The following is a 144,179-nucleotide window of genomic DNA, read 5'->3' on the forward strand; positions in this document are numbered from 1 at the left end:
CAACACTTGTCACACACTCATAATGTGCTTAGAAGGCACAGAATTCTGTTTTAGCACAAACAAAGATGTGAAGGAGCTCACCCAAGTTTTCCATCAGTTTCTGTTTCTAGAAATTCTATTTCTGTTTAGTCTCACTGATCGGAAACATTCAGCTTTTTCTCCATTTTGTCTGAAGTTCTTTTACACAATTTGTTCAGAGAAAAATAAAACAAACAATCTAACCAGATCCAAACAAGTGTGACTGGCAGCATGTTACTGGAGTTGCACTTCACAATGTCTCCACAGTGTGTCAGTAAATATGAGTGAACAAGGTGTAAGTGTAATCTTAAATGACATGTAATCTGAGAAGCTGCGACTAAGAAAAGGTCCGATTTACTTGGAATGCGACAAACTCCATTTTGACTTTCAGCTTCTCCTGTTTGCTCAGGACGTCGAGATAGAGAACAAATGTCTGTAGCTGTGGGAGAAAAAAAATCTACTCATTAAAATAACATTTCAAATAATGTTTAAACTGTCAAAACACAACAGTGGCTGCTCACAGTACATCACTTGGCTCCATCAGCTACATTAAGTTTATGTTTTGTTTTATAATCAGTCACTGACACATGTGGGTGAGTTGTGCAGCTGTCCAGTCTGACAGTCTACAAACAGATGACATATTCTTCCAAAAAAAAAAAAAAAAAAAAAAAGGCATACCAACAGCAGCTCTGGTAAATGTATGTGAGTGTGTGTTGGGCATCACTGAGGTGGGGGAGGAGGGGGAGGAGGAGGAGGGAGGTCAGAGAAGGGGACGGAGTTTGGCGGCCACAGCGGAGAGGAGAAAGACGGATTGAAGAAAGATGGAGGAGGAGGAGGAGGGTAGAGAGGGAAGCTGGGTGGGGGGAAATGGTGAGGAGGTGGAGGAGGGTAAGGGCAGACAGGTGGGAGGTACATGGGAGGCACATTTGTGTGTTGGGGTGGTAGCTGTGTGTGTCTGAACGCTTGCTTTTTGTTCCTCGGGTTCTGGTGACTGAATGAAGGCCCTGCATGGCTCGGTGGGAAACCCCGAACATCAGACTGGTGCCGCTGCTGCTGCTGTTGCTGCTGCTGCAAGGTGTTCTGGGTAGTGTGGGCAGGATGATCTGGGAGAGAGGGAAAAAGGAGAGATGAACGTGTGTCATGTTCCACTGGAAAGACTTTAGTCTTTTTCAGATCAGATGGTTTTAAGGTTTTATACATGTTACATACACATGTAGAGAGAGATGGATTCTAACAGGGATCAGGACTGTAAGGCTGTTTCACTGAGCATCTTCATTCAATCTGTGTGTGTGTGTGTGTGTGTGTGTGTGTGTGTGTGTGTGTGTGTGAGAGTACCTTTATTGTTATTATCCCGTTTCTTTTTAGAGTTTTTCAATTTCCTCTTTGCTTCCTGCTCTTTCTCATCATCACTGTAATCTAAAGCCTGGAGAGAGACAGAGAGAGACAGAGAGAGAAGTTTTCACTAGTTACACACTGACGTGTGTTAGTAAGACACAGTATTTCTATTTCTAATAAAGAGCACATTATTACAGTAACAGAGCTCCATTTAAACAGGTGCAAACTGCAGTTCTTCATCTCTGACAGTGTTCATAATGTCCCTATTACACCCTGTGTTGTCACTTGACCTGCCCTGTCCTCCATTTTGTTTTTTCCCGCTGACACATGCAGCCAGTTTAGCCTCCTACAACAGGAAGTTCAGTAGTTTCCACTTCACACAGTCAGACTTTTTATAAACTTCACCCCAAAAAAAAACTTCTCACCAGACTGGTTACAAACAATGAAAAGTGGTCTCAAGGCCCAAAGGGGGGACATGTGTTTGAAGCCACAGGTTAGAGGACAGAAATAAAAGCAAAGGAAACGACGGCACCGAGCACAATCCTCCAGGTTGTTTACAAAGACAATAAAATCATCAGCACAGGACAATAAAATGAGAGGCTGGTTTCACCACCTCTGGCTCACAGTCATGTTCACCTCCTGCGTGTCTTCTCCTTGTGTCAGCTCACCGTCTACACTGACTGTTCCCACAGTGGGTTCAGCTTGTGTCTGTCTCATGTGCTGCCTCTATATGGGAACCAGTCTGTCTTTACACACTGGTTTCAATACCGGCACCACCACAGGATCAGGTGTCTCTTGGCTCACTCTGTCTGGACAGGACCTGACCAGATGTCCCATCTGTCCACAACAATAACACCACTGCGTTGGAGATTGCACTGAAAAGGATATGGAAAGGAGGAACATCATTCCTTTCTCTGCTCTGCCCAACATCTTCTCCCGTGGCCACTGCTGCACGCACACACACCAACCGGCAAACATCGCTGAATCCAGATGAACTCAACACACTTAAGATCAGATTGTTATCCACAGCACAGCAGCAGAGCGCTGTGTCCTTATAACACCACAGACTGGAAAATCTTTCCAGATCCTTCAGCATCATTGCCTGCAGATCTCTCTGTTTCAGCTCCTCAGAGTGAAATCAAAGAGCTGACACTCCTGTTTGGTCTTCACCAAACAATCCAAAGAGATTCTCTAACTCTGTGAACCGACAACAAACCACAGATCAATGAAAAACAGCCACGGTTCCTTGTAGAACCCGCCACTGTCAGTCAGCAGCTTCTTTGATCAGTGGTGGCCCTGTTATACTAAGCTTGGATCCCATTGTGGACCCCCTCCAAACCATGGGTCTGCAGTAATAATAAAACGATCAATTTCATGTGGTAATAGTTTGCTGACGCAAAAGGTGGAACAAATGTGGCTCAACTTTCAAGTTGGGTCCCCTAGAATGGTACACTGTTACTGACTGGATGCATGATTGATGCAAGAACCAACAAGCACCTGCCAGCCCGGTCCAGAAGCATAATTAAAGCTAAATGTTGTGAAACTACCACAAAGACATGTATGACAAACAGTAAAAGAGAACTGCAACATGTAGAGATCTGAGCTGGTTGAAGAAAACCACCTGCACAGCTCCTTTCACCTTAGTGCAAACAGACTGCACCAGGTGGGACAGAGTCACAGGATCAGCAAACTCAATCCTCCTAACTCGGGCTCAATTTGAAAAAAGTGTCTCGAACTAAAGCTGCTGTTTCCATTAGATAGGAAAGAAACCAGCCTTTCCATCTGACAGCAGTTACAGCTTCGTTCTCTATGTACATCTCTCTCTCTCTCTCTTTTGCTCACCTCTGCTGGTGGTTCTTGGTCGTTCTTCCACGATGCATCAGATCCCTTTAAACTGGAAGGAAAACATTTTCACTTCAACATATTGGCAACATTTGGTCACAGATCACAGACAATCCATCATATCAGAGGTGACAACTAATCAACAAATAAACCACAAAACTAACCATTATATTGGTCTAACTTGAACATGCTCTGTGCCCTCTGTGTGTGTGTGTGTATTTTTACTTACAGTCTAAGCTGCTGTGTGAGGATGTATCCTGTGTACTCTTTGATGGCCGGTGCATAATAAACAGTCGCTCCTTCTATCAGCCCCTTGGTGTGTAACTGCTCCACGGTGTTCATACGTACAATATACAGCGGACTGGACACTGGACCAAACACCTCAAACACCTGAGACACGCAAACAATATAATATTAATACCCAGTGGAAACCAACTGGACAAAAGTAAAGGCAGTCTAACACACAGCCAGGTCTCTGCTGGTCCACCCACCTTGCCCACAGCCTCTCTATTAGACTTAAAGATGATGCTGTCATCAGTCAGGGGGGGAGTGTCTTTCAGAGACTGAATGATAACTGTAGAGACAGAGACAGCAGTTAAAGACAGAGCTGACTAAATATCTCCACCCACGTGGGAAAAAAAGGTTTGTGTGTGTGTGTGTCTGTGTGTTTACCGAGCTGCTGTATAATACTGGAGACTGTTCCTATAGGCTGCAGTTCCGCATCCTCTGGTAACGATATACACACCTCCTCCACTGCTGGCAGCTCCTACACACAGATATGACCTTTTATCCTGTGGTCTGATGGTGTTAACAGTGAACCTTGGAAAACCAGCAAAACTATGGGGGCCAATAAATGTGTATGAAAAGTCTGGTAAGATGCTTCTGCATCGTGTAGGGAGCTGTGGTGATTGCTCAGAAAACATGAGAACTGAACATTGTCCTCACACAGCCACAGCCCCCTGCCTCCGACCCCAGTTTCAAAACCACATCCAATCTACATGAATCATACTGACGACGTATTCTGGACTCAAAATGGAGAGTTTCACTAAAAAGGTGACAAGTTTGCATCAGTGTTTCACTCATAATTTTACCAGTTGTGATTGTATTTTATTCAGACAAAGTTCTTGTTGGCTCCTTGTTTCTTAGACATTTGAGGACATTTGAGGTTTAAAAGCACAGTTTAAAGCTGGTACTGATTCTTAAGTAATGTATTGAAAACATTATTGAAAAACTGCAAATGTGATACATCATGGCACCTGTGTGGAAAAAAATTCTTCAGCTTTACTAATAATGACTAAGATGCTTGGTAAATCTTTACTGAGTTCGGCAAGTATTAATAATAAATGTACAAAATAAAGTTTGATTTATAAATCTTATTCTAAATCTATTGCACATCCGACTATGAAACAAGTCTAGTATTGTAGTACAGAAGAAAAGTGGTACAGAACCACGGGGTTAATCAATGCTTAGCAGAGAATATTTAAGTTGTATATCTTCAAACATCACTGTCTGTCACCAATGGAAACAAACAGACTCTGTCCAGTGGAAAAGCAGGTAAAACAATGCAGGGGAAACAGGCTGTTACTGATCCACTGCGGTTCGTTTATACAATTCACTCATTAGACCCATATTATCGTCTGACCCTCTGTTCTGTACAACACGGAGGAAACAGACATAAAACTAACCTCGAGCAGGACTTCATCTCTGGTTTTGATGGGGGCTGGTTGACTGAAGCCCTCATCGTCGTCGTCATCCTCCAATACAAGGGCAGAGGGAGAGGAGGAGGATGAGGAAGAAGAGGACGATGAGGAGGAAGAGGAAGAACTGTCACTGATTAAAAGAGAAGAAGAGCATCACGGTTAGAGATTTGTTTCCTTTCTGCTTCCTGTTTGTGACTTTTCAGGCATCAGCTACAAAGACAACTACTGATGCATAACATTTGTAACCACCAAGTTTGGGTTAAAAACAACAATAACAAACCTTTTGTCAAATTTCCGTGTGTCTGTGTGTGTAAATACCTGTCTGAATCCTCTGAGTCATCATCATCATCACAGTCCACTGTCTTACACTCAGTGTTTACAGAAAGTGTTGCTGCCGTAGCTGAATGTTCAGCTCCTGTTTCCTCTGGATGTGCTTGTGTATTTGATGACACATCTGCATTTTCAGGAACAACATCGAGACTTTCTAGCTGTGTTGTCACAGACACCTCCATGGCCTCGTCCTCCTGGTGTGTCGGTAACGTCTCTCCATTTTCCTTAGATAATTCTTCATCCATCTGAAATGTCATGCACATTTTAAACCCTTAAAAACAGTAGGTGTTCCATAATGTCAGCACGCATGATTACAGCAAGTTGCCTTTTATACTTTGATGGAGGTTTGAAGGAATACAAAGAAGAAGAATAGTATAATGGAGCTGACACAAATGGTTAGTTCATAATTTGCAGGTTTTATCTCCTAAAATGTCTCTTCTGAGTCTTATCTCGGGCTCTGGAAAATTGTGACAAAAATCTAAACGATGAATCCATTAATAACTGAGAATAATCAAAAATAGAAATGATAAATAGCTGCATTTCTAAACTATAATTCATTTCATGGTGCACTGTTTGGTTATGCAAAATGGCACCTAAACTTTACTTGATACAAAATATAATGCTCAGGAACGAGCAGATAACACGGTAAATACAGTATAAAATAAAACACATGTATAAAAATACCATTTACACAACCTGTCACAACTGCCATCATCCAAAACTAAACAAAACTATGTCACCATTGAAGACCATTTCTGAACCACATCACAAAAACCAGCGAAGTCGACAGACAAGTCAGAGAAAAGTACGGTAAACTAAAACAACACAAACACAGAATATAGTTATCAAAACGCACTCTAGCGTCAGTCGGCTAATTAGCTAAGGAGCTAACCAAGGCTAAAAGCGTTAAATTTAATTTACGACACGTCTTCGACAACAGCGAGCCTGAATAAACCCGGAGACTTTCCCCCCCAAAAAAACAATAAGCACGATGTAGCGAAGCAACTGTGTGTTTGTTAAAAAATACCTGGAAGTTTGTGAAGGTACAGAATCCGCGCTGCGAGAAACCTCACGAAACTCGAGACCTAAGTCTGTTTCGCCGGAATGAAAACGACGACTTCCGTTACTAACCTTCAAAATACCAGCCTCGTTCTTGGCAGTGAGGGGGGGGGGGGGGGGGGGAACAACAAAAAATGAGCACATACTAAAGTCTAAACATACTATGAGGCCTTATTCCAAGGGAAATTTTGATTTTATTCTTCCCTTTTCACAGTAGTAGCCTGTGTAATGCATTCGTTAGCTATAGGTAGGTAGTGATTTAAGTAGTAGTAGGTCGTAATTTGACAAGACATTAAAAATACGCACCTCATGTTGTTATAATTTAAAACTCATATCACATTGTAAATGACTATATGTTACGAAATTTTACACTTAAAAATACAATACGATAAAACCAAAGTCTGATGAAACCACTGAAAGTTTCTACAGTGTATTTACACTCCAGAGTATTCATGTATTTTATTTTGAAGGCAAATAGTTTAATTCCGGTAGTAATCGTCAGTGAGCTTGACGCTGCTAAATCGCGATGCTAGCATCCCAGGTTAACAGCCTCCCATGCCGCTAAGCATGTCCACAACACGTGGGGTTATGTTTTTCCGGGTATGCGCAAGGCTGTCGCGCAGTTGAAAGCAATGGGTGTGAGAAACACACACACAAAACAAACGGAACAAATACGAAACAACAAACCAACAAACATTTCTCTGCAGAGGTTTTTGGTACTAAAGTATATTGATAATGCTTTGTAAAATAAAGCAATGAATAGTTTTTATTTATCAGTTCACCTCATCCAAAGTGCAGAGAAGAGAAAAAAAAAAATCTAAATAAGATCAGTATTTGCTGTGAATATGCTTTACCTTTAAAACAGCACCAGTACTCCTCTGTACACTTACACACACTTTTTCAGGGACTTGTCAGGTGGGTTGTTCCAGCATCTTGGAAAACTTGCCACAGTTCTTCTGATTTTATCTGTCTCGGTGTCTCCTGTCCCTTCGTGTGATCCCAGTCTGACTCCATGATGTGGAGATCAGGGCTCTGTGGAGGCCAGATCATCTATTGTAGGACTCCTTGTCTCTGAAGATAGTTCTTCACAGTTCTGTTTGGGCTCATTGTCTTGCTGCAGAATAAATGTGGGACCGATCAGAATCCTCCTGATGGGACTGATGGTGGACAAGAATCTAAATGTGTGTGTGAGTGTGTGTGTATATGCACACTCTCAGTTGGCAGTTTATTAGGAACACCCAGCTAAAACTAATGCAGTCTAATGATCTAACAGTTCTGCAATGAATCCTCCCTTCATGACAGTTAGAGAGTTCAGTTTGTGTTGATGTTTGTTGAAACAACTTTGTGGTCATTTTGGAGGCTGCACTCTCTGGTGCTGTTGGATTTTATTACATTATAAGATCAGGTGTTTCTATTATTTTGTCCAGCCCATTTATATCAATGATTCAAGGTTCTCTTCATATAATGCAATACAGTTCAACATCAAAACTTGTTTGGAAACCATTCATAAAATCAGGAATTTTCAATAAGCAGGAAGGAGTAGGTGTAATTTTTGGAATTTCTTAGCAGATAATTGAACTTTTTTTGTAATATAAACAAACAAAGAAAAGCAATAAGACACAAATTATTATTTAAAGCAGAATATTAATGCTTGAAGTGGGTCTTTAATGAAAAATGGCCAAAACTGTCTTTACAAGCACACAATGCATTTTAGCAACCAGCTAGAGTTTATCAGGTGTGACCAGTAGGTGGCAGCAAAGCCCTGTTCAATTATTCTAGACTGCGCTAACAAGACCTGTGGGTCAAAGAGGAATGAAAAGGATTTAAATCTTTTCAGAAAATACAACGATTTGTCCTGAACCAACATTACGTGACATTCGAGATCAAATAGTTTATAGCTGCTTTAGCTCAGGAACCATTAAGCATGAAAAGCCCAATTTAGGTGTTTAGGTAATCCTGCACTGAAAGGATCAACAGGATTAAATTTTATGCAATTTTCCCAGAATGCACGATCAGAGTTCCTCTTCAAATGTAACATACCAATAGTGGAACTATTTCACCGACTGTGGAAATCAAACATCATTCCACAGGTTAGGTGTGATCAGTTCAGAAAGAGGGGAAATCAACACCGTATATTGATGGATTCTGGGATGTGTGTGTGTGTGTGTGTGTACTTCTGTAAGGTTGAGCAAATGTCATAATCCAAGCAATGTGTTAAAACCTTTTGTTTTTGCATGGTTTCGGCTGAACAGCCAAGCTGCGGTCGACTGCTGTTAAAATGTCTTGGTTTTCAAACTGTCCTTTCGTGACCTTTACTTGGCTGAATGTCAGCACAGGCCTCTGCTGCAGAAGGTTCAAAATCCTGAGGAAATTACATTTCTAATTATACTAATGTCTGTTACTTAACAGCTTTTTTTTTTTTCCCCAAAGTGTCAAAAATACAAAAACGGTTTCCTGTGCAAGTACGTTTCCAAATTCAGGACAGTCTTTCAGAATCCAGGTTTTGCGGTTTCTTGGTATTTATTTGACCCTGCTACCTGGCAGCAGGGTCAAATAAATACTACATAAAATCAGCTGATGCTGGCCCCTCAATAGCCGTATTGTTACTGAGCTAATCAACTGGCACTGGCTCCGTGCCACTGTTTCAGCAATGTTCAAAGCCAACTCTCACATCAAACACACTTCTCAAGCACCTCAACGCAGGGCACCAATCAGCGATGCTTTTGAGGACAAAATCACATCAATGGCCCCGGTCACCAGTTCTATGCCAGCACTGAGAATAATGGTGCAAGAATCCCAGTAGCATTCATATCTGCATGCACCAAAAGAGTTGAGAAATGTGCTATTGTTGTTGGTGTGGATGATTCACCTCACCAGAATGCTAGAATTGTACTGGCGTCTGAATTCAAGTGGATGGGAAGTGGAACACCGATACGTCTCACTGAGACACTGCCTCTGTGTCCTATGATATTTCCTTTGATAACATTGTATCAGACCTCTAATACTGATTCTCATTGTTTCACAGGACAAAATAGAAGTAGGCATCATAGCAGAGCAATTCCTAATGTGCACACTCAAAGAAAACCTTGAAAACAACAAAGCTCATTTATCCCAGCGACTCAAGAGGCTGTGGAACATATTCCACATACTTACTCATGTTTCTAAGTGTGGTGTGGTGCCACTGAGCACTGTACGACACCTGCTCACTTCATCCCACCTGTTTGGCTCAGGGTTTCCCAGATGTCCACACTGGAAAACAGAGCAAAAAAGAAAAGAAAAGAAAAGAAAAGAAAAGAAAAGAAAAAGAACTACAAAAAAATAAACGAATGCAACTAAACAAGGTCACTCTCATATTGTCTTACATTTGGAGGAATGTAACTGTTGGAGGTCATAGTTTATTATTAGATACACCTACAGAGGCTTCTGTGCGCCAGTGGTTCATGCAGCTGTTATGGACACATAATCACTTTAAAAATCAATGATCCTCTAAGTGTTTTTGTAAAAAGAGGGCTCCTGAGAGGCAAAGTGCTGGCAATGATACTGAAGTCAGCATTTGATATTCTCGCTCACATACCTGGTTCTTACTGTTTGATTAAATGGAATAATAATTACTAGGTTCCTGATGAAACATTGAACATAGCTGTTCCTGATCCATTTACATGTGTATGTTATTTTATTACATTAGTTTATTATGTTAGTTGTTCCATCACTGGATGACAGCAGATGCCTTCCAACAGCTTTGTATTGTTCGTTCCTCCAGCTCATCTTCCTCTTTAACATAAAGGTCTGTCTCTGCAGGGATCTTTTCCATAATGTCAGACGCTTAGAATAACAGTCTGAGCCTGTCAGTGGCAAAAACAAGCACTCTTAGTAGACTTACATACTTTGAGGTGGACAAAAGCCCAGCTGAATTACATTCCATTTGCTGTTGCTGGTTATAATATAGGAAAACAGGACTCAGGTTTAAAACCTGGGCTCCACCAATATTCTTTCTAACTTTCTCATGTAAGTCCTGATCACAGGCACGTGTGCTTTCCTATTGTTTAACACTGTGGGAATGATGTGCTTGATTGTATTTTAGTTTTTGTCTAAACACTTGAAATGTTTCCACTGGATGGACAGCTGTGAAATCAGGCACACGCTGTCCCTCCACACAGATCTGACGTGTTTTTGTCTCTTCTCTGGAAGCCTGAGTGGACGTTTAGGCCACATGCTTCTGGTACATGATGATTTTTTTCCACTAAGTCTGTTTCCGTTTTGTTTTTATCGATACACCAACTGCTCCACCTCAGCCAAATGTGAAAATTTCTTGGTGAAATTTAGACTTTTTTCAAATTTCTCTTGACAACCTGATGTTATTATTTAGTTCAAGGCAACACTGTGTCTAAGGGTTGTGCTAACAACAACACATCCTTCAACCTGAACAACCACATAGGCCATTTGTCTCTTTCCTCTGATGTGACCCATAGAAATGTACCAGTCTCAGGCATACCAGACCTCCATTGCCATGGCAACAGTAATAAACATATGGTTAAGGTCATGGAGAAGTCAGAGTTTGGTTAGGTTTAGGCACAAAAACAACTTGGTTAGGTTTAGAAAACTATGGTAGTTTGGGGTAAAATAAGTACTTCTGTAAGGTTAGAGGACCTTTGTTGTCATGGTTACAATAATAAACACGTTTTCTTTTACAGGAGGACAGTCAGATAGTTTGTATGATATCTGTTTAAACATGAGTCTCTCCTGCAGGTTGATCATAGTGGTACTCTGGGTTTAAGCTTAAGCCAAACAATTTGACAATTTGAACCTGCATACTTCAGATTGTTGTATAATATGTTGTTACAAATGCCAGTTTGAGCACCAGAATCCAGATGTTTCAGATAATTTATGTCATCAGTGTTTCTTGGGTGCGTTTGATGTTCCAACATGGCTGGAAATCTTATCTGTAGACTTCCTGTTAAGCCTGTTCCATGGGAAGGAGAAAAGCAGGTTTCAGCCCCTCAGAATGGGCTGGGGGTATCTTGGGTCTATTTAGCAAAGAAGGAGCTGAGTTTACCAGTTGATCCATGTTCTTTACCTGTGCAAACAATAGAATGAATGAAATGTTGGGTTCAAGTAGAAACTGTAGTTTCTTCACCTTAAAAGGAGCCATTTGAGGTAATTAAGCTTAATGATGTACAACAAAAAAAATCCACAGGAAACCTTGGTAACTCAAACACAGCAGTGTGCACTGCTTTTGTTCTTGTCACTACATCTTTTGTTATTCACCATAGCTAAAGAAGTATGGACACAGCTGTTGATTTACCTTTACCACTCGTTGGCTGAGTGGATACACATCTTTGCTCCCAAGTGGTCAAGTAACACAGAAGTGGAAAGAAACTCTCAATAGGATTCACAGAAAAACAAGCCTGGATTGGAATGGACGGATCCGTGGAATGGATGGATGGACAGTACTTTAGTTAAAAAATGTCTTTCTTTTTTGTCTTGATGTGCATTCACTGAGCCTTTTTGTGTTTTGCCAGCAAATAGGGAATTGAACTTGCGCCTCTGAGGGGCAACAGGATGTGTTTGCTGGTCATAAAGGCAGCAGGTGTTTTTCTGGCATTGTCTTACTCTCTCTCACACACACGGAGCAGGTGCTGTTTGTCAGCGAGTTGTCTTTTTAATGGCTCCAATGTCATTCATTGTGTCACACGCGACAAAAAACCCTGTAAACAGCATTCCATACATGTACAAACACACACTCAGTCACACAAACAAAATAAATTTACTGCATCTCCAATGTGACACCTCCATATGTCAGAGGGAATTCCTTGAATTCCTGGATTTTTTTTTTTTCCTGTTGTTGGTGTGTCACTTCCTCATTTCCTCCCATGGGTGATAAGCTTCATCTGTTTTTGAGCTTTAAAGGAAAAATTCACTCTAAAACACAACTAAATGACAAGACCGGCATCGTTTGAATTTTGTGGTTTCATGTTTGACAGGACATACACTGTCTGCCTCTGTCATTTCTAGGTTTTATAGAACAATTATTATAAATAATACTATATTCATATAAATAAGTCAGTCTAAACAGTCTGTCAAACATTTACTTGCATAAAACAAGGGTGAAATTACTACTGAAGTCTTGTTTCCTGTTGTCACTGACAAATATCTTTTAAAAGAGGCTGTAACCTCAGTGTACTTTTCGACTTAGAGAGTCCTACGTGCAATGCTGTTTGTCCAGCTGAGACATTTAACCAAGACATTTAACCAAGACCAGCTTATTCCTGTCATTTGTCGAGGTCGTCCATGTTTTTTTGTTTTTTTTAATCTCCTTAATCACTGGACTGGTGCTGCATACTTTATTCTGGTCCAAGCAGGCAAGACATCCAAAAACTACAGCCTCTACAAAAAGCTGCTGCCAGATTTTTAACGCATTCTATGAGAAACAACCACATCACAGTCAAAATCTCCTCTTACATGTATGCACTTGTACGCTCCTGGAGCATATGGATCCCTTCTTTGTAGCAGTCAGCATCTTTGACCTCCAGGAAGTGGTTCATAGCACTTTCTGCATAACTACTCAAAGAGTGTACCTGCATGAAACAAGAGTTGAATAACTCATCTCCTTCTATGTTTGACCACAGTGACTCTGACTGGACTGACTGTCTAACAGCCACATTTCCAGAAATGTTGCGGACCCTGAATCCTGATATGTTCAGCGATCTTGTAACTTCTCTTATTAGAATCTAAGATATGCTATGAATAGAGCTATGCTGAGCTCAACGTGATCCTAGGAGGATAAACCCTTTTCATTTTGGATGATGGATCAGGACACACACACACACACACAAACACACTCACACACACAAACACACACACACACACACACTACTCGTTAGTAGGACACATTCATCGTTGATCATTTTCATTGGATTTGCTCACAATAAGAAGCATACAGAATATCACCAACTGTTTATCTGTGTGTATGATTTGATTCAATTAATTTCAATAACTTAAGATTCTTCCCACAGTGTGATTCAAACTATGTTAGTCAACAAAATCATTAAATTCAAGCAGACCTTACCACAGAGGAAAAAGAATGACATCCACAGTTTTCTTTTTTTGTGCACCTCATTACAAAACAAACTGCTGATGACATTTATGGAGCATTCATGCTCTCAAGAAGATGAACCTTCTTGATTTCAGTGATCCTGACAGTCATCAGTGGGACTTCAGACATTGTCGTTAGCAGATTCTCAGGCGTCATATAAACACACTAATGATTGATGATCATTCCTGATTGAACCTGCTACAGGTTTGACTATTGGTGGCCTCATCAATCAGCTGTACACATTTACTATGTTTGTCCTCAGAAAAGAAGCCGAGACAGATAAAGAGAACTGAGAGGTTTTGACCCAGAAATACTAAAGACACAGGGTTTATCCCCATTGAGGAAACACAGGAATGAATGTGTGTGTGTGTGTGTGTGTGTGTGTGTGTGTGTGTGTGTGTGTGTGTGTGTGTGTGTGTGTGTGTGTGAATGGTTGGGCTGGTTTCTCCCACAAGATTATGCTGCCAGAACCTGGCAAACACAGGCCTGGGAAAAAACCTGATTAACACACATACACATGCAGAGTGTCATGTGTGCCGTGTGTGTATTGTATTGTATTTTATAATATGTTGATACATGATTTTTTTAAAATTTAATTTCATTTTGTTTCCTCATAATAAACTTCTGTGAGCCTCAAAAACTCACACGACTTCCTGTTAGCTAGATTAAGGCTCAATGTCGTCCTTAGTGTGGAACATTTTTCTCTGGCTTACGTTGTAGGTTCAAGTGATCCATAATTCAAAAGAATATATTTATATACTGTATACAAGAAAATAACCTTGTGCTTCATGGCTTTGAAATGGTGGATAGACGCATTTATGGGAGCAAAATTTACATTTCAAGTTGCCAAACTATATTTGTACTGTATGAATGTTGTTAGATGGGCATTGTAAAAAGATAACACCCACAATACGAATCATTTAAAAACAGTCACCTGCTTTTAATGATGCCAAAGGCTTATTGTTCTACTGACTTGTATTAAGATTGGGCAAAAAATAATCTCTAATTACTGACTTACTTTAATTGCTGGGGGGCCGCAGCAGGGTTAGGGCTGCTCATGTCGGGGTGCACTGCAGTGTACAACAACCCCAGCAGCAGATAACAGTGGCAGGCGAGTGCGCAGCCATTCATTTCCACCTGTGATGTTTCGAGGCTGCTGAACAGACTGTTTGAAATTTGACGCCATTAGCTGAAGGTGCTCGCTTATCAAGTATCTGCATGCTCTTGCTGGAGGAATTGTTTTCTCACAACACACACGTGCACACACATACACACACATGCACACACACAGGTAAAAGCATTCTTGTTCACTGAGATAACCCTGCATAAGGGTTGTGAGTTTGGCTTCTCCATGCTTTTTGTGCTTCCAGGAAAATACTTCTAGGAAACATAAGGAACAATACATGTTGTGAGGGAAAGAAGTCCTGAACATCTTTACTTTTAATAAATGTGTATGTATATATGTGTATGTCGTTCATGTTAGAAATACATAGTCTGTTATATTTATTATGTTCTGTTGTTAGATGGCACTTCATTTACTTTTTAAACCAACATCAATCAGCCATTTTACACAATCTAATAGGACCAAAACTGATGAACTAGTGATGAACTGGAAATAAACAAATGTTTCTGTGAGTACGTGTCTTGCTACTGAGCCTCGCTGATGGCTCTTATCCAGTCCGATCACCTCTGTCCCAGTACATATTTTTACTGTCGTATCGCACCACTTATCTCCTGTTCCTATCAGTGCAATATTCCTCCTTGCCTTTGAGGAATTCACCTCCCACTTACTTTATTTCTCACTGTTTCGAAATGTTCATAGAAAGACTGAGGGGTTGAGGAGAGACGTGTGCTGAGGTCTGACATTCTGGAAACATTTGAATATTCGAAGCAGAGAATAATGTGTAACATAAACTGCTTTATTTTCTTTTGCTTAATTTTTGGGACATGCATGAGAAGACACTCTAATTGAGTCTCGATAGAAATAATGAAACAGCTGTTCCTGCACGAGCTTACTGATTTGTCTTGAGGGAGTAATCACATTTTTGTTAAGAGGTCCAATAAATGAAAATCAGATTTCTAAGAGAGTCTACAGCCCTGCCAGCAGCTCTGTGAGGATGGACTTTGGCACATCACTGCTTTGAGCTAAATGCTAATATGAGCATAGTGTCATGCTCACAATAATAATGCTAGCATGTTGATGTGAAGCAGGTACAATGTGTTGATGAAAAAGTTGACAATTTTTAACAATAAACCAAAGTAATCGACAAATACAAATTCTGACCTACTGAGGGCCAGCAATCAGAGAGCTGGGGAGGGAGGTGGGAGACCTCAGGTGGACGACCTGGAGGTTGAATCAGGGCAGAACAGGAAACCCCAGGTGGACGGCCTGGAGGTTGAGCCAGGGCAGGAAAGGAGACCTCAGGTGGACGACCCGGAGGTCCAACAGATGAGCGAAGATGCTGGGGAAGCCGACCAGGAGACCGACCAAACAGGCGAAGGCACTTGGGAGGCCACCCAGAGGCACGGAGCAGCTCAGATGGCCAACCTGTAGGGTGACGGCGGCGAAGACGAGCCACCACTGGAGGTGAAGCTGGAGGACAACGACGGTGAAGACGAATTTCCACCAGAGATGAGGGAGCAGGGGTCGACTGGACCGCAGACCGGAGTCGTTGAGCTGGTGTCGGCCGGACCGCCGACTGCAGACGCAGAGCAGGATTCGGCGGGACCACTGCCCGGAGTCGAGGAGCTGGTGTTGGCTGGACTGCTGACTGCAGACGTGGAGAAGGCGTCGGCCGGACCGCAGACCGGGGACGCGGAGCTGGTGTTGGCTGGGCCGCCGACTGGAAATGTGGAGCAGGTGTCGGCCGGACCACCGACTGGAGGCGAGGGGGAGATGTCGGCCGGACCGCCGACTGGAGTCGAGGGGAAGATGTCTGCCAGACCGCCGACTGGAGACGAGGGGATGTTGGCTGGACCGCCGGCTGGAGTCGAGAGGCAGGCGTTGGTCGGACCGCTAACAGGTGACGTGAAGCAGGTGTCAGCCAGGCCGCCGACTCGAGACGTGGCCAGGATCCCTGATGCAGGGACAGGGGAGACTGGCTGGAGGCTAGTTGGCCAGAGGCCAGTTGACTGGGAGGCTGGCCGGGGAATTATATTACTCCTGAGGTGTTTGACCAGTTTGCTTTTAAAACCTTGGGTATCAACCAGAGCTGGATCTGATACGGACACCCAAAACGGCACAGCTAGCTTTGGATACATCTCCACAAGCCAGGGTTTTTCTAAAAGTCCTGGAGCTCAAGCAGTCTACCCAGACGAAGTAAGACCTCGGAAAGCTCTTTGCTGACCATATCCCTCTCTTCAAGGTCTTGGGAGAGGAGCAAGATTTTGAGCTCTAAGTCAGTCTCAGAAAACGGGTCTGCTGGGTCCATTTTTCTGGTCGGTTTGTTCTGTTATGCTAAGACTAGGGATCAGGCCAGGACCCACAAGCAATAACCCCCAAAACAGGCTAGGAGCAACTTAAAAAGTCTTTTAATGAACCAAAAATCACTGGAAGTGTCCAGGGCCAGGGAACAAAACTCAAACAACCAAAAATCACCCACGCAGGAGAAAAATACTCAGAAACCAAACGAAAATACAAAACGTTCTTACTGGCAAACAGAGGAAACCAAAGTAAGTCCATGAGGTGGGAAAAAATTGCAAGGCACAGGTACGGGAACGATCACGGGGAAGACACACACTCAGGCAAGGAAACAGACTTGGGCATGGAACACAGCCAAACCAACAAGAACACAGGGAAATAACGAGACTTACATACACCAGGCAATGGACAACAGGTGAAACCAATTAGGGCGGGGCAGACAATCACAAAAGGAGGGAAACAAGACAAAGATAGGAAGTAGAACAAGACAAGACACACAAGGGCCATGATTTCAAAATAAAACAGGAACAGTGAACAAAACTTAACAAACTAAACAAGAATCTGAAAAGGTCCAAATGTCCACAAAAGAGATCCAAACAAAACAAAAGAGTTGAAAGAACAGCCCCCTTAGGGTCTAGTCATGACAATTAAGGATAATTCCTGAAAGAATCTTTTCATAAATATCATTAGCTAACATTTCTTTCTTTCTTTTTATTCCATCAACATCTTACATCAAGCCTGGTTTCAATCATAGACTATAGTACAGAACGTACGATTCTAACATCACATGTCACAGTCACTCATTTCTGTACTGAGGGACAACTTTTATTAACACGAGAGACTTTCCCTTGTGGCTGTCCTGACAATGTTTCATGATCCACTATATGTTTTCTTTTATAATTCAATTTACAGTTCACACTTCAGGCCTACAGCAAAATGAATATAGTAATTAGATTAGGTTTTACACCTGGATAGCTCAGCATTAAGAAACTATAATACATATGATCAGTCAGTATTCAGAGAGAGAGTCTCAGTGTGAATCTGCTGTGGCAGGAGGGTCTGAACAGGATTTAGACAGACACTCATTTACCTCAGATAACATTTATATACTTGCTTCTAAATCCAGGCCTTTTAATGGAACACAGCAGAGCCACTTTGAAAACTGTCATCCCAGGAGCAAATTTGGATTATGACTTATCCCTGTGTGGATCGTACTAAAATGTTTGTCAAGGACAAAAAGCAACCTGGTTACATCTGTGATTCTTTCATAAAAGTGAGAGTAAAGAAGTATCAGCCAGGAGGTCACAGCCTATGACATAATCTCCTCTCAGTGCTCAGAGCAGTGTGAGTGCTGTTTTATACTGTAAGAGGCTCACTGAATTTCAGTGACAGTAGCCCTGGGAGACTGCCTAACTCACCTGAAAGTGGCCCTGCACTGACAGTTTGTCTTGTTGGACCTGGTGGACTGGAGTCCATCCTTACCAAGTGTGATCATGCTCCAACCCTGCATACACAGCTAATGCTGCTTTTGTAGCATTGTGTGTGTGAAAGTTAAAAATGTCATTCTGAAGAATGTGACCGTTAAGCTGTGTCATGACATTAGTAATTGCTCTTGAGCCATGACTGGTATCATGTGAGGTGTAAACAGCCTGAGAAACACACCTTCCTCCCTGGGCTCCACTTTATCCACCCCAATCACTTAAACATGTGTCAGAGGAAAAGAAGGAGTGTGTATGAAATTAAAAGAAAAATAGATGACTTATTCCAAATTTCTACCTGACATGAAAAACCTTTCATAGACTTATTCGTAGTTTGGTTATGTTGTTCTTCAAATTCTGACCCCAGTTTGACTCCATAGCTTCAGCTAAACAAAAGCTAACTTGAAAACATTAAAATGGATTGAAACGCAGCCTTTTTTCCTTTGGTGTCTGGTCATGGCAGAAAGTAAAACTGCTAACACACTGTGAGGTGTTCCAACAGAGAAACTAATGGACTTGGCAGAGGAAATGCCACAGTGGAACGACACACTCCATTTCCACCTCATAAGTGATGAGACATGATGCATCACTGCTCACCGAACAGTCTTAATGAACCACATACATTAATCTAAGATTAATGAGCCAAACATACTGATTCAGTTAAATTTCAGTCAACGTTTCAGTTCTTCATCTTGTGCAAACCTTACACATTTACATCAGTGTGTGACATTCACCCATTTATGGTGAAATCCTTGTTGAAACCATCGTTCAGCTGAGTCCAGGACGTTGCAGAAGCATTTCAATGTTACTGTTACATAATTTAAAGAAGCTTCCAAACTTTAATGTGTCTTCTAGTTCAAAATATGTCCAAGGATCTCACACACACACACACGTCAAATCCCCTCCACTACGCTGTCTGGTATTCCTGTGTTGATCAGTCAGTGAAGGAAGTTTATGTTAAAGAGCTAATCAGGGATTTACATGTCTCCATGTTAGCCAAACACACAAGCCACACAGACACACACACACAGAGCACACACGGCTCCATCCCTGACAAACAAACACACACACACACACACACACTTGTTGATTTTCTTCCATGATAGAGCATTCAGGGCATAGCAGCTGACACGAAATGAGAAGTTTAGCTGTGAGCTGAAGCACATTGCGACGAGTTGAGTAAAAAAACATCCTGCGAGCAGGTTATGACAGGTTGGAGCGTAAACACTGGGGCAGATTGTGTTACATTTCTGACTGTGAAAACACACCACTCTTTACAACATCTGACCAAGTCAAAGTGAAGCAATTATTTTCATATCAGCTCAAATTCCACAGACGTCTGTGATTGCACGACCAAAAGCATAGCATTCCAATTAGGGAACACACACAAACACTGACACGCAGAGGGATGAACACACACACACATACACAGACACACACACCCACACACACACATTGGAGGGAGAGAGGGACTGCTTCTTAGTGCATACAACCTTGACCTGCTATTTGTGGGGGGTCTGAGCTATTAGTGTTTGGATGTACTGTGTTTGTGTGTGTGTGTCTGCACAATTAATTGCCTAACCAAGAGGTCAATGTTGAGCCAAGGATTTGTTGTTTATGTAACCCAGAGCTGGAGAAATGCAGGGAGAGACAAAAACACAAGCTAAGGCTTCAACAGCAACAAACTCTAACCAGGCTAATTTGCCTTCGTTCAGTGTGAGCACTGGCTGTTAGATCAGAACATTTAGACAGCAGTTAAGGAGGATGACTTGTACTGATTTCTGCCTCTGACACTTCTCTAAAAACCAAGTGAAGAATCACTTAAATTCATCCCAAGACATTTCACTAACACATACTTGTTGTTTTAAAGGGGTACTCTAATGATTTAGTGTTGCACCTTGTTGGAGGACTCAGGTGAGACCGACTGACGAGAGAATATGACCAAAGCAAGGAGCCGCACCGGCAGCTGCAGCAGAGGATGAGCTGAGCCTACCCTCATCAGCCCTCATCAGCTCACGTGGGGCTGGTTTGAGACGAGCCAGGCCTGTGCAGACTCCATAACCTCCAAACGATTACACAGTGCGTGTCTGTTCGATTTCTGTTCAGCTTCATCTCCACTTGCTCTAATGTCACGCAAACGTAGGTAATGATAATCTCACAGGATCAAGATGGCTGCAGCTTTTGGAGCCAGGCACTGGTCGCTCTCTACTGATTGCAAGACCTCAGGGCATGATGGGAAATGCCTGGCTCTCATCTGATCTAAGAGCTGATCGGTTTAGATACTGGATCAACAACACATTGTTACATAGAAACCTTTCCCTTTTTTGTTCATTTGGTGGGTTTTGGATTTTTCTCAGTTTGATCCTGTACTGTGAAGGTTTCCTCTGTTGACAGAGTGAGTGTGGTGTGGTTGTGTGACTAAGGCTGGAAACATTCAGCTTCTAAAAAGACTTACAGTATATTAAAGATAGTTCTGACTGAATGTTTACAATCAGTGACAGACTGACAGTCTAAATATCTGACAGCTCAATAATGAAAACATTGTCTTGTATTCCATCCCACTCCCTGTGTATTCTGACTATCATTTCATGTTGTTAATTTCTTTCTGTGGTTTGAGAGGAACAAGTCCAGCCATCAGGTTTGATCAGCTGATTTAGAAAACTGTCTCAATGGCTGTTTTACATGAGAATTCAAGACCATCTAAAGTTTCATGTGTGTAATACTGAGTTTAAAACACGAATACAATGACAATGACCAAACTAATAAATCAATAGTGCCACAAGAAGATCAGCAGGTGACTGAGTGGTGTGTGTTTGACCCTTGGGGCTTACCGTAGCTGTGTGCACTTGTGCTGAGACTTTCAGCAGAGTATAAACCCATTCACACTTGTATAGTGGACTCAGCTGCTGCTGATACCAAACTCTCATACAAGCTTGTGGACTGAAGTGCAGTCAGACAGCAGACTAACAACTCTTTTTCACCAAATTAGCTCTGGTCCTTGAACTGGCTCTGTTCAGGATGTTTGGACCCTTGGAGCTATTTAAAGAAGTGGCCTGCGTTTTGAGGAGAACCATTGTAAATAATGGGTCATCATGTGCCATACCAAATTCTCAAAATGCTCAATACATTTTTAATTGATAATCAGTTGTATGCACTGGCTGCATAGCGCCTGTTCATAGAGGAATGTGTTATTTGTTAAGACCTGGTTAAGGGATAGTATTCTGTTAGACTGATACACTGATATTTTGTAGCCGAGCAGTTTTTCTTTTTCACCCCGGCCCCTCTTTCCCCATAAAATGTAACACAGCGGGGGTGTCCTACATGTGGTTACATAACCACATAACCCCAGTATCCATGGTTTGAGTCCTGCCCCCCCCGTCTCCACAAACCAAAAACTTGTAATGCAGTATCATTTACTCAGAGTATGTTTAAACTGACTTACTTTGTACTCTCCCAGTAATAAAGCTGAGAATGTCCCATCAACATCTTTTATCACTGAAACACAGAAAAGTCGCTGAACTTTCATTCTCATCTATCTCACAGCAGTTTTGTTTCTTGTGCCAATAAATTACATTTCTGAGAATAACAATACACGATGTGCTCATCCACAACATGAGGTGACTGTGCCATAAACCTTTAAACAAAGGGTGTGACAAAGACAGGAGAGCGTTTCATACTTATTGAATAATAACTGACTAAAATCACAATACTGATGGAGTTATTCAGTGAGATAGTCTTTACAGTGACGAACACGTTGGACTGCATTGTGGACACACACACACATACACTCAGATCCAAACACACACCAGCTATTAGTTAGGTCATTGACCTGTTTCCCTGGGCCCAGTGTAATTAATAGTGTCTAAGAGTCAACTAGCTAACAAAGGAGCCTTATCTCTCCACTAACATGCTTTCCCTCCAGGCACTGTGTGTGTGTGTGTGTGTGTGTGTGTGTGTGTGTGAGAGAGAGAGAGAGAGAGAGAGAGGGGGGAGAGAGCAAGCCATAGTTTTTCTTCTTCTTTTTGTCTTTTCTTTTCCAAACAGTACAACATAATTTATTCTTTCCTCTACCAGTGAATTTTTTTTTTAAATAAACGTACAGTTTTACTCTCTCACATGAAGGGAATCATCTCCATGGCCCTACAGTACATCCTGCATCTTCTGTATGTGGTAATATCTCAGGAGGATGGTGAATGTTTCTGTATTTTATTTTTCAGAGGTAGTAATAGAATTGAACATTCTTACCCACGCTAACCTGCTAACTTTCTCTCTTCACCAGGATTCTACCCCTGTGTCTCTGCGCACATGGTGCAAAATGTCCAATGCACAGGAAATGACAAAGAGAAGTGGTCAGTGAAAAAGCAGTGAGTCAGTGCTCCCTCTGCAGAAAGATGCTCACAGATTTTTTAGGAACTATTTTGGTGGCCCCTTGACCGATGCACAGGGCGAAAGAGGCTTGTTTGGAAAGAGGTCAGAGTATGATGGACTTTAGTGATAGAGAATTTCTAGGTAGATGACAGTGATGCCTTTGTATGTAATGTGGCTGGTACACAACCATGGAAACAACACTGGACCTGAAGGCACCTCCTCTGCGGCAAACACTCATAATGCAAGACAAGGTCTGTTCTTCCAACAAGACACTTCAAACACAAGCTATGTTTACATTTGTGTGACAAGGACATCTTGTGGCCATCTGAATAATTATCATGTCTCTGAGAAACAGAGGGCTAAAGCTGTGTGATGTTGTTATAGTGTAACGGCTGGGAAAATAATTTGTTAGGTCCAAGGGCTTTAATTATAGATGCAGCAGTCACTGACAGGCCACAGAGCAAACTGAATGCATTGGTTGCCAAGAACAAGAAAGGATGCAAGCCCCACCAGAACCCCACATGGCGCTGGATTCCCTTTCTGCCAGTGCTCCACTTAAAACTGGAACTGTAACCCAGTGGGCTTTGCAATTCTTTCCTACCTTCACTTGGACTTGAGCCTGATTTCTGTTTTGAAATCAGCACTTGTCTCTCATTTGATCTGTAATCAACATGCTGAGCAGTCCTAAATTCAGATTTTTTTTTTACTTTCAGAAACTATGAAAATATTTGAATCTGGTTCCTGCACAGTATATGGTACAGCTTGTTCCCTGTTTCCTCCGGACAGTTTCAGGATCCATACTTACAGTTTGACAATTAACAGTATTGATTCCAATTGACTTTTGTATTATGAATCATATAATATATTGCAAATATTTTCTAAATATCAACATGAAGCATCATTTTCTTGAAAGACAAGAAAAAGAAAAACGGGCAAGCATTTCCATTCAGACCTTCAAAATACATGATTTATAGAAAGCTAAGAGTTTTTTCCATTCCGTGAATTTTTCACATAGCTCACACACACACACACACACACAAAACACCCTATTACCACCACCCTGGCCATTGTTGTTAAGTTCCTGTAGACTAAAAATTCCCACAGTTGGAATGGGTGGCTGAGTATACACACACACACACACACACACACACACAATGACAAATATTAATCACTCTCCCCACAGCCGTAAAACCTTGGTGGACTGGAACAGTGGCCTGTGGAGTCACTTGGGTGAAATGCTTTCTAAGTGGATTGGCCTTCAGTGCAATTTCTACACTCTTGTGTCCAGACAGCTTGTGATGAAGATGACTCCATATTTGTGGCAAAATTATAGCAATAATAGTGATCATTATTTATTTGTGAAAGAGTCCTTAGGATCAATGATAGACTTTGTGGTAGTTTGCTAAGATCTGTGGCCGTGTGGCTGAGCCCCCTGTCTGGGAGGTCTTTGACATCAACCTCCAGAAGAACTTCTCAGATATCCCAGGGGAGCCCAGGGACATGGACTCTGAGTGGGCCATATTAAAAGCATCCATTGTGGAAGCAGCTACTTGGAGTTGTGATCATTTGGGCTTTGCTGGCTCTGAGGTCTCATCAAGTAGCAACCTGGTATCAGGAGGTCAGAACTGCTGCAGCTGTTGTGGTCACAGATGCAAAAACCCAGGTGTGGGAGGAATCAGGGGAGGCTATGTAGAAGTACCCCAAGGAAATTCTGGAAAACTGTTAGACGACTCAGCAAGGAAAAGCAGGGCTTAGAACAGGCTGTGTTGAAAAAGTGAGGAGAACGGGTGACTCTGACTGGGGACATGATGGAGGGAGCACTATGAGGAACTCTCCTTTGCAGTATTAGGCAGGTTTTAAAGAATCAGGGGAAACCTCATCCATATCTATGGCAGGTCCTCTGAGGTTGTTAAGAAGTTTCTCAGTGGCAAGGTACCAGGTGTGTATGAGATTTGCCCTGAGAGGATGAAAGCTGCCTTTAATATCATTTAGAGATTGAGGACAGTGCCTGTGGAGTGGCAGACTTGAGTGGTGATTCTCATCTTTGAAAAAAGGGGGACTGGACAAGGTGTTTCAATTATCATGGCCTAACACTGCTCAGTCTCCCAGGGAAAGCTTATGGCATGGTGCCGGAAAGGAGGCCCTGACCAATTGTCTAACCTCAGATCCAAGCACTGTGGATTCCATTGTGGTCATGGAGCAATGGTCCATCCGATCCTGGAGTCCTTCCACTGGAGGTGTTTCAGGCACATCCAACTGGTAGGAGACCCCAGGGTAAATACTGGACAGACTACGTATCTTATCTGGCCCAGGAATGCCTTAGGATCCCCCGGGAGGACTTGGAAAACACTGCTGAGGAAAATGATGTCTGGACTTACATGCTTAGCGGCAGAAATGGATGGATGGATATACATATGTATGTTTGTTTTCTTTTTTCTTCACATTTGTTTATATTTTTAGATCAGTAAAAAATGTGAATCTGTCTCAGGTCTTTGAACTAGAGTCCAAGGTGACCTAAACTGCAACATTACCAGATGTTAAGTATGGAGGATGTAGTGCGTGAAGTCATAGTACTTTGGATGGTATTTGCACCATCTGTTTGCAGTGGGACTAAATTGGTGAATAATCTCACACTCTGTTTAAATCCATGAAAGGGCTGCATGTTAGTCCTTGGTGGACTGCATCTTAGATTCTGTGTAATGCTGGCCTCACTGGTTGTTGTCATGGCACTAAGTGATCACCAAACATTGTTGGCCCCTTGACCTCTGAGGCGCAGGCCAATCAAAACAATGCAAAACCAAATAGTAATCCCCCTTTGGTCTAATGGAAAATATGGGACACAAACACACATTTAGAGTTTTGGTGATGTTTGCAGTCATAAAAACCAAGATTGCACACAAATACGCACATGAACAACCTTTTCCATTTCCGTCTAAGTCATAAATTGTCTAATTGTCTAAAAACATAAATTCTTTTTCTCTGAATGACCCCAGCTCACTATTATTTCTGCTAACTCACTCAGTTTAATCCAAACTCAATATACCCCAAGGAAAAGTCCATTCAGGCTTTTGCTCTTAGTGTGTGTGTGTGTGTGTGTGTGTAATACTTCGGAATGCCGGCCACGCTGAAGGATTTCATATCCCCTAAATATCTGCAGTGGCCCCTCAGACACACACACACTCATTCCTCAGTCTAACAGAGTCTTGGCTAAACTTGGAGATGAATAGAGACCCCCTGCGTACTACAACCTTTCCTCTTCACTAGTGGATGTGTGCGTGTGTCAGAGATCGGCCTACAGCCCAAAGCCTGTTCAATAACTCTGTCACTCCATCTTTCTTTTGTTCACGCCAAGTTATTTCAGCTGAACCTGCTCACACTGTGGACTTGGTTCACCTCAACATTTCTACCCATCAGGAATGTGAATGCATGATTTGGTCCACTGTAAGTGAAATGTAATCAGTTGCAGTGACATTTTGAAGTAATAATCCCTGACATTTTCATAAAAACAAATGAGAAACACAGTATTTGTGGTTTCAGAAAAAGTGAAATGGGCTCAGAATTCACACACAAAACCACGAAGAGGTGAACTGATAATAAAGAAAGGACTGAAATGTATTTAACTCAGTGGCTTGCTGTCAGGACAAGCAGTGTTTGACCAGCTAAAGCTAAAAATAGACATCAGTCAGAGTGATACTGAAGTGGGAGTGAAATCTCTCCTGACATCTCTGAACAGCGCTCTGTCCCATAAAGGATCTGATCTGTCTGAGTTCATCTCGTAAGTTACTGCCCTCCTGTGGCCACAGTAGGCTTTTGTCTCGTGGCCGTGCCCAGTTGACGAAGGAGTTTTTCAAGCAGCATTTTTTGGATGTTTGCACATGGTTAGCTAGCTATAGCTAGCTTTTGCTTGTGCTTGTCAAGCTGCTCTTGACTCAGCTTATATTGTTCTGAGTTCAGTGATGATATTGAATGCATTATTATACACATGAGCAGATGTACGTGAAAACTGTACTTCAGCATTAGAAAATTATTTCAACAGTCTCCACAAGCATGAAGAGGCAGCAATAACAAGTAAACGAGCCAACCACACACTGATCGTTCAAGCTGTCTTACTGATCACCTTGGTCAACATGTGTAATGACAAGGAATTAGGTTTGTTGTGCAGCAACTCAATAACTCATTTTGCAAGAAAAGCTTTCACATTTATGTTTTCATTATTCGTTCAATTTACATATTTGCAGTTGACAAAATAACATAATACATGGTTAACTTTGTTTACTGAGTCTGTACACGTACAACAGAGAGTAAAGTTTATGACACAGTAAAGTCAGCAGTGTTGACAGTGTATGAACTTGTGCCAGAGGCATACAACAGAAAAAGCTTGAATATTAGACCTACACTGAATCTGACTGTGATTTGCTATGCCATTTTAACTGTTGGTGCACAGCATCTGAAGCTGGAAGCTTTGAGGGACTTTGCAAGTTGGGTTTCCTAGAAAATCAAAAACGTTGTGCCAGAGCGTGTTGTTACACGCGTTAATGAGCATGAAGTAAAAACTGCAGGTCTCAGCTGATGTTCTAACCTGCAGATTTTTTATTTTATTTTATTTACGTGAGGTTTGCCATAAAAATGACACTTACTTTAGGGAAGGAAAGTCAAAAACAGCTCCTCCAATGTCTAGTTATGAAGTTCAGACATTTGTAGGTGCTGCCAGGTAAGTAAGCACTGAAAGTGAGGAAGTCCTCAGGTGAGGTGAAATATGCTGTCATGGCTATTCCGCTCATTACATCTGATGAGAGCAGGGAGTTTGGGCAGTTGTAGGCCCACACTTGTCAGCTGGCATATCAGCCTGATTACAGGCTGTTAACCATCGCAGTAAAGTACTCCAGACATCACATGGTGATGTGGCAGGTCATTGTGGCATCCACTAAACCTACAATCATATACTGCAACATCATCTGGCCACGCTTAAAGAGAGGTGTTGCTCTCTTAATTAAAACGCGTCATGGCTGGTTGGTTAACCTGCTCCCTTACACCAAATCCCTGCAATGTAACATATATATCTGGACACATATATATCTGTTGACTTTAATGTATCAGGTCACAAAGTTTCTCGCTGCTTATCCACTTTGCACTTTGCATGGCCAAGGCAGTGGTCAGAGCACTGACTCAGCTCATCTCGGTATTTGGCGTACCTAAAGAACCACCGTCTGATCAAGGTTCCAACTTCACATCCTGTCTGTTTGCTCCGGTGCTTAAACATCTGCATATAAATCAGAGCAAATCAACAGGTGATCCAAAGCATGGACGATTCTGTGTATACCTGCAGACTCTCTAACTTCAAAGCTTGCAGACATGTAGGCTAGCTGCTGCTGAGGTTTTGCTTCCAGCTGTAACAGCACTGCAGCTTTGCCAAATGTAACTCACATTACACTCAGTCATAATTTCATCCTCATAAGCACCAACAGACCACTGTGGTGTATTTAACTTATATTTGTATTTGGTTAACCGAGTGCTCTAAGGATCATTTGTGATAATAAATCAGCTTGAATAAATTCTGATTCATTGCAGAAGGAGAGCAGAAAGGGTCCTGTTCTCTGTTATTCCGTCTGAAAACAAATAAGGTTTTACTGTATGTCCTTCATGTAAAATACCAAAATATATTAGAAAACCTGGAAGATATGAAGAATTTGCCTGTTTATCAGAAGTAATGAATTAATTCTGACATCATTTCTATAAGTAGGTCTGTTGACGAAAACAGATTTTAATGTGTTTATATTATTCCTGGTATCTGCATAACAAGATGGATGTAAGCAGAGAGCCAGTTAAAGTCTGAGAGGTCAGTGTTTCCATCTCCAGACCTGACACACCACCAGTGTCAATGACCTGCTGTGCAACTACACATAACTGTCCCTGCAGGGTCCATCCTTCTTTATGTAGCTGTGAAGTCATGAACAAGAGTGTTATAATGTCTCTGTTGATGTGTGTCTCATGGACACGATGCGGTCTGAAATCAGGATAAATATTAAGTCAAACTCCAGTCAAGGTTATTGTCCTGGAAAGATAAGTGTAGAACAGCAGAATTAACCTGACTGCATACCTGAGCAGATTATGAGACCGAGAGCATTAGTGCACTGGGACTTTACAAAAAAAAAAAAAAAAAAAAAAAGGGAGACATGTCCGGTGGATGCTGGTTTGACCGCTTCTCTTTTTCTCCACTTAATGCTCCGACTCACATGTTAAGTAGCGGGGAGCAGTGTGAAGTTATACAAAAGACAAAATGCATGACTTCCTTCGGACATTGCGCAATAAAACTACGTGGAGTTTCCATAACATTTGGGACATCTACAGCAAAACGTTCTACGGTCAAGCCCGAATTTATTCATACCCCTTGACTTAAAGTTACTTTTATTCAACCAACAAGTGTTTTCTTGTTTGGAAATGACACAGGCGTCTCCCAGAAGATAATAAGATAATGTACAAGAGGCATCGTCATTGTGGAAAAAAAAATATTTCTCAGCTTTTATTTACATTTAAAAGTAACTTTAAGTCAAAATTTTCCAGGGGTATGAATAATTTCGGGTACACAAGGGTATGTTAATAAACATGCAACAGTGAAAGGCTGTCCTGAGCTGAAAACACTGAGACTTTTAGGCCAAATAGAAAAGAAATAATTTGAATAAAATCAATAATTAATTAATAAAAGCCTTTATCCAATCACCTTGGGTCTCTGGACTCTGCTTTGATGATGTGCCCAAGTGTCCTTCATCATGAACTTCTGAAACAAAGGCATCCAAGCAAAGAACAGCTGTCACTGTGATGAGCACCGTTTATTTGACTATCTGATATCTTTGCGAAAGAGTCACCAGATCATATGGTTCATGACCACCAGACAGTAATAACCAATAATGAAATAATTTATTAAAACTGTAATATTTAAATAAAAAAAAAGTGAAAGTCTGATTCTTTTCATGAGTGCCTGAATGAGTGAGTAAAGAGGTGAAGGGGCTGTTACCAGCGCCTTTGATGTAATTCCCATCAGCTGGCGATAGAGGCCAGTAGAAAATATCGATCACTCTGAGCATGACTCTTTCACAGGTGCCCCTTCAGAGATGTGACCAGTTGTGCGCTTTTATTTTGAAGGCGGGCAGCCCGTTTTCCTATAATTTTGCGCCTTAACGGGTGCGGTTGACGCAGCAGACTCCTCTGACCGGATTTATCTGTTTCCATATGACCGGGCTTACTTTCACAGCGGGGTTCATACTGCAATACTGGACCTTGACAGAGAGACAAAGAAGAGAGAGAGAGAGAGAGAGAGAGAGAGAGAGAGAGAGAGAGAGAGAGAGAGAGAGAGAGAGAGACAGACAGACAGACAGACATAGAGAGAGAGAGAGAGAGACTAAATAAGACTGTAATCAGCGGCAGAAGAAGAGGGCAGCGCAGACACTGGGGAGGGTTTTTTAAATATCCATATCTATGCTTCTCGGATCATAAACACTTGAGGACTTTATAAACATGCACCTACTGGGAATATCTCTTTTATTGGCTTATCTTCTCTACTCCAACCTCGCCAGCGACTTCAGCTACAGCGACTATCCTGATTATTACGAGCAGGAGCGGGTGGACGAGCCGGTAAGTTTGAGAAAGAATCACCACAACTTGTTTTAAGTGAACCTGGATGTCTCTCTGTGTATGTGTGTGTGTCTGTGTGTGTCCGTATACTCACAGCACAAGTATACATGTGCTTTAATATTTCACCTGATCCTGTCAGAGAGAGGGGTCCAGGGGCCACAAGGGTCCATCATGTGGTTTGATAAAATCATTTGAATAAAGGCTGTAAAGGCCATTTAAAACCTTGGTATGAGGCACTTAAACCAGAGTGCTCTCACTGTGAGTAATTCTGAAATTAAGAAATCGTGTTTTAATTTATTAAAGGGGCGCTACAAATATTTTACACATGAATTTAAGTTTTGTCATCAGGTGGAAAAGTAACTGATGATATCAGGATTTTTTTTTTGTGATCTGGAGGTGCGGAGGTTTAAGGGAAAGGCTGGTGAGTTTAATGAAAGATGCCACTGACTTTTGGTGCTTCACCTTTATTTGGGACTAAAAGTATTAGTTGCTTTAATTTTGACCTTTTTTTATGCTGAAACTCTGGAATACTCCTTTAGTTTGGTTAATGCTGGAAAACAGACACAGACCTGTGGCTTCATCAGTGTGTTAAATCTGCAGCTGCTGTGAATAGAGTAGTTAGGCCTCCACAGGATATTGAGGGGTTTTTTTTGCATCAATGTGCTTTATTCTTAATTATTAACATTTATGAACCAAAAAGCTTGGACGCTCCTCAGGAAATGTGCCTGTATCCTCTTGACATGTACATATATCCAGGGAAAACACACAGATGTGACCAGAACTTACCCAAAAATTGACTTTATTGACCCTGAGCCTGCCTATAGAAGGAGCATGTTCACCCAGATAATGCAGACAAATCCCCAGAAACACCCAGAAAAGTGGCCATATCCTCTGGACATGAAGACTAACTATACGTCGCTAAACTGTTCTCACAGGGTCTGAATAAATAAATAATTAAATACATAAATGAATAAAATATATCCCAGTTTCTCCCCCTCACTCAGTTTTACCAATTATCTCAATTCACCTCCTAAGTTTTATTCCTCTGGTGTGTGTGTGTGTGTGTGTGTGGTGGTTTGGGGGGGCAGGGGGGTTGGCTTTGAAAAAGTGAAAACAAAAGCCCCGTCAGTAACGGTCAGCGCTCAGAACGAGAAGCCAAAGCCAGATCTGTTTGAGTGTATTTTCCTAACTGATTGTAATCATCTGTTCTTGGTGCGCAGGATATCATTAAAGGTTTAGCCTGAGCTTTTTCAGCTGAGCCTCTGGATCTAAGAGGTCAAACGGGGTTTTCATGTATCGTGTTTTAAACTAGGTGTTTAGTGCTCCACACAAAAAAAAGGTAACACTGATGTTAACTGTCTTTTGTTTCAGTGGTTATTATCCATCTGTCAGGTGCTGCAATAGCGGTTGGATTGATACACCATTGAAACATACTTTCCTTTAATGTTATGCCAGCACAGCAGATTTGAATTGAAATGAATTAACAGAGAAACTGAGTGAGGAAGGGAAACAGTGAGAGAGAAAGAAAGAGAGAAAGAGAGAGAGAGAGAGAGCAGTGAACGTTTTCCAAGGGGGAGGATTAGCCAGAGAAAAGAGCCAATGAAGACAAGTGTCACACAGGTCAAGTGTGTGTGTGTGTGTGTGTGTGTGTGTGTGTGTGGCTTCCAGAGACTCAGAATTTGAGCAAGGGGGTGGGGGGGGGGGGATAAGTGCTAAGTAGTATCATGCAGCCATTTGATCATAGTATACTCTGAACTGTGATGATGAGCTTCTCTCTCAGCTCCTGTCTTCAGCCTTTAAAGCCCTCCCAGTCATTCTGTGGAATTTAAATAACACCTGCTCATCTCTGCTGTCAGGTGTCTAAGGATTTACCTTTGGAGATAATGCAGCAGGGTAGGAATGAGGTTTTCAGACGATCATTTCACTTGCTCTCCTCACTTGATTTGCTTTCTTTCATGCTTCAAATGAGTGGTTCTTTCTGTCTTGTTCAGTTTATTGTGGAAAACATATCAGTTTAAAGACTCTTCAACCTTCTTTTTTTAAACTAATTATATAACTAAAACACAGAGACAGGTGATATACAGCGGCATGAGAAAGTATTCAGACCTCTTCACTTTTGCACATTTTATTGTGTTCATATTTTATTGTAGATGAAGATTTCATTTTAAATGGATAAAACATTTGGACATTTTGTCTATCAGTCTACACTCAACAACCCATGATGTCAAAGTTGAAACCATGTTTTCCTGAGTCTCTACAAGCTTTGCACACTTTAAATTTGGGCAGTTTGTCCTATTTTTTCATTGTTATCCATTTAAAATGAAATCTAAACCATACAGTGTGCAAAAAGTGAAGGGTTCTGAATAAAATCTGAAACCTCCCAGCCCTGTGATAGACTGGTGACCAGGATTATTCCCCAGGAAGGACCCTGCTTCCTGTCCAGTGTGAGTGAGGACAGGCTCCAGCCCTCAGTCAGAGTGGTTTACTTGTGATTTGATATACATTTATTGTGTTAGCATCTCATCTTGAGGTCAGTTGGTCGTTTAGACAATTCGTCCATGTACCACTTTGGTCCAGAGTAAATTATTTTCCCAGCTACTAAACAAATTGCCATGGAATTTCAAATTGATATTCATAGTCCCTAGAGGATAATTCCTAATAATTAGCAAGTGTCCCTACTGGGGCAAATTGTCTGTGATGGCTATTACAATCTTTAGCTGCTGCTTGTGGGGCTTTACAAGGACTTGTCAAATGTATATCTATTGCAAAATGAGTCAGTTCTACGCTGGGTGTCTGTGCTCAATCCATAAACCTGAATGAATGTTAACTTCAGTGAATATGAGTTCTGGCCTGGAAGCAGCCATGTTTCAGGGCTGACAGTACTCTATGTAATAAACCAAGATGCACATTGAATCCACTACAAAGCTCGTACGTGCTTCAGCCTGGATCTTCCCTGACTCATTTGACTTACTACACTTGGCTTGTTGCGGAGGAAAAAAATCCCCAGTCAGTCTCTCCAGCGAACCCTGTTGTGTGCTATTTGTCTTCACAACCTTCCCAGCAGTCCCTCTTTGTTTTTTTTTTATCTCTCCTCCATGTTTTCATTGGCTTTCTGTGTCTAGTTTTCCTTTTGACTTGCAAGATCTGAACATTTTTTGTTGCTTCATTGCTTTGGGGCTTTTCTGAGGGTGAGCCCTGTCAACCCACCAATCCTTCAAATAAGATTTCAAAATAACTGTTAGTGGGTAATAATGGTCCTTTACAGAGACCCCTGCCTGGTGCAACTGATGAAAGGACTTTTACCACATATGGCAATATAATAAGACCTAAAAAGTTTAAATAAACACAGCAAAGTACTTAAATGTTAATTTGGTCATATTTGTTGTTACTGGCAACTTGCTGGCCATTATGTGTGACTCATTCCAGAGTGATAGATGCCAGAGATCTGAAATTACAAGGATCTTTGAAAAGTGTAGTTCTCATTAATGTTTTACAAAAACTGTGTCAGGTTTGAATTTTGTTCCATGTAGACGAATATTTCAAAAGTCTTACATTCACCCTCTCTTCTGAAGACCTTTCTTTCTGAACTTTTCATTGCATTCTGACCCACAAAGCTATATTAACAAAACTGGCATTTATATACAACACTTGTTTGGTTGTTTTTTGTACTTGCATACCTGTTCATCACATCTTCCTCTGTAGTGTGTTTTGGACGGAGGTGGAAGTGGAGTGGCTCGGGGGTTGTGCAAATAAATAAGTCAGTCGTCAACAAAAGGTTGCATGTAGTCAGCCTGATCGTGGACTGTGCTACCAGTTTCAACAGGAACACTGCAGATCCAAAAACAAGCCACAGTGATGCAGTTGTGGTGTTTATAGTGGCATAGATCTGCAACTCACAGTCCTAGTCAAATTTATGCCCCCCCGCCCCACTATATTTCATAATTTAGAACATCTACAGAAATAAATGCAAGTGAGCCATTTTTGTATAACCAGAGTATGTTAAAGGTTAAAGCATCGATTTGATTTTCCCCCACTTCTCTGAGGCCTCTTTGTGTCCCAGGCACACATAGTCAGATTTTGCTGCTAGGCAGAACGAATCATCAGCCAACTATTCATCAGCAAACACTCTGATTGGCTAAGCAAAGATCAACTCATAAGGCGGCCTGGGATCAGATTTGGTAAAAGGCTATTTGGCTGCGGGATCAGTAGGATGCCAGTAAGCACACCTCTGTGCACCCTGACAGCAGCAACACTGCCGCTCCCTCACTCTCACTCGCCCAATTACCGCTAGTGAACTGTTAGCTGTTAGCTTGCCCCCTGCAGCTAAAACAATAGAGTTACCTAAAACTGTTAAGGCTGCCCAAATGTCTTTGCTCTTTTACTCAACTGCTGACAAACCTTTCTGTCCTTAACTCACCGTGTCCAACACAAGTTTGTTAACTCTGTTTCACCCTCCCACAGACAACTCTGGCGGCAGTGGGCTACCTAGTGGTTATCCTGTTTAAACTTATTGTTGCCTATAAACAAAATGATGCACTGCATTCCCAAAGAGCTTTACTTTGGTTTCATATGTCTATAAAACATTATCCCAGAAAGACTGTGGCTTATCTATGCCCCACTTGGTTCAGTGTGCAGTGTAGGGTACGGGCCGTTGAGAAGGTTCTTGAGAAGATTCTTCTCAGAAGAGGTTAAAAGCTCTTGTACAACACGGAAAATCTTCACATAAGTGTGTGCCAACCTCCCAGAATGTCAAGGTTTTTGACATTCTGGGTTTTATAACATACCTTGGCATCCTGGTGGTGATGCTTACTACAGTGTCCATCCAAAAAAAAAGTTGTAACAAGCAACATTTTAGACACTGCAGTCATTTGATCCATTTTTTTACTGGAAGGTTTCCCCAAAATATATTGGCAAATGTAAATTATTTATATATGAACACTTTGTTTTGGAGGCAGCATTGGATATTTCAAACCATTCTTCAAAGCACATCACTTTTTTTTTTATTGAATGCATTCTCTTCTTCATCAGACTTTGGTTTCAGTTTGATTTATTAGTTGCTGATATTTATACATGACGTGAATGAAACACTACAGTATGGCGTGAAAATTGGTTTGCAGTAATGAAAAGTGCACAGGATTGGTGGTAAATGGGTAAAAATAGAAAGGAAGTCTTTTGGCATGCCCTGCTGTTTCCATCTGTTTTTCCTTGAATAATACAGTGATCAGTGAATGTCTGAAATCTGAATTTTCCAAAAAGAGGCTGGAGCTGTCTGTGTTAACATGCCAAGCTTTTTACATAACAAAGTGTTACTATTCAGAAAGAGATTTAGGACGCATTTCCTACTGAGCTCATTAAAAAGACATTTTGGTTCTCTTGTTTCTACATTTACAGACGTGTTCATTCTGAATGTTCGATTTTCCATCTGAGTGCACAGAAACAGGGTAAGTTATGTTTCAGGGATGAACTTTTACTTCTGCTGTTCCCCTCCAGGAAACCTTGATAGAAAAAAAAAAAAAACTCTGGCCAAGCTTGGATGAAAAACCTTCCTCCAAGTCAAATGTTGCTGTTATCTTTGAAATCCAATGATGGTTTAAAGTGATAATGGTTTGTAGCAGGGCACCGCAGCTTGCCAAAAAGCTACAACCTTCATGTAATCTGTAGATGACCCTGAACTCTGAAGTACACAGATGAATGTGGTGAAATACCTGACACAACGCCAGCATCCCTCTACTCTGTCTCAATGTCTCCCTCCTGCTCTCTGCAGGCTTATGTTGCTACATCACTCTTCATGGGGAAGATGACCAACAATAGAGCAATATCAGTGCTCCTTCTCTCTTTCTTTAGCCTGTATCCTGACCCACTCATCACTAACTTTCTTTTTCATCTCGCAGTTTCTGTTTATCTTCTATCCAAGTACTTCGTCCCCGTCTCTCTCCCTCTCCCGTTCTCCCCCTCTCGGTCTGTCCATATCTCTTGCCCATATTTCACAACCCCCTGGAGTCTGCAGAAGAATGCAGTGTGTAATTAGCGATTGTTTTGAAGGAATTCTCTGTGATTTCTTAGTGGACATTCCAGCTCAGTTCCATCCCAACTGTGTTATCACTCTAAAAATGTGAAATGATCCTGTAGATTCACACAGTGACTGGTAAAAGCTTTGGTAATGCTCTGAGGAATTCTGATGAGATATGAAGCACATTAAAAACAGAAAGTAGAAAAGGCTGTGTGAGGTCTGATGTGTTTCGGGAGTTTACACTTTCTAGACAAGAATATGCTGATGTTTGGCTGGATGAGTATCTGCTGATTTCCTTCAACTAAAGCAAATGGCCATTAATAAATCCTCCTGTGGAGCTGCTGTGTGGCATCATAAAAAATATTGAGAGTGATGGACTTTTCAGTGTAGCTCTGAACAGCAGTTCAGAGCAGAGTTTTGGCATCTCCTAAATCTTACTTCATCAACTCACTGGTACCGGAGGCAACATCCAGCTCCATCCAGCAGCCTCTTGGATGTCTTTCTTTTTTTTTTTTTGTTGTTGTAATGCCTGGTTGTTTCTGGTCAGGAAGTTGATAGCCATGCTTGTTCCCTCCTGAGGCTATAATGCACATTACACATCAGAAAACAAAACTGTTTGGTGTTGTGCCACCATGGTTTTAATGAAGAAACTAACCAGAGCATCCAACAGTCTTAGTCCAAAAAAAAAAAAAAAGTGTATCCATTCAGCCCCTCTTCCTATCAGATGATGGCACTGATGCCTCAGTTTAAACAACACACTCATAAAAGTCTCTGACTTTACTTGCCTTCATCTTGGCTTTGTTTTTGATATTGTAACGATATGTACAGTTAGTGATTTGGACCTAGGAACAAACTCAGGAGCAGAAGTGACCTTTAACTAGAGGCACTTTACTGTAACTGATACAGTCTCTAATGTTGGAGCGGGCAGCCAGATAATCCAGAACTGCAACAGCGAAGAGATCCAGGGGGAAACCAGAGAGACTGTCCAGCTACGGAGGCTTAACTGGGGGAATCAGTATGGACGTCTTCATTCTCAGTGAACAGTTTTATCATCATCATCATTGTCAGACGGTGGTGGGTATCCTGCTCACCCAAACATGATCTGATCTTTACAGAACAATTAGCTGTTATAGACCTGCTCTGCTGCACCGACCTCCTCAAATGTGTGTGTGTGTGTGTGAGAGAGAGAGAGCGTGTGTGTGTTCATCTCTAATCATTGCAGATGGAAACCAGGTGGATGAGATTACTCACATATGTGTTAGTTATGTCCAGAACTCTCACACACACACCCACAAGCTTAGGTCTATACACTTGACTCTCAATCATCCCTTTTAATTTTATTTTCATTTCTATGCCGTCTACAGTGGAAAGAGAAAAAGCATTATTTCAGTATTGCTTCAGTCAGCTGAGATGATATTTAGTGTCTAGACTCTGATGTCATTGCTCCCCCCCCAGAGTCACACCGAGCTCAGCATAGCAGAAGTCACTGTGATCGCGTCTAAGCTTAACTTAGTTTCTAACAGGACAATGAGTGAGAATGAGAACACAGTTTATGTAAAAACAATTTTGTGCCGTTGAGTCCTGTCTCAGAGCATTGTGTAAACCACATCGCTGTTAGAGGATTAAATATAACTGCATGATATCACAGCTAAAAAAGTTCATCTAAGTTGAATTTGAAAAATTAGTGTAGATTTACTTTGCCCCCCACAACTGAATCCTCTGATCACAATTTGATTCCAGTGAGATGATTTAATTACACTGCAAAGTTTATCCCTTTTACACCCTGGTGTGATCAGGCCAAAGACTCCTCCATTTACTTTTGGGATTATTCAGACAATGTGTAAGCTTTTTTTTTTTTCATGTAAAATCCATCACAGGACTGAAACACAGATAAAACTAATGTAAGCTAATGAAAGCAGATAGCCATCCTCCCTTTCCCTCCCTTTTCTGCCTCCTCTGGCTTTCTTTCCCTCATTCACCACTCCCATTCTCTCCTCCCCTCCCACCCTGACCCCACACCATCTGAAAAAACTTGTAATTAAAAAAAACAAAAAAAAAGATGAATCAATGCAAATGTTAATTGTGGTTTTAGTTATATGGTACCTGGACCTTGATGAGAGACTCTTCCCTGTATTAACTGAATTTGCCGAAATTTAGATGCAATGCCTGAATTTCTCTTTTTTGTTCAGAGTTTTCTTTAAATCACCTTTCATACCCCTCTGTCTGCTTCAGTCCTCTGGGACTGGGTTTGGCTATCCGGTATTAATGCAGGACTTTCTGACTCTTGATGCTCTTTGAACTTTGAAGTATGTGAGGGCTCATTCAGAGGGTTTAGACATCAGAAGGTTAACCAGTTGGTGTTAGAACCCCCCAAAGACCCAAAGACTGACCTGCAGACCTCACCAGTTGACATTCTGTGTTTTAGACTGTGTGGGTCTGAATGGGAGGTGGTGGGGGGGCAACATGAATGGGTGTGAATGGAGGGTGAAAGAGGGTCAGCGGGGATAGAATGCATAATGAAGTGAGGTGGTCACAGCTCATCTTTTTGCTGAGAACTGTCACGACTAGGGCAAGGACTTGGACCCAAATGCATGACCCCACAGACGTAATCAAAAATAATAGTGTTTATTCTAACAAAGTGGCAAAACAAGGATCACCTATAAAGGGGAAAAAGGCACAAAAACACAAAATGCAAAAGCAAAATCACTCTTAGCGAGGAGAAACACGGATCAAGGAGCTAAAACCAAACAAGAAACAAAGTAACAAATAAATACATAACCTGACTGGGGATACGATGACGAGAGGCAAGATGAGAAACAAAAGCAAAAGACATGAGCCAAGGGCAAGAGACAAAACGTGTGACAACAGCATGAGACAAAAACGAACTGACAAGAACACATGGAAGCAATGAGACTTAAATACACTAGGCAATGGGCAACAGGTGAAACCAATTAGGATGGGGCAGACAATCACAAAGGAGGGAAACAAGACAAACACAGGAAGTAGATTAAGACAAGATACACAAGGGCAGTGATTTCAAAATAAAACAGGAACTATAAATAAAAAACTATAAAAAAGAGTTCAAAAGTCCACAAAAGAGTTGTTGGTTGGTTGGTTGTTTTCTTCACTCTGTGCAAACTTTTTTTCCCCTCAGATTAAACTCTTGATACAAACACAGATGATGACACCAGTTTTGTTATGTATGTGTAGAGAAAACTCTCCCAGCCACCACCACCACAGTAACACCAGCTGTCCTCAGCACGCAGCACCTCACATCAGCTGGTGACCTGTGCGATCTACGATGCTTGTGCTCTTCTGAAATCTTTTCTGTAGAATATTTTCACATTCTATCTATGTGTGTTCTTGTTATTCAGTTGCCAGTTTATTAGGCACACCCAACTAGAACTAGTTCAGTCTAATACAATGGTCCTGCCCTTGATCCTCCTTCAGGAAGGTTAGAAAAACTTTTTAGGTCTTGATTCAGCCGTATGATCATGATGACAGTAAACTACAAATAACAGATGTTTCTGTTATTTAGCCAAGCCTCGCTAATATAAATGGGGTGAACAAAATAATAGAAACACCTGTCCGCCACATGAAAATAAAACCTGATCATGTGACACTAATTTCATCATCTCAGAACTGTGAGCTGGAGTTGGTCCACATTCACTCTGAATGACAATCTGCAACTGACCCTGGTTTCAAACCTGAGCCTGCTTCACCACGCTTCACCATTCTGAACATTTCAAAAGACAACATGAATGGGCTCCCACCATCCTCCATGTACACACGACTAATTAGTAATAGAGTGCAGCTGGTGAGACGGGTAATTAGTTACGAGGGCTGATGAGGGGCTGGAACAGAGTGGTGCAAAGCATTTGTCTCTCTAAATGAGACACTCACTGTGAGCAGTAAATTAAGACTGAAGACACTAATCATTATTTTACTCAACAGTGTGTGTCCATGTGTTTACACAGAGTAGCAGTGCAAAGTTTGTTTCTCTTTTCGGGGATTTTTTTTTTTTAGGGCAGTTCAGATAGAGCATATCAGGCTCCGAATTTCAGCACTCAAACTAAATGGTGGAGGATAAATATCAAGCATTGTAAATAGGAAGCATTTTCAGATATAGCTCTAGTGTGACTTGTCATTTCAGGAAAAGCTGAGGTGCAGCCAGTGACATCAGTTACAACTCTACCTCATTAAAATGTGCAGCTACCAGTGTTAGGTTTTGTTTGAGTGTTTAGAGGACCCAGAAGCAGACCACAGGCAGATGGCAGTTTAAGGCTGATTTAATAGGAACTATCAACACAGTTTTGTTAGTTTGAGGAGTTGAGGCAGAGCAGCATGACTGGCAGGTTTCTGGCTAGTGGAGCAATCCTGTACACAGGTGAGTTTCACTGAAGCTAGGACAACCCAGTGTCGAAGTGAAGCCCTGCTCCGGCTTAAAAGGAGTGAGGACAGGAAAATGAGGTGCAGGTGTGCCAACTTCCAGCCAGCAGGGAACCACACCTGTCCACTCTAAAAGCAAGGAACCTCCCACAGGAGGCAGAGGGAAAAAACACCAAAGCACAAGCACACACAAAAAACAGTCCAAACCCCATATACATAACAGCCAGGACCTTAACACTGAGACTACTAAAGGCTGCTGTCAATGGTCTTAGTTACACCTACATGTAAAAATTAAGAACAGTATATTGTCTCTTTTCCTTTTGTCTTTTCTCACATCTTTGTGAGTAAGATGGAAGGAGGGAAAGCAGATGCCAATTACTGATGATATCTGCACAGGTAGATCAGCTGTTAGTGGGTGTCAACTGCTCAATAGTGACATGTTGCTTTGGAGACTGTATTTGCACAGATAATGTGATGATATTAAACTTTTCTCTCACATAGAAACAGCAGCAACACAACAGGTTTTATTCCATTTTCTTTCCATTCCATTGGGTTTTAATGCTTCCATGCTGTGATAGAAACTGAAAATGGGTTATTTTAGTTCTTTCTATTTTCAGAATATCTATATCAGTTTGGATTCAAAGCCAAAGACTCTGTAAACATGTCCACCTTCTTTTTGTTTACAAGTTTCAATTCATTAAACTAGTGAAATGGAAGACTCACTTTTGAAATCACCAGTTTATGTTCTGACTAAACGGATAACAGATTTTTTTTGTTTTGTTTTTTTTAATCAGGATTTGGTGCTGTGCTGAGACCTGTTGTCTCTGGACACACTCATCGGATCATTTTAATTCAATTCAATTTTATTTATATAGAGCCTTCCACAATCATCATTTCCAGTACTTATGTAAATACTTTAATGAGAACTGTGAAAGGAATAAACACTAGTCTGTGTAACCTTTTCTTAAAGATACTAATCATCAGCTAATGGTAAGAAATTGCCATTGAACTGTCATTCATTCATTCATTCCTTCCTCTGCTGTGTGTTGTGATACCATCAGCAGTAATCAGCTGTCTGAGTCTGACATCTGAACTCTGTGTTCACTGTCGTATTTGTGGTATTTTTGTTTGCTATTTTTATTGAATGTCTCCTAATTTTTCACTCCAGTACTTTGTGAAATTTAATAATTACTCTACAAAGTGTAGAAGCTGAAACACAAAGGCACAACTTCTACAAAGTGTAGAAGTTGTGCCTTTGTGTTACTCCATTTAGAGTGTAGTTGGACCCCCTGCCAGTTTTCCATCCAGCCTGTTATCCAGCTATGCTGCTTTAATTCCTCCTCACTGCGAGTTGTTCTGTCTCCATGTTCTTTTTTTGCATGTGACACCTAAACCTTTATTTACATCATTCCTTCTTACCTCAGTAAGAGCTGCAACTCTTCCAACAAAATTTACATATGGGGATTGTTTAACCTTCTAATCTAATCTAATCTAATCCAATCTAATCTAATCTAATCTAATCATTTCTCACGTCTCTGCAGTTCTTCATTGCCTCCCTAGGTATTTCTTAAACTGCACCTTGCTCTGTTCCATATGAAGTATAAAACATTTTTTTATACTCATGTAAAGAGTTGCAGATGTTTTCTCTCTCTCTGTCTGTCTCTTGCTCTCTTTCTTCCTGTGTGTGTGTGGACAGCTGGTTTAACACTCAGAGGGAAAAAAAAAGAATCAATAGGCAGTTAAAATTGAAATGTGACTTAAACTGACACCGTTGCCATGGCATATATGTGGCACATACCTCTGTACTTAAACCTAAACGTGTGTGTGCATGTACACTTGTGAACATTTGTGAATATATGCGTCAGTGAGTGGATGTATTAGAGCAGAGTCTGTGTCAGGGTCCAAGTTAGCAAACCTACACCAGCAATTATCTTTGAATCAGTTGTGGAAACTACCTGACCATTAATGTTGACATGTGACCTGCCTGCAGAGCTCAGAGCTGCTACGGGTGCTGGGAAGTATGGGTAATTGCTATGGGAGCCAGGTTACTATAGGGATGCACAAGAAGCAATGACACACATTTTCAAAATAAGTAAGTCTCTCACTTTACTCGTGTTTGCACTGCTCAGTCCAACTCACATCTCTCCAAAATCCCAAGATAAAAGGTTTGGTTAAGTTGAGTTTAGATTTAAATACAGACCCAAACACAACTTTTAAAACATTTTAGGGAGAGTGTGTACTGTTAGATTGAACGGTTCTTGCCAATCAATCAACCAGTCTGTAGAATGTATTAAATGCCTTATTATCAGTCAGTTAAATATGTGTACCGGTCCTCCAAATGAAAGACAGAATTCAACAGACCAGTTAACAGGATAATGCAGCTCCTTAGTGTGTTCCACAAGTGTTAAAACCACTGTTTCGGAAATAAAATTGTTTTATAATCTGATGATATTATACATAATTGTGGGTTAGGTTCAGCCACAAAACCGACTCGTTTAGGGAATGACTTTGGTTTAGGTTGAAAAAGAGCTGTTTAGGTTGTTGTCATGGTTACAGTAATAACCGTGGTTGAAGCTGGGGAACGATCATGGTTGTGGTTAAATAAAACCAAGGCTGATTGTTGGTAGGAAACACTGAGCAGTGGCATCCTGTGTTAAATGTACATGTAGTTTACTGTATTTGCCTTTTTAAACCTGCCATAGAACCAAATCCTCCAGAACATATTTTACATTTTTACCTGCTGTGGTGCCACATATTTTTCTAAATACAGAGATGTCTTAGCTGTATCCCTCAAAATTAGAAATATAAAAAAGTTGCACAAAATAACTTTAAACCACAATAAATTTGGGTGTATTCATTGGCTAGTCTTTGAGATACACTCAAATTTATAAACTAAGACAAAAACAAAATGAACACCCGCTATCTGGATTATACTAGTTTTATTGTGTGCGCTGTTTATGGATTTTTTGCGACTTTTTACTGGTTTTCTGCACACCCACTCGTGGAAGAGAACAGCTCTCTGAGACATGTTTAAAGTTTGATATGTAAGTGTTACTCCTCCGGTTTAATATGCAAAAAGAATTATTGCTCTATCTTATGTGGTTGCAGTTTTACCGGCATTTAAAAACTGATATGCAAAAGAGATCGCCGGCGCTCCCGTCGGTTTAAACCCCTTAAAGATTGCCGGCGCTCCCGTAGGTTTAACAGGGTTAAATCACAGTCACACCACTGCCTGCTTTGCTGCTGATGGACAGGCGTCATAATTCCTGGGGCAGCTGGAAGACTTTGTCTCTGAGACAAAACCATGTTTTGGACATATGCTCAAAAGACTTTGAAGGACAGTCTCTGACTGTTCACACAGCAGCATCTGTCTGCATTGCAGGTGTAAAACAAAGCATGATCATATTCCACTGCTGCACACCAAACTAACCCTAGATCCAGATTTCTGAATCATTGCCCACATCACCAGTGATATCAACCATGCTCCACCAATCAGAGCTTTGTAGGCGGGATTAACAAGTGAAAACATCATTAAGCGGCAACAAGCCTGTATACTGACACCTCCAGTCAACCTCTACTGCAGCTTCTGTGTTGAATTAAAGGGACATGGAAACAGTTCGGGTAGGGTGTTTGGTTAGGTTAGGGGTTGATTAGGGAAAAAACCATACAACTTAATCACCTTCTCCCAAGTATGAACACAGTGTCAGTGTGAATGAATGCCAATCTACCCATTGGATTTCTGTGTGAGAAGAGAAGACTTTGGCTGATCATCTAAAACATCATGTTTCATCCAGTGGGGGTCATCTACATCCACAACAGCTCTGCAATAATCAGAGAGATGAGATTGAAGAACCAAAAAGTACTTTCAGCCTCCATAATACGTTCAGACTAATGAGCTGGTTCCTGTGAGTCGCTGACTGTTTACTGTTGAGAGACACTTAAAGTCTGAAACTGTTTGCGGCTGTAAACATTTCTTGCAGCAGTGAATGACATCAGCGGTTGTAGTTGTGCAAGGCAGCACGCTGCAGTAACACATCGGCCGCATAAACGCGTGTGTGTGTATTTGTGTATGAGGGCAGACCACGATCAAACACTTGACTTTTAAACAAACACACAGGAGTGATGAATTTTTAGCTCTAATACACACACACACACACACACACACACACACACAGAAGCAAAACACAAACTACTGACTCTGGGGGAGACCACCAAGCTAGTGGTTTGTATGGCAAAGAAAAGCTATGGTTACTGACTAAATACACACACTTCTCAGCATGTAACACGTACGTACATTCACAGGAATGAAACCAGACGCTTAGGCAACACTGTCTGTATCTATAAGGCTATGGCTCATTATGTTTGACTTTGTCACTGAACCACAAGATCTGTTTCTACTCACTGACTAACTCACTAAAGAACTACTGTTTTGGTAGTTTTGAAGGTTTGATAATGTAAGGTCACCAGTATGAATCCACAGACCATTTGGGAAAATGGGCTGGAGAACTACAGGAGTGAAGACATGCAGAGATTCAGGAAGTTAGGGTTAGTTCAGCTAATTCAAAGAGCTTAGACGTCCAGGTCTGAAGTCCAGAGTCAGATAATATCAGCTGCCTTTTAATGGCTGTAAACTGCTTTTAAAGCCTTTAAAGCATTTCCTTTTTTTTTTTTTTTTTTTTGGGCCTCGTGTAAGAGGCAGAGTGAGCTGTAAACACAACATTCAAACTCGCCAAAGTCGCCTGATAACTGTGAGTCAGATGTTTTTATTTTAACTCTGATCATATTATTATCACTGTTACATGATCTTGGCATCAGTATTTCATCACTTACTCTCTGTCTCCTTTGAACAAGCTAGTGTATAATATAATATAATATAATATAGTATAATATGACACAATACAATGGCTGTGAGCTGCACATAAAACATTACATATATTTTATCACAGTGTCCTTGATGGTTTATGTAATGTCTTGAAGGCCATGTTGGATTTCCTGTCTTTGATGTGCTGTGTGTTTGAGTATCTGTGCTCAGCCATCAGTTTCCCTCTAGAAACGTTTCACTGGCTCTGCCTCCTTGTCAGAAATATCCAATTCAGAAAATTCAGAATAGAGAAATCGCTCAGTTGTGTATGACCCACCTTTCATATGAACATATACACATACTTCAACTAGATAATGGCGATTAAATCATCTCCATGAAAACTGAGCAACCTCCATCATCAGACTGTGACATGCAGATGAAAATTCTGGAAAAAGCTTGTCAGTGGGTTTTGAGTCTTTATTTGTCCAGCAAAAATATGTGACGTATTTTTTTTGTCCTGTTTTACCCAAATAAACTTGAAGTTCTGAAACTAATCAACTTAAGCTGGATGTTTTTATCTGTGTAGAATAACCAAATACACAGAGATGAATAAGGTCTCTGCAGGACTCATTAGTCTTTGAGCCCATTTAGGCTTTAACATGTATCTGGACATTTACGACAATCTGAACACAGTAAAGTAAAAAAACACACTAATGTACAGAGTGTTTTACATTATCTCTTTGATTTTAAACAGATTTGTGAGCAGCGATAAATCTTCCAAAACACCAGACAACAGAGATACAGGACTCTTGGGATGTACAGTAAATCCTGGACCTCTTCCCAGAGCCTGAGGGTCAGGTACAGCCTGTGTGGATGAAACGCTCAGGCAAACCTGAGACGTGGAGCTCCCAGACAGAGTGAATGAGCGTCAGGTGCTGACATCATGCGCTAGAATGGCGTTCTCTGGTTTCAAGCTTTGGGGAGTCTCAGAATCACAAACATCACGTGGGCCGTCTGACGCGTGCAGCTGTGTGACAGCTGTCTGGCCTTTCATCTCAAACTTTTGTGTTTACATTTGTTCAGTCCGCTGCTTTTTCCAGCTTGTCACCTGCAACCCGTTCTTCCTGTAGGTCTATCTAACTTATTTTGTCTGATTTAATCAAACTCTGATGTGTGTGCCTGTTTGGTTCAGGTTGGTTGAGCTTGTGGGAAATCTGTTAATCAGACCCTGACGTGGACTTAACAACCAGACAAAGACAGCTCTCAGTTTGATGAGGTTCATTTGTGGTGTCAAAGCAAAGCAGACCAAACACAGGATTGGTCTGCTGCCGCAGATGTTTATAGATATTTTTAAATTCAAAATCTAATCTCGAAGAGAGAAAAATCTCTGATCTGAAATCTCTGACGTGTGCTGGCAAGAGTGACGGAGCAACACTGTTGAGAGTTTTCCCGTAATTCCTATTAGATGTGTTGCAGTGTGACACAATTTAAACACATTCATCGTACTATTCCCTCCTTCCTCCCACTCCTCTTTTTCTTTTCAACACACAGTCACTGTCATCTGGATGTGTACAGTACACTGACTGTTGATAAAATCCAAGGCATGATGATCTGCCTGTACTGAGTGCAATCCCAGACACACACACACACACAGAGTGAGGAAAAAGACAGACAGAACTGGGCTTAATATTTAGAAACAAATAGCTTCTCCGTGACAGCAGCACTTATTTCCTCTGCTGATCATATTACTCACATCTTTTATTCCTTCATTCTGTAAACGATCATAAATCCAAAGTGAGCTTGCCAAAAATAGTGAAGGCATCATGTTGTGCAATGTTTGGCTTGTTTCAGCACACTAATAGCAGTACAGTGACTGTATGGGTAGCAGTGTCACTCTGTCTGTCAGTCAGTCAGTCGAGACTGAAATATCCCAAAAGCTAATTTACACACAGTCATGGTTCCCAGAGGATAAATCCTTCTGACTCTAGTTTTCCTTAAAATTTGTGCTTCAGATTGAAATATCTCAACAACTACTGGATGAATTCCTATGAAATTTCCAACATACATTCACTGTCCCCCAGACAATAAGTCCTTATGACTTTTGTGGTCCTCTGGCTCCTTCACCAGCTGGTACAGTATGCAGCAGACTTCTCTTTGTCAGTGCATGTATTTCTGTTCTTGTTTTCCATCCATTGTCTATACCCACTTTTTTCTGTGCATTGTTGGTTTGAGCCTGTTCGAGCTCACACTGGATGAGAGGTTGTTGTTCTGCTGTTTCTTGTTTGACTGACTTTGCTGGAGGCTGATTCTTTAACTGTAAACACATATTGCATATATATTTGTGCAGCGACTCCTGCTTCCATTTACAGGATCAATATACACACTTATAGAAATATAGGACATGTATGGATGTTCATTTTTTCCCTCAGCAGCATGTGATCTGACTTTCATATGTTGCTGTGGTTGTGGGTTCTGTATGTGTGTTAGCTACAGAAGATGTATTTATATTCATACATGAAATAGCACATTGTTTCATATTTTTGACCGGACCTTGAACTGATTGTCTACTAATGTTAGTGGCTTAGTGTGTTTGTATGTTTGCCAGTTGTGTTTAGTTATCTCAGATCTAAGTTATTTTGACCACACATCTGTATTTTAGTGCTTGTCTCTCTAAGAATCAATCTTTTGTAATGGTTTGATCAACTAAGATCAACTGATCTTGAGTTTGTATGTAAATCTATCCAGGTTTATTTTATTCTTTTCATGTTTCCTGTGTTTTATTTTCTTTTTCTGGATTTAGTTATATGACAACACAGTGAACTATGCTTTGAATATTACTGATGAACAGTGGTTCTAACTAGGGATGTCAAGTCTTGTTGGTCCCGGCTGTGGAAGTGTGAGTCAGTGGTGCTGCCTCCTCAGTGTTTTGTGCACTTAGCCTGGTTCATAAGAGAGAGACAGGAACAGTAACAGATTCATTAATATCAGAGTTTAGAGGCTCGACAACGTTAAGCATCAGACTCACAGTCATTTGAAGCAGTGAGCCCAGATCCTTTTCCACATTCACACACTCTAATTTTCCCTTAGATATGCAGACCCCTGCTCTTGCATAGCCACAATATTAGCTGATACCTATCCACAAAAATAAGCCCAGATCGTTCCTGATACCAGTTGGCTCAGTGCAGCTGAGTCGCAGAGTTTGGACATGAATCTAAAAACTTACAACGTGCTTTTTGAAAACTGCAGCAATTTAGAAAATGCACAGTTTGACGTTAATAGGCTAAAACGCATAAAACTACCAACATGGCTTTGATAGGCTGCCAAACACATTCAGATGTTTTCATTTGTTGTTCCAAAACAATTTCAAGCCTTCAGACCTTCAAACAGGATAAAAGGCCAAAAGGGTGAATGTGGTCATTCCGGTGGTGAAGTCCTGATCTCAGTCAGTCCATTGAGTCCTCAGGCAGCTCTGTAAGACGTGGTTCAGTCTTTAAAGCAGGAAGCTGCAGTTCCTCCGTCAGGTGACAACAGAGTCTTATTTAGAGCTGCTGTGATCGCAATTGTTTGTTTCGTTTGCTTCTTTTAGCCGATGTGAGAAAATACTTTTTCCCACATGAAGGGACTGTGTGTGTGTGTGTGTCCAAACACACAAACAGAAACACATAGAATCAGGGGAAACTGAGACAGGACACATACAGAAAGACAAACACACACATACACACACATACACAGATGGAGGAAATCCAGACAGGATATATACATGTAAAAAAAAATCTGTGCAGACAGAAGCACAAACACAAAACATGCATATACATTTAGAAACATAAAAAAAAAATTACATTGGAGAAAATGTTGCGTTGTGTGTGTTATCACAGCACTGACTGTAAACAGTTACAGAGGCTGTAAAACACAATGGACTGCTTCACTCTGTCTGTTTCACTAGCCTCTAATACAAAAGGCCAGTCAGTGTGTTGTGTGTGTGTGTGTGTGTGTGTGTGTGTGTGTGTGTGTGTGTGTGTGTGTGTGTGTGTGTGTGCGTGTATGTGTGTGTGACGACCTTGCTTGCAGCAAATAGTCATATTGTTCCTGTCAGACTGATTGTGTGAACGTTAAATTGTCTGTTTATTTTAAATAGTACAATGGCAAATATCTAATTGTACTGAAGGACAGGAAGTGAGATAACATTCACATACACGACCCATACATTTGTCAGAGAAGAAGAATTAGGTGAATTGTGAACTGAATTGGAACATTGGACAATGACACAACTCGCGGATGTCCTCTGTCTGCCAACTTCAGTATTACTTTACATTCATTTACATGAATCTCTTGGTGTAGATGTACATTCTAGTCTGAGTCCACCTGTCAGTCCAGCACTTTGGTCCTGAATGAAAGAACTGATGAATAAATAAATGATTATCAGCATTAATAGTGTTGTTTGGTTGAAAATTGACTTGAATTTATTAAATAATGTCAGACAGGTAGAGACAGGACAGAAACCAGTTGTCTTGTACAGAATTATGGGGGTTGGGCTGGGGGTTAATGGACTAAGGCATTTCATGAAACACCTTGATGAAAGACCACACAGTAGTATATAAGCCCAACACAATGCAGCTTTAATGGCTTCTGACTGATCAGAAAACATCTGCAAACTCGTGCTGACCAGAACCACGTACAATCAGCAGCTGGATTTAATAATAGTTTAGCTTTGCAATCATGCTATTGCAATCACAGTCTACTATCAGAAACACTGTGGTCTGTCCACTTCATTTCCATAAACAAACAGTTTGATTGACAGCTTTCACACCAGCCTAAACAAACTGCAGGAAATGGGCAAATGCACCAGAGTTCCTTTCACTAACCAAACAGGTTAGAGGTTAAATATAACCCAGTCACGTTTGGCTCTTTAATTTGTGTATGCTTTCCACGAGCTGTTTGCTGGTAAAATTCTCTAATGTCTCCAAAAAGCTGAGGATACTGTATTGTACCAGCTTTTGGCTTAAATCAGTCACTGAAGTGGTTTGAAGGGGGTTAGTCTGAGCTACTATTGAAACAGCTGTAACAGAGTACTATTCAAGTGCAGTGGAACTAGCATCATGTCACTAAAAGACTTGTGTCTTTGCTTGTAGTCTCCTTCTGCAGACTTGTGACTTGAATGAAGACCACATCTAATATCTGATGTACATTTACCCGCAAAAACTTTAATTGGAACTTTAATCATTTCACGTGTATGCTGTCAATAGCAACACAGATTATGAATCATTACAATAACGCTGGATGTGCTCAGAATGACACAGAGCTGTGCAGGGAAATTACCCATAAAACATGTGTGTGGGACCATGTACCACAGGTATTTCCCAGACAGCAGTATCAGCTTTCCTCTCACACAGCTCCTGTTTTCACACTTCAGACACTCAGCTCCCTCAGGGCCTGTATGTGTGTGTGAGTGTGTGTGAGTAAGGGGTCGTCTGAATTTAAGAAGTCAGGTCTTCAGATTCCAGTGATTTCTGAATAACATGAGCTCAGATTTGTGATATTTGTGCTGTCATCACATCCACCTGCTGACAGGTAGAAGAGAGTCTTGCAGCTAGGAAGGCAGCAGGTGAGTCTGAGGAGGTGAGCAGTCTGATGATCTCAGAGCAGGCAGGTGAGAATGATCCTGGAGCACAGGAGGTAACAGGAAACATGCAGACGAGAAAGACACACAAGAACACTCAAGCTAGGAGGCCTGAGGTTTTAAGAAAGACTGAACAACCTGTCAAAGACTGGCTACAGGACCAGGGTTTAAATACTGTGCAGCTGACGAGCTGATGAGAGGCAGGTGTGTAAGCTGATGCAACCCAGAGGTGGAGCTGACTGGAGCAGGAAAGATGTAGGAACTGCTGCCATGCCCAGAGAAAGAGAGAGAGAGACAAATGCCTGGTATTGCATTTGTTTGTGCAAGCTACGCGTTGCTTCCTATGCTGTGTGACACAGTCCTCCACAACAGTTAACACACATACACTGCTGCCACCTCATGACTTCTGTTGTTCACTGTACCTAATGTTCATTTTAATTTAGTAATTGTGATGAGCATCGTCTTTTTTTCCATGACAAGATGAGACAAAACCGACACACAGTGTTTGAGCATCTGTCTGAGCACCAAAGCTCAGTCAGACTCTGTGCCTTAAAAGCAGTGTACACTGTAATCCTGTTTGTCCTGCAGTTCTGATTCCAGTCACACGGACACCTTACCTGATGCTCCATGTGCCACACTGATGTTCCTCCAACACTGATGTTTGTTGTTAAAGTCATGAAAGTGCCGTTACATCTGTGGTGACAAACAGCGCACAAAGTGCTCGTTCAAAAACAGGTGCTGATTACACATCAAGTGCATAAAGCACGAGGTTACCAGAGCACATGTGACCTGCAAAACACCTGAAGCCCATGAAAACAGTAAGGGAAAGGTGCCGAGAATTTTAAAAAGTAATCATTATTTCTTTACATTTATTATTATTACTTTGTTAGTTCATGTAGATGCAGCGCTGCAAAGTACAGAAGGGCTGGGTGAAGCTGAATATAGATTTTAGCGTCTGGTGGTTTAGCAGTACACGCTCAGCCTCAGTCACATTTTAAGCGTTTGTTCCGTCATTGCTGCACATTTTTCTTTGCTCTTTTTATTAAAATGACCAAAGTGGCAGTGAAGTTACGTTTCGCATTAGAAACAGATGTGTGTCTGAGACGTCTGTTCCCAGCTCAACGTCTAGACACATTTTCCACCAAAATACCGACGACTGGCTTTGCACTGCCTCATTTGAATCAAACTCACATCCATTTGCACCAGCCCTCCCACCTGTGCGTCATGAACTCATTTGACACCAAAACGCCACACAGGTGTCACTTCACAGATGGAGCTCCGCTTGCGGTTGTTGTTGTTTCGGTTGTTGTTGTTTCACCACAAAAATCTGGCCTGTGTTCTTGGCCAGTTAGAGTGGAGTATTTAACTTGGTGTCTCTTGTCTCTTCCAGGAGTCTCATCCAAAGCCAGACATGGAGCAGAAGCTGCGTTCAGCCTCCAGTGTCGATGAACTGATGAGCCTCATCTATCCTTCATACTGGGCCGCTCTGAAGTGCAGATCCAAGCTTTCTGCTGCCGCTGCCTCCTCGGCCTCCAAACTCTCTCAGCGGCCACAGCCTCGCCGAATGAGGCCGCTGGCCGATACGGAAGAGCCGACATTCGCTGCTGCCTACCTCAACTTGGATGTCTTGAAAAGTATGTTTGCACACATAGGCATGGAAAAATACAAACTGGGTCATCACATCAGCACTGTAAATGCAATTAACTTTATTGAATTAACCAACGAAAAATGGTCTTTGAGATAATACAGTTTGATTTGTTGTCACAAAATGTTTCTGCATCAGTTAGAGCTCCATAAAGGCTGTAGTGACAGAGACTTTCAGTGACTGCAACTCATTTTCCCCAAACCCTGAGAACCATATGCATCATATTATCTTGTTAATTCACATAAAGCTGAGTCTGTTTCTTTGGTGTCAGTCTAATTTGTAAAATGTGGAAGTAGTTATCTCACATAAACAGTGTTCCGGTTTTCAAATGAAAGGAACATGTGCAGAGACTAAGTACTTACAGTATATGATTGACTGTTATGTCTTTAACTGAGTTAAGATTTTCTCCACTTTTCTTTCACTGATCAGGATTTCTCTTTCACTGCCAGTTTTTTTTTTTTTTCAGTTTGGCTGCTGAATTGCTCAGATTCAGGTCTGATGTAAGGCTCTCGTGTGGGCTGGTGTCACAGGGCTCTCTCCCCATTGGTCAGTGGCTTTTCAGGTGACAGCCAGCAGCCAGGAAGTGGTGGAACTCTCTTTATCTTCTGTCTGCTTTCTGCATCGTTGGCCACAAATTCCAAAAGATAATCTCCTTTTTATTTACTTTAAAACAGTTTTATATGCGACTCCTCATATACAGATGGGCAGCGAGCGCAGAGAGTGATTGTGACAGGTAGCTGTGGTACTTTCCGTGTCACCCACATTAACTGGTTAGCTTCTTCAGTAAAGTGGTAGCTGTTTGCCTGGTTCACTGATTCATGGACTCGTGGAAAACAACATGACATTGTTGATGCACGTGTGACCTCTGTGTCTGCTGCTGGGACGCACTGCTTCCTTTGGTTTTACTACAACAGGTATGGAGCCTTTATCATAAGTAACGCCAGTGTCATGCGAATGCTTTATTTGATAATAAGAATAGTATTAAACAGTAATAATATAAGAAATAGTCACAATAAAGTTTATTTATATAGCACTTATCAAAACCAGCAGTTACAAAGTGCTGTAAAGTGTTGTTCCGAGTAAAAATGCAGATACAGTCCCAGAGATAAGATGGAGATTATTTGTGATTAATTTGCTGAGGACAGATTAACACGGCATCCAAATTGTTTCTGACTTGTTTTAAATGACAAATGCAACTCTGCAGTGGCTGAAAGTCATATTTATCCAGATAAAATATACAGTATACTGTATGATCACACTAATGTTTTAAAATAGAATAAGAAGCAATACACGTGTTAGAAAAACATTCAAATATTAAAAGTAATGCTACTGATATTATGAAAAGCAGGGACTTGTTTGATAGGCCATATTAAATTTGACTGGAATTATCAACATGTTAAGCACTTTACATCCTCATAACTGTTAAGATGTGATGTTAGACTCCCTGCTCTTTCTGCTGCTGAAACTACAGAGTAAAGTACTGATTTGCTCATTATGTTCATATGTTGTGTGTTGGTATGTTGGCCATGTAAATAAAAATACATGCCATGATACTTAATGACTGACACACATGTAATAATAACTAAATGATGTAACAGTCTTCTTTACTAAAGCCACTGCCAGTGACCTGTTGTTGTAAAACCAAAGGAAGAAGTGCATCGACAACGTCATGTTGTTTTCCTGCGTCAGTGAACCAGGAGGACAGCTGCTATTTAATTAGTGCCACTGAAGACACCACAGCTACTTACCACAGTCACTCCGTGAACTCGCTTTCTATCTGCAGATGAAGAGTCACATCTAGAAATTGTTTAAACAAAAGTAAAAGGGTGGTTATCTTCTCACATTTACATTCAACGATACAGAAAGCAGACTGAAGAGAAAGAGTTTTGCCAGTGATGGGTGCCCTTCTCCCAGAGATCATCAGAATGGTGGCTGACCGCAGGCAACTGACAGTACTGCCTGTACATCTGGCTCACTGGAAGTGCTTGACAGCAGATGCTCCTCAACTTTGTAGTCTTGATGTGAACCTTTGTGGGCTCGTTTCCCAGGTGTCAGGTTCAGGATTCAGGTAGATGGGATTTCTGCTGCTTTGTTCCCTAACACAGTTTATACACGCTCGTTTAGATCAAGATTGATAACCCTGGATGGTTCCTTCCATCATCCTTATGGATCTAAGCAGGAAGGAACCTCTCGTCTCTGCCCACTGCTCACTTTGTCTTATGTTGTGCACGGAGCGAGGCTATCACTGTTCCCAGCACCTTTTTGTAAATTACAGCGAGCAATCTCAGGGACTTCTTCTTCCAGCACAGCACTTCATTCTGGCTTTGTGATGCTGTTTTTCAGGTCTGTCTTTCTCCTGGTATAGATTCCACTGGAATGTCTTTCATTAGTTTTATTTGCAGGATGTTTCCCATTCTTCATTGACTCACGCTCCTCTGAGGGTTGTGTCCGATTAGATGCTATTCAGGGTGTGTTCTCCCTCTAACCTCTTGGCACAAGGAGAGCTGTGTATTTTTCTCACTACTCTCCTCTATGCTGGACTGTTACAGTGCGTAACCTAACAGTAAGACCTACTGTTGGGAGCTGTCTTACAGTGATATCCTTTGGAGTGAATGCCAACAGTGTTTATTTTCTCTTGGGAGCAGGTATGTGAGTTTGTGCTTGCGGGTGTCAGATACCCACCCTCATGAGAGCTTTGTGTCAGAACTGAAACTGAGAAATATGGCAGCGAAAGAAAAAATCCTGATCAGTGAAAGAAGTGTGGGGAATTAACTGCAGCAGGCAGCAGTTATCTATTATTATCTATGCATTTACTATCCATTTCCACAAAAATCCCAAACAGCCCATGAACTAAGAAATAGTAATCCTGAATTATTCACTGTGTATCAATGTTAATTATTATTAGTTATTCTTGGCAAAAGATGACTCTGGGTCTGATTTGTGTTAGCTTTATTTTGCTCCCTGCTGAGTGTGATCACATGTTGTGTACACAGTGTCCATGAGGGGGTACACTTTTGGAAAATTTGTGCCTAAAGTTGTTATATTAGGAAGAATCCATGATCATACTACAGTCATCAATTGTGGCTTACTGGCTCCATCTTGATGCACTCATGCTTTTGCAATGACCTCAGATCTGGCCCACGTTGTTCCCTCTTGACCACAGCTCTTACTTGGCAACATCAGAATATACAAATTTAGAGACCACATGTTTGTGTACGAGTGTATAATTTATGTGTGTCTTTCAGCCTTTGTGTATTACTGTCAATGTGTACAGCAAAAAAAAAAAAAAAAGACCTATTGCATGGCTGTGGTGGTGGTCTGACTTTCTGTGTGTGTGCAGGTATAGAGTCAGAGTGGAGGAAGACTCAGTGCATGCCCAGGGAAGTGTGTGTCGACGTGGGCAGGGAGTTTGGAGCTCCCACCAACATCTTCTATAAACCACCCTGTGTGTCCGTCTACAGATGTGGAGGATGCTGCCACTCTGAGGACAAACAGTGCAGGAATATCTCCACTGGTTACCTCAGCAAAACTGTAAGCACACTTTCCATTAAAACTTATTGGCATCTTGGATTTAGAAAAGTCTGGGAAACTGAAAATTCCACATGAAGAGGTCGAATGTATGGTTCAGAGGTTTAGCCATATTTTTCATTTCTTTAATTAATACCATCAGCCTGTAATTTAGAACAAAGTAGCCTGTTTTTCAGTTCAGTTTTGCATGTAAATGAATGAGATGGTCACTGTTACCCAAACTTGCAGTGGTGTAATTACTGATAGAATGATATTATCTAGTAGTTGCCAGATTTTTATTTTCTTTTTAATCTACTTCTGTTGATGATGTTACTTGCAAATATGTCCCATTTTCCCAGAGTTTAATTATTCAACAGTGTAACTCTTAGTCTCTTAGTCTACATCTACTCAGATTATGAAGTAGCTTGAAAATGACCATAATCACGAATGTATTTTTGATGTCTTGATACTCTTTCAGCATAAAAGCATAAAAGGCACAGCCTGCTGAATTTGAACATATCATCACACATCCAATATAAGTTTTTTTTTTTTTTTTTTTCCCATTCTCTAATGGTAGTTCTGAACAAACAGTGACAGACCTGTTACAGATACCATTCTGTGGAAAGTCAGATTGAGGTAAAGTGTATTGCCAAGAGTTGGACAATTGGAAATTTTGAGCTGCTTGTGGGTGGTGATGGATGGAATTCTGCATAATTTCATGGGAAACCATCCAATAGTTGTCATGATATTTCACACTAGAGCAAAGTAAAGGACTGACAGGCCATTTAACCAGAGCTCCACTACCAGCATGGCTACAAGAGTTTGGTTGTTCAGTGAAAATGTTTTAAAGCCAGTTCAACCTGTGTATGTGTGTGTGTCTCCATGTGTTTGCTGCCACAGGCACTGTGTTTACATGCACTTAGGTAACCAGGCTTTCTCCAGTAAGCTGATATGTAAACAAGAAACCTGCTGACTGAGACTGGGGTTGGGAGTAGTGAGGAATAGAGAAACCTGATTTCCCAGCTAGATTTCTCTTGGAGGATGACGAGTTCGTGACCATATATAAACGCCATATAACTGTGTTTCTGATCAGCTTTTCACAAGTGCATGTGTTCATGACAAAAGACTGCAGAAAGAGAAATTACCACCTGAGCAGCTGGATGAAAGGCGAGATCATCACAGAGCAATATTTAAAGGTAGCCTCTTAAACCTCTTGGTTTCCACATCTGATTGTTTTACTATCATTTGGAGTCAGATACATTTGTGCTGTGAGGAAAGCCACGCTCCGACTGACTGGCTCCTTCTTTCATTGCCCTCCCAGCCCGTTCTGACACACACGTACACACATACCCTAAAAAAATGCCAGGACCTCAGGACCAAACAGGGTGCAGTGAAAATGCTTCCAAAATAAAGCTGTGGTAGAAGAGAAATCTGATTAACTGAGCTGCTGCATGCATACGTGGATTTACAGTGACCAGGTTACTAGAGTGCATGTAAATGCTTTGTCAGATTATCTGTGTTACCTGGTTACATAAGTGTGTGTAAACACACTGACCGAGGATGAACAGAGACATGTCAGCTGGTTACCTCAGCAGATGCAGGAGCTCTGGAGGACCCAGGAGTGTGTGTGTGTGTGTGGATGTGTGTGTGTGTGTGAGAGAGAGAGAGAGAGAGAGAGAGAGAGAGAGAGAGAGAGAGAGAGAGAGAGAGAAAGAGAGAGAATGTTTCATTATAACACTTAGCGTTAAACTGCAGAGAGAGGGAGTAAAGAGTGTGTGTGTCTAGTGGTTTCCAGAGTACATCTGTGGTTAAAGAGAATGAGTTACTAGCATGCGGTCTGCTTTTTAATTGGCTTGTTATGTGGTCTGACCAGTGGAGTACTGTGTGTGTGCTTGTGTGTGTCTGTTTGTGTGTGTGTGGCCAGACTGAGTTTTACAGCATGTTCTCTGTGTCTGTTTAGAGGCTCTTCCTGAGTGTGCCCTGTTCAGAGTGGGGCCATAAACCACTGCTGGAAAATGATTTGACTGGGGTTGTTTTAACTGGAATGTAAACTGCCTTATGTGTCACTGTGAAATAATAAATCAATTACAAGTTCATTTAAAGATTTTAATATTGTTTCAATATAACAAGGGGACCATGACTAAGAAGACTATGCTGTGGATTTTATGATTCAGGACCAAGCGAGGTAACATGACACTGTTCTTTAAGCTCAGATTATCTGCCATGGAAATTCTTGGTCTCTAGTGAATTAATCCCCATGTTTTTGCTGACCTCCAACTTGTCATGTAGGCCAAAACATACACTTACGCACAACAAAACACAAAATCATATTGCACTCAACTCATTCATGCTCCCCAGTGGATGAACACGTTCCATTCTGAGCATGCCACGAGTGTCATGTGGTGCAAATGGGCAGCTCTAAAAATCTTCCTTTTTTCTTCTACTTCCTTAGTGTAGCATGTTAGCATGCTAGCATTTGCTAATTAGCACTTAACATCTGAGGCTGATGGAAATGTAAATTGTTTTGCAACTATTTCATCACAAGTCCCTGATTCACAAGTCCCTCAAATGCAGTATCTCCAGAATAAGGGACTGTGCCTAGCTTTAGCCTAAGGCAGCGAGAGAAGAGAAATAGGATGAAAGAGAGACCCTTGTCATATGTTTTGTGTTTTTTTTAGTTTCCATGTCTTCTACTTCGTATTTCCAAGTTATGTATGAAATACATATGGTGATAAGATTTATTTATTTACTGATGGACACATGGTTACTGAAGAAAATGCTGTTATCAAGAAAAACTAGCTAACGTATATTGAAAACAGAAGCAAAGTGTGGCTTTGGCAGTGCATCGTTACAAAAGACTGGCCAGTCAAAGTGTTGGGTTGATTCCCAGTAACTCAGCCAGTGAAAATACTTGTTGAGCCATGTCACCTTACTTGTATGTAAACACAAAGAAGGATTTTCATTTAACCTAATCCTCTTAAAAATATACATGTATGAGCATATGTTTTCAAATCATTTGAATTATCTTGTAACCCAAATGTAAGCTCGCTCAGGGGACAGAAAATGAACCAAAAATTGCCAATGAGATATTTGCACTTAAATCAAACAAAGATATTTAGTTTTTTCATCACTCATGAGTTTCTTCCAAGAAAATAACTTAATTTGCAGCTGGGGACGTAATGCTTGAATTGTGCTCTGATTAACTGTCCACACAGTCTATATATACATTAAAGAAATAGATGGAAATTGTCTTCTTGTGGGAGTAAGGAGAAAGCAGCTGAGAGACCTGCCACCCAGGGCACATAAACAAAGATTTGTTTCGTAATTCAAAAGCACCGTTATGAAAAGTATAAATCACTCAGTGGAGCATGAAGCTGCTACAAAAGCTGATGATATCTTGCCCAAAATAGCTGAGGCATGTGAGCAGTAGTTTGGTGTTGATGTCTTGGATGAAACGCTTGTGTTTACTTTGGAGTACAGTAATTCCTGCTGCGTGCTGTTGACCCGCAGCAGTGCTTCACAGAATTGGACACTGTAGATATTAGAGCACATGTTTTCTATAAACATTTTCTGATGAAGAAGCTCACCCAGTATAACGTCTTCCCCCAGCTGGATGAGAAACTTACTGCAAAACATCAGTACACAGTGAAGACGTGCCTCAATAACATCTTTCCAAGAATTGTTCCAAATACTGCTACGTGCATGATGAAGAGGCAAAGCACAGCTTGTTATGCACACAGTACAGTGTGTGATGTAATAGGTTGATGCTCCCCAGAGGAAATACTGTTTGTAGTTTGATTATTCTATGACCTGCTCTCTAGTGCAGTTCCAAACCTAACTCTAACTGCAAAATAGTGTAGCAGGACACAGTCGCACATAGGTATGACTAATTAATACTAGCAACTTTTGTGATCAGAGTTGTAATCATGGTGCACTGTAGTGCAGTCTGGAAAAAAAAAATGTTGAAAGAGACTGAATGCATGACCAACTTTAGGAATTCATAATCTTCTTGTGTAGTCAGGCCAACCTTCAATGATGACCTAAAGACAACAGCTCCTCTGCTGGGCCAGGAGGTAAGTATCAAAATACAGCACCAAAAATAACATTTCCAGTGCAGACAATGTCCTGTATTAAAACCAATATACTCAAAATGAAATGCTGAAATTCCTCAGGGAATTATAATGCACGCAGTTGATGCACAAAGGAGCTAAACACAAAGGTAGCTCCAACAACTGAAAACAACTGACAGCACGGGTTCAATGCACAGAAGCTCCTCCACACAATTATTGTTACCATAACAAAATCAGGTTGTCATGCTGTTTGCACAGACATATTGTGGTTGTTGTATGTGTAACAGTAGCATGTCTGAAAATCCTGTTTTTTCCTCAAAATACACCAGACACTTGATGCACTGTACACCTGATAAGATACATTAATGCAAAATCTCATATTAGACAGCTGCATTGTAAACCTGCAGGGCTTGACTCCTAAGAAACTGTGTCAAAGCAGGATTTAAACAGCATTATTCTTCAACCATACAGGATCACAAAAACAGACTCTTCACACCTGTCATTTTTTTCTCTGGAAAAGTTATAAGTGTAACAATGTGATACATTTTTAAAGCCATCAGTCTGCTTCTCAGTCAGCTGTCTCTGATTCCCACACTGTCACGCTATTCCTTATTCATTACACTGTGGTTCCCAGATAGTAGAACAAGCTACCAAATGCTATCAGAGCATTGGTGTCCCATTCTATCTTCTGACTCATCTCTTCTGAGACCACCTCCTAAGAGATCTAATGATTACTCCAAGGCCTTGTGCTGCAGTGAAGCTTGAGTGTTGTAAGTCGCTGTGTGAGTATCTCACTAAGGACATTGCTTGAAAACCCATGTATACAAGCCACAGAATTTCTGAACTGAAAGGGCACAGCGACAGACACGTAGGCATCTTCTTGTACCCTGTCAGAGCCTTCAGTAAATATCCATTACTAGTTTAGCTTCACATGATGAAAACATGTCAACAGTATAGAAGCATGTGAACTTTGTTTAAATAAACCCTAGTAATGTAATGGTTTAAGAGTTAGGTTAGGAACACAGCCTAAGGTGAGGCTAACTTACAATTTAGCATTAAACTAGCTAGTTAATGTTAATATTAGTTAACTGCAAAGTAAAATCATAAATGTGTACAATGTGTGCATGTTACTGTATTTGTATATTCTGAAATTTAAATTCAGCTGTTTGTTGTTGCAAGACAATGGGTGAAGTCATTTCATACCAAGATGTGCCAGAATTGCACTGATCTTCAGAAAAACAACCTAACACTAGGCAGGGTGGACGGCGTGGATTTGTTTGCATCATGGAAAACGCAAGACATGCAATCAGTTCTGGTAACTGGCAATATGACTGTCTTTTCATAGCTTTAACTCTTAATGAATTTACGTGCACCTCAGTCACCTCTCAGCTGTGTGGAAACAGTGGGTGAATACTCTCAGCTGGTTAGTTCATTTCCAGGTAGCTGTTGTTAATGAACTGGCTCATGCAGTGTATGATGGCTTATTGTTTTCAGCTCAGCTGCTTTACTCATTTCCTGTAAGTGTTAATTTAATGAACTGGTAGCGGCAGTCTGGGTTGATAGCGTCTTTGTTAGATGAACTCTTAAAGCTGATTTAATCAGAGCAGGAAGTCTACTGTAGCCAGACTGTGGCTGTGTCTGAATGTAGTTTGGCTGGGTATGTGTTTATACCTACATGTGCAAATGCATTCTTGTGTGTATGGTCACATATGTGTGCATTAGTGTTTGTGTGTGAAAGTGTGTGTCAACCATGTTTCATACTGAAACATAAAACATGCGTTAATCAATATTTAACCTTAACCGAATTGTTTCTTATCATCCCTCATAGAGAGGGTCTATGAAATAAAGCTGTTAAAAACCCACACCACTTCCCATGGGCTCACCACCAATGAGAGGTGCTGTAGGACTTCGGTGCATTGTGGACTGGGCGGGAGTTGCCCCCGCGACCTGGGCCTGGACCCAGATAAGCGGCAGATGATGACATGACATGACAAAACCCACATCCACTGTACTCTACCTACACAACACCAAATGGCAGATAGACAAACTTAGCAACTAGCTAGTGAAGAAAATCAAATACCTCAGGCAACTAGCTATGTTTTGCAGAAGTTGGTGGAGACCAAAACAAAGCTACAAAGAAGGCAAATACTAGACTTCTACTCAGCAGGTGAATGCAAACACAAGGACAAGTGAATGCTGATGTGATGATAAGTATATCTCAGTTCTGACAACTGATATATGCTAACACACTCATGAGGAAGACATACTACCACTGACATATTCTACGTTAAATGAAAAGAGGTGCCATACATTTGGATACATAATGTTTATGTAGAGCTCATTTAAAGGTCAATTAGTACTCTGTCAGAACGAAAACTCAATCACACCTTATTGTCCTTCATCTGTGCTGACCTTTCCTTACTGTTATTTGTTGCCGTCTTTCTACTGCCAGTTTGCTCTCATGCACCTGCAAGCATGTCTGCTTTGTGGTTTGCTTTTATAAGCAAACCACAAAGCAGACATCCATCCATCCATCAGATGGATGGATATATTTTATATTTTGTGCAAGCTTATTTATGCCTGCGCTTCTGCTTTACATGTTTCAGTCAGTGTCTAACACAAGTTGTAAAGCAATAGTGTGACCAAGTGCAGATTGTATTTGTTGTTTTTTTAATAAAAACAAAAAGAATGTAAGATCAGATGTAGATGCTGCTTGACTGGTTTTGTGTTTTTTTGTGTTGCCATTTTTCCCTCCAAATAAAGAACATACCATTGTTGGAAAAGCAAACATCTTCAGAAAGTTAAAAAGCTGACTTACATGGCAGCCTTGTTGTGTATTTTGAGAATTGGACAATGGCGTTTGGTTCTTGGGTCACAAGAAAAACTTCATGATGCTTGCCACCCTTTAGTTGAGGTAAGAGAAAAAGAGACCAAGGTTGAAGCTGAGAGGCTTTCGCTTGGCAGCGGTGGCCAGGCTGTGGGTGCTGAGGCACAGTCTTTTTGAGGTTTCACAAGACATTCTTTCTCTCCACTAGTTTTTCCTAACTGTTGTTTTTGGCTGCAGTCTCAGACTACTGGCCGGAGTTTGGAGATTTACATAGGCTGAGTAGTACGTCATTCGAATTATGGCGAACTAGATAGGCAATTTACACTCCAGCTAAATTCATATGAGTTTCTGAATGTGAAATAATTTGTCTGAAAATGGGACATATGGAAAGGTGAGGAGTCAGATGTGGTTGTTTCTTTTAACAGCATTCTGTGGTTAGTTTCATCATCCTGAAAGTTTCATTGTGCTGATTTACTTTGGCAGCGGCTTGAAGCAGCTGGCAGGCATTGAGAGATTTCAACACTTAGCAGGTAATAGAAGTCGTGCTAAACTGTATAATTTACTGTTTGACTGACTGTAAGTATCTTTAAGCGTTTATGTCTGTCTGGTGGTTCTCTGCATAAGGTTTTAGTTGAATACCTGCTGTTTCAATGTGCACATGTTCGCGTGGCACTTTCTCCTTAACACCCTTTCACTCTCCTATATTGTCTTGTTGGCTGTATTACCTTTAATACTTCACATATGTTACCTCTAAGATATTCTCCACCTGTAATAGGCCCAACAATGTCATTTCTTTCGTGTTGCGATCCAGAATGCGATATCTTGACAACTGATCATCAGATGGCAATGATATTTTTTGTTCATATTCATGGTTTCTAGACGAGTCCTAATGCTTTTTTCGTTGCACAAAAACATCTAAACTAACAGGCAGCCTTTACATTTTATACACTTTATGAACCTACCAGCCAAAATTTCAGCTTTAGACATTAAATATCAAACAACTTTATATAGGTTGTACTGACTAAGACAAGGATGCAGTGAATTATTGTAATCTAACCAGGATGTAATTAAAAACCCAGGGCCCACACTCACCCCATAAAGGCGCCAATAAGATCACTCCCTACTTTGCTTTTATAACCATAAATTTAATTTGACTGTTTTTAACAATTTAAAATACACAGGAGAACATATTTAAAATGTGATTTAATCTCAGGCAGTGGGTTATACATCTGCTGGAGCTGTAGTCATCCTATAGCATCGTCTGTCTGGTTCCCCTTGATGTTAGATTTGTGTCACTGTTTTGGTGACAAAAGTCTTTTAGATGACTTTTAAACTTTGAGGGATTTTATAATTAATTAAATTTGAAAATTAGTTATATTAGTCAGTTGTATGTGTTGTAGTATACATTTGAAGTAGATGTGGATGCCATTTTGAATTAGCAGAAGCAGACAGTTGGATCCACTGTGCTACTGTCGACATAGGATAAACTATTGCAAAAACAGAAAGGGTAAGAAGCTCAGACATCTGAAGGGAGCAGTGAGCAGAGCCACTGCTCCCACTGCAGAAAATGGAAGATGTTTTTATTATATATTGTGAGCAAAGAGAACTGTATCTAGGCTTTATAGAAGTTTAATGCTACAGTATATAGTCAACCTTAACATCTGTGTCCTGAGGACAGAGAGAAGGGAAAGTTTACAAAATCAAATCAAATTTACTGTAAATATACTGTATCCACTTGTTAGAGGTTTTCTGACATGTGTAGACTGACCCTTTTCTTTTCCTTTTCCCAGCTGATGAGGACAGAAAAACAGCACTGCTCTGCAGTTTGCATAGGGATTCAGTTCTGTTTTAACTTGAGCAGTGTGGAGGGGGTCCATCCTCTGGTGGAAAACATGGTCTGTCTAAGCCCCAGGGCTTTTTGGCAGCAGGAGGCCTTAGTATGAAGAATTTGACCCACCTAGAAGCCAAAACACCACCACAAATTGAAGAAATGTTTTCAGGTGAACTCAGTGGTGGCCGCTCAGATCTCAAAGAGCTCTCTTTGTGTGTGTTCTGTAACCATGGTGAACACTCCACCAGGTCACAAACACTGAGGTCAGCTTTAATGATATCCTCATTAGGATGAGAGGGAGAGAGACAGTTTAAGCTGTTTAAGGGTCTTGAATAGGAGTCATTGAGACTAATTACTTTCTATTCAGACTGTTCAACTCTGTGATTGAAAGAATGAAGTGGCTCTCATGGTTTCTGTTCTATTCTGTACAGCAGTCTTGTGTAAGCATCTTCATCAGTGCCATGTGAAAACACAAGCCCGGCTACTTATTACCTTTTTGTTCTGTAAGTGGAAATCCTTCACATTCTTTCTCATTGTCTCCACTTTGGTGTTTTGGTGCTTGATGGTTGTGAGGATCCTTGATATGCTGTGCTCTCTTAAAAATCTACTGATTCCAAGCTTCAGGTTCAACTCTAAGTTGAAGGGCCTTTGTTGAAGGGTCCTTGTTAAAAGAATGTGTGAACTAGTGGCATCTTGTGATGGGCTACCTTTATTGACTGCATTTGAAGTCTCGGCTGATTAAGCTCCAGGGCTTTCACAACATGACTTTCAAAAAAACAAACAAAAAATATTATATATCTATATCTATGTCTGTCTATCTCTACACATATAAATATATATATATTTTTTTGACACATGCATAGAAAAACAGGAGAAACTGTGTTAAGGAGCATGAGGGAGCAGAAGATCTGCAGATCAGCTGACAGACATACAACCCTGACATTTTATCACCTTATACATTTTTTAGGGATGCCTATTACACATTGAGGTTACATGGAGAACTGGATCCCTGGTCATAAAAGTGAAAAAATCTAACAAACATCTAGATAGGTTTCTCAAGAGTTGCTGACAGAGTAAAAAGAGAATGAATATTGCAGAAACACAGTGTGATGGCAGTGTTGCTCTGCATCTGCTGGTTGTGTCAGTAAGCAGTTTACTGTTTAAAATGTCCATCATAGCAACTTGTGGCTGTGTATCTGTCTGCTTGGCCTGATGTTTTCTGAACCCTTTTGGCCAAGTCAGTGAATGCAGCTTCAAGTAACTATTTATAGATTATCAGATAGCTGTTAACCAGTGTGACTGATCCTCTGTGCTGTTGTTAATCACTTGGAACAAATTATCAGCCATTCAACCAAAACATAGTGAAATTAGCATTTTCCATTAGCATCAGCCAGAAGTAAGGATGTTATTTCCTCAACATGTGTGTCCTCACTTGTCTTAATATATGGGCGGTCCACATAGCTCTGTACATTCAGGCTCTTTATTCCAATGGGGCCAAACTCTGGCTGCTTCTCTGGATCATACACTGTCCCATCTGGTGATGATACCTTCCACAGGTCTGCTGTTTACTGCTACAGGTTCCATCTCCAGCCCCCCTCCTCATGTCTTCGCTCTGGCTTAGGTTCAGGAGCTTTTTTGGAAGATTTTCAGCAGAGCTTCGTCCCCTGGTGCGATAGACCCCTCCGAACTTGGAGAGGGTGGCACAGGGCTGGTGGTGCTGTTAGTTGCTGGAACTCTGCTCCCTTATCCTCGCTCTCAGTTTTGTGTGCTGTCTCTGGGGAAGCTTCCAAAGAATTCATGTGGGGTTACTGATGTTCAGTGTAAACAAAAGAACAGGAAGAGGGCAGCTGTGGGGGAGAAGGGGCATCTGTGTGTGGATGGGTGTTTGGGGGGCTCCTTGTTGGCAAGCGATATGACAAGACACTTTCCTTGTTGCACTTTCCCAAATGTAGAATCAACCAACGGTTCATCAGTGGACATACAGTAGATTTGTTGTATTCAGCAGAGCAACATGAGTGGGAAGGCCAAGTTTTATGATGGACATCAACAAACACCCACCAATCAAATCAAAGCACCATGCTAAGACTGTTAGTCATCACTGTTCTAGGTTCATGCCACGGTTGATCAGTCTCTGTGCAGCTGTGTGTCTTTGGGACAGCAGTGGTCCTCCACACCTTTGCTGGTGTGCTGTCATTCCTGCTTTTTACTCTTCGTCCTGAGTCAGCCTGTCACTCTCTGACCCTTCATTCCTTTTGCTCTCTCTGCAGCTGTTTGAGATCACGGTGCCGATCACCCAGGGCACCAGGCCAGTGACCATCAGTGTGGCCAACCACACCCAGTGCAGCTGTCTGTCCAAACTGGATGTCTACAAGCAAGTCCACAGCATCATCAGGAGAGCGTTGCCTGAGTAAGCTGAATCTGTGTGTGTGTCTGTCTACGTGTGTGTTAAGGGTAGGCACAGCCTTTTCCTTTTTCCAGCAGACAATATTCTTATACCAACAAACACAAAGAGCGTTGGAGTCTATTCTTACAGAGGTTACTTCCTGTGCTGTGTGTGTAAACAGGGGTGTTACTTCAGGAAACACTTTTCAGATTCTCTCTTGATTAACTTCACAGTTCCGTTAAATATGTGTATGTTGCTCCGTGTCTGCCTGCATGAAGCATGCTGTGATTTATGACTTCTCCATTACACTCTGTGACAGTCAGGACCCCGTGAGGAAGTGGTTCGCGATGTGGTTTTTGGCTTGTATCCTGTGAAAACAGAGGGATGTTGATGATCAATCATTGTCTAACAAACTGGATTAAAGCAGCGAAGATACTTTTAGTATAAACATTCATCTAAAACCAGACTTGTTCACAGATAAATGATATTTGGTTCACACATTTCTCAGGACTGAGTTCACTGTCTCAGAACTGACTCACACAGTCAGCACAGCCGCCGTCAGTGTGGATCACTTTTCACTGCTTTGACACAAAAGCTACTCAATCACCACATCTTTCAAAGTTTAGGAACTGTTTTCTCACTGTAACTCAACCACCACCAAACATATATACAGGATAGCTACATCTATAGCCATCCTGTACGTTTACTATATGTATAGTATATATGTATAGTTCTGTATTACATTATTGGAATTATTTGTTTAGTTTGTTTCATTTTTATTCACTTGGAATTAGTCTTTAGGAAAAAAAGGGGGAAAAAAAGAATGTAAGCATGTAACAGTATTTCTTATTCATTTCTGTGACACGTCCTGTAAGGCAGCACAGGTGGTAGAGCAGGTCGGCCGCTGATCCCTGGATTTGTGGTTTGAGCCTTGGCTCCCCTGAGCCCTGGCTCAGGTTGCGTCAGGAAGGGCATCTGGCATAAGAACTTATGCCAAATCAGATATGTGGATGATGATCCACTGTGGCGACCCCTAATGAGAGCAGCCAAAAGTCTAACAGCAGCTTCAAAGAGAATACTGGTGTTGTAATGTTCCCTGTTGCTATTGTTTTTTTGTTTTTTTTGGTGATTGTGTAATGTGTGTGAGTGACACAGTTTTCTTGTTGGGAGACAGTTCTCAGTAGCTGAGCCAAGGCTGTCTCTTCTCACTGGGATTATGGACAGAATCTCTACGTGCAGCTCAGGAGTGGAGAGCGTCCAGTTCGGTGACTTCAGGATGGTGCTTGTTCCTTCTGCTGATGACGTAGACGTGCTGGCTTCACTGACCTTTGACCATCAGTGCGCACTGGGGCAGTTTTCAGTGTGAAGCAGCTGAGGCCATGGTACTCTGCCAGAGAAAAAAGTGGAGAACTATCCTTGAGATTGGGAATGATTGCTGTCTCAAGTTAAGTTTAATCCCATCCAGAGCTCACATATCGGTGATTTTTCACCTCTACTCCAATAATATTTACAGCCGCAATTAACTGCTTCTGATTTGCAGAACTCACCGATCATCCCGTAATTTAAATCCTGTCTTGACCCACGTCCTTTTAAAGTGGATCTCTTTTCTGCATGCAGAGTTGTCTTTCTACTTTTCTGCATGTAGGCCTATTTTGGAAGCGATGTGACGACTTTTTCCATCATACATTTACTTGGTGATGGACACCAGACTAAATGATATGACATAATGATTTGATTTCCAGGTGGGTAAAATGCTGTCCGAAATGATGAGTTACAGTCAGTTACTCGGGTGGACAGTAATAGTAGGGTTCTGCTAAAATAATTTACTAATATAAACTTCAGTGTCACAAAAAAAAAAAATTAAAAAGAATTAAGAAATAAGCGATTGAACAGGAGCAACTGCCACTGGCTTATACGTTCTGTGCAATAATAGCACGAAGAAGCAGGTGTGCAGGTGTTCCTAATCAAGTGCTCAGTGAGTATGTACTAATAGTTCATGTGGAGGAAATCTCTTGAAGCAGACACATAGTATCTTATGCACGGACAGGAAGCTCCTGCGTGCTCAGCTCTTTTCTTGCTCCCATTCATTTTTCAGATCTGGTGAATGAGCAATATGATGAACGAGAGTCAGATCCTGGTGCAGATTAAATCCAAATAGATTTTGCAGGAAGAAGTCCCTGTGTGTGTGTGTGTGTGTGTTTTTGCATGGGTGGAGTACACTACCGGAGAGTAATGACCTGTTCAATATGGAATGTGCACTTATATGTGCTATATAGACCATCACAATAAATCTAAGCTAAAGGAAAGGCATGAAGGGTTTTCAGTGAAGACTGACACAGTGTGTGAGTGTGTATGAACGACATAAGGCAGTGTAATATGATGAGCTGCTATTACATGACAGATGGTCTGTTAATGAAATGGACATCATACACATTTAAGACAAGTATAGACATTTAAAGTGACCCATTAAACATATGTGTTTTATTCACTCTTTAAATACCTACAGTTTCATTTTCCTGCCAGAGATCTCTGTGGTGCAGGTTTTTTTCTATGTGGATGTTGCAGTGGGTCACAAAATCCACTTCACTTCACTGGGAAAGAGAGAGTGGGACCTCTTGTGATGTGGAATGTTGATACGTGCTGGTATTTGACAGTGTATACACACATTCAAACACACACACACAGCCGTGTGTGGCAGAATATGGCTGGAAAGTGAAATCCATTTTAGAGATTTCCACACCTACAAATCATCCAACATGTAAGAACACACACACACACACACGTAAGCATGAAGAACACGTATGTTTCATATTAGGTGAAGTGAGAGAACACACCAGCCTTCTCCCCCAAAATCTCCTTGTCTTTTCCTCCCTCCATCTTCTTTTCTGTCTTTCCTCAGTGTGTGTCTGTTTGTGTGACCATGTCACTGCAGCTCTACTGTAAACCGCAGTGTCTCTTTTTAAGCAGACAGGAAGGATTATGTGCCTCTTCTTCCTGAGGGGAGACTTTGCTTGCTGGAGGAGAGTGGGCAACAGGCAATAAAGAGAACTGCCAACAGCCAGTTGGGGAAACTCCAACACTCGGCTGGCCAATGGTGTACCTTTATCACTCAGGCAGTCAGTGACAGACATTCGTGTTTATAGGGCTGTTGTGGTCCAACAAAATAATTCATTTTCAATGATGGTCAGTCAATATAGGGCCCACATGTAGCATCCCTCCAACCACAAACCTTAATGCAGAGTCAGCAATTCTTATCAAATTATTATTCCTAAATATTGTTAATGAATAATGAATGAAGTTGAACTGCATATCTGATATCCCATCCATGCAAGACACTCTAATTCAACACTGGTTCCTTCTGATCCAGCCAAATATTCTTTATTCAGTATTTATGTTGAATTTAAATGTTTAAATGCTTTTTTTTTTTTTCAAGTCCAAGCCTTGTTTAGTTTTCAAATGAAATCCCTCTGCTTGGTGAGAAAAGGGAGAGTTAGATGAAGCAAGAAAGCTGAGGTGCTGGATGGAGTGTGTTTGCTTTTCTGATTCAGTAGCTGAGTAAATGTAACAGTCCTGTGTAGCTGGAATCAAAGCTTAGTGCACCAAGGCTGATGACAACAATGATTGTGTGTCTCCACCCAGGAGAAAAAAAAAAATCACTAGCTGCCACTCTTCACTTCCTTGGAGGCTTGATTTGAGATATATTTTGTGTAAACTGACTTTTTGTCCTTAGTGTTGTGCTGAAGGAAAAACTCATTTGAGTGAAATGAAGGCATCTACTGATATTTGCTTTAGACTGTAATATTTCTTTCTTAGATTTTAATATTTCTTCTGTACAAGTGGACATGGCCAGGTTGAACCTCAGGTCCAAAAACACTGAAGGAAAACAAAATGAATTAACAGAACTGTTTGTACTTCTTCACTGCTTGGATCTGGTTGTAGCAAACCTCCTGTGTACCAGAGTCATGGCCCCACAATTTATTATACATTAAGGGACATTAACCTACACTTCCATTGTGGTAACATTTAATTTCTCCTCACAGGTGCTTTAGATGAAATACTATAGATTAAAATAGGTTTGTTCACAGCCTGTCTGACTGTTTCTACCCTCTTAGACATAATTAAAGCATTGATGCAAATCTCAACAAGTAAATTAATGTCACTAGAATTATGTTTGAAAAATGAACCTGAAATGAACCAAGGTTCTGAAACACTGATATATTTTTTTTGTGAATCTGTCTCTGGGGACCAGAAATGTCTGATGAATCTTTGAATTATGATGATTCATTAGAGAGTAGCTCACATTCACAATGATGTCAGCTGAGGTGTTAGCTGAAGTATTTCCTGTAGGATGACTTGAGTGATAGGAGACATGTACCAACTACCTTTTTTCAGCCTTCATTTTGATAACATAATTTCATAACCTGCCTACTCAAAACCACCTCTGTGGTAATTTCCACTACAGTAGGTGTCTTCTGGACCATGTTTTGCCATGATGAAAGATACACATGCACCCACGCACGCACACACGCACACACACAGACTCACAAGATGAAAGCAATATCAGACACTCTGTTGCAGGAGGTATATACGTAGATGAACATAATCTGTCATAGCTTTTCTTTTTCTATGTGTGTGTGTGTGTGTGTGTCTCAGATTTCCCTGCTTAGTCATTTTCCTAGACTTTCTTTAGAGGTCAGTAGCTGCCTATGACAAGTACAGAGTGGAATGTTCTAGTCTTCTACAGTTTTTATTTCCAAAATCCACATCTTTTATTGTAATAACTTGCCAGTTATTAACTCTCACCAACCTGTTACAGTAAATACAGCAGCAACAAAATATTTTTTTGCCATTGAAGAATTAGTGCCCAACACCAGTGGATTTACCACTGAGCAGAAAGGCCAGCATGTGCAGTCACACATTCATTCATTTATTCTATCATTTATCACGTGGATCAACAGTTAGAAGACCTTCATCACAGTGTCTGTGATTTCAGAACAAACTTTAGGGGTTACCTGACACTGTAGAACAGTAAGCGTTGGAAGAAATTAGATGAAAGAAACTGAAAGAAGACGTGGAAGGATTAAAAACGATTAAAAAGGATGGGGGAAAGAAAACAGGAACAATTTAACTAGAGAAAACAAATACCAAGGTCATGTGGTCTTAACATAGCAAACAGAGCAGCAGCAGCCACAGAGAGATATCAGTGACTCTCCTCCACTTATCTGAAGTTGACCCATGAGGCCTGTCTTTGATGGAGATGTTTATTTGCCTACAATCTGCTTCCTTCAAGTCTTCTAATAAACTGAAGTAATTTTTAAAGTTTTTTGGGGGCATTTTTATAATTTGATAGAGACAGGAAATGTGGGGTAAGAAAGTATTAGGAAGGTTTGGCAGGCTGGGAGTTGAACCGGGGACTAGCTGCTAAACTATTGGGACGCCCTTCAACTAAAGTGTTCTAGACTATCTAAAATTTGATCCATTTACCATTAAAATGTCATGCAAGTGGCTGGAAGTTTGGAATCTAAGTGTGGTTCACTCCTTTTCCAACCTCTCTCTACAAACATCTCACCAAACACAATATTGATCTCTGCGTGGCAACTATAGCATGGTGTAGTTGCAGTTGCGTTTTGGCAGCTAACATGACTTGGTTAAGGTTAGGGAAAGATTAACTATTAACGTGATGTTGACAGCTTGTGGGACCCTGTCCTGCAGTGTATACCACTCTCCCCCTGTGCTGATCAAACATTTCCTTTTTTTTTTTGCTAGTCATATGACTTTTGTTAGTCATATGGACTAGCAAAAAAACAATAAAAGTTTTTCTAATGCTGGACAAATGTAGAAGGCTTTCCACTGTATGTAAGCATCTTTTTTTTTTTAACTTGAAATCCCAGAGACATCTCATCACAGATAATCCTCTGATACTTCCCTCTCCCTCCTGACCATTTGACTGAAGCTAACCCAAGAAATCCTCCTTTGATCGAGGTGTTTATTTGTCTACGGTCCTTCAGCTGGCTTATCATGGGCAGCGGGTTAAGAGTGGGCGAACTGCACTTTCACACGCATACACATCTGAGAAATCCCATTTGTTGAACCAATTAAGTTCCCAATCTCTGTCCCTGCCAACCTCTGAAGATCAGATAGAAAGAGATGTGTTTCTTTTAGCAGAGCTGATACCAGTTTTAAAAACTTTAGTAATGATAATAGTGATAACAGGATAGGAAAGGCCTACAAGAAAGCAGGCTGACAAGCAGGTAGGTACAAGAATGTTAAAGTCCAAAAAACAGGCAGGATAAACAGACTCGACCTCTACAGCTAACATGGCACAAGACAGCTGACATCAGGGGTGTGGAACTGAACCAGTATATATATGTAGTGGTGTTAATGAGGGAAATGGGAACAGGTGTGAAGTGAGGTCTGTTGATAGAGAATGGGAGACAGGTGAGCAGGGGGATCTGAGAGTAAGGAGACTGGAACAGAGAGGAAAGTCTGAGGACATCTAGTGGACAGATGGAGAGTTGCAGTGACTGGACTTCATAGAAATGCAGTATCTGTGGAAGTGGGAATGTGGCAGGTATCCTGACAAAAAGTTACATACTGTAGCTTTGACAACATCCTAGTGGTCTCCCAGAAAGTAGACTTATACTCAAGTAGACTTCTATCAAGCTCTTGGATAACTCTTAGCAAACAGTGACCTGCTTGGACATCCTGCAGACACAGAACAACTTGGGGATTCCTGTGGAGTGCTCTTCATGCCCACCTGCTGAAGTATTCACTGTGTTTTATCACTGCTTTTGTCCACCAACCCCTGAAGAAGATATCAGATTTGTTTTGGATCAATAAAGTTTTGGCTATCTGCCTATTAGAGAGAGAGAGAGAGAGAGAGAGAGAGAGAGAGAGAGAGAGAGAGAGAGAGAGAGAGAGAACTTGTGATGATTCTCAGGCAGGTTGTGGAGTTACAGTGTCACAGTTTGAAAACTTATGATCTACACTTTCTGTTTATAAGAACTGTGTATTTTCAAGTCTGACTTTATATATCGATGTTATGGTTCTGAGGTCTTCTTTTTCTGACCACCTACAGGGATGCTGCTTACACATGTAGCCAAACAGATTTTTGCTACAGTGCAACATGGCTACTTGATAATTCAATGGGCTTGTAATAAAGTTTTCAATTTCAAAATAATATTTTAGCTTCAATGAGTAATGTCATTGGTAAGGAGCATTTTAATATGCAGGTAGGTAGTACTGGAAGCTTGTTACTCAGCCTTTACAACATCTATAATATCTGTACAATATCTGATAAACTACAGTGAGACCTATGTGCCATTTTTCATTGTGTTCAGTCAGGAAAGCACCTGTGGGGATGTTAGGGTTAACTAAGCAAGAAAATATCATGTGACTATTGAAATCTTTCTGTCTCTGTCTCTGTTGAAGGTGTCCAATAGCCAATAGGACGTGTCCTCCTGGTCAGACTTGGAGCAACAGGCTGTGTTGGTGTGTCAGCATGGCTGCCAACGTGCACTACAACACCCCTCCATCACCGCTGCCCCCTCCACGGTCCTCCCAACAGCACCTTGGTGAGTGTTTACATATTTAACACACAAAGAGGTTTTTATCTTGTATCTCTGGTCATTTTTTCTGAAAACACTGTAGAGGAAACTTTTGCTTATTTTTCCTGCAGCAGCCACGAAAAAAAAAAAAACAAGAAAAAAGAGGAAGAAACAATTACAGCTGCAGATAGGCATACATAGCAGGGAAATGACCCTTCACTTGCCAACAATATCGAGCAGTAATGAGCAGTTTAAATGGCGAAGCTGTTGGAAGCTGTGTGTGGTCATTTAAATGTGTTTTTATACCTGTGTGTCCTTAATAGCTCGTATGAAACCTAAATAGATGTATCCTACAGTACTGGCTGCATTCCTCAAACCTACCTTTTTTGGCTTCTTGTGCTACAACTAATTGGCACTCTCATGTGGGAAATCTTTAACCAGCGTGCTCTCTGGAAGTAACATGAGTATACATGAGAGAAATTTAAGAAGAAGTGGCCACGAGTGGTGGGAGAGGGCCAGATCTGTACAGCCAATGATCATCCTATCTGCAAGTTATACATCTAGTAAAACATCTTTTCAGTAAAACAGCATTTCTCCATCCTCACTGAACTTGTTGAGACACATGAGACACGTGGAGACTGGTAATTGCTGAATTGCAAAAGGCTGATTTTTTGATAACATCGACTTTAAATGCTTCAGTTTTGAAATTCTTCATTTTACTCTTGGGTGACATCTAAATGAATACTTTCCATACCCTCAAATGGAATGAAACAGGCTGTGTATAGAACTTGGGTGGTGCATGAGCAGGTTGCAGTCACTGAAGGGAGCAAATTACAGCAAGTGTGTGTAGTTAAGAGAGTTTGGTTGCTCCAACTTGGAACAAGCAAACTTCACAGAGAAAAGTAAGAGAGGTGTGTTTACACTATTGACCGTAGTGTACATTAAAGCTTTCTTATCAGTCCCTGTGTCCTAAAGAGCTTTGATAAGGTCAGTGAGTTCAGCTTAAATTTAGAATTTAGACCTTCAGGCCTTTGTGCCTAAAATGGCCATTAGTCAGCCAGCCTTGGTTACTAACGTTCTAACTTTCTATGATTGCACATCATCAAAGTAAAAATATATGTAAAGATGGATAAACTGGACACTGCAAATAATGCTGCGGTTACCCTTCTCAACATACCTGTCAAATGTGCTTCTTCTGTACTCGCTAACGCCAAAAGCCAAGACTACACATCACCCAGCACAAACATATAGCTGCAAGTAAATACTACTGTTTGATGTACCGCATGATGACGTGTCACACACACATTCCATAAACTGAAACAAACACTGGTAGTAGAGCCCATCTTTCTATGTTGGTTGTTGTGACAGGAGAATGTTCATGTGTTCACCAAGGAGTATTTATGACTGCAGTGTGTTTGTAGAGAGTCTGTGTGTGTGTGTGTGTTTGTGTGTTTGTGTGTTTATCTGTGTGTGTGTGTTTGGCTATGATAACACTCTGGACTAAATGTAAACAAATGAGAAGTAGAAGAATGTGTGGACCCTAGAGTAGCAGATTCCACAGATACACATACAAATACACACTCAAACTGTGTGATTGAAACAGGCAAAACAAAAGATCTGTAAAAGATAACAGACGAATTCAAAAGGGAAACCCTGATTGGCTGACTGGATGTCATTAGAATGGCTGCGAGGAAATTAAATTTGCAGTGCATAGTCACATAGTCACCTGACGACAATGATTCCTTTAATTTTGGTGGCCCTGTGACCTTTCCTCTAATTACCACCGCTGGGGCTAAATCTGCAAATGTAATAATAACATCTAATGATCAGATTGTACAATCATGTTCCCCGTGGGATCAACCCTTTCCTCAGAAGACACATGATCTTTCCACTAACTCTACTTATACGGTGCATGATGTCTAATGTCATGTTCTCTTAATTTTATTTCAAAGCACTTTTTATCATTTTTAAAAATGACTAGGAAAATCAGAAATATACCGCTCCATGCTGACACATCAACTCGCCTCTGGTCAGTGGATTATGTTTCAACTGCAGGAATCAGAAACATGATTTTTATGTGTTTCATGTGTGTTGTGAAAAAGTGATAAAGGAACTGAGGCAAACTTTAAACTGTCCTACTGTTGTTGAAGTTAAAGGTTAGTGTTCCTGTCCATCTACCCTCTCTACAGTCCTTCTACAGCCTTTCTTTTCACTCGTACCTCATCCTTTCACTGTTGGGAAACTTAGTTCCCTCATTCATTTTTCTGTGTTAAGCCAATGAATTACTTTGAACGACATCAGGCATGTTTGCAGAAATTCTGTAATTTGGATGGTGCTGTGCACGATATCAAGGACAGATGTCTTAATGTCTTAATCAATCTGTTACATGATTGATGTGTAGATGGACTCCCCCTAAATCCCTCTGAATCTGTTGCACCATCTTGATTCTCAGCTTTATGGAGCAGCAGGCTTCAAAACACAGACATTTCTCATGATGGAGAGAGACCTGAGAGTCAACCCTCAAAGATTTGGACATTAAACAGAAATTTGGCAAGTAGGTTTGACAAACCATGGCACGAGTCCAGTAGAACAGACCTTAATATTAGGAAATATTACACAAATAATTCTGTGTGGCAGACCTCCCCAGAACGTGTTGATATGCCTAGAAATAACCTTGCCAGACAGAGTGAGCATGACAGGATGGTATTTGAATAAGGAATAGGGAGGTACAGATGAAGATGGATGATCATGTTTTTATGAAAAAATATATGAGGTGCACTGTTATACACATGAAACTTTACAGAACAACAATCAACTAGAGACCATCATCTGACGATATTACACCAGCGGCATTTCCCGTCAGTGTGTTGATGTTCTGTGAGTACTCAGTAGTCGAACGTAAATCCAATGGCCCATGTTTGTAAAATGAATGCAATGGCCCCCTCCCTATCTTTCTGGTGTCCTTGCTTGGACCACACCCATCTTCATTTTGATCTCACCTACACACCCGTACAGTTTCTTGACTGCATTTTGCAGGGTTGTCAGGCTATTGTGTTGACAATATCTGGCCATAGACAGACATAAACATTTTTTTTTCAATTTTTCAATTTATTTCGGTTACATACATCTTATAAAATAAACAAAAATCATTTCACACAAATGTCACAGTCAATAACCGAAAAAGGAATAGGCTGAAGCACAAAGCTTATTATTGCCTATCCTATACCATCGAAGGAATAACCCAGAATATCAACAGCAAAACAAAGAAAGAAAAAAAAATACAAGAACTACATTACACCTACCACATTACACCTGAATTCTAATCCTTAACTGTTTTGCATTTTATTGACTCTCATTATAGGAATTAATTACTTTGCATTTTAAAGTTTTCTTAAACCTCAACAGGGAACTACATAATTTCAATTCATCTTTAAGTCCATTCCACAATTTGACACCCAAAACTGAAACACATCTATATTATATATTTGTTCTCACTTTACACATTTCAAACATAGACAATCCTCCTAAATGATAATTTCCTTCTCTTAATTTAAATAAAGTCTGAATGGAAATAGGAACACTATTTTTCACCACCCGAAAAAGCACTTCAAGTGTCTGTAAATACACATATCCATAAATTTCAAAATAGAGGATCCTATAAACAATAGATTAGTTGGTTGTTGGTATCCAACTTTGTTTATTATTCTAATGGCTCTTTTCTGGAGTTTAATAATTGGGTCTATATTTGTTTTATATGAATTTCCCCATACTAAAGCACAATATGACATGTAAGGCAGAACAAGTGAAGAATACAGTAGATGCAGACATTTCTTATTTAACAAATCTCTTACTTTATAAAGAACAGCAACTGATTTAGATAATTTACGTTTGATATAATCTATACGTGGCTTCCAACACAGTTTATGATCTATAATCACTCCCAAAAACTTAGTTTCATTTACCCTTTCAATTTCAGCACCATTTAAATTCAGTTTTATGTCAGTTGGCCTTAATTCCACCAAACACCATAAATTTGGCTTTATTTTCATTTAGTGATAGCTTATTAAAATCAAACCATTTTTTCAACATGATCAATTCCCTTTCTATAGTTTTTAATAACTGAGTCATGTTCTCCCCAGAACAAAATAAATTAGTATCATCAGCAAACATAACAATTTTAATATATTTGAAACTCTACAGATATCATTTATATATAAATAACTTAGGTCCCAATACTGAACCTTGTGGAACACCACAGGTTACTCTTTTCATCTGTGATTCAATATTATTAATTTTTCCATATTGAAACCTGTTGCTTAAATAACTTTTTTAACCAACATTGTGCAACACCTCTCATACCGTATTGTTCACATTTCTGCAGAAGTAGGGAGTGATCGATAGTATCAAATGCTTTACTTAAATCAATAAACACACCCACAGCATGCTCTTTCTTATCTATTGCCGTAGATATATGTTCTACCATCATTCCATCAGTCCTAGAGATGTAGATCGATTACTCCTAAAACTGTACTGATGGTCATTTAGTAGCTGATATTTGTCGATAAAGACATCAAGTCTTTCAACAAAGAGTTTTTCCAGTATTTTAGAAAATTGAGGTAGCAACGAAATGTAATTTGATACACTGTGCTTATCACCATTTTTATAAATTGGAATCACTTTAACTATTTTCATTTTATCGGGAAAAGTACCTGTTAAAAAGGATTTGTTACATATGTAGGTAACTGGTTCAATGACACAATTAATTACTTCTTTTATGAGTGACATATCAATCGTATTACAATCAGTAGATGTTTTATTCTTAAACTTTTGAACAATTTCTAACACGTCACTTGAACAAACCCCTCCAAGAAACATAGAGTTATAATTATTAAAGTCACTATCAAATTTAATATCTCCATCTCTTGGAGGGTCAATTTCTTTTGCCAGATTCCGGCCTATATTGACAAAAAAAATCATTAAACTCATCAACAATCTCCTCTTTATTCTCAATAACTAAATTGTCATTTTTAACAATGTATGTTGGAAAATCCTTATTGTAACTATTTTTAATCAACTCGTTAAGAACACTCCAGGTAGCCTTTATGTTTTTTTTATGTCTTTGCAGCAACTGACCAAAATATTACTTTTTTTGGCATCTTATAATAGATGTCAATCTATTTTTATATTTCTTATACTTGTCCTCCTTTTCCCTTGTTCGATATTTCATAAATTCCCTATATAGCCTATTTTTCTTTTTACAAGCTTTTTCCAAACTCGTTGTTAGCCATGGTTTCCCCTTTTTCATGGAATTTTGTTCTATTTCTTTAATGGGACAGTGTCGATCATAGAATGTCAAAAAGGTATCTAAAAATGCATTATATGAGTCATTTGTGTCCTCTACACAAACTTCCTGCCAATGATGATTTATAAGTTCTTCTTTAAAATCTTTAATTGCTTCTGGCGATTTTAATCTAACTAAATTACAAATCTGCCTTTTCGTTCTTGTCTTTAGTTTATTCATTTCTAATACTGCAAAAACTGGTAAATGATCACTTACATCAGTCACAAAGAGTCCACTTTTTATCTTCCCATTAGTTATATTTACAATATTATCAATTAATGTTGCACTGTCTGTGGTTATTCTGCTAGGCTTTAAAATTAATGGATAGACACTCAAACTGAACATAGTATTAACAAATTCTGCAGTTTTCATATGATCACTTGATTTCAACAAGTCAATATTAAAGTCACCACAAACCAAAATCACCTTGTCATTAAGTTTTTCGTATAACTCAGAAATCTTCTTATTAAATTGATCGATACAGGATCCAGGAGTCTACTAATTAATATTTTCTTAAATCTTTCCACCTTAATTTCAATGGTTAGACATTCCATCAAATTGTCCATAACAGCTGTCATATTACCAATAACCTTACATTTAAAATCAGACATCATAAACAGGACAACACCCCCTCCCCTTTTGTTGGCCCTGTTTTGTACAAACATTTCATGGCCCTCTAATCCATTCTGCAATTCTTTATCATCACTCAGCCAAGTCTCTGAAACTGCTACTACACTAAATTTTTGCTGAAGCTGCTGAAGATAATCTTTTATTTTGAAGAAGTTACTATAATGACTCCTACTATTAAAGTGGATCAGTGAAAAGCCCTTAAATTCAAAACTAGACTTATCTTCAGAATAATACTCACAGTTCATATTTATATTCTGGTAGAAGTGGGTCTCTGGATCAGTGTCATTTTCTAGCTCATCTGGTTTATGTTCTTGAAAATCAAAAGCAGAAAATTCTGTGTATTCACACATTCTCATATAATAAAATTATCACCTACTGAAAATATTTGTTCTCATTTATCTCAACAAAAAAAAAAAAACAACAACAAAAACAAAAACAAAACAACAATAACAACAAAAAAGACATTTCCCACTACTCCCCTTCTTCACCATAATCTCATTTATACTGATCAAGATCTCTCATGTCTCTAATGACTATAACTTTGGCCTGTTCTGGTGTACCATTCAGTCTTATCATTACTTTACAGTTTCTTGTCCAAGTGTCTTGAATTCGCCTCTCCTTCTTCAGAATTCTTGCTTGTTGTTGTGAACATTGTTCATTTACATATACTCCTGTACCCTTCAGTTTTTTTGCAAGCTTTAGCACTTCAATTTTATGTTTTCTACTCACAAAGCGAATGACAATGTTTGGTCTTTTGCTTTGGTTTTTTGATATGGTGTAACAACCAGCTATATTTTTACTTGCTAAAGGGATGTCTTTGTTGTTAAAAAACTGGATAACTTGCTGTTCAAGTGAGTGCAGTTCACCTCTTTGTGCATACTCCCCCTCTTTGTCACCTGCTATGATCCGTGCATAAGTACGATGGGTCGTCTCAAGGTCAGATATCACCAAGTCATCCATCCTTGTGTATTGTTACAAATCTTCCACTCTTCTTTCCAGCTCTTCAATCTTCTTGTCTTTATCTTTGATCACAGCGTTCAGTTGTCGCACTTCCTCACTTAAATCCAGTAGGCCCATCTGTTGTTTCACCACCTTGCTTAGTTCCTGACATAAAGCTCAGAGACTTTTTCACTTCCTCCATATCTTCTGCCAGTTTCTTAGTTGCCATTTCTTTAAATAATTATAGAAAAATGAGGGAAAGAAGAAGAAGAAAAAAAATTATCTTGCTGAGGTAATCCAGTAATGCTGGTTGCCAAGCACATGTCATGAAAAGTGCTCAAAACTTAAAAATGGCAGAAAATGCTACTTCAAGTTTAAACTTCACTTTCTTGTAAAGTTAAAAAACTTCACAAAGAGCTTAGATGTCAAACTCTTTTCATGATATTTGAAGGATTGTTCAAGCTGACCAGCACAGTGTGTCTAACCAGCAGCCATCTTGATTCCAACCAGCAGCCATCTTTGACATCTGTCAAAGTACTCAAAACCACCTCTGTGGCACAGGTGGTGAAAACAATACCAGCCACACTGTAGCAGATGGTAACACACCAAGTTCAGCCAGAGAGTGATTAGAGGCTGTGGGAGATATAGATATTGTCAAGAACACTTTGACCCCTGACTGTCCACAGATTGCACATAGACCACCAGTTCTGGTGGGCTTTTCCAGGGCCATCCCCATGTCACACCACCCCCATGAACACAGTATGAGCATGTTGGGAAAAGACAGTTTCATGAGGAGTAGACTGTATGGATTTCAACTGCAGTGCATGTGTTTACTGTGTTTATAGATTGTAGAATTGGAGCTACCTTCCAACGCTGCAGACATTGGCAGTGCTCTGTTTGTTTTACCCTGAAGAATTCAAGTCGATGGATGTTGATCTTGTTTTTGATCATATTGCCACAGTAATAAAGGCTTTTTAGCTTTTGTACTTCATTGAAACAGTGTTCCATGAATTTTGTGGGGATACTAGGATACTACTTCCTAAGAGGTCAAAATTCTAGTCAGAGCTTTCTTGAGGAAGACCTACAGTACAACATTTGGCACTGTCGTCAAGAGATTAAACCAAAAACCTATCTAATGTCTAATAAAGGCTACTGCCTTAATCAACCCCGTGGTGGCAATCAGCAGGAGAAGCAAAGGGTCCGTTTCAGTCAATTAAGGCCCATGAGTAAAGCATGGTCAAGAAACTGACATTTAAAAAACTCAACAGCAACATGTTTTTCCAGAAATAATGTCTTAGTTACTGAGGCTAATCCACAGAATTCACTGCAGACAGTTCAAATGACAAATGACCAAGTGTTATTTTGTGTGAGGTTAAACTGTGTTCCACCAGAAACAATGAACGGGAGCTTCCCAAAAACAAGTTTTTTTAAACATGACTTCCATATCATATGCTGGTGTGGAGTCATCTGGAGAGGAGTAACCACAAATTTCTTGCTTTGTTTCCACAGAGATAACACATATAGTTGTTTATGCGTGTGCACGTTTGTGTGTGTCTGTGTGTACAGAGCACTGACCTCTGCCAGTGACTGTCACACTGAATCAAAAACAAGATTGTCATCTAACCCACAATGCATCAGCACTATGTGATCCTACATAATTATAGCGTTTTTGTTTCCCTTTGGAAAGTGATTGTACAAAACATGACATGGCATTCAAATTTTAAGATTATCGTAATCCACCAACTGCACAAAACACATACTCAGCATTTCTTGGTATTCAGTTTATTTATAATTGTAATGGTTTAACTTATTACACCATTGCCCCTTTTCTAGTAAATGTTCCAACATTTGGTGTATGTTTCAGTGTGTTCATCATATTATCAACATATAATGGAGTAAATGTACAGAAATATATGTCTTTCATTTGTGTTTGTCCCTTCGCCTATTGTTTGGATCCACTGCAGAGGTCATTTGAATTTGGACATGTGGATATGCTTTTGGTGATAGAAATCAAAACACAGGGTGATTCTATCTTCGACATTTCCCAAACACATTTTAGGGAATCCGTCACCACCAACAGTGTGATCTGTATTACAGATATCGTCCAGGGCAGAAATAAACTATTTTAAACAACAAATAAGGAAGTCGTTTCAGGCTATGGATTATTAACAAGTCATTCCAGAGCAAAAATGAATAGTCTGAGGGGGATATTTATTGAAAGTGTTGCCCACTGAGACTTCCCCATACATCTGTGTGGTGAAGAGTTTGTTATCGGCCTGAAAACTGTCCTTCTCAGGGGAACATAAAGCTCCATTACACTGATTTAGGTTGTTAAAGTATGTGCAAGCAAATGGTGCTATACTGGAGTAGACACATCCAGCATTTTGTTCTTGTTATTTATGTTTGTTCATCCATAGAAACACACACACACACACATAGTATGTGTGTATAAAACAGTCTGAACATCCATTTGCCAGACGTCCCGTTGCTCTCTCTACGTCTCTCCGTGTGTCTCTCAGCTAGAAGATGATTTGCCAGTATTGAAGGAGAACCATCTGTGCTGTCCCCGAGGAAACAGAGAGCACCGCTACTCCGTTTCAGGAATGTCTCAATTTTATAGTTTATCAGTGTTCTCAAACAACTGTCACGCACAGTTTTCATATGTAGTTGTGTAACATTTCCAATAATAGCCAACGTTTACAGCAGTGTCTTGCATAGTTTGTTTTGTCGCAGGCTTTCTGTGCTGTACTGTATATATGCTGTATATTGAAACATTCATACCAGTCCAGCTGGTAAATTTGTTTTTATAGTTTTTGATTTAGTCACATACTCAACTTTAGTGTCATCTGCACATGTTTTAAGAGGTTAGTCTTAGGTTTATTGATTTTTTGATTAACTAATTGTCAATTATCCACATTCTGAGTGGGATATGTATGTTTTTGACCAGATGGTGGGTTTAATTTTGATGGTACAGCCCCACTCTTAGAGATCAGAAGCACAAGAAATTGTTAAAAAAAAAAAAAAGTAAAAGAAGTGCATATCAGTAACACTGTATATCAGTACACACTCTCTCTGCAGCCTGTTACTTCCTGTCCAGACTCCTTTAAATAACGAATTACACCTGTGTGTGTGTCTCTCCTTCTATCTCTATAGACATATTTTCAGCAGATGTGTGTGGCCCAGATAAGGAGCTGGATGTGGAAACCTGTCAGTGTGTGTGTCAGCGCAGGGATCAGACTCAAGACTGTGGCCCTAACCGACATCTTGACCGCAACACCTGCCAGTGCGTTTGCAACGTTCCGCCTGCCTCCTGCCCTCTCAACCATGTCTTCAACAGGGAGACCTGCCAGTGCACGTGTACCAAGACATGTCCGAGGCACCAGCCACTCAATAAAGCAAAGTGTTCCTGTGAATGTAATGAGTCTCCCAACAAGTGTTTCCTAAAAGGAAGGAGGTTCCATCAAGCTACATGCAGGTAAGGAGGGATGTGGGTGGGTTTGGTACCATCACTTTTAGTGGGAGAGCACCCAGCGCTAAACATATAGAGAATATGACATGTGACATATGTCATACAAACTCCACTACTGAGTAAATACAGAGACACACTGAATGATGCGTGAACTATGACAACAAGCATCTGGCGTGTTGTGATCATGTTAATCCAGGCTTTAAATAAAATATTTAAAAAAAGAAAAAAAAAAAAAAAAAAAAAAAAAAAGAAAGCCAGTGTTGAACCAGTGTTTGCAATGGTTTGCTGTTCTGCTTTAAAATTTACTGCATCATAAATTCATTCATCATAATGTCAGAGGACCATGACTACAAGTGCAGTACAAAGATAAAAAAAAACTGTTCAATTTCTAAATAATAGCCATGTGCATTTTTCAAAAATGAAGTCAAGTCAATCACAGATCCAGACTCTGCAGCTCCAGAGACACCTGCAGGAAGCAAAACTACAGGAGAGACACACCCAGGCAGTCTGGGCCTATCAGAATATATAGCAGCATAACTAGGATTTCTCAAGCCATTAACTATAAGCTTTATCAAAGAGGAAACTTTTAAACCTTAAATCTAGAGAGGGGGTCGGCCTCCCAGACCCAAACTTTTAGATGCTTCCAGAGTGGAGAAGCCTGATACCTGAAGGCTCTGCCTCCCATTCTACTCTTAGAGACTCTGGGAACCACAACCAAGTCTGCATTCAGGGAACACAGTGTTCTAGTGGGGTCATAGGAAACTGTGAGATAGTAATAGCATAGTTACAGTATTATTATTGTAAATACAATCCGTTTTCACACAGAGGTGTTTTTGCATTCTGGTGGTCTCCACTTCTGTATTTCTATATTATATTGTCGTGTATCACGTGAAGCCAAGCGTGTTAGCAATTCAATTTTAGCTTATTTATGCAGTGGGTAGTTTAATGAGTGACCCACAGTAATTAGCACAAATAAGTTCTATATCACAGCGATTATGGAGGAATTTGGCAGCAAAAGTTCTTTGTGTATTTCAGTGGTTCAGTGGTTGCATCATCTTAACACACACACACATACTCACATACTTGTAATGTTAGTGCCTGTGTTCAGGGGAAAGCACTGGTCTGGCAGTGGTAGGTGCTTAATGCAGTGAACCTGGTGTGTAATACAAGACCTCAGTTTGCTAATGACTTCTCCTAGCTGTCACTTAACCATTTCCTTTCCCTGCACAGGAGGAAACACACACACACATACACACACACATCCATCCACCCTGTCCAGTCTTGACCCTTTGTGACCCTGTTTGAGGGTGATTTATGACTATGACAGGAGTAGGAATCTAGTGGCTGGGATCTGGCACTTGTGTTAATGTGTGTTTCAGAAAACTGTGTGTGTCTCTTCAAGTGTCCATGTCCAGATATTCTGTCATCCACCATGTGACACCCCCGTGCAGTCAGAAAAGCAATGGCGATCACACACCAGAATCTTAATGGTCCTGATTTAGGGCTTTTGTAAAACAGGGATCGGTCCCTGCAACACTTGATGTGTTCTTTGGAGTTCCATGGATCTGCTCCTCGTGTAATCATTTGGATTGGACCGGACAATCAGGCCTTGACTCTGGGCTGGGAGTTAACCAGAGGCCAATACTAATGTTTTTGGACTTCAAGCTGTTATTCTGTTGCTTATCTTGATTTATATATTTACTTGACAATTTCCATGTCCAGAAAATGACTTTTATTCTTGTTAGGTTAAAAAAAAATGAAACAGGATTTAGACCAAACTGTCTGAGAGAAACATGTGAAAGACTGCATTAGAAGTGAAACTACAAAACATTTCTTCCACTTTGTCGCCTTGTTCTGGTGAACGTTCGAGTGGTTCAGACATGGGCTGTAAATCATATAGTAGTTCTGAGGGCTGTAGCTTTTACTGCTATGAAATCTAAACCTTAGTTCTTACCTTTGACCCTTAGAACACACAGGAAAGTAGTTACTGTTTGTGAGGCAGCAGAGGTTCTCAATCATGTGCAGCAGTGTTTGGCTGTACTGAAAACCTGCAGACCTCATCAGACAATCGTGGTTGTTGACTATAGCTGGCGAAATTACCACAGAAGGTACTATGTGAATCCCTAGTTTTCATGCACACTGGTGAGGAACCTGTTCAGAACCACTGTAATCCATATTTCTACTATAATTGTGCAATCAAACAAATCCCATCATCTGATGGATGGATCATGTGATGGATTTTAATGCCACTCCAACCAACATACTCACATGGGTAAGAATAAACACGTTTCTTTTTCAACACACAAATAAGACCCAGTCCTGCCAGACCAATATCCAGGTATCTACAGGTCTTGAAAATTCTTAAAAGACACTGAATTCATGTTTACTTAAGAGTCCATTAATTTGTGTACTTAATAATTTGGGGCCTTTTTGTCTCTACTGGTTTTCCATCATTCTTATTCGATATGATGGTGACACAGGTATTGCTTCCTATTTAGTATGAAAAGGTCTTAAAACATAATGTGTTAAGCTCTGCTGAATATGTTTAACTGTTTCTTACCAACCTAACCTGACTTACTCAGGAAACATTGCTGATATGTTATAGGTCTTGAAGTTAAATTCAATATTTTTTTCCTTTTTCATTGCAGTTGTCTCAGGCCTCCCTGCGAGGTCAGGAGGCGAAGGTGTGAACCAGGTTTCTCCTTCAGTGAAGAAGTGTGTCGCTGCGTACCGTCCCACTGGAGACGGCTGGACTAACCGCTGGCTAATGAGATGCTAACGAGATGCTAAAGAGCAGATTATGAACTTAACACGTAGAATTCATCGCCCATCCCCTGTAGACTTGCGGGTCATGAGTATCCCCCATCAGCTGTGACTGATGGCAGCTAAGCGTGCGGACCCTGATGAACGTGGGAAAACCTTTGAGATCTGAGTGAAGATATGGGAAACTCTGGTGATTTAAAGGTGGGAAATGCACTGACTTGGCTGTGAGGACATTTTAAGAAGAGAGCGACTGATCGGAGTCCAGGAATGGAAGGAAGGACTGAGAGAGAGTGAGAGTCAACACTTGTTTAAAAATATTGTCTAAATAATTTGTTTTAAAATATTTGGGGGGTTTTGTATTAATTATGTCTCCGTATTCTTATGTCAGATATTAATTATATAATTTATTAAATGTTATTTTTCAACCTCTGTTTATTGCAATTTCAATCTTTTTCGAGGAAATACACTGTGATCTGTATTTTTGTATCATGTTAAGTAAATGTGTAAAATAAAGTATACTGGATGTTGAATATTGTATAACTTAGTGTGTTCTGGTGAGTGTTGTACTGATACTGATGTTATTTTGTTCTTAATTTGCTTCAGCATCAGTTGGATAAAAAAAAATGTGGGCTTTAAGGTAAAAAACTGAAGATAAACGTTTTTTTTGCTTATAGGGTGAGGACCAGATTTTGTACTTTTAGAAATGCCCAGCATCTCCATCTAATGATTTCAGTTTGTTTCATGTTTGTGAAACTGAAAGTTAAACCCAGACAACCTGAAGAGTTTGTATACCTTTAGGCTAAAAACCTTACAACGACTCAAACCACCTGAAGAAGCACTTTTCATTTTTTTTCTTATTTTAGTTTGTGCAGTAAATCACAAAATCTGACGTCAATCTGATCACACTAATCACACAAGAAGCAACATAACTGGTTTCACGCGTCATCAGTCTCATGCTAGTGGTGTCCACAGGTCCTTCTCAGTTCTGAGGAACCAAGACCTGACCTTGGACCTGAGTCGGACTGGGTCTAACTTCTACTCAGTCTCCTTGTTTTACTGCTGTGGATCTCAGGTCAGTATTTCAACATGTCCAATAACCAAGTGGATCCAAATCCCTGAACGTACGGGGTATCAGCTCTGATCAGGTGGTATGTCACAATCACAGCAGAGAAAACTGTTTGGAGGCAAGAGGGACGATGAGAACTGTGAACTTCACAGTTACTTTCCTTGTTTTCAATATTGTTTAGTTTTATTTTTCAGTTTAATATAGGTTCTATATATTCCTTAATTTTCAGAAAGTAAACGTGTGGATTTGAGCAAAGGCTGCTGAAGACATGACTGGGTGATACTGACCAAAAATCATGCCTCTGTATTTTTAGGGCTGACTGGCAACGCACAATATACACAGTTTCACATTATATCTCTGTATTTTCTATGAAATGGGCTAAATGTTCAGTTGTTAGTCAAAGCCACATGTGAGACACTTTTATTAAATCAGACTGTGGTTAAATTAAAATGCAAGGACAGGGTTTCCTTCCATGTTCGAAAATACACAGCTGCAAAACATGTAAACAAAATATTCTCTAAAACAAATAGCCTGTATGAAATAAAAATAGGTCTGTCTGTGAGAATGCTCCTTCAGCTGTTTTCAACACAAATAACAGACTGATTGAAACAGAGTAAAATTACAGGCTGTCCTGCTTAACAAAACACACAGCTGTGCAAATAACAATACAAATATAAACCCAACTGCTCATCTGATCTTTTAGATCCGAACCTTCTCCAAATAACTGAGCTGTTGTTTTTCTTCAGGTCTTCAGTATTTCCCACAGGCTGAGAATTTACTTGTGGTGGTGGGTGGTGGTGGGTGTGTCCGACGTGCATGTAGAGACTCGTGCAGTTTAGACGGGGAGAGTGTTACACACAGGCTGTCAGATAGATGCTTGATACGTGGCTGAGTACAGTCAAAGTTGCTCTATAACAAAGATGACGCATTACAAGCTGCTGGTATGAAATGGTATATACACTTCCTGTTTCTTTAGTGGGTGCCCCCCCCCCCCTCGTCCACCTCATTTGGCAGTGTAATTACTAGGACTATTTTAATTGTAAGATATATATCTCACCACTTTGTATTTCTAATGTACTGTGTGTTTTACATGTTCACTGTGTAACCTCTGCTGTTATTTTGGCCAAGGCTAGAAAACGTATTCCAATTTTAGTGGGACTTCCTGGTTTAATAAAGGCTGAATAAAATAAAAAAGCACAATAACATCATGTATTTACTGGTAACATTAAGCATTTATTATTAGCTATATAAAAGAACATTGACAAACAACAGCAGCTCACTCAGTCAGGCCCATCGGTCTCAGGCCAAGCTGGTATGAGATGTGACAGTGGCTAATTTTAATAGCTAATTTATTACTGACCTGTCCTCTGTCAGATATGTGGTCTTTGAAAAATGGGTCCAGTATTTACAAAAGAACTGGTCATGGTCTGAGCTGACATTCAAGTAAATAGACTGAGGACCTGCAGCTAGTTTCTAGCTAGAACTAATAAATGAATTAGTACAGACCTTTGTTATGTAGGCCCATAGTTTCAGACTTATAAAACCCCTGCTCCAGCCCCCACTCTGTTGTCTATGTACAGGAAACCTTGGGTCTTCTTCAGTGGTGTGTCTCCCTCCATGTTGCTGAAGAACTTGTGAGTGAGTGGGGATGAGTTTGTGTACAGATGGAGAGGGAGAGTGGAGGCCGGGCTGATACAAACGCTGGTACAGCCTGATGGAAGAAACTGGTAATGCAACATCAATCTATGTCAGTATGAACATCATGGTCTGAGCCTGTACCTCATTTGAAAATACACTGATACACCTTGAAGTCGATTTACCACCCAGCTCTAATGGAAGTGGCCAGTGGATTTGCACCAGGCTAAAAATAGCTTGTCTAAGTTTTCCCATCACAACAAGGTGATCATCACACGGAGCTCTTATCATATTTCATTTAAACAGTTTGTTCAGATTTGTGTCTTTGAAATGGGGGTAAACCAAAACAAACAAGGATTCAGCTTCGTTCTGACAGTGGAACTGAAGCTGAGCTTGTTTTAAGAACATTGGTGGCCTACAAGACTTCTGATGTTAAATGACAGTTTTTTTTTTTAGAAAAACTGTCACTGGCTGAAGTAGCTCTTATGTCATAAGAGCTATTTCAGCTCCACAAGCAGCCAAGACGCAGCATGTGACGTATGTGGAAAGATTGTGAAGTGTTGTGGCAACACCACAAAACTTAATTAACTTAATAATTAAGTTTATAACTACAAGTTAATAACTACAACCAAAGTTATCAAAAGTTAATGAAGGTTGAAGGATTTGGAGTTCTGCAGAGAAGAGGATAGCGACATTTACTCTCGTGCACCTTTAAATACAACAACAGACATATTCAAGTCAAGTCAGTTTTATTAATATATTTATATAGAAATCATAGCAAGAATGATTTCAGGGCACTTTTCATATAGAGCAGATGTAGACCATACCCTTTATAATATTATTTACAGAGACCCAACTTTCTCTCATGTACAGGCCCTTGGTGATAAGGAAAACTCCCTTTAACAGGTAGAGACCTTGAGCAGAACCAAGGTCTGGGTGGGCGGCCATTTACGTCAGCCGGTTGGGTTGAATTCAAATATGCAAAAGCGTTTGTTTATCAGATAACTAAAGTGAAAACATACAATATGTAATCTCACAAATGGTACTATATACAGAAGTGTGTGTGTGTGTGTGTTTAGGAAAACAGACAAAAACAAAATGGTGGCTGGGACCACATGGCTTGTGTAGGGGTAAACAAAGTAGTACAAAGTGGGAGTTTTGAATTTCTCTGTGTGTGTGTGTGTGTGTGTGTGTACATGTGCCATTTAAAAGAAAGCCTAGTTGATTACATGCAAAATCAAACCAAACCAAATTAATGTGAATACAGTTTGTTGTCCAGTCCTGTTCTTAGCACTGCCATGCTCTGGGTCCATGGGCAGAACTGAAAACCGCCTCAGTGGCAGTGCCCACTACAGTAGCTATCTCCAGCACCACATCTGGCCATCATGACACACACCTTGTTGATGAGAGAGGTCAGAGGTCAGACTGGTTGGAGCTGACAGAAAGGCTACGCTAACTCATATAACCACTCTTTACAACTGTGATGAACAGAGAAGCTTCTCAGGATGAACATCACGTCCAGCCTTGAGGACGATGGACTACAACAGCAGAGACCACGTCAGGTTCCAGTCCTGTAAGCCAAGAACAGAGATCTGAGGCTGCAGCAGAACAGCATGCAGCTGACAAATCTGCAGAAATGATGTGATGAATCATGTCAACATGAAGCAGAATCTCAAGGTTTCCAACATGTTGTGGAATCAAAGCCACAAAGAACTGAGGGAGGAACTACCCAGTATTAGTGTGGTGTTCTTGGTAAAGTGCTCAGTTTTGCCTCAACCTGCACTCTCTCTCTCTCTCTCTCTCTCTCTCTCTCTCTCACACACACACACACACACACACGTGCATACACACATTAGCTAGGACTGACGAGAGGTGATGGTGGTTCAACAACTAACGTTCTACATCTGGAGTGGATTATAAAGTATATCAACCTCTGGAGCTGTATGTCCTCTGTACACACACACACACACACATTAACCTCTGCACTACTGTACTCGAAGTAGGAATGCTAACACACACACAAACCTGTGCGTGTATGTGTGTACGTGTGCAGAGCATGAATCAGAGACGTATAGTGGAACAAGAGGAGACAGGAAAGAGGAAACCTCACCTTTCTTTTTCTTCCATGTTTGACTGACTGTCATTGTCAAACTGTGCTGTGCTCATATTGGACTTTAAAATACACAGTCGCTATACAGGCATCAAAATGACCTAAGATCAAGTTTGTTCTCAAATGCACACACACACACACACACACACTTTGAATAACATTTAAATGAGATCTCAGGTTCCTTCAGATTCACACATTTTCTGTGGACACTGACTGACGCTCAATGTGCAGCTGTAGAGAATAACTGAGAGTTGAGACATTTCAGACTTTAACTGTTTTACATTTGTAACTGGCCAGTGGATCAGTCCTACCTAACTGTGAACAAATCTTAAAGCCCAGCTCCTCCAGTTAAAGTGCTTCGCACTGTGCTACGAATAGAAATTTGATATTATATCAGGTGAAAAGATGTGGTCTCTTTATTTCTGCCTAAGTTACAGCTGTTCTTGGAAAAATAATAAATACCTATTACGATTATGTTTAACCACTTTTTCATAGTAAAATATAATTCATTTTTACCAGTGATGTAGTCTACCCCTATACAATGTAACAGAGCAGTGGTGGGATCCATCAGAGTTGCCTTTTCTTGTCTACAGTGTGGACAGTGTGCTGCAGTGATGATGATACAGTAATGATGAATTTTCTGTTTAATAAACACCATCAAGCGTGTATGTGTTTTAATTCTTCCCAACACTTGTTTCATATTAAAATTTGAGACAAAGAAATTTCTGTGAACTGTCGATAAAGTTTGACCACACATTTCTGAAGATTTTCTTAAGCAAACTCTTTTTTGTACTGACATGAAATATGAGCAGTTATTTGTTGATGATTCTTTGCAGTATTCGGTGCTGCAGGAATAAGGTGTGGGGCTGATTTTAGAGAGAAATCTGAGATAAGAATGAAAAGTCAAACTGATTCTGAGTTAAGACAAGGTTTATATTCTTCTCTTGTGGTCAAACAGGGAAATGTTCTAAACTGAGTGGTAACTATCTGCATAGAAATTCTTCCTTTAGTGTGTTTCTGGACTTCCTTGTATTCTGGTGGTACGGACTTTTGGTATGGAAGTGAAACACTAACCATGGCAGTGATTCAAAAATAAAAACTAAGATCATTTGGTAAGCTGAGAAGTGGCCTGTTTTATTTTTCCTCTTTGATACATTAAGTTCCTTTAACTTTTTTTGAGTTTGTTTTTGTTTTAGTCTCCAGGAAGTAAAGGTGGGACAACTGTAGAGGCTCCACCAAATAACCACACACACACCCACCTACATACACACACACCTCAAGTCCCCTCATGCCAGGGAAGGAAGCTAAGAGAGCTACCCAGCTCTGCTGATGAGAAGATAAAATGTTGGCACAGACAGTGTTTGTGTGTGTGTGTGTGTGTGTCTGTGTGTGCGTGTGTGTGTGTATATGTGTGTGTGTGTGTGTGTGTGTGTGTGTGTGTGTGTGCGTGTGTGTGTGTATGTGTGTGTGACGGAGAGAGAGAGAGAGAAACAGAGAGATGTGAAGATAGACCTCAGTGGCACAGAAAGCAGTTCACACCATATATTATAGTAGAGTCCCATTAACAAGCCCACTCCCTTCCTGCCATTCAAACCCTTTTTGACTTATGACCTGTGTGTGTCTGTGTGTCTGTGTGTGTCTGTGTGTGTCTGTAAGTGTCGAGAGATGGAGAGAGGAGAGAGAGTGTATGAAATCATAGAGGGAAATGGGGTTATTGGGTGTATCGGCTGCTTAGATAACACAAAGAATGAAAGGTTAAGTGTGTGTGTGCATGTGGGTGTATGTGTGTGCGTGCATGTGTGTGTGTGTGTATACATAATGGGCTTGTTGCACTGGAAAGGGACCGACCTCTATTAGAAATGGTTACAACAGATTTAAAGATCAATGAGCTGTGACCACAAACAAGTTTAACCTCTGCCAGACATTCATCTTCTTCTTCTTATGTTATTATTTATGTATCTATCACCAAAGAACAGATATGTGTTGTAAGTGTTTACAGTAGACTTGTGATCCATATTAGACCTACTAGAAATAGCAACTGCGCATTGACATTGCTCTCTGACCTGCAATATTTTCTTGTGTGTGTTTCAGATTTAATATTTGATATAGTGATGTTTGGAGTGGAATAAAAATCAAACTGTAGACTGGATTTAAGGACATGAAACCATGAATCTGTGATGACGCTGTGAAAAATGACTTAGGTTCAGTGATGACCCCATGATGGCACTGAAATCACAGCAGACAGACACTCAGGATGAGGACATCAGCTGGTCGGTCTGTCTAAAACAGGTCAGCAGTCACTTATTTAACACAGTGATTTGCTGAACAGATGCATCGTCCTGTTTCCAGGTAAAAAGCACATTACATCTTTGCTCTTCTTTTTCCACATGTGATCCGATGTTGTATAAAGCTGCATTTATAACATTTAATTTAAATCTGTTTTCCCGCCCTTGTTTCCACTGCCTGTTCACACAAGCTCCCCACTTTCCTTCTTACATAAGAGCCTGATGTTGTAATCCTCCATCACTATCACTGAGTCAGTTCAGTTGTTTGGCAGTTATTTCTCCTCAGGTGTCAGGAATTCTTCTGTTAATGATTTTTCACTATGTAGTCTGAGCTCATTTAAAACTAAAAAACAACAAATTGAAAAGGACATGAGTTTTATTGTCATTGTAATATAAAACGTCTGAGCAGAGAATTTGGCTGAGCTTCCTGTAGGACCTGCAGTGTGACCTGCCTCCATCTGCCTTAACAAGCTGCTGGAAGGTCCAGTTACTGTGGCTCCCACTGGTTTACTGTCACTTACTTTGCATAAAAGTCGAATTTAAGAAGTGACACTGAGCCTGTGTGTGGACTGACACACACACATCAGGTTTTTATTGAGCTCGTGTGAGTGTGTGTGTTTCTCCTGTGGGTCAATAACAGTCAAACAATCTACGAGCTACAAACAACTGTGAACGAAAGCAGCAGAAATCAAAAACACCTGCTTGGACGCTGTGTGTGTGTGTGTGTGTGTGTGTGTGTGTGTGTGTGTGTGTGTGTCTTAGCCGACATCCATAAAGTCAACTTAAAGGTGTAATGAGCTGTCTAACAGAGGCAGACTGTGTGACTTTACATGATAATGTGCGACTCTGAAACAAACAGCCACATATTGAGTTAGAATCACAAATTAGAAAACTAAATGTTTAGTTTGCTGCTGAAACCTCCTGTTCACCACATGTCTGTCTCCTGGCATTTCAGTTCCATATGCTCATCTGCTGTTTCTTTGTTAGGTTGTTAGGCCTTGAAAACAAATTTTAAAGGTCTTCAAGTCGGACCAGTTTTGTGCCAAAAGAATATAGATACATACTCATTTTTTTCTGAGGAAGGTGGAAAGCATACGAAGTAGAGTGTCAGTGTTCATGGCACACTAAAATTCTCAGATAAACCCAGAGGACACAAGAATGAGGTGCCCTCTAAGGTGCCCATGCAAAGAAGAACAGGTACTGAACATGTATGTGTGATAGTGTCCTGTAAAGTGTCCTCACAAGTGAGGAAAACACTGAAGTGCCCTTCCAGTGAATAGCAGGGATACTGAGCTCTATCAGACGCCCTTAGGATGGAGTAAACTGGCCATGATGACAGATATGAATATATCCTTCATGTCAGCTGCACCTTTCAAATGATTTAGTTGATCTAGTTGAAATGACCTAGTTGTTGTAGTTGACTATTGATTTTGGTACAGTTCTACTGACGTGTTTGTTCAGCCACACCTCTTTTAGATTTCTGTGTTTAAACTGCATTAATTCAGTGATCCCTCTACAAACTGAATCTGATCAAGACCTGGTTTAGAAACAGATGTGGAGCAGGAAAGCTTTTCAGAGGGACGTCCCAACTGATCACAAGAAGGTCTTCAACATTTACAAATTCATGGCAAAGAGAAGGACTCTCCTTTCATTTCACCAATCTTTCTTCTTGCTTACCTGCCAAGACAGGTCATTCTCAAAATATGAATCGTTCCATGTTTTTACTGCAGATGTTATTACACATTCCATAAAAGATCTTATATAAAAGTCAGCCCTTTCATATAAAACCCTACCTGACCTGTCAACATCTCAGTGCAGTTTTTATGGACTTTATGCTGCTGCCAGATGTAAACACTAAGGTGATCTACCATTGTTGCTATGTTGCCATGTACTGTAGCTGGCCCCGTCTCTCGTGAGGGGGAAGACTGGATGAGCAAAGTGAAGATCCAGTTAAAATACAGTTTGAGTTGCACAGGAAAAGTGTGAGTGAAGCCAACGTGTGTGAGACAGATGACAGAAAACAGTGGCTGAAACATCTCCAGCATCCTTTCTGCAGGGTGTTGGAGATGAAGCAAAGTGGCTTTAATACAAAACCTCCTGAAAATGTTCGCAATCAGTTTGTCCTAAAAAACCTGACTGAAGCATCCTTCATGGGAAGTACTTCAGGAAATGTATGGTTTTATATTATATGTATGTAATCCACTGCTTTGATGCTATAACCTGCAACAAAAATACAAAACTAAAAATGGATTGAAAAGATTGTTGATTAAAAAAATTTTTTTTAAAGCAAACCATTTGATATTCCAGCTGCAACATGGATGGAGGACAAAATTAAAGCAGGCTGAATGAGTGTGTTTGGTTAATACGAGTTTGAATAAAGGTCAGTGTGTGATGTATCTAACCCTGTTACAGTGTGTACCCCTGAAACGTCTCCACCGTCTGACCTCCCACTAACCCTGGACATGCCTGTCAGATGGGATGCCTATTAGCAAAAATATGGTGTGTGTGTGTGTGTGTGTGTGTGTGTGTGTGTGTGTGTGTGTGTGTGTGTGTGTGTGTGTGTGTGTGTGTGTGCTACAGAGAAACTGAGAGGCAAAGTTACTACTCCTCTCCTCTGGTTATGAAAACACAACGACTGCCAGCACTGGCAGACACTTGGTCTAGCTAATATTAAATCTCTGAAAAACACACATTATTCTATATAAGGTCATTTATTCAGACTGCTAAACATGGGAATGAAATAGTCAATCACCTGGGACATGGAAAAATTTAATGAACATGAAGCTTTATTTATGGCAGATCACCTCTCGCTTTGCTGGGAGAATGTTTTCAGTAGGGTCTGCCTGCCGGACTCCAGGGGGATGTCCAGGTTCAGGGAGGTTGTCATATCAAATATTTGACATCTTGATTCACTGTATTAAAAATGCTGTGTGCTTGAGTGAAGCCTTTTAGCTTTCAACAAAGTTAGAAAAATATGCAGAAGAGCACACACAGAACAAGATAATGAAGAAATGTGGAACATTACTAATGGCTGAATGAGTGGTCCAGTAATCTGTACTGACCTGAAAGGAACTAGTGCAGGGGCCAGCTCCCTGGTCCAAAACCTAGGTTGTTCTTCAAACTTCATTTTCACTATGAATGAGAGGGAGAGGGAGAGAATGCAGATTGAGGCAAAACTGAGCACTTTATTAGGAACACCACACTAACACTGGGTAGTTCCTGTCTTTGCTCTCATGGATTCTACAAGTTGTTAGAAACATTCCTCTGAGCTTCTGCTCCATGTTGACATGATGCATCACATCATTCTCCTGTTCTACCACATCTACTGGATCCAGGGCTGGAGACTGGGGAGGCCACTGAAGTTCACTGAACTCACTGTCATGTTCATGAAACCAGTTTGAGACGACTTTAGCTTTGCGACATGGAGCATTATCCTGCTGGAAGTAGCCATTAGAAGATAGTGAACTGTGGCCATGAAGGGATGAACATGGTCAGCAACAATAGACTGTGACATTCAGACCGTGACTGATTGGTATTAAGGCCCAGAGTGAACCAAGAAGACATTCCCCACACCAGCCTGGACTGTTGACACGAGGCAGGTTGGGTCCATGGACTGATACCTATTGATGCCAAACTGTGACCCTACCATCTGCAGCCTCACGATTGGCTGATTGGATCATTGCATGAATAAGGTGTACAAGGTGTACAAATCAGTGATTCGACGTGTCAAACCTTTCTCTGTTTAAACAAAGATGAAAATTGATATAAAATTGTTTTGGAGTTGAACAAAAATGATTAAATGTCAGATGCTTCATGCTAAAGGTTCAGATGCTAATGTTAATGTTAAAGATCACAAACCAGGCCAGTTTTGTTGTAATCATGGATTAAAACCTAACTTCCAAAAGCAACAATTCAAGACAATTACAGATGCAGCTGACAATCACCAGCAGAATATATCAAGAGTTTGAGAATTTAGGTCTCAGCAGGACTAAGAATCATTTGTCTGTGCATGTCTCCTCAGTGAGCTCGGCTTCTGTAATACTGTCTTTACATGTCTGTCTAAAAAGTCATTCAGACAGCTGCTGCTGATTCTGAACGCCGCTGCTGCTCAAAGAATTTGTTTTAAAACATCACTGTTGGTTTATAAAGCACTGAGTGGTTTAGAGCCAAAATTCATTTCTGATCTGCTGCTACATAATGAATCTTCCAGACGTCTCAGGTCACGTGGGACAGGTCTTCTTACTGTCCTCACATTCAAAACTAAACATGGAGAAGAAAACCTGAGGTCTGCTCCAACTCTCAGTTCTTTTCAATCAAGGACAAAGTCTTTCCTGTTTGCCATTGATTTTTGGGACAGTTTGTGCATATCTCACATTGCACTGATTGTGCTGTTTTTATTCTACATTTTTATTGTCACATTCTGACTCATTTTTTATCTCCTGTTTCACTCTGCTTTTTAACATGGTATTTGAATTAGCCTTTTCTCTTGTTCATGTTGTTTCTTTTCTTAATGCCTTTTATATCTCACTGTATGTGAAGCACTTTGAATTGAAAGTTGCCATACAAATAAACTTGCCTTAACCTCTGAGAACAGTGTTAAAACTGTTATAAGTTATGGCCAAAACTATAAAAACAAGACCCAAGTACTTGAACTGGCAGATACATGAAAATCTAGACCTCAGACCTGGTTTAGCTTTGGTCATGTTGACTACTCAGGTTTTTATGGGGTCAGTTTGCCCAAAGACCTAATGCAAGAAATGTTAAAGACCTTTAATTTCCTTTTTCAGTCCTAATGTATGAGATCATTAAAGAGACTCAAGGTGGCTGTTTCAGCATCAGCACAATCTGACAGGACACCCAGTTAGTATTCATGATGCAGACTCTTCATTGTTTGTAAGGTTGACTGACTGCCCAGATTCAACAAGATAAGGATTCCTAAGTTTCTAGAAGAAAAAAAAAGGTTGATGTCACAAAAACTGCTGTCATATTGAAAAGTGTTATGTTATTATTGACTTTTATTATTGACCCGTGGTCACTTTGACTGTGTTGTGTGAATACCTCCCAGGACCTGACATCTCCTGAGGGGACATTCAGTCTCTTAATGGTTCCAGATCACACATACTATACCAGCCAGCAAGCTGTATTGTAGCTATCAGCGCTTAGCAACAAGACATTAGCTCCAGGAAACAAAGCCTGAACCACTCAAAGCCTAAAGTGCTTCCAGACACCTCAATGTCACAACTCTTACTCATACTAAACTGTGGCCAATAGAATTTGACTGGTCCTCCCAAAGAATGTAAACCTTCATGGCCCCAGTGAGTGGGTAATAAGTCAAAAGTTAAAGAAAACATTTCTTTCTTGTGTGCCATGGATTGTGTATTAATCTACAGAACAAAGCAGCAGTCAATGACCCATGATGTTTGTCTTTCTGCCAAACGTGGCTAAATACTGCCACTTGTCGGTCTGAACAACCACTATCTGAGATTTACCATCTACACTAGGAGGTAATGGTCCATATCTAAATGTGATTTCAAAGACAATGATGTTGAATCACAGTAAAAACATTAGGAGAGCACCAACAGCTGTGTGCTGCTCTGCTGCCAGACAATGCAACAAAAACATCCAATCAAAATGGCTAAATATTGCCATCTTGTGGTGTTATTGGGGAAGTACAATGGGACAGGATGACCCACGTGGAATTTAAAAATGAGCTGCAGATGGCTCCATGCTGATGAGCTTTTATTTATTTATATACATATATATTTTTAAAGTTTATTTTAATTCATGTGTTTTGCATAAGGCTTTTTATTCACAGTTCTTTTACCACTGGAGGTTTGCTTTTGTGGAAATCCTCAGAGTTGAGTTCTCAGTGGGGGCTCAGAGAACAGTTTCCTGGGCCCATTTTGCCAGGAGTAACCGGAAAAAAGATTATATTAATATTACTGTCCCAGGTTTGTTGTGTGTCAGCTTTATGACATGATTTGTTTAAGGATGCCCAGCATATAAACATAATATCCATCTATACATCCATTAGCCACACTGCTTATCCTCTTCAGGGTCATGGAGTATGGGAGTTGAAGCCAATCCCAGCTGACATACAGAGACATACAACCATTCAGACCTATGGACAACCAGTTAACTTAATCTGCATGTCTTTGGACTGTGGGAGGAAACTGGAGAACACGGAGGGAACCCATGCAGGCATGGGGAGGACATGCAAACTCCACACATTCGAACCCAGAACCAACCACAGTGCAAACAACTGCACCCCAGTGCCACCCTGTAAGCATAATATCAACCTGAAATAATAAATGCATTTGTGACTTTGGACTTCTATAAGACAAGGACTTGGGTAGATTGGGCAGAAATGCTGGAACACTCAGGTAAGTTAGTTTTAGTTTTTGCTGTCCTATGAGTGAACCACACTGCAGTGCATACAACCTGCCTCTGCTGCACCTCTGTCAGAACTCTAACCTCTTCAGCTGTGCTACTCTTCCCATTCACTGAGAGTGACTGACAGGACACTGGTGTGTGTGAAAGAGGAGAAAATCAGATAACACACACAAACCTCTGTTTGGATGATCATACTTCAAAACATTCCCCGGTTACTGACAGAGATGTCAGAAAAACCTGTTACAATATGAAACAGCAGAATTTGATGTTTGGAAGATTTTGTGCATGTAAATGTTATTAGTGTTAGGTGCTTGAATTCCATCTATGGTTTTTATAAAAGCAGCAATAATTAATGTTAGGAGAATATGTTTGCACTGTGGTGAACCTGTCACATTCAGTGGCATTTAACAGCCTAAATCAGGATGGTTTTGGGAAACCCAAACTCTTAGATCTCTCAATAGAGTTGTAACCTCAGGGTTCATAGCAAGGCAAGGCTCAGCTTTCCTTGTAGCTGCCCCTTACACAAACAGTAACTGGTTCGTCCACCCTTTGTCCTCTCTCTTGGTTCCATACTCTTAGGCCTTACTCATGCTTTTCCTCTTCTTCTAAACTGAACTGACTGAAACTTAACCCCATCAGCTACTTCTGGCCGAAGGCTTCAGCTGCCTGAACACTGAGCTTTCTTTGTCGGCAGCCTACTAAAGCTCAAATGGACTGCTGAGCTTTATGTCACCTGCTGACCTGCATGATGGAGCCCTGCCTGGCTCCCACAAATGACTGTATATCTGAGAGAAACTGTCCTGACTCTTTTGTTAGTGTAAATCTTCTAACATGGGACTCCTTGAATTTCCCAGGCAAGGAGAAGAGGAACTCTGCATCTGGAAACATATTTCCCATATTTACAGCCTAAGTTTACTTAGTAGTACGTCTCCTACACTTCCTGCATTTGTGGTGCTGCTTACAAACCCGGTGTTACACAACAGCAATACCAACGAAAATAAATCAAATTCCCATCAAGTAATTGCCACATAGACAAACTAAGGGTCATTTACCTGCTTTGCCTGGTTGGTAATCCATTATTTGACCCAGAATGCTTTGGTCCAAATACCACTTCCTGAAATACTGTTGTGTTATGTTGTCACCGACACAAAGGGCCTAAGCAATTTTGGAGAACTTATCACGTATATCAGCTCTGCAAGAGTGACTGATCCGACTAACAGCTTTTAAATCCAGACCATTGTGTGGTATGTCTAACCCTCATCATTAACCTCTTCTACGGTAGATTGATGAAAGTTAATACGCTGTGGGGGGGCCTGGCCTTCTGGGACTGTATTTGCTGTTAAGCAGCAGGTGGTATCCCAGCATTCACTTCTGCAGCTAACACTTTTTCCTCTGACCTACTGGGTTAATTAGCAGCTGCAAATCATTTGGTGTTTGTTTTAAGCCACGGGGAGTAAGTGCCACATGAGAGGGGTTTACTGAAGCAGCTAACTTCACATAATGTTGGCTACATTGGCAGTCACACAGAAGCACTGAAGTAACTGCCAAGCACTTTCCTAGAAAAGTCTGAACAGCATCTGCTCTAAGTCTGCTTTTCCTCGATGTTACATCAAGCAGAGAGACCAGAGCCGTGACAAACGGGGTCAGTCCAAATGCTTCACTCCTGAGGAGGTTACTGAGCTTTCTGCTGAGGGAGGATTTATAGTGATGGGAGGAGTTAGTGAAATGGATGGTCAGGCCAGAGTGTGCTGATCTTTAATCACCTCCTCAGCACTGAAAAAAACAAAAACAAGCCTCCGAAAGGTAAAATATCTCTCAGTTGTTGCTTCTAAAACCCTTGATTCTTAAACCCTTACCTTTGCAACTAAAAAACTTTTGTAGTTGTACTTTTCTGCGCATTCACAAAGGAATAGCATTAAAAGAAAAATCCGAGATGTAACGAAATGTGCATTAATGTGCTCCTCCAACGTTATGAGGCAGATTTCCTCAGGTTAAAAGTCTTTTTTTTCACGTGTCTGTCGGATAATTTTCTGGAACTGAACATTTGCACTGGTGTGTGTATCCTGACGAGGTGATGCAGTGCAGTGTCGGCCCTCATTTTGGCACAGAATTGAGTTATGTAGCGTGGGGCCTCTTTCCACTTGCATTTCTCAGAAACTGCAGATTGATGCATACATCAAAACACAGCTTTAATGACACTGACAGAAATCACCGACATTATCACCCACAAGAGTAATTCAGTGTGATTGGTGAGCTGGTCACAACAACTTGAGGCCACTTGCAGTGATGTTGCTAAATATGATCCAAAAATGATCCATCCTGTGTGCTGTGAACAAATTAAACATTAGTGAGAACATTTTTCATTTTTAAGTTTTTAAAGCAGTTTTCAAACCTGACCTTGGCCCAGACAGCAGCTCTGTGCCATGTAAACAGGCTCAGAGCTGCTGTCTGGACAGTGAAGGCAAAAGCCTGGAGCGGAGGATACTGTCAGGAAGATGTGATAAATGATGAAAATAAATATAAGTACACTGTGTGTGCAGAAGCAGAAACACCCTTCATTAATTTCAGTGGATTACATTCACTTATTAATCTGTCTGCCCAACTCCATGGCAGAACACACACACTCACACACACTTCTCCAAAATCCTACTCACGTTTTTCTAAATACTAACTAGCAAATTCTGCTTTGTAGTTGTTTGTTTAAAGGCGTAGAGGGCTATTTCCTTTTTGTAATTCTTAAATACTGATATTTTGCAAAGACACATACATGTATATGTTTGTTGTACATAAATGAGGAGACTGTCCACCTGTTAAGAAACTCAAGGTTCCTGAAGGTTGGGAGGAATAGGTGCAACTTCTTGTGACCCATAGACATGTTTCACTGTCAGCTGACCTCTAACAGTTGTAATAATTATGATGGGAGCAAAGGAGGAACTCATATAGACGACATCTGTCAGGGTGGATGGATGGGTTTAGAAACATAGCACCTTCACACTCAATGTTCATTTCCTGTTTAAAACTAATAATCATCATTGTTTCTTGTAACAATGATTGATCAACAACCTGAACTGTGTGTTTATAACTGTAACCATGACAGTCAAGGTCCTCTAAACTTAATAAGCACATATTTTAACCCAAACCACACTCTCTTCCTAAACTCAATGCTATGTTTATTGTTACGATATGGGGAGACACTCCTGAGGGTCAGATCAGAGTGCAGGGACAAACGAACAACGTGGTCATTAAGGTTGAAGGACTTGTTGTAAATGAGGTTTTAAATATGCAGAGGACAGGAAGAACCACAGCCTGTAACCTGTTTACACTTCTAAAACCTGCCCCTGTGATATTCCAGCAGCTGTTACACTAATATACTCCAGCTGCTCGTTAAACCACTCACAGCACACGTGGGTTGTTGTGTATTTTATGTTTGAACTTCAGGTTGTTGATGGTCATTAACTGAACGACCACCTGCTGATTCTGCATTCCTCATTATTACCAATAACATATTCAGCCTCTCTTCCAAGCTACACCCAACTGTACTAGGTTTAAACCTAGAGTGAGGGAAAATAGCAGGTCACACCCATTTCTGTTTGTGCCTGTTTCAGGAAAATAGAACCCATCTTCATTTGTCTACTGTTAATATAAAAGCTGCAGTGCCAAACAAGTACACGATGCACAGCAGACTACAACTGCCAACTTCATTATCTTTTTGGCCCAGACACCGACACATATTTCTATGACAGAATTCTACCTTGAATCCAGGTGTGCTGTGTAACTGACTGTGTCACAGTTTGACAACACATTGAAGAATATCGACTGAAAAGGCGTTATTGCCGAACTTTGAAGTCCTGTTTAGAAGAACTGTGTCAAGATCTATTTTTAAGAACTTTGTTATTTTAGCTTACGTCGTGGTAACATGCTGCATTTTCTAATTTAAGTAGGTAACCTGCTGTGTGGGGGGCCCCAGAGGTCTGGGAACATGGGACATTTGCAGCACTCTCCAAATTAAATGCCAAAATATGTTGTTTGTCCAGGCCCTCAGGAACAACACATTGAAAAAAAAAAAAAAAAAAAAAAAATCTGTTTTATGATGTGTGTGGCGATCATGCACACATCATAAAACTGCTGCTCACCAGTATTAGTATTTCTTTATATTTCACACAGACATTTTTCCAAATAACAACACCACACAGTCTGTATTTCTCACATATTAAACACTATTTCCAATTTATGATAGTTTGTTCTCCAATTTGATGGCACTAAATTTGCAAATAACACTTAACTTTATTTCTGATCTTACTGAGCTCCTCTCACAAAAGACCTGAAGCCTGGGAGTGACGGTCTTTAAAGTACAGAACCAACAGGAAATGGAAGAAGGAGAGGCTTGAATTTAGATTTCTCAAAAATCTGTTTGGCATTGTTATCATTTCCTGGAAGCTGATTCACTCTTTGCAGACAATTTATTTTGATGGGTTGTTCATGGCTGGATGTCTTTAAGTTTATTTACTTTTATCAATGCTGTAAAGCATTTCAGAGTTCCATACACTGCCCCATTAGAAACCTTTAGTCTAGTCATGATTTGTTGCTGATGCCCTTCTTCACTGAGAATAACAATTTGACTTCTGACACACTCACTTAGTTCTGTTTTCATTTTCCCCACTATCACAAAACCTAGTGAGCAGTGATCTGCTGGAGACTTGAGGCACAGCCTTATTTATAACAGGTGAACTCTGGCTGCTGGTTGAGTTAGTTTAACGAGCCTCTGATGAGCAGATCAAATCCACCTGAGTGTCGTCTGAACACAAGCTTCAGCGGAAGAGATATGACTAAAGGAAATCTGACCTTTAGTACAAAGGAGTTAAGCTGGTCAATGCCCCACATTTACATGACACAACTTCACGTGTTTCTTATATATTTTGGAATCCTCAAACTTTCTGATTAGTTCCAGGTTTAGTGGAAATATTGGAAACTTTCAGTGTGGTCTCAGACTTTTGAACCCTGCTGTTTATAGAGTTTACATCACATGTAGCATTCTGACATTAGAGTTTCACTCAAACCAGTACTGTGCTGAGCTGTTTTTGTCCTACTTCTGAATAAATGTGAACACCACGCCTGTATTTCTACAGTATTAAGGCTTCCTGAGACTTTGAACACATCTGCCACCATTTCCCTATCCCTTGTGACAAAACTGGGCTGCCTCACAGATATTCTGAATGTCTGGCTTTGACAAATTACCCACGTAATGTTAACCATGTTTGCAGAAATTACTGATCAGTCAGTCAAAGGAACTGGTTGGACTACCTATAACATTCAAAGAATGTGCAGCTGTCCTGTTTTCTTTGAAAATGAAACCAACTCTGCCATTCCTGGTGCAGCTCTTGGACTAGTTCCTTTGACTTCTCATAGTTTAATGCCCTTAGGTCCACAGTGTATGACCTCTTTGGACTCTACAGATAAATTTGTTCATTGTGTGACTTAAACTCAACTCTGCAGAATTAATCAGGTCTCACACCCATACCTGAGCTCGTGATAGTCCACGGACCCAACTACCAGCTACCAGGTCACTATAACCTACAACCCATAATGTTCCTGTGCCAACAAAACTCGAGCGCTCCTTTGTCTTCAGTGCTGCTGTGGGTGCAGAGCTGCAGTATGAGATGCCACTCTCTGACCTCAGTGTGGGGTACTCAGAGCAGACTACTGCACTAAAATCTTTCCTCAATGACAGCGACGTGACAGCCTGCCCAAGTTTAACCAATAGTAAAGTTTAATTTAGTGTTTGTAGCTACTACACAAAGTCTGTCAGCCGATTTTTACAAGAAATGGGGTCTATGAAACATTGTTAATGAAAGCAGCCATTTCTGTTAGGAGAACAAAGGAGCGACCAGAGATAGCCTCAGAGACAGAGAAGCTGCACAGTCAGTACAGCTGATACCCTCAGTGACCCAGATGCCAGCGGCTAGACAGACATTTACCCTGCCATGAAGCCAGGTAAGCCTGCAGCTCTGTGGATTTAACAAAGCAGCAAATCAGAGGCACCTTCTCTCTCCATGGACTTGGTGACGTTAACTGGGCCTGATATACCATAGCACAGGACTGTTCAAATTTTTTCAGTGTATATATGTTGATTTGGTTTAATATATTCACTAAGCTTTATTTTTATGATGCTCGTCTTCAGTTGTCCACTGAGGAGGCGAATGAAGGCGCTTTCATGATGGTCTGGCTGGTCAAAAACTACTCTTAGTTTAGAAACAAAGTCAGTATAAGAAACTGCCCACCGCCCTGCTGCAGTGAACTGCTTCCACCCAGGCCAGCTCTCTGCCACAAAGCCAGATCTGGATCTGGGTCTGACTGGGTTTTCATTTCCTACCTGCACTTTTCTCTTCTTGATCAGAAAATAGTTCCTCACAAAAACTTAAGGGGGCTTCACAATACTGTCAGCTACTTCATTGGATTTCTCATCTATAGAGCCAGTCTCAGACAAGCAGAAGTCCAGCTACAAATAATCTGCCAAAATTTTTTAAATAACAAAGTTAAAGGATAATAATCAAAACAATTACAGACCAATATATAGTTATGTTTTTTTTAACTCAAAAACAAGGAAAGCAGCCACACTCAGGCTTCAGTTTGACCTATAAAGTAAATGTGTGGTCTGGGAAACCAAAGCAATGAGTTACAAGAGGTCCCACTATTCTGAAAACACCAGAGGTTTGGGTAAATAGCATGATGAATGGAGTGAGCCTGTTTGACATTTATCCAAGTCCCAAGGTGAGCACCATCCACTTGACTGTCCCATTTCCCAGCATCAACAGTAGTTGATGCCCCAGAAAAGAAGCGCTTTTGTCACAGTCTCTGACTTGATTGGCCACGTACCAGTTACTGTGCCTTTATTTTTCCTCTTGTGAGGTGATGCAACATCTTCTTGTTGTTGTGGCTGTCACAGTTGATGAGGAGAAACTTACTGCTGAGGCAAATATACTGCACTGTGCAAAAGTTTTACTTTAGATGCATGGATTCTTATTCATCCATCAGAGAGGTGTCTGATCTGGTCCCACATGGGTGGCAGTGCCAGATATTCCTCTCAGGAGGTTTACACCCTATTTGGGTGTTGGTTTTGGCTTTAGGTGTTCACAGTGGATAAAATCATTGTATCATAGGCCTTTTTTTAATATATATAATTTTATCATTCCACCAGCAAAGGATGTCCTTTGTATCAATTTCTTTAGATTTTAACTGTAGAGCCATTAATGTGCCATCTGAAGAGACAAGGACATTCGGTGTTTTAGTATGTTCACAGATGACATTTTATTGACTACCTAATCCATCACTCTCCAAAAGCCATAAAATTCAAGCATTCAGCAGTTCTCAGTCTACAAAAATACACAGCATTGCTATGGGACACATTTCATTATATTTCATAATGATGTAGTACATCACCTCAGATTTCTGCCAGCAGCTGTGAGCAAATAGCTTTTTCTGGAGGCGGATGGTCAGATGGTTGTCAGTGGTGAAATTTCAGATTTCATATGAAGTTCTGTTAAACGGTGATGAGGTTAATGATATCAGTAGCTGAGGTGGCTGGTAGAGGGACAACCCACACAGCTCATTATTTTTAATTTAGCCACACCTAGTCTCATTACGAGTGGCTTGCCACATTCCACAGCTGGTCTGTCCACCATCGCATTCTACTCAGAGACTAGAGGCCTGCATACATTGGGGTTTGTACTCTTTTAAAATGTAGTTTAAAGCACATGACATTTTCAGAATTGTGTTCAAAGCAGACAAGAGAAAGCAAATATCCAATTAGCCAATCATGTGGCAGCAATGCAGTACATAAAGACAGTTGAAGACTGGAAAAACATAACCCGGTCTGATGGATCTGGATTTCTGCTGAGGCTACAGGAGTTTAGCATCAACATTGTGAATCCATGGACCTAACCTGCCTTGTGTCAACAGTCCAAGCTGCTGGTGGTGGTGTGATGGTGTGGGTAATGTTTTCTTGGTTCACTTTGGGCCTTAATACCAATCAGTCATGGTCTGAATGTCACAATCTATCTATTCTAGTCAGTATTGTTGCTGACCATGTTCATCCCTTCATGGCCACAGTTCACCATCTTCTAATGGTTACTTCCAGCAGGATAATGCTTCATGTCATAAACCAATTTCTTGGACAGGACTTGAAAAAGCAATCAGCAGAGACTCGAAGACGTTAACTGGCAGTCCATTACATAACCCCCATAAAGAGCAAGTAGCTGTTTTTACACTTTGGGTTTTGTAGGAATTACACAAACAATATATTATGTGCTAGTCACTAGTGAATTTAGGGGTGCTGGTTTTCAGATTTTTTCACCTTTGGACAGAGTCAGCCAGCTGTTTCCTGTCTTACTCTGAGTGAAGTTAGCCAGCTACACGTGTGAGTGGTATCAGTCTTGCTCCTGATCATACAGTACATATTCTGTTGTAACCTATTTTGAACGTAGGTAAATATCTGATGTTGAAGTTTAGGGTCAGAGTAATGTAGTCTCATTTGGTCACACATTTTGAGCTGGTGTGCTCCTGGAAAATACCAGGACTGTTGTTCATTATTTGTTTGTGAAAATTAGAAACTTAACCCTCCTGTGTAAGTATTGGATGACTGTGGTAAGAACAGTTTCAAAACAGCAATGCAACAACTATTATTAATGCAACAAACCTAAGTTATAGCAAAGTTACAGTTCATTTGGAGGCTGTTTGAGATTCAGCGCTGAGCAGTTGTCTCATGTCGTTTTAAAGCTGCAGTGGAGATGGGGCTGTGGATCGATCTAGCTGTCTGTCTGAGTTTGTGTTAAACCAGGGAAGCGAGTCATGTTTTCCTGCTTCCTCAACATTCCCATCCCGGAAGTTTTTGATTGATCCGGAGCACTGTCGGATCGGAAGCTCAGCGTGCAGATGGGAATGAGAGGCACCTCGTCACGGCCTGTCAATCACAACCACCACCCCCACACACACTCATTCACATACACACACACACACATACTCTGAGCAGCTTACACACTTCATAGACTTGCCTTTTCCCTACGGGAGAATAACCACAAGAATATTTAGTTCCCCCACATTACCAACCACCCACAGACACACTTGTGCGCACACACTCACACACACACACAGAAGAATGTTCAGTCATCTGGCCTCTTTTTTCCCTGCCCTCCTTGTCTCTCTCTTCTCTCATGTGGTAAATGTTTGCGCTTTTTGACAGGAACACCAGTAGTTTTTTTCTCTAGTTTCATCACCATCCGCCTGATCATGCTTTCAAAACATGACGGCACGTTGATGTAAGATGTCTCCAGCTAACCAAACAGTAATGGAAAAGCTATGGCCATATCTGAAACTTTAAAAAAAGGAAGAAGACACATCTGACAGGCATTTTAAATTCAATCCACTTAGGCGGTGGATGGAGCTCAAACAATTCAAAAATAATTGGTTTTGTTAGGTTGGCATAGGGATAAGTTAACTGATGATGAAAGCTGTAAATGAACTGAAAATAGGGGAGTTTTAATCTTCTTATCCACAAGTGTTTAAAAATGTATTTCATATAAATGATCAGAAACCTAAAATTCACCTATAAATATTACTGTACAGCTCGGGGTTTGTACTTGGAAAATCATTCATATCTATACACAAAATCAATCAATATCATGTCTCATCAGTATATGCACAACCAACCCAGTAAGTCAAACAGTGGTCAAAATCCTCAGCCAAATATTCCCAGTAAGTAATGATTTGATGATCTGCTAATCACAACTCACAAATGTGTATGAACAAATGAACAAATGAATGAATGAGCACATCTCATGGTCCTCCTCAGTCAAACTTGAGTTAAGACCTTTCACACCGAGCAGTGAGCAGCAATATGAGCAGTCAGGTGCTTGGGGTGGGATATACACAGCAGTCAAGATAAAGGATGTAAATTCCCTAGGAGCATAAAAAGGTCTGCATTTGATGGTAAGTGCCTCAAAGTCTGGCGTGCATGAGGAAAGGTTTTAATTCTGATGATGAAGGTTGGCCTTCCAGTATGAGTTCAGTGTACTTGGATTGAGAGTAGATTTGTTGTTGGAAAATACTTCACACATAGTAAATCAGTATTTTGCTCATGGAACTCTTGCTGAGTTTGTGTACTGTGTGTGTTGTGCTGATTTTAGAAAACTAGATGTTTTTCCTAACAACTGGAAAATAGACAGTTCCAACAGAGCAAAAAATATTTTGTGCTGGATTTTCTCCACCAGCAGAAAACGTGGTAATTTTAACTAAAATTCCAGATCCAGATCCAAAGTCTTATCGACTCATCTTTGTGCTGAAGTGAGTTGTCCTCAAATTTTAGCCAAATCCAGTGAGAGTCTCCTGTGGCCTTGGTGTGACCACAGGGGTTCTACTGACCTCACACTGACAGAGGAGAAGTAAGGACTATCGGTGTGTTGTACTGACAGTATGATACAGCCTCTTTTCTCCTCTCATTTCTTCTCTGCCTTCATTTCAGTTCTTCATCGCTCACTTTTCATTTCCTTTCAACTTCCTTCTCTCCTGCTCTCACCAACCCTCTCATTTCCTTTCCACCGCTCATCTGCTCTCCTCCTCTTCCTCTCTCCCCAGCTCTTCCCTTGTTTCTCCTCTTTCTGTTGTACACAGACACACACACACACACGTGTCTCAGTGGTGCACACCAAACACACACAAGCCCAAAAATAGGCTAGTGATGATCATAATCACAAGCACTGACATTTTGCACTGCTAACCACAGGGCCAAACCGTGGTGATGTTGGTTGATGAAACTACACTATGATTAAACTGTGATTAAGTTTTTTTTAACTAAAACTATTTGGTTAAAGAGTAGTTTAGAAGTTTGAAGTGCAGAAGATGAATGGCACCCCTCCGTGGTATCACGACAACTGATCTGACCACAAAGCACAGAGAGTAATGGGCTGAAAGCAACCCATACACTGCACCAAGTCTTAGCAGGACATCCTCCTTTCTCGTAAATGAGGATGTCGCAAATTTTAGCCGTTGATCTAAAACTGGAAACAAAAGCCTCAGCTCCAAGCTTTTCCATTTTGGATAGTGTCACATGATCTTCACTCTTATGCCAAAGGGACACATCTGCACATCTGTTATTTTGTGTTTTAAACAGTAGATTGTTAGGAAATTTACTGAGCACATTCAGCAGTAACATATAGTGGGAATGTTCAGGTGCTTGCACACTTTTGTCTTGTATTGTAACAATTACTTGCAGGTTGTGCGGCAGCTATCATTTTTTTCTCGCAAATGAATATGAAGATGAAACGTCTATTGACACAGTATCACCATGTGACACTTTGCACTCCAATTCCCTCAAAGACCAACACTGCTGAGATTTGTTGAACTGGTCAACTGTGCAAATTTGCATTCACCTGAATGTGTGTGACTTTTGTACTGTTTTTGTACAGACTTACATTGTTAATACACAGCAGTTGTCACGGCTTGGGAGGCAAGGACTTGGACCCAAACGCACGACCCCACAGACGTAATCAAAAATAATAATAGTTTTTATTCTAACAAAGGTTCAAACAAGGATCACCCATAAAGGGGGAAAAAGGTACAAAAACAAAAATACAAAATGCAAACGCAAAAACACTCTTAGCAAGGAGAAAGACGGAACAAGGAGCTAAAACCAAACAAGAAACAAAGTTACAAATAAAAACACAACCTGACTGGGGATACGATGACGAGAGGCAAGACGAGGAACAAGACAAGGCAAAGGATATGTGACAAAGGCAAGAGACAGAAGCATGAGACAAAAACGAACCGACAAGAACACAGGGAAACAACGAGACTTAAATACACAGGGTAAGGGGCAACAGGTGAAACCAATTAGGGCGGGGCAGACAATCACAAAGGAGGGAAAAAAGAGAAAGACAGGAAGTAGAACAAAACAAGAAACACAAGGGCAGTGATTTCAAAATAAAACAGGAACTATAAACAAAACTTAAACTAAACAAGAGTTCAAAAGTCCACAAAAGAGTTCAGAACATGAAAGGATTCCCAAAAACAGCCCCCTTAGGGGCTAGTCATGACAGTACCCCCCTCCCCCCATTAAGGGCAAGACTTCCAGACTTGATACACTACACAGGGTGGGCGGAGGGGGTCTGGAGGAGGGAGCCAGGGACCAGCAATCAGAGAACTGGTAAGAAAGGCAGGAGACCTTTCTCACGGCCAGGAGGTAGAGCCAGGGCAGGACAGGAGACCTCAGGCAGACACCTGTTGGAGGTGAAGCTGGAGGACGATAACGGCGAAGAAGAGTTTCCACCAGGGATGAGGGAGCAGGTGTCGGCCGAACCGCCGACTGGACTTGTTGAGCTGGCCTCGGCTGGACCGCCAAATGCAGACGTAGAGCAGGCTTCGGCCGGGTCGCCACCCGGAGTCGGCTGGACTGCCAACCGGAGTCGTGGAGCATGTGATGGTCGGACCGCCGACTGGAGTCGAGGAGCAGGTGTTGGGCGGACCACAGACTGGACGCGCTGGGCAGATGTCGGCAGGACCGCCGACTTGATACGTGGAGCAGGCGTCGAGGAGCAGAAGTCAGCCGGGCCGCTGACAGCACCGTTGACTGGAGGTAAGGAGCTGGTGTCAGCCGGACCGCTGGCAGGAGACGTGAAGCAGGTGTCAGCCAGGCCGCCGACTGGAGACGAGGGACAGGAGTCGGCCGGACCGCCAACTGGAGGCGAGGAGCTGATGTCGGCCGGGCCGCCGAGCGGAGACATGAAGCAGGTGTCAGCCAGACCGCCGACTGGAGACGAGGGACAGGAGTCGGCCGGACTGCCGACTGGAGGTGAGGAGCTGATGTCGGCCAGGCCGCCAAGCGGAGACATGAAGCAGGTGTCAGCCGGGCCGCCGACTGGAGACATGAGGCAGGAGTCGGCCGGACCGCTGGCAGGAGACGTGAAGCAGGTGTCAGCCGACCCGCCGACTGGAGGCGAGGAGCTGATGTCGGCCGGGCCGCCAAGCGGAGACACGAAGCAGGTGTCAGCCGGGCCGCCGACTGGAGATATGAGGCAGGAGTCGGCCGGACCGCTGGCAGGAGACGTGAAACAAGTGTCAGCCTGGCCGCTGACTGGAGACGTGGCCGCGATCCCCGATGCAGGGACAAAGGAGACGGGCTGGAGGCTAGTAGGCCAGAGGCTAGCTGACTGGGAGGCTGGCTGGGAGTTTACATTACCCTCAAGGCACTTGACAAGTTCCTTTGCAAAACCCTGGGTGTCGACCAGAGCTGGATCTGATAGGGACACCCCCATCGGTTCAGCTAGCTCTGGAAACAACTCCACCAACCAGAGTTTTTCTAAAACCAGCTCTCGGAGAAATTCCTCGCCCAGTTGCTTGTGGGCGGCCGCTGGAACTCAAGCATAGTATCCAGACGACGGGAGACATTCGAAAGCTCTCCACTGATCGCTTTCATGTCTGCAAGGTCTTGGGACATGGATAAGAGCTTGAGCTTCAAGTCAGCCACAGAAATGGGGTTTGCTGGGTCTACACTGGTCAGTTCGTTCTGTCACGGCTTGGGAGGCAAGGACTTGGACCCAAACGCACGACCCAACAGACGTAATCAAAAATAATAATAGTTTTTACTCGAACAAAGGTTCAAACAAGGATCACCCATAAAAGGGAAAAAGGTACAAAAATACAAAATGCAAATGTAAAATCACTCTTAGCGAGGAGAAAGACAGAACAAGGAGCTAAAACCAAACAAGAAACAAAGTAACAAATAAATACACAACCTGACTAGGGATACGATGACGAGAGGCAAGACGAGGAACGAGACAAAGCAAAGGATATGTGGCAAAGGCAAGAGACAGAAGCATGAGACAAAAACAAACTGACAAGAACACAGGGAAAAGACTTAAATACACAAGGTAAGGGGCAACAGGTGAAACCAATTAGGGCAGGGCAGACAATCACAAAGGAGGGAAACAAGACAAAGACAGGAAGTAGAATAAGACAAGATACACAAGGGCAGTGATTTCAAAATAAAACAGGAACTATAAACAAAACTTGACAAACTAGAGTTCAAAAGTCCACAAAAGAGTTCAGAACATAAAAGGATTCCCAAAAACAGCCCCCTTAGGGGCTAGTCATGACAGCAGTATGGTTTTTGTTACGTACACATGTTGGCGTATGATGAACTTTAGATAAGTCGGAGGACTTGAAAAAGAAAAAAAGATTGGCCAAAGTGGAAACAGCTGTGGCTGAGATATCCTGACTGTTAGTTTGTACCATCAGCTTTGAAAATGCTCAATCCTACAGTTCCCGTACTGTGAATCATTAGCATATTTCACTGGCCCTTTTATCAGTTTGTTATGTGGAATTTCTGTAAAACAAGTCCAGCCTGAGACAACTCTAATGATATCACCTGGGTTACTTTTTGTTTTTCCTCTAGACAACATTCAATTATTTGATCAATCAAACTGCATCAGAAGCTGATCAGATAATTTTATGGCAGAACGACACCGGTCTGACGCATCAGTCCAACCTTGACATTGGTACATGAAAACAGAAACTGAAAAGACAGCATCAGGCCTCCTGCTGTGTTGTTGTAAGGCAGCCAGGCAGTAAAGCAGTCAGTCAGCCAACCAGTCAGTGTTTAGTAGGAGCACTTGCTAATTGGCTGTGTGCTGATTGTTCTCTGGAGAAAGAAGATGACACTTCTGAAGGTATAGAAGAATCTCCAGAGCATTCTCCTCTCTCTCTTTTTATGTTCTGTCACATGACACACACACACACACAAAAAAAAAAAAAACACACACACAAGCGCACACACACACACAGAGAATGGTCCAGGTATCATTTCTGCTGGCACTGAAATGCAACAGCTAAAACAAAGGCTTTGAGTTAAATGTTAAATGTGTGTGTGTTTGTGTGTGTCTGTGTCTGTGTGTGTGTGTGTGTGTGTGTGTGTGTGTGTGCATGTGCATGCTTTTGTTACCTCCCTGGGACCTTTTCTGGATAAAACACCAATCTTGTTGGGACCAGTAGACATCAGGGAGACCAAAGCCAGGCTCTACAGAGACACATCATTTTTGAGGTCCTGGCTAAGGGTAAGGTTAAGGTTGAGCTTAAGGTTTAATGACTGGAAGTCAACAACTATAGTTGTGCAAACCTTGTGCGTGTGAGTCTGCGTGTGTGTCTGTTTGTTGTAAGAAGAAATGACAACTCATTTAATAGGATGAGAGACAGAGACAGAACAAACAAATGTCATCATCCAGCCCTGCTGCTTCTGCTGCTGTTTAATTTGAAAACTGTGAAATACATAACAAAATGGAAGCATCCTCGCCTCTTAGGGTCCTCATGGTTGTTGTTGTTAAGGGGTTAGTGTTTGTATGTGTTTTATTCTGATATTTTTTTGTAGAAGTGGAAGCATCTCACTGTGGTGTGAGATGAATGGTCATATTCAAGATTCCAGATTCACTTTGTTGTCCTACACTGTTTGGCTCGAGCTTCCACCCATGCTGCATCCAAAACAATCCACATAAAGACAAGGATTCTAAAGGGGAACAAGAAATATATCTAACACCATAATGATCAAAACAAATAAACACCAAAAAAGACAAAGAAATACATGGCTGTTAAACAGATATAAACCTCAGGTAACACATCAGAATTCAGCCTCTGAGGACTGTGAGTGTCAGTTTTTGAGATACTTTTCAGTGGACCAAGGTATCAGAGAAGCTCAGCCCAATTCTCAGTCCACTAAATTCCAGACCAAAATCAGTAAATTTTAATGAATTTGGAGGATTCACATAAGGATTAAATCCGTATTAAGTTATTGTGGAAAGTTCAACTTCTGTAAACTTTGACAGGCAGCTTTGTACCATTGGAACAGAGAGTCTAAAATGTAGGTGATCACATTACCTTTATCCCACCGTCCAATTTTATATAACCCTGCTCTGCCAAATAACAAGCAGCGTCAGCTGAAATTTTATTTCTGTATCAATTTGCTACAAAAGAAAAATATGTCAGGCTTTAGGCTGTAAATATGCCTGTAAGGAAATAAGTTTTCTGATTGTCTGACAATCAACCAAAAATAAATTACTCAACTGGTTTTCAATTTTCACTTCACCACTTGGCTGCTATGAGTCTGCTGTGTCTTAACAGTTCACATGCAGTTTTCCTGTCATAGAAACAGTCTGCCAAAAGTTGACTCGTTTTCCACAGGTTTTTCTTTTCTTTGCTTTCTTTTTTTTTTTTGGTGTACACTCAACTGTTCTTTAACAGGTTGCTATTTACAGTGTCACAGGTGTCACAGACGAGAGTGTGGAAGGCTCCATCCCTATTAATATTTACTAACAATCATTTTGTTCATCCCCTTCCCACCTTCATATTGCAGCAGGCAACAGCAGGTGGCCAGTAATGGTTCAACTTTCTTCAGGCCTGGCTAGTGCTGCTGTTACTTCATTCTTTTCCTCATCATTGTGTCTCTTGTATTGTCACTCTCCTCACTCTCTGGCAGACTTTATTTCTCTGGAGCACTGTGTCAAATGGACAGATCGATGGACCGATTTGGCTATCGAGGTCTGCTGGTGAGTCAAAAATTTACCCTGTTTGGATGTAGTGTGGTGTGACCTGGCAATACAGGTAGGATGTTTTACAGGTGGAAATAATGTAAAAGGAGAGAAGAAGACATTTTGCTATAGTATCTACATTAAAACAAACCAAATTTCTAATTTTTCTAATTCAGAAAATAACTAATGAATTTTATTGTCCAAGTTCTGCAGCTACAAATAGTTTATTAATTATTGAGATGAACACTTTTACAGAGTGTTTTAGTTTTTCCCTCATTAGGTTTAAAAAACCATTAGAAAATCACTGTTTTCTCTGTTCTCTTTCTACAACATAGACCAACTAAACCAAGTAATGATGTAAGGACATTATGTTAACACATTACTACGATATAATTAAGAAGCTGAATAGGTTGTAGTTCAACATCAACAACAAAACATCAACAAAGGGGTGGGAGGAAATTCTGAAACCTATCCGACGAATCTGTGGAGCTCACAAGAAACAGATCGAAAATCCAAGAACTCCATTCCTCCTGTCTGAAACACAGGCTTTCTGTTATAAGTGTGATGTTTCCCAGTTCAAATCAAGATAATAACCCTGATGACATCATCAACTGTAGATAAAGTGCACAATATGTTTTATTTGACAAAAAAAAAAAAAGTTTTTTGTACTGATACAAAAAACAGGGCTGTCACTTTGTGGAGGATGCAGTGTGATACTCAAATGTGTGTTTTTTAAATGTGTTGTCAGCAAACGAGCACAGCCTTGTAGCCCTCTGAGTCATGCAAATGTCTGTGCACTGACAGAATTTAAACTGTCTTCATACACGGGACACATCTAAAGTTTGTTGAGGATTAAAGTCGCAGACTGGTTTTTTTTTTTGGTGTGGTCCAGCAGGCTGCTCAACCATCCAGCCAAGCGTACAGACAGGCGTCCAAACAGCTCGCCAGGCACAAAACCAACTGTCCATGCAGCTAGCAGCACATACATAGTCTCACCAACACACAGAAGGAAGTGTTAGTCCTTAAAAGAGACACATTATTCCAGAAAACAGAGGCAATGAACTGCTCTGCCTTACACTGCTGTAGTTTTTGATATGATGTTCAAACAGTTGACTGCTATAATAAAGAAATGGATGTTGTCCAGTCAGTAAATCCTCAAGAGCTCTAGACTGATTTGTCCCATTTGTGATTGGGTCACAGCCAATACAACAGCGTCTGTGTGTGATTGCATCATGCACTTATATGGATCAGCGTTACCTCATTTGCTAAATAACTTTAGCAAAAATTCTGTTTGAATTTAGCAATTCAACCATGGAACATGCCCATTCTCAAAGTGTCCTTGGGCAAGATGTTGAACCCCCCGTTGCTCCTGATGGCTGTACCATCAGCGTGTGAATGGGTGAATGTGGCATATAGTACGTGCACCCATGCAATATTCTGGTGCTAGTGGAAAAAGTATGTGGATTTAATAACTGGTTGAAGCTCCTTTGACAACAATAATCTCAAACCAGCTCTTCCAGTATCTGTGGATCAGACCTGCACATTGTTCAGGAGGAATTTTGGACTGTTCTTCCTACAGAGCTGCTTCAGCTCAGACATATGTGGTAGAGTCATGAAGAAAGATGGTAACCTGCTGCAATGTTTCCCTTTCCTGTAGGTGAAGCTGGTGGGAATATCATTAGAGTTGTAGGCATCTGGACATTAACCAAAGTATTAGAGTGAAAGTTTGACCTGATGATGGCACTAGAGTCAAGGGATCATCAAAGTTATTAGGATTCATCCTCTGCGGTCTATGGAGATCTGCAACAAATGTCACGGCAATCCATTCAGTTACTGAGAAGACATTTTACTAAAAGCTGAAAATGTCAACATGCTAGTGGATCTGCAGATAAAGTCAGGGGATCACAAAAATCAGTAAGATTCATCCTCTGGGGACCACGAATGCTGACAAAATCTCATCTGGATCCATCCAATGGTTCGTCATATATTTTAGACAGGATTGACAAACTGACAACTTAGCAATTGGCATTTTTTTCCTAGAGCCATGCAACTACTGTGGCTAGAAACCCTTCACTGTTATCAGTTAACATCTAGACTAACTCAGAAAAGAGTGACAATAGTTACAACTTTGATCATACAACTTATCAACTTTATGTAACTCTCTCTCATGCACAGCTTCTGAGGATACACTGTGAGTGGTATAACTTCGAAATGGAAGACAGATCACATTGCTACTCTCCACTCAGGAAAAATAAACATTAAAGTTTAATTTAAATCTTAAAGGAATAGAATAAATACTTTAATTCCACCTACCCATCTTTCTGAGCTTGGATAATTGTGGCCTCACCTGCCTCATTTTTTATCATTACATTTGAATCACAGAGCCAAGCATCCATTATTCTTAAAGAAAAATCTATAAAGAAAACCAGGTTGTCAAACCAGGAAGTGAGTGAGGAGTCATTTTTGTCTACCTGCACCAGGATTACTAATCCCACAGGTCCGCTGATTTATGGCAAGCATGCTTTGATATGAAAATGGCAATAAAATCTGGATTGGCTCACCAGATTCTGATGTTTGGTGCTTGTGTTTGTTGATTAATTTTCTGTCCTGTGTGAGGCAGAGATGCAAGAGTACCAAAGCAAACAAGCTAATCCAACCGAGCAGCAACATGGAGAAAACGAACATGCTGGTAGAGTGAATTTACCCAGTTTGTGATCACAGGCTCGGACTCAGTTTTCTTGTTCAACATTACAGTGAACCTTCAGCTGAGACCCTGGATGGCCTTTGTTCTGCCAGGTCTCTGCACAGCAGAGAACAGTAATGTTGCTATGTTTTCATGTGTTTCATGTTCAGAAGAGTGATTGATTCTCTGTAACTGCAGCAAACTTCAGAAAGAGCTTCAAATGACGTGCAGTTAACTGGCCGTCTGCTTCCAGGCTGCTCCTTTTTTCACTCCTTTAAAATCTTATTAGACATCACATCAGTGACTCCGGACTTATTCAGCTGTGCTGCTCCCGCTAGGATAGCCACTTATCCTGTCAACCCCCCCTACTCACTGGACATGGCAGGACCCTTATTAACAGGCAAAGCTCCAGTGGGTCGTACCAAAACCCCTATGGGCGGGGGGTGGTGGTGGTAGTCATCAACACCGTGCCGCTGCGCTGCTGAGTGACATCTAAACGGCTTAAAATGTCACTCTGAATAAGAAGCAGGCCACACACAGGGACTCACACACACAATGCATGCAATGATTCACACACACCCACACACACACTCACTCAAATGCATACTTACTAGATTTGTGGGTTCTTTGGATTTCTTTTGAATGATGTTTGTGTTTCTGTAGTGGTTGTTCTTTTCTTTGTTCAGCCTTGAAGTCACTCATTTATTCACTGTAAAACTAAGAAAAGTAGAGTAGAGAAAGGTTTTTTTGAGGAGATTGTCTTTACAAAGTGTGTGATAAAACTTCAGATGTCACCGTAGACCAGCTCTCTTAAATGTCTTTGTCTCTGCACGACATGAAAGATTCCTGTTTTTGTTAAAGACACGCGTCTACTTTAGGTTTACAAAGCTTTTCCTCAACAGCCTTACTACCTAAGTTACTGCACAGCTGACCAAAAACGGATCAGCCTGGGCTGGAAATATTCTCACCACCATAACATGCCAAGATCCTATTCCCAATTCAGTGTAGCATTTTTTTCTGATAAGTCACTTTCACATCTTGCTTGAGTTTCCAGATGCACACAGCTGATTCTAAGCTGGACACAACTTAAATTTCAACCCATCTTCTTATCTTCACATGTTGTATGTAGCATGGTGAGTATGGTGAGTCAACTTATCAAAACACCCAGCCTCTTCTGACAGTTTTGTTCTTTATTTACAGTCTTCCCATCTGCAAGTGATTTTTTTTTCCTTCCAGAGCAAAAGAAGACAGATGTTCATTTTACTGGTCACACACACATTGTGACAGCAGATGGAGCAATGAGCCAAGTAAGAGTCGTCATAGCATATTTATGAAATTACCTTGTCCATTTCCTATTTTGTAATATCTCATCCCTTAGTTTCTGTTTGATGTAAATGAACTGAAGGCCAATTCCCAAACCTCCAAAAATTGATTCTCCAAAAACAATTATGAATGTTTGGAATTCTAGATTTTTTAATGAAATACTTCAATATTATTTGGAATTATCTGGTCAGTTGGCAGACAAACAAAATGGGCTCTGCAGGAATGGATCTCTGTCCACAATCATTTGTGCAAGAACACAGGAGGGGAGATCTAATCGTTGCTTTCCAGAAGGATGTCGATCATGATTTACATGAGTAGTTATTATGATTAGTTTTATTTATTTATTTGTTTATTATCCCTATACATCTCTTGTGGAACTTGCATCATGCTGTGTTCCCTTTCCTCCCCCTCTCTCTTTTTCTCTTCCCCCTCTCTCTCTCAACCCAACTGGTCGAGGCAGACGGCTTACCACCCTGAGCCCACTACTACAAAGGGTTTCTTCTCCTTAAAAAGGAGTGTTTTCCTGACACTGTCTCCAAGGGTTTACTCATGGAGGAATGTTGGGTCTCTGTAAATAATATCATAAAGAATGTCAGTTCTTTTGTCATACTCATAACAAATATTTTACAGGTTACAGGTTTGGCATTCAATATGTGAAGGACTTAACAAACATATTTTATCTGAATGCAACTTTCCCAAGTAAATACACATCACACAAAAGGAAGCTGAAGATTCATAGTTTTCACTGTCTTGCTTCTTCTTATCAGCAGTGAACCTAACTAAACCATGTACAATACAAAAGAGCAGGCTGGTTGCTGACATGGGATAGAAGTGCTTAAGTGTGGAATTTCTTACAAGTGTGTCCAAAGTTGTTCTTGACTTGAATTTCACAGTTGATAAACTCCACAGAGCAACGGCTCCATTGATCAGTCCATGCTACAGTCATAACAGAAGACAATCTCTCTATGGAAGCAGTATTAATAGGGATGCTGAAGAGAAAGGATGCAGCAGCAGTCATATTTGATGTCTTTGTGCCTTGAAGCAAGTTTGACCACTTCTCCACAACAGGAGCTTGTCTCTCCCTCCACAGTTCCCTGCTGGCATAGCAAAGTCACACAGTATTCTTCATACAGTTCATCCATGTCCAGTTCCCCCCCTGTCTGGAGGACCTCTAACTCTTCACACAGATGAGACAATGTGAACTTGCAACACTCTCCTGGCAGTTGTCTGAGAAGTCATACCAATTTTCATGGTAGTTGGGTGAAGCCTTGTAGAAACTGGAATGATCATGTTTGATTGCTTTTGTCTTTTAGACAAAACCCTCTGAAATTTCTACCAGCTTCACCCAGTTATGGGCAGTTTCCCAGTCTTTGTTGTGGCTGTCTTTCCTTTTCTTTGTAGTAGTTTCCATCATAGTCCACCGAAATTTGCACAACTTGTGACTTTGTGGTGACTCCCACTGGACGTAGTGTAGGCAGCAAACACAGGGACAGGTTAACCTGCACTTGACCCATGTGTGTGCAGTTTGATTGACATCAAAGACAGCCCCATGATGACAGCCTTCCCAACTTTCTTCACAGCCACTGGATGAAAGCCAGATTTTAGAAAAGCGTCTGTCCTCCAGTGTTGACTTTTGAAAAGTAGAGCCAATTAAAATGTGGTACATCATCTCAATATTTGGGACACGGGATGAGGGATAAAAATACTGTGCAAGTCCCATGTAGAGCAGGACACCTGGTCACCCTTACAACAACTGAATGCTCTACATACTTATGAAGTGTTTGAAGGCACACTGTGGTACAGTAATAGCCCACACACATTCAGATGCATGACAGCATTTGAAATGAATGCCACTGGACCTCTCGCCTCACTGATGGGACATCTCGTATGAATTCTTAAGAAACTACTTTGAAGCTTTGAGGAGGTTGATGGTTTGACATGGACATGTGACATTTTGTATTAGACTTATGAACTTTTAGAACATAAGGAAGAAGGAATGAGGATGAGGAAGAAGGAGTGATTTGAGAAGTGTGTATGGATGTTTTGAGAATCTTTACCCATGAAAACCTGCCAATTTGAATGAACTGAAACTGATGTAAGAAGAAGGAAACTACCTTTCAAGTGAGTTAGTGTCTGATACTCAAAAGACAGACTGATGCTCTCATAGTTGTTTGGTGACAGAAAAGACACATCAATGACAACGACTGTATGGCACTTCACTTCCAATTCCACTTCATATCAGCATTGCTAATTTTAAGTGGAGAAAAGCTATGTTAGTTAAAAAGGTAATTTCATCAAGCCTCACTAGTTTCATATTTCTGGGGGCTTGGTTAACAGACTGAGAAGCAATGAATGCTGCATTGTCTTAATATATTTTCTTTCAAAATGTGTTCAGACATTGGCTTTAAACCCTGGTTCCTCCATTGCATCTATATTAATTTATCTGTCAGGGAGGTAGATATGTCAAGGACACACTGATGATAAGTAGCACTGGACCTTGAGAAGAGTGTTTGTTGTTGCCAGTGCATTTTGAGTCTCACTTGCTGCTTGGCAGATTAATGGATCTGGAGATTAAAGCGGCATTACATAAGATACTGGTGTAAACATCCTTGTTATCTGCCTCTAAAGGACAAGCTGAGACTGCATCTGAGAACACTGACCTCTCTACTCTAATTGAGATGCAAGAGATTCACTCTGTCACATCCATGACATCGGTGGTGAATCTTGTGGTAAATGGTGGTAAATACAATCCTAAATACACTGGGGAATAAATATCCCCAAATAATAATAAATATAACTGAGTATAAATAATAACTGAGAGACTGGAATGTTTTCAAACTTTAAAGGGCATGAAGGCCAGTTTGTGCTGTATTGCAATAAATCTTTACCTAATGCAGTTTCAAATGCAACTTTGAATTTTGTTTGCAGTGGTCTTTGAGTTGGTTTTTGTAGTTTTTGTATGAAGTGAGTCTTTGAGATTGATCAGTTGTTGGCAGGTCAGTTTCACACTGACTTTACTCTGAATGATGTAGGATTTGGGGTCACTGCTTACTCTGAAATTCTGGGATTCAGACTAAAGAGTCAACTTTGAATGCATCCTGTTTAAGTTTTATGGAAAGTAGTTCTATCTGCATTTCACCCTCCATTCTGAATCCTGTTTTTGTCCATTTGAAGCTGGAATGTGTTAATTTCCAACACATTTAAAATACATACTGTATAATCTAGTATAACATAACGAATGAGATGTGAGTATTGGGGCTGCTTATGCCGAAGTGTTAACACACCTCTCAGTGTGGGGAATATGTAAATGGGCATTTGTTGCACAGAAGGTGCACTAACTGTATCAGTGACAGATCAGTACATGTGTACAGGCTACTTTTGCATTATCTTAAGTCAGTTCCTGTTTTATGTTCATGTCATGTTTGCTGTAATATATCATATATTGAAACAGCACATATTCGGTGAGTAGATAATGAGGACAACATTAATTATTCTCATTTCTCTGTGTCCTTGAGGCATTAACTGAACTACTGTTAAATGTGTGTATCTCTCTATGTGTGTGGGAGAGTGCATTCTGTGTTTACTTGCATGTCCATCAAGGCTGTGTTTATAATAATAGTGTTTCTCTTTTTTTGCTGTCTGTAGAGCTGTACTCAATGTTTTCTCCCTGTGTTGATTAGAAAGCCTTGCCTGAAGTAAGCCCTTGGGCTGTACCTTGAAAACATTGTTAAAGCCTCTACAGAGACAAAGCTATGGATATATTAGCCTCTAAAAGACTAACTAATGCCAGTTTCTACCACTCAGCCATATAAGAATAGCCAGAGTGTGCCATTACTGTTTCTTTCTTTGTAAGATTTCATTGATTTGACCCCAAAGATGTAGATTATTATTATTTTTTCTATTATTTTTATTTTGATAAGTGCGATTGCTTTAAGGGCTACATTTTTTTATATCTCAATTGTGACTTTACAAAAGTCACAAAAAAGAACATCTGATAAAATTGTGCATGTTCTGAAACATTTATGATACAGCCACATTTTTGTAGCTGTCTAATGACTAAATTCTTTGAATTTCTTTAGATAACATCAAAGACTTGAAGCAGGGCGAAACTACTGGCTAGGTGACCTCTAACAACTCTGTAGCTTACATGTGAGAGAAGATGTGAATGTTCTGACTATATTAATAGTCAGAACATTCACATCTTCCCTTGCTGTGTAATGCACTCATATGACTCAGAGCCATCAGTGATTATCACATACCTGTGTTCATCTAGTTTAGTTTTATCTATTTATCTATTTATTTATTTATTTATTTATTTATTTATTTATTTATTTATTTATTTTTAAATCAAACTTATTCCCAGCAGTTACCAGCCCTCGCAGAACTAATGCTGACCCTATTAACCTGACTAACAGGTTTATGCTGCATTCAGAAGTCATGTAAATAGTGCAAGTAGCCTTTGCTCTATTTTGAACTGGTGGTGACTCATACATTCAAATGTCCTTAGAGCCATGACAGTAGCCACATTTTTGAGGGGCTGAAAAATATATGGTATTTGAAAAAGTCAGTATAGGAATATAGTATATCGTTTCTATGACCTGAATCCCACATGTGCTGGACATAAGTGATAAGTAATGGGTTCTTTTTGCTCCACTTTTCTTTGGGATGTTTCATCTCCTGCTGATATAGATTTGTGTAATAGAAAAGTAGAAAAAGTGAAAAGTGAAACATATGTGAACAGGTGTGTCTATATATTATATCCATATGTGCACATCTGTGTGTGTGTGTGTGTGTGGTGTGTACTTCTATCTTTGTGAGGACCTATTTGAGTATAGATCTTACAGAGTGGGGACATTGTGGGAAAGTGAGGACATTTTGGTCGGTCCTCAGGTCGGCTCAGGTTAGAATCAAGTTTAGGTTGGGGTAAGGGTTGTGGTATTTTGTGTAGTAAAGGTTAGAAATAGGGGCTAGGGAATGCATTATGTCAACGAGTGTCCTCAGAAAGATAGAACAGATAGATTGCCCTCACACACGTTTGTGTGTGTTTGTGTGTGTAAGGATATTTTTTTTTCCTGAAGAGGACTGAACCTGCCAAGTCAAGCAATCAATTACATTTCCTATCGAGATGGAAAACAAATACCTCAATCTATCAGTGTCATGCAAATCTATCTCCTTCATACTGTAATGCACACACACACACACACACACACCTACACACTCACACACACACACACCTACACACACACACATCTACACACACGCACCGAATCCTACCTTCTCTCCCTGATTGAAACAATCAGATTCACATACTTTTTTCACAGACTCATTCCCTCCAACATACAATCTCACACTCATTGGGTTTGCTTACTTATGCACACCCACACACACACACACACACATACAGAGAGAAATGCTGCCAAGCAGTTGAACACTCAGAGGCAATAGGAAGCCAGATGTTTGAACAATAAGCAGCGCCCCTCAGAGGCAGGACGTGAAAGAATAGGGTGGGCTTTTCTTACACTGAAGAAACAAATTTGTTGCTCAGCTCCCTGTAGTACAAGTACAGATACAAGCCCAGCAATTAGTGTGACAATGCTGTACACACACACAAACACAAGCACACACACACATACACATTTGTATGACTTTACCTTTGAGGACATGTTCACACAGTCTAAGTAGGAAGCTGAGGAACAGTGAATGGTACAAAAAGGGAATCAATTAAATCCCAGATGTTTTGACAAAGAGGGAGAAAGCCACAGGGGTTTTTACATTGTTAAACAGATGGCAATTACACAATACAATGCATTACAATACAGTATAAGTGCCGTCATTTCATAATAACGGAGCAGGAGATGCTGGCTCATTCATTCCAGCAACATACAGCTGAGTACTCAGAAAAACTAGAGCTGGGCTCTAATGATATTCCAATACAGTGAGTGAGTTGTGTCTAGATCCATAAAACTATACACATCCCAAATATATTATAACTCTACTTCTCACTAAGAGCCCTATTTTACAAGTTTTTGTCATTATGAAGTTTACAGCTTCACCACTTACATCATACTAGTGCCAGGAGGACCTTTAGCATTTAGATGAAGTAGCTTGTAAAAAAAAAAAGTGCAGGTATGTTAGCTAAAGCTTTTACTTTACTGTTACTGAAGATACATACTGTTTAAACAGCACTCTACATTTCATGCTGTTTAAATCTATTTCAATTTGTTGCTACATGTGAACATTAATTAGACTGTCACTCAAAGCTGTACCAGGTGATTGCAGATTTAACCCCAAGCTTAGAATATCAGTTACAGTAGTTAATAAATTATATTATATAATTACAACTTCATTTACTTACAAAGGCTGAAAGCTTAAATAGGATTTGGATTTGGCAAATGGTATCAATATTGGACCCTAACCTCTTTTCTCTACTAAATGTTCTTTGTGGGTTCATGTAATCTCTTCAAATGATATTATTTTATTATTATTTATTTTAGTTTTAGAGATTTCTGTCCTGGTAATGTTTAACAGCTTTACATATTAGAACTCAAATAGTCTAGAATTGGTCACTCTTAACTGAAAGATTTGGACATTATCAGTGCCAGCTGACGAGTTCTGCAAGTTCTTGGCTTGCACCTGACATGCCACAGTGTGTTAGGACATGCCACACCTTCTAATTAGATGGTGAGAGAAAGCTGATGACTTTCACAAGTCTGGTCCTAGATTGATGTTGACAGCTGATAAAATGCTGCATATAATAAATCTGTCTTTATACAAAGGTATGGATATAAAAATAGGCCTCTCTGGGGTGGAGTTAGATGATCAGATTTGTCAGGTCACTTGGTTTCACCTTAAAGATGGAGCTGTTACTGTGAGCCCATATAGAAATGTATGTCCATAAGTGTGTGTGTGATTTTTCCATAAAGCCCCTCTCTCTCACACGACTTTATAGTCAGGGTCATGTACATTGGTGTCTAATTAGGCAGACCTTAGCTTGACCTCATTGCCTTCTTAAAATGACTTTTCAAACACAAGGCCTTACAGAGTATTTGTGAACCAACTTTCTCTAAGTTGAACTTGGATGTGGCTCAAAATCATGAGCAGTGCTGACATGTCAGGGGTGTATACTGGCTTGAAAGAACACCTGTTCGGATCTGTAAACTGTATCTGAAGAAAGCTTATTTTTACAAAGTATAAATGAATCTTATTTTAGTGGGTTTACACGCGTTAAATGTATTTTATCAAAGAGAACTGAACCCAGCAGAAGTATTTTATCAATACAAACAACATTAAATATAGATGGGGTAAAAAAAATAAATAATAATTGCCCACTTTTTTGCTTATTAAAACTAATCACATTCTCCCACTCGTATCTATAGTAAAATGATGTGTAGCTATTGTACTGAGAATGTGCATAATTGACCTTTTGTGGTGGACTAAGTGGTCTTTTAATTTCTCTCTGTGTGATTTAGAGCTTAATGTGTGACAGGAAGGCTGGCGAGTGGCATTTACACGATGGCATTTTATAGATCAGATAATTAAAGTCACGTTTAAAGACGTTAAAAGGTATACTGACACAGTGAGATCCTCCTCTCAGCTATACGAAAAGCTTAGACCGGGATTTCAACTGGAACAGCAGAAGTGTGAAGACAGAACACAGTGATGGAGATGATGAAGTTTTATCGATGGAATTATCTGCCCTGACATATATAATAAAATGCTCCTCAATAATTGAGTGTTGAACCAGGGGTGTCTGCACAACTTCATCTCATAATACACACAAAGACCACAACCACCCTGTTATACTGTCACCAGATACGCACCATGCACAATGACAGTGACATGCACAGCATTTATGATACATACAGGCTGAATCCAGATGTCCGTCTTCTCACCTTGTGAACTGAGCCCTCACAGACTTCTTTTATTCAGTGGTGTCTTCATGGTCATCACTTCTAGCCTGTGAAGGTGCTGGATCGCAAGGGGATGAAAGGCATTATGAGACAGGACTTAAAAGACCTTATGTGTTTCCATGGAGATGAACTGAAAAGTATTTTCCTTCTTAACAGTACTGATATTGACAACGTACGCATAATATTTGCAGGTCTGCTGTGTTACATAGCAGCCATGACAGATATGGTCAGAATGCCAAACACAGTATTATAATCAACATGAAACTAAGGATGTTATTATTATTATATTATTATTATTATTATTATTATTATTATTATTATTATTATTATTATTGTTATTGTTATTGTTATTATTTAGCTTGCCATATTCATATCATTATGAATCTACTTGAGGGCCCTTGTGAGCTTGAATTGTGGTTTTGGAAACCCCTCAGTACTCACAAACTTGCCGGGAACACAGATGTCAAGTCCATGAGTCTGCAAGTGAGATGAAATCCGGACATTTGGATTCAGGTTATGGGACGCAGGATGAAGAAATCCACACGGAGCCTGTGTGCACAAACACGGCTGTAGTGTTGAAATGTGTTGGTGTTGTATAATTTTTTTATCTGCTGTCATACTAAACTTTAAGAAAAAAAAACAAACAAATGAAGTTATCTTTCAAATTCATATTGTTCTTTTGCTTATACTATAAATTGTAGTGAGGTGGAACATTAAGAAGACAACCAGTTTCGGTTATATGTACCTTAAGACCAAGATAACAACAGACAATTGTGATTAAAATGATGATTATAACCATAAAGCAGAAGTAAATTTTTTTGGGGCCTCTTGGGGACATGTTCACAGAGCTGTCTTTTTACACAGAGCAACATTAACATTCATTTGGAGTCATGTTTCTCTTTCGCTTCTCTCCAATCTTTTAGCTTTGTTTTGGTCTCCTCCAACAAATGAGCAGAATATCTAGCTCTTTAGCTGCAAAATACTCCAGTAGCTTTATATTACCTTTGTCTGCTGTTTGGTGCTTGGTGGGTAGTGTATGTGGGTTTATCAGAACTTAACTTTAGAAAATAGTACCTACTGCAGTTTTGATGAAAGTGGAGACCTAAACAAAGAGCTAAAAATAGGCTCAAAGGTCATGGAGAGGACAGTTGAGGGGAATGTCAGAGTTGGGTCATAATTTGAGTGGGTTCATCACCTTACACAGAGTAAACTGAAAGTTGTTATCAGTTCCTGAGAATTGTGGACTAAATTGTGGACCTTTAGACCAGCTAGTGGTCAAACAAAACATAGGTAAGCTAAGCTAACCCTAACTAAGTGAGCAAGTTTGGTTGGAGGATTAAAAAAAAAAAAAGAAAGACAGAAGAAAAAAAGGAATGAAGGAGACTGGGACTCCTGATACGGTGAAACAGGATTAGCATTAGCATGCTGTTTTTCTTTGAGAAGGTTCCCTATTCCCTGTACAGTCACTACAGCCAAAAATATGCCCACAAAGTATGGAAAGGATGTGTATGAAAGTCCAGAGTTTTATTTTTCCACATCTTTTTTTCCATAGGGGCAAAGAAACAAATAAATAACAATATGAAAAATTCCTTAATAATTTATGGTGCTGGATTTGAGGGAGTGTTACTGTAGGGAGAGCTGTGATGAAAATTAAACAAAGTCACAATTTTTTGGTTGGTAAAGGTTTTAACTTTGCTTCTCTCCATACATTTTGTCTTTTTGTCTTGTTTTTGATAATCAGTGTGACCTGATGCACACATACACCCAGACACATACAAATATGTGGACACACAAAACAAAGCACATGCATGGACATTTGTGTCCCTTGAGACGCCTTGTCCAAAACTACTCAGCCATCGAAGACAAATTGGACTGTGTGTGGGTGTGGGTGTTTGTGTGTGTGTATGTGCTGTGAGTATTTTGCAGTTCATGTATCCATGGGGTGTTGTGTTGAGGGTAAGTGTGTTCACGTATGTGTGTGTGTGCATGCGTGCGTGTGTGTGTGCGTGCATGAATGTGTGTGTGAGAAAGGTGAATGTGTGTGAATAATAACAATGTGTTTTTCTCCTAAGGGGCTCCACCAAGCCTGAAGAAATAAAATATTAATGATCAATCACTGGTTTGGGACCACAGACACGTATACAGGCACACACATACTCACACAAACACCCACAAACATACACAAAGGCAGGCAGACAGACAAGCACACAGACTTGGTGTTGTCGCGGTATATTTGCGAGGAGTCCCCTGACGATATTCACTCCCTAACCAGCCGTAAGCAGATGCTGTTAGCCTGGAACTTAGAAACGCAGGTTGGTGAGTGGGAGGTTGTCAGTCCAAACTCTGCTGCTGAGTGATCCACTGGTCAGTGTAGCTTTTGGGGCCTTATGTTGGTCTTGTTATCACCTATGATTTTACTTTGTCTTTACTCGTAGCAGGGGCCTCAGGATGATGCTGTCAGTCTATGTGTCCACAGTAAAGCTGGGCAGACACTGTGTTTTTATTCATGCTCGTACTCTATGATTCCATTGCCTGGTCATGACATGGAGCTCACACTGAACATAAGCACAGAACCCCTGGTCAGTATTTTCCATTGACAGTCCCAATAAAGTTTATTCAAATAAGGCAACAGCATCCTGAACAAAGGAACACAAAGAAATGCAGCCTCAACTTGTACAATTTCAGCCACGGAATGTGTAACATTGCTGTCTACATTTATCGTGTGTGTGTCTTTTACTTTAATGTTCTTTACAGCTTCATTCAGACAGGACAGGACATTTATGGAAAGAGCTGCATGCTGACGAGAGATAAAGAGAGTGACAACGAGGAAGAAGAGTGTTTTCTGTTTTGTCTCAGGCTGTATCACTGATGGATGCAGAAACTTATTTTGCTGTTGATGAAGCCTTAATTAATGACTGTGATGAGACAGACCCTGCTTCTCACAGTGGATCCATTGATACATTTCTACATTGTTCATCATTTAACATTGTTACAGTCTGCTTATGTCATACAGGATTCTCAGACATTAAAAATATAGGGAGAAACCATTGGTCTGTTTAATTTCTGTGTGGGAAAAGTGGGATATTAAAATTATGTCAATGATGTCAGAAGGTGGAATTAGCTCATCTTCATATTTATCTCTCAGTCTTTGTGTTGCTGTGGTCTTCATGTTAATCTGATGGCATTCAGTTGAGAGTTCTGTTGTGTCGAAAGTGGGACAGAAATGTTATTAGGTCAGCCGTCGTAAGCCTGTCAGTGTGACTTTTATGAAAAAGTGACCAGGCTGCATATTCAAACATGGCAGTGACGTGTTAAACTGCCATCATCTCCATTATGGTTCATTCCTAATATTCCCACAAGGGCAAGCCAAGGCCCTTAGGCAAGCTGGCACAGTCACACACACACACACACATACACACACACACACACGTACAAATACACACACACACACAGAGTGAAAAAAGAGTGGAGCTCACCTATCACTACCATTATTACCCCTTCCCTGCTGTCCCCTTTGGGGAATGGACCGGTCCCTTGTCACTGACTGACATTCGTCCCATGGGTCCCTAATGGTCCACACACACACCTGGATCCCTAAAGTCAATTCCCAGGGAGCTGTCAGACTATCGCCGGCCAAAGACCAGAGCTATCTGTGCATTTATGTGTGTGTGTGTGTCTTAATGTTGTCTAAATATGAGACAGTGCCACTTTTGACATTTCTTGATCCCCCTGACACATTCTTAGGGGCAGTGGACAGTTATTTTTTTGGTAAAATGAAAATAAATAAAAATAAAATAACACATTTTCTATTGCCTTTTGGTCTAGTGCTCGAATGATTGGCAGAAATCTCCAGGGGCAGAGAAAAAAGTCACACCTAGACACCTGTTTGGGTTGTGTGACTGTGTGTGTGTGAGTGTGGTGTGATGGACACATTTTCCTCAAGGCATTATTGACACTTGCAGTCATAATGATGTGAATTTAAGGAAAAGAAAAAGAGTGGTGCGACCCTTACCCAAACTCAGTTTTGGTCAAACTTACGAATGGAACCACGTTTTTTAATTAAATTAAACTTTTTTTTTCCCACTTACTCATTATAAATAAAGTGGACACATTTCTCATAATTATGGTCAGAAATTATTGTTATTATTATCATTATTATTATTACTTTTTATTATTATTACAAATCTCATGTACAGATTTCATAATTATGAGACAAGACCTCAATTACATGAAAGAAATGGGATGATTATAACAGTGCAAAATAAAGAAACATTTTCACATACTTCCTTTGAAATAACTGGTATTTTAGGCTGTTATTGGCAAAACAAAATAATGCAAATATATATATATTTTAAGTTAGGAAATGAGTTCAACTTGTTCAGTAGACCTGCAGTGTTTTTTCTGAGACATGTGAATGTGAACAAAAACTGCCATACCAGAGAGTTGGCAATTGTCACGCCATTTATGTTGTCACTTCCTTTTGTGGACTGTAACGCCATAATAAATGTAAGCAAGGCCACTCCCACTTCATAAGAGCTTCTGGTTCAGGTCATAAAATACTACAGTTTGCCTTTATTCTAATAAACTCACAATCATGATTTGTTCCCAGTGCATAAAAGTGACTTTCAGAATAGCTCCTGTATTTAAAAAGTGTCCTGGGGACCTGATTGTTGTTCCCACTTTGCAGGAGGTCCCCATAACGAGACCTTGTAAACAGATTGTTGTCCCCACAATGTAATAAATACCAGAAAACACACACACACACACACACACACAAATGCGTTTTTAGAGTGCCAACATCTAATCCCTGTTTCAGACAGGTTGTGTTTGCTGAGAATGAAGCAAACTGCTGGCTGGCCTGTGGGATATTGATACCGTCCAAATCGCATTCTCCCCCTCCATCTCTCTGTCTTTTTCTCTCTCTCTGACTTTGACTTTGTGTTGTCTCAGTTGTTGCTTTTGTCTGTTGAAGGCCATTCTTTGTGCTGGCAAAGTTGAAATAAACTGCTGGTCAGTGTGTTATAGCCTGGAGGTACCTGGTGTTTCGACTTAGATGTCTTTCTTTCCCTCAAAAATTGACAAGTGCTTCAAGCTAGCGCCTAAATAAGGTACAGCGAGGTTTGTCAGCAGAGAATTCTTCTGTTGGAAAATCATGTTCATTCAGTTGCACAGCTGCAAAGACAATATAAACTTGTGTTTTGTGTCCATCTTAACTTAAAATGCATTATAGATAGATAGATAGATAGATAGATAGATAGATAGATAGATAGATAGATAGATACTTTATTCATCCCCAAGGGAAACTCACAGTTCCAGCAGTGTCTACAACTTGAGATGAAATGAAAAATAGGCATGCAATAAGTACAACAACAGCGCAGTAAAGAAATTTGAGTTCAGAAGTCCGGTACCAAGCAGCAGGATGTATATTTTAAAGTGCGAGGTGAACAAGTTCTAGACAACAGTAAACAGTACAGAGTCCGGTATAGAACTGTAAGGACTGTTAATGCTACCGATGCCGAACCCCATGCCGAATAACGTTTGTTATTAGGGTCAACCGATTAGACTGAGAACCTAATAAACAGTTGAGTTCTTAGTCTGGATATCAAGGAAATCCTTTGAGTCTGGCTCTTAGTCCAGTGGACTATCATGTTAGCACCGCAGGACGGTCCTTGTTGTATGACTCTGCTTTACAAAGACTCGATTCTGTAGCTCGAGCTGGCTTCTTTGAATTCCACCATGTGCAGGAACACATTACCAACATCACCTGTTACATTACAGTGTACACAAATGATCAGATAGGTACAGCTGTGAGCAGTACTTTCATCAATTCTGAGGGTTAATAAAGAATCAGGGCTTTATTTTCCTGCAGGCGCAATGCCACAGCAAGGGCAAACACAATTTTTATGCAATTTTCCTCAGGCATTTTTTAGCATCTGCCCCTGTTTTGTAATTTCCTGGCACCAAACAAATGTGTTTACACTGTGTTTGTGTTAAAAACCTGCTCAGACTGCCTCTTATTGCAGACGCAGGGCAATTTTCGGGGCTTTACTTGGTAGAAGTGCACGCACAGACAAAGCTCTCGAAAATCAAATAACACCTTTCAGTTATCTTGAGTGAGGCCTTTTCTGTTTGCTCCCCCTTTTTTTGACATCTGCTGCAGTTTTATACGTGTATCACAATAGATTTTCTAATGAGACTGAGAAAAAAACCAACAGTATCATCTACACGAGTGTAATCCTGTGACCTGGAGCTCTGCAGAAACTCAATCGTGCTCCTCTATGTGATGGGTGAGCTGCCCACAACAACTTGTACAATACTGGGTCTTATTTGTGGAGTCGATTAAACACATGTAGTCAATGAATGGAACAAAGTGTGTGTGTACTCTACAGTGATTGATTTGAGAGAGAGGCTGTGCATCATTTTACACGATTGGTACAACAGTGTTAATTATATAAATCTCTGGACACTGACAAGTAAATGTCAGGACATTTTTATTAAATGTTTTTATTAAACACAAAAGCTGCGTTAATAAATATTTGTAGTTGTGGTTTATGAGCATAGAATCATATACATAAAGTGTAATCAGTAACAGCACAAACTGATCCGTCCTGCATACTGTGAACAAATAAAACACGTTGGTGAGACACGTGGGGTTGGTTTTATCTCCAGAACAGAATCCAGCACAGGTCCAGATTTCAAATCTGTACCTGCCCTGGATCAGCAGATCTCAACCTGAACTGATCTCTTACCTGCAATTATCTCTAAATCAAGCAGACTTGAGCCGTTAATGTAAGACCTGACCCGACCCTTAATTAAATATAGACTCAGAGCTGCAGCTGGAAAGTCATGGAGATGAACTTTTTCCACTCTCTCAGAGACCTCAGCATCTCTCCATCCGTTGCTGCTTTTAAAGGGGATGAGAGAAGTTCGTGATTGGTCGTTACTGAAGCTCGCCCCGACTGCTGCTGATTCCACCTGCTGATCCGATGTTCCTCATTATTGCTAATAATGTATTCAGCCTCTCTTCCACGTTGCACCCAGCTTTGCCCTGTTGCACCTGGTTTGCTGGTCGCGTCCATTTGTGTTTGAGCGTGAAGAGTTCCCTCACATTTGCGCCTGTGCCCTATTTCAGGAAAATAAAACCCACAGTCTTTTTAATGCTGCCAACAAACTCATGCGATGTGTCCAATTATCTCTGCACAAGCGTTGTCAGTGCCGTTTAGCGCCTTCATCCTCATATGCGGGTATGAGCTTTCTTTCCTTTCCCATGGTATATATGCCATTCTGAATGCTGCAGCAGTCTTTTTAATAAAGCCGGGCTGTATTTCCACCCACCACTTGATTTGTGTAATGTGTAACTGTTCCTCTATCATTAGATTTGTAAATTTACACAAGAAATAACAGTTAAAACTAAATTCAGACACTGAAATGCCACCTGTTTTACAGACGTACTGGTACTTCCTCTCTGAGATGTTAGTGTATCTGTGTTTTATGGCAACTGTCCATGGTGCTGAATTACTTGTTTGACATGTTACAAGCTCAGATTTCTGTGAAAAATCCCTTCGTCTTGGAAAAGTCCATAAATTCAACATCAGTTTTGATCACTGCAGCTCTGAACAATGTAATAGAATGCACATTTATGTAAAAGTTTTGACAGATAAATTCCCTGAGTCCCCGAACAGTGAGTTTCGTGGGGACTGGTCAAATCCAGGCCTTCACTAGAGTCCTTTTCCAGAGTGCTTTATCTAAGAACCACAAAAGCCTTGTAAAATACTGTGTTAATGTGTGTTTGAGACAAAGCAGTTTGTGAACATTCTAAACTGAGAAGCCTAAAACACTGTGTGGTGTTTCAGATGGACAGACATGAATGTAAAGGTGGGCCCACTGTACGGCCATCGCTCCGGGCAGAATGTGTCCGGCAGATGTACAAGGAACTGTGGAGGCAAGACAGTCCCGCAAGCTTTCTGTGAGGGATTTAGCAGACACAAAGCTTTAAAGTTTATTTTGTTTACCAGTGTCTTCATATAATTTCACAGATCAGACCACAACAGAAGCCTCATTCCTCTATTCCTCATTATTACTAATAATATATTCTGCCTCTCTTACACATTGCACTTTAATAGTGGACAGAACTTTCTGCTGTGGTTTTAACTCAGTCAAGTTGTCAAGTCAAGCTGTTCTTAGACCTGCTTTACATAGTTTAAGCTGGAAAAAGTTAACAGTGTGAAGTAGTTATGAGTTTCTGAATGGATCAAACTACACAGTACAAAGATGACTGATTTCAAATATCAGCTGCATCAAACCTAAGTCTATACAAACAGAATGTTGTCAGCTTTCAATGACTCAATTCAATGACTGAATATTTTTTTGCAGTGTTTCGTGTAGAATTTATGGATTAAAACTGTTAAAATAAAAGGCACATATACTGATTCATTTATATATTTATACAATTGGGAAATACATACATTTAAATGGTTTCACTTATAAAAAAAATAAGGCCATGCCTATTTTGCTTCCCTCTGCTGTTATAAAATTTGCTTCCTGTTCACATTTTTTCTTTTTAATTGATCATTTTTGAGGAGGATGTGCAAACAGAGAGACTCTGTCCTTAGTGAGTCCACATCAGCCTGAAAACAGCACTGACCCTCTAGGATTTCTCCCAGACCTCCTGATAACACTGTGCTATCTGTGTGTGTGTGTGTGTGTGTGTACACATGCACTCCCACATAACTGTGCAGACCCCTTGATGTTAAGAGTGTTAACGGTTCTGCCATCACTGCAAACATGATAATCCTCCTTGTCACACCTGATTTTGTGTTGTGTGTGTGTGTGTGTGTGTGTGTGTTGTGAAGCAGGGAATAACACTGAGACACACACACATACATCACATTTTCACCACATTCACACCAAAGAAAGTGTTCAAAACCTACTCCTAAACTTCCTGGGGCAAGTATTACGCACAAAAAAAAAGGTCAGTGTATTTATAAATCCCATCCCACATGGACAGATTTAAAGGGATCAGTGTTTGGTACAACATGCGGTACAACAGGCAATACACACAAACACACACACAAAGCCTGTGAGCTGCATAAACATCAAAGAATTTGTGACACTGTGATGCTTTCAGGTGTCATTTGGCGTGTATTGTCGAGCAGTGGGTATATTTTAGCAGCCAGTAATGAGTATTGACTGGTTTGTAGACGTCACCATCTGTGTGTTTAAATGGTTCGATAAGCAGCTGCTTGTGTTATGATAATCTTTAGTGGGCATCTGTTCATTTTTATTGGCCACTGATGACTGACAGGGATGTAAAGTCGCTTTCTTTGGCTTTTGATGACTGTGCATAAAAATTAAAATACAGTGATTTTAGGGCAAAGAAAAACCAAGACACAGTGAAATAGGTGAAAGCGAGGAAGCCCTGGAAAGGGAAAAAAAAAGAAAGAGGAAAAAAAAGAAGAGTCTACAGACTGGGGTGAAAAAACAGGGGCAAACTTTCAAACACTGGCTGATGACTGAATGTGAAACAATTATAGCAGAGATTTGGGTTGAGTGGTGGAGAGGCGATCCTATTAGGGCTTTCAGGAGAAACATGTCATTTCATCGACAGTGACAGTGACACCAGATGTCATTTTAATTGACACTGTGCCATAGGAGAGGAGGGAATGAGAGAGAGAGAAGAAGAAGAAGAAGGGAGAGAGAGGGAGCCACAGCCAGAGTCCTACTTCCCCCAGGGCGATCTTAATTGGTAAAGTTAGGAATATAAGCTATGAAATATTAAATGTATAAAAGTAGAATATATTCACTCCATGCTGGGAGCACTTTCACTCAACAGGAGCTTTTGCACAGTAGAGCACATAATAGGCAAAGTTGGTAAATACTTCTTTTTTTCCCCCCCTCCATATGCCATTGTTGTGAAAAATGACACCTCCCTTCATTAAATAATCATAAATATGTTGGGATTACTTTCATGTACTTCCACAGCCTATATATACAGTGTGGAGCTCTATGGGGAGGAAAATGCACTTCCGAAATATTTCTTTTTTTTATTGAAGCTAAGGTGGGCGGGGAGTTTGCATGGTTGGCGCCTCCAACTGGCAGTTTGTGGTAACTGTTTAAAATTAGTATTAAAGTCAAAGTAAAAAAGTTTAAAAATCAAAGAATAAATTCAGCAAACAATTCTAATTTTATCTTTTTTTTTTGGTGTAATCTAGTTTCATCTTGCTGCCACCCTTTCAGCTTTTCAGTGACCAGATCGGATCGGGACAGGAAGTCTGAGACTGGACTGGAGTTCTTTGCTCCTTTACATCTTTTTTGTTTTAAAAATCAAACTTGTAAAACAAAGAATATACAAACAAACTTGTTGCAGAGGCTTTAAAGGAAATGAGTGAGTTTGTGTGGTTGGTGTCTCCAAATAGCAGGAAGTGTTCTTAATATTTTCAAAATTCAAGATTCAAGATTTGCTCTTGTTGATTTTCATGCAACTGTTGCTGAGAAATGAGAATGATTTGATCTGGAATCCCACCCAGCTGGGACAGGGCTCTGTTTCCAGATGCCATTCACTGTGATGGAAGTAAAAAAGGAAACAGCTTTGGGAATAGAAATAGATTTAATTAGACACTGTTGATGTTGCAGTTTCATTTTTTGTTCCAAAATGAGCATGACATTTGAAGTTGAAGTCCATTTGATCTTGATTCTAGGGGGACAGTGTTCAGTAATATTGTGTCACAGGGATCATGATGGATTAGGAAAACAAGCCTGTAGAGTGGGTGGGAAACAGGAGGAATTTATATTTGTAAGACAATATCATAAAGTGCTTTAAGAATGGGGTCACAATGTGCAACAGTTTTTAATTTGGCAGTAGAACCTAAAATTAAATAACCATTAGAGATTTAAAAGAATTTACAATTCTATGACCTATGCAGTGATAAGACTGGGACACATGTCAGAGTCCACTGGTCCATAAATGGCCAGGATCATTTATTGCTTGTCTTGCAATGGCAAGACAGCGAGCTTCTCCTGATTTGAGGAAATAAGGAGACAGGTTACTGCCACTGAGAGACACTGTGAAAGAGGTGTTGCTCACAGCCCAAAGCATGTAACAAACAAATGAACGGTGATGAAGAAAAAATATCCTGCAATTAACGACCAGAGGAACAGAAGTTGAATGGACTGCGTGGACTGGCGGCTCTGCTCCAGCCAACCCTGTTAGGCTCTCCTGTTCTTTAACAACTAGCTTCTACAGCTGTGTTCTTGCTGACTTGTTGAAGGTGAAGCAAGAACGGAGGCTACACACAGTGGAAGCAGATGAAAGTACGGAGGGTCTGATCAAGACTGGACCAGCTGAGGAGGGTGGATCGGAGACCATCAGGACAGAGACTTTACAATCAAGCTGTAATTTAAACTGCGTTTTCTTCTTTCTTTGTTTCCAAAAAAAAAGGCACTAAACACGTTTGTTTCTTTGTGTAATTAATTCCATCGAGGGCCGAATGTGTGCATGTGAAGTGGTTACAACAGCAAGCTCATTTTAGTGTTTAAGTATTAAGTTGTGTCCCTGCTCGCTCTGTGCTAATTGCTGTTGCAATCACACCTTGCACCAGCTTGATTTGACGAGGTCATTCACCCTCTTGGTTGAAGAGGGAGTGAGATCAGCTGCTGTATGGATCGGCTAAACAGAAGCATGCATACACTTGCTCCATGCTGATGTGGGTTTGAGAACCCCGGTGTACACAAATTTAACTTGCCTGCCACAGTTTGTAATTGTGAGTCGTCCTACTGATTCTTTATTTATTGTTATTATTAATAGTATTATTATGATTGCTAACTACAGGGGTCGCTCTCAGTGCTGCTGCTTTCCATCAGGCCAGGCTCAGACCAAGGACTCAACAGCACAACTTGACGCAGACTCAGAGGATGGACAGTTAAGGCAGGTTTATTAACAGGCAAGGGTCAGTACACAGTAAGTCAGTACTGGAAACACACAAGGAAAACAGGCTGGAACGCTTGACTCAAAGGACAAAGACAAACTGGCACAGGACAAAGGGGAAGACATAACTTAAATACATGAGGGGGTGGAGAGACAATAGGAAACAGGTGCAACACATTAGGGCGGGGCCAGGTAATCAAACAGGCGGGAAACACAGGAGGGCAGGAAGTAAATCTGAAAAGAGACAGAGGTTTAGAGCTACAAAGTAAAACAGGAACGCAAAAATAGGATGACAACAAAAAGGAACAAAGAGACGTAACCTGAATCAAAGGCTAGACGTGACACTTTCTAGGCTCCCAGGCCTCGTACCACAGACTCCACAGCGACACACACGCTGTACCAGTATGAACAGAGCCAGGATGATCGAAACTCTTTTTATCAGACTCTTTATCAGCTCATTCAAGCACTCCAACGAAACCTGATGAGCACACCACCCACAGGCAGCTGCAGTATAACTGAATAAAAGCTCTTTCACACCGACAGCATTTGTGTCAAATGGCAGTTTATGTTGCTGTGTAGTACTTGAACAGCTTTTTTCCACTTGTATTGTTTTATAATTGTTCTATCTTTGGACACTCTATTTAAGGGAGAACTACTTGCACAGGGTTCTACTTTGTGTTGAACTTGAAGTTTATATTTTACATTTTATTTACATGTCAGATATCTTATTACATGTAACTTGATGGAGCCTGAATACTATTCCAGTTTTTTGCTTTATGTCTTGAGTGCTGGAATATTTGGTCACTCTTCCATTGTTTTATTATTGTTCAGTTTTTCTTGACTACAGGCTGAGGGTGGTGTTGTGGATCAGATGGACAGTGTTAGGTCTCCCCACCTCATAATCAACCCAGACCCAGACCTTCTGCTTGATCCACCTCAATGTTCCACTCTCTGTTTCACACACATTATGTAAAATGAAACAAACAGTGACAACATTAGGGATTAGATTAAGGTTATTCCTCTTCATTAAGCATCTCCAGCATCCCCTCAGTCGCCCAAAGGCGTTCTTCTCAGCAGCCATCCTAGCTGACTTTGGGACGTGGGTGAGGCAGGTTTATTCTTGTGAAAATTGATGACTCTGGGTGAATCCTTCCATCCTCTCATGGGCAGGCAGCGTCTTCAGAGATATGCACAGGGATGTCCGCTCCATCCACCATCTTTGATTTCTGTAAGGAAAGAACATGACAATGACAGACAGTAACAGTTTGTAGTTTGAAGAACAGGATAAAATAACTTAGATTAAGTGACTATAAAGAGGAGGTGAAAAATCAGGCTTGTCTGAACCATCCCCCAGTTCTGCTGCTACAGGCCTAGACTGCTGGGGGATTTCCCATGATGCACCAAGCTCCTCTCTTCTCCTCTCTCTCCCCATCTGTACTCATTCATATCCCATAATACATGTTACTAACTCAGCTTCTTCCTTTCCTGTAGTTTTGTGCTTTCTCTTCTCTTGTTGTTTTCTGCAGGTATTTCTGCCTCTGGACCTGTAGAGCCTGGATCTGCAGCTGTGGTCCACCTACAGCCCCATTATTAGTCTCATTTATTATTATTAGTCCTATTATTAATCTTATTGTTACTTTTATTATTGATATTGTCAGGATTATTATTATGTGGAACCTGGACTGTGCTACTTTCTTTTTCCTCCTGCTCTTTCTCACTCCATCAAAGGATGGTGGTCAATTAAACTGTGTCATTGGGATGGAACAGGAAAATAAGCCTCATGAGTGGAACTTTGTTGGGAAGATGCCTCTCATACTTTGACCTATTGAGTAATGGGAAGAACAATATTTTCATCTGAACTAGATGCATCTTCCTATCATTGCACACCACCCACAGTGAACCTGGGTCTATTCACTTTTGATCATGCCATTTCATTTACATGCATTTTTGGCCAGCTTTGTTTAAAACTTTATTTATCCAGGTAGTCTCGCTGAGATTGCGATCTCTTCTGCAAGAGAGACCCGAGAACAAGAAACATTCATAATAAGACGAACACACAATCAGCAAACTAAGGCCAGATAACCACCATCAACAAAGAATTGATAACAACAGCTACAAGATTAATTAAAACATCAGATAATAAAGCTTTATGCTGCTTTAAATTTGCCAGGGCAAAGAAAGTGCACATTGTTGAATACTCATTTACAATGTTAACATTTTTGTAAGAAAAAAATGAAGTGGTTTGAA

General features: G+C 40.6%; 2 protein-coding genes across 3 annotated transcripts in view; one reads left to right on the forward strand and one right to left on the reverse strand.

The window, feature by feature from the left end:
- Positions 1–6,321, reverse strand: part of LOC121180061 (H/ACA ribonucleoprotein complex non-core subunit NAF1-like) — a 7,520-nt gene extending 1,199 nt beyond the window's left edge. Inside the window, exons 1-9 of the mRNA XM_041035186.1 lie at positions 6,253–6,321; positions 5,214–5,470; positions 4,881–5,025; positions 3,868–3,961; positions 3,687–3,769; positions 3,425–3,585; positions 3,196–3,247; positions 1,354–1,441; positions 1–1,121 (exon numbers count right to left, since the gene is read on the reverse strand). The exon at positions 1–1,121 is cut by the window's left edge and continues 1,199 nt beyond it. Coding sequence (XP_040891120.1) covers positions 739–1,121; positions 1,354–1,441; positions 3,196–3,247; positions 3,425–3,585; positions 3,687–3,769; positions 3,868–3,961; positions 4,881–5,025; positions 5,214–5,470 — 1,263 coding nt within the window. The 5' untranslated portion in view covers positions 6,253–6,321 and the 3' untranslated portion in view covers positions 1–738. The remainder of the gene's footprint in view (positions 1,122–1,353; positions 1,442–3,195; positions 3,248–3,424; positions 3,586–3,686; positions 3,770–3,867; positions 3,962–4,880; positions 5,026–5,213; positions 5,471–6,252) is intronic.
- Positions 6,322–29,849: 23,528 nt separating this feature from the next.
- vegfc (vascular endothelial growth factor c) lies at positions 29,850–90,275 on the forward strand. Of its 2 annotated transcripts, none has more exons than XM_041037207.1 (7): positions 29,850–30,273; positions 52,481–52,724; positions 56,076–56,266; positions 67,238–67,377; positions 74,785–74,927; positions 84,964–85,285; positions 87,928–90,273. In XM_041037207.1, the coding sequence occupies exons 1-7, from the start codon at positions 30,157–30,159 to the stop codon at positions 88,034–88,036; spliced, it is 1,266 nt and encodes a 421-aa protein (XP_040893141.1). In that variant the 5' UTR covers positions 29,850–30,156; the 3' UTR covers positions 88,037–90,273. The 2 variants fall into 2 exon arrangements, with proteins under 2 accessions (XP_040893141.1, XP_040893142.1); XM_041037208.1 differs by lacking the exon at positions 29,850–30,273 and adding an exon at positions 32,035–32,166 and having other exon boundaries at positions 87,928–90,275.
- The last annotated feature ends 53,904 nt before the right edge of the window (positions 90,276–144,179 follow it).

Source organism: Toxotes jaculatrix, chromosome 4 (genome assembly GCF_017976425.1).
Source record: "Toxotes jaculatrix isolate fToxJac2 chromosome 4, fToxJac2.pri, whole genome shotgun sequence".
Classification (NCBI taxonomy): domain Eukaryota; kingdom Metazoa; phylum Chordata; class Actinopteri; family Toxotidae; genus Toxotes; species Toxotes jaculatrix.

What these genes read in the sequence shown, in the direction of transcription:
- vegfc (XM_041037207.1), top strand. Translation starts at nt 30,157, where the DNA reads ATGCACCTACTGGGAATATCTCTTTTATTGGCTTATCTTCTCTACTCC. An exon ending in AGGAGCGGGTGGACGAGCCG is followed by an intron (nt 30,274 to 52,480) that starts GTAAGTTTGAGA and finishes TGTCTCTTCCAG; the next exon opens with GAGTCTCATCCAAAGCCAGA. An exon ending in TTCCATCAAGCTACATGCAG is followed by an intron (nt 85,286 to 87,927) that starts GTAAGGAGGGAT and finishes TTTTCATTGCAG; the next exon opens with TTGTCTCAGGCCTCCCTGCG.